This window comes from Bufo bufo, chromosome 3 (assembly GCF_905171765.1).
Source record: "Bufo bufo chromosome 3, aBufBuf1.1, whole genome shotgun sequence".
Taxonomy (NCBI): Eukaryota; Metazoa; Chordata; class Amphibia; order Anura; family Bufonidae; genus Bufo; species Bufo bufo.
Genome location: NC_053391.1, coordinates 3,831,543 through 3,958,387, shown reverse-complemented (window position 1 = coordinate 3,958,387; position 126,845 = coordinate 3,831,543). Strand labels below are relative to the sequence as shown.

Below are 126,845 nucleotides of genomic sequence, written 5' to 3'. Positions count from 1 at the left end.
TACATAAATATTAGAAATTGGAAAAGTTGCTGCTTAAGTTTTTATAATAGCAATTTGCATCTACTCCAGAATGTTATGAAGAGTGATCAGATGAATTGCATAGTCCTTCTTTGCCATGAAAATTAACTTAATCCCAAAAAAAACTTTCCATTTCATTGCTGTCATTAAAGAGGACCTTTCACTAGTTTAAAAACTAACTATATCAGTGGGCAGAGCGGCGCCCAGGGGCCCCCCTGCACTTACTAGTATGTCTGGGTGCCGCTCCGTTCGCCCGGTATAGGCTCCGGTGTCTGCAGCTCCCTCTGTTGTACTGGGCGGAGTTTTTGTTTTAGGGTTGTCCCTTGCTATGAGCTGTGCGCTACGATTGGCCAGCGCTGCAGCAAGGGACAACCCTAATACAAAAACTCCACCCAGTACAACAGAGGGAGCTGCAGACACCGGAGCCTATACCGGGCGAACGGAGCGGCGCCCAGACATACTAGTAAGTGCAGGGGGGCCCCTGGGCGCCGCTCTGCCCACTGATCTAGTTAGTTTTTAAACTAGTGAAAGGTCCTCTTTAAAGGACCTGCTGAGATCATTTCAGTAATCGTCGTGTTAACTCAGGTGAGAGACGAGCACAAGGCTGGAGATCATTATGTCAGGCTGATTGGGTTAAAATGGCAGACTTGACCTGTTAAAAGGAGGGTGATGCTTGAAATCATTGTTCTTCCATTGTTAACCATGGTGACCTGCAAAGAAACGCGTGCAGCCATCATTGCGTTGCATAAAAATGGCTTCACAGGCAAGGATATTGTGGCTACTAAGATTGCACCTCAATCAACAATTTATAGGATCATCAAGAACTTCAAGGAAAGAGGTTCAATTCTTGTTAAGAAGGCTTCAGGGCGTCCAAGAAAGTCCAGCAAGCGCCAGGATGGTCTCCTAAAGATGATTCAGCTGCGAGATCGGAGTGCCACCAGTGCAGAGCTTGCTCAGGAATGGCAGCAGGCAGGTGTGAGCGCATCTGCACGCACAGTGAGGCCAAGACTTCTGGAAGATGGCCTGGTGTCAAGAAGGGCAGCAAAGAAGCCACTTCTCTCCAAAAACATCAGGGACAGATTGATCTTCTGCAGAAAGTCTGGTGAATGGACTGCTGAGGACTGGGGCAAAGTCATCTTCTCCGATGAAGCCTCTTTCCGATTGTTTGGGGCATCAGGAAAAAGGCTTGTCCGGAGAAGAAAAGGTGAGCGCTACCATCAGTCCTGTGTCATGCCAACAGTAAAGCATCCTGAGACCATTCATGTGTGGGGTGGCTTCTCATCCAAGGGAGTGGGCTCACTCACAATTTTGCCCAAAAACACAGCCATGAATAAAGAATGGTACCAAAACACCCTCCAACAGCAACTTCTTCCAACAATCCAACAACAATGCATTTTCCAGCACGATGGAGCACCGTGCCATAAGGCAAAAGTGATAACTAAGTGGCTCGGGGACCAAAACGTTGACATTTTGGGTCCATGGCCTGGAAACTCCCCAGATCTTAATCCCATTGAGAACTTGTGGTCAATCCTCAAGAGGCGGGTGGACAAACAAAAACCCACTAATTCTGACAAACTCCAAGAAGTGATGATGAAAGAATGGGTTGCTATCAGTCAGGAATTGGCCCAGAAGGTGATTGAGAGCATGCCCAGTCGGATTGCAGAGGTCCTGAAAAAGAAGGGCCAACACTGCAAATACTGATTCTTTGCATCAATGTCATGGAATTGTCGATAAAAGCCTTTGAAACGTATGAAGTGCGTGTAATTATATTTCACTACATCACAGAAACAACTGAAACAAAGATCTAAAAGCAGTTTAGCAGCAAACTTTGTGAAAACTAATATTTGTGTCATTCTCAAAACTTTTGGCCACGACTGTAGAACATCACTAACATACCTTCTAGGAATACCTTGAATGTCTGGCATGAACATGGCGTGATAAGGATTGGGACCCCTAATCACCGTTCTCTCACACAAGTTCAAGATATACTTCTCGACTTCCCTCGAGCCTGTAGGGACACCTTGCCAAAAGCAGTTCATGATTTGCGCCTTCCTCCATTAGATTAATGCTCTCAGATGTTAAGGTCCTTCGAAACAACCCCTACTGAAAGACCTCTCCTTCATGTGCATCATCTCACTGTCTATATCAAGCCTCATGTCTCCACCGTATCTACCCCTCCCAAGATCTCTGCTTTTCAGACACTTGTTCTACAAAGGAATGAGCCTAAGAAGAAAATCTCTACCTTACATATGAGTTAATGCTACCGAAAGTGGTTCCGAAAGTGGGCACCTACTGTATTAACACATTTAGTGGCAATGTTCCAAAATTAGGGAGTTCTGGACATGTATCTGTGCAACATTGGCCAAACTCTGTAATATATATTTTCCTGTGTCCCCGGCCTGGTGTTAAAGGGCTTCTGTCACCCCATTAAACCGTTTTTTTTTTCTCTTTACTAATAATCCCTACACTGCGATCTCAGCATACATAAGCTAATTAATGATTTTCGTTCAGTAGAATTTGCTAAAAATCGATTTTTATAATATGTAAATTACCTTGCTACCAGCAAGTAGGGCGGTTACTTGCTGGTAGCAGCCGCATCCTCCGACCCTAATGACGCCCCCTCCGCATTGTGATTGACAGGGCCAGCGGACGGGATCTTTCTCTGCTGGCCCTGCCTGTTTTCATTCAATATCTGGCGCCTGCGCCGCGGCCGAACCTATCTTCAATCTGCGCAGGCGCACTGAGAGGCGGCCACTCACTCGGCCGCTCCATCCTCAATGCGCCTGCACCGATGACGTCAAATCTACACCTGGCGCAGGCGCATTGAGGATGGAGCAGCCGAGTGAGTGGCCGCCTCTCAGTGCGCCTGCGCAGATTGAAGATAGGTACGGCCGCGGCGCAGGATATTGAATGAAAACAGGCAGGGCCAGCAGAGAAAGATCCCGTCCGCTGGCCCTGTCAATCACAATGCGGAGGGGGCGTCATTAGGGTCGGAGGATGCGGCTGCTACCAGCAAGTAACCGCCCTACTTGCTGGTAGCAAGGTAATTTACATATTATAAAAATCAATTTTTAGCAAATTCTACTGAACGAAAATCAATAATTAGCTTATGTATCATGAGATCGCACTATAGGGATTATTAGTAAAGAAAAAAAAAAAAACGGTTTAATGGGGTGACAGAAGCCCTTTAAGGCTTCTTGACCCATTAAACTTTAATTCAGATACTATTGGCTTCAGCTAGGATCTTGGTGACGAGTTGCTGGAAGCAGGAGGGCCCCCCTCGCTCTCTCATGGGCTCAATAAGGGCGATCAACTGTATCGCTTAGAATAGTTGGCTTATTGGGAGCGAACACTCCCATCGGAAGTTTACCATGCTCGGGGAGATAATCCCTTCCGGAACTATGGAACTATACTATTCTTCACCCTTTCTCCCCCATCCGTTTTCTTTATATGATTTGATTTATTTTTTCAGAATTGCTCCTCTACGGTCATAGTTTCTCTTGGATTGACTTACTACGTTATTTTATTAAAGTTGCAGGATTTGACTAATGAAATATAATTTGATGTAAAGTTTGCATCCGTTTTTACCTGGAGACGAGGCAGGTGACCTGTGATTGGTTGGATTTTCAGACAAAAGGTCTATCAATGGGAGGACAATCGGACGACATTGTGGGAAATCCGTTTACCTGATGCTCCTATTACTTTCAAGTGATTTGTTGGCTGGATTGTATCTGAAAGCGTCACATCAGTTTTTTGCCGGATGGAAACGCGCTGATATCTTCCCATACAGGAACGGAAAACAGACAACACGGCGGCAGACGCTCTTGGCGTGGCTTTTTCTATAGAAGTCTATGGATTAGTTAAACTTATTTCGCCCAGTTTGAGATCAGATGCTGTCCTGGTGGTTTGTTACAATGTATCAGTAGGGGGCTCGGATACATTTGATCTTTTTATTGAAGTCACAGATAAAGCACATAAGACAGCGCGGTACGGTTCAATAACTTACGGCCATTTTCAGCCTCACAGGTTATATAGGTCATTATAAATGAATCCACAACATATAAAACACACGTGGAGTGCAGGGGGGGGGGGGGGGGGGGGCGCGGAGAGTATCTACCCCCCCCATGCTTCTGATTGTCCAGCTACGTTAAGAGGTTGTGCAGCGTCTGAACCTGGTCAGCTCTGATTATACCGCACCCCCGATACAATCAGGACTGCCTGCGAGTGAACACCGAACACTCCGCAGCCTCGTCAAACAGCTGATCACAGGGGTGTCGGACCCTGATCCTGGGTCATCAATATCCTGACACTTCACAACACGAAGATGATTACATGATGCATTTATTCTAAACCTATGTCCCCATGTGAAAAAGTAGTTGCCCCCAGTGTTTGTCTTCTTCTTTACAAACTCAGACATTCACTCTATAAACTGAGAAATGTCTGAAGCTTCTCTTCCCTCTGAATCCCGTCACTAATACTCCGTTGTATACCCGCTGTCTCTGAGACCTGCTGGACGTCTCTGCTGCTCGGAGTCACCACCTTCGGCCCCTGTGACCAGGTTCTCCAGCCCAGGATGATGGGACCACATTCCACAGTTCTTCTCTATTTCTTGGTTTTTCCTCAGAAACTGCATTTTGATGTCACCCACAAGTTTTCTATTGGATTAAGATCCGGGGATTGGGCCGGCCGCTCCATAACGTCAGTCTTGTTGGTCTGGAGCCAAGATGTTGCCCGTTTACTGGTGTGTTTGGGGTCGTTGTCTTGTTGGAACACCCATTTCAAGGGCATTTCCTCTTCAGCATAAGGCAGCATGACCTCTTCCAGTATTCTGATGGATTCAGACTGATCCGTGATCCCTGGTCTGCGATAAATAGGCCCAACACCGTAGTATGAGACACATCCCCATATCATGATGCTTGTCCACCATGCTTTACTGTCTTCACAGTCTACTGGGGCTGAATTCAGTGTTTGGGGGTCGTCTGACAAACTGTCTCCGGCCACTAGACCCAGAAAGTACAATCTCACTTCCATCAGTCCACAGAATGTCTCTTCAGGCCGTCAATGTGCTCTTTGGCAGATTGTAAGCTCTTCAGCACACGTCTTGTTTCCAGCAGTGGGACTTTGCGGGGGCTTCTTGCAGATCGCTCGGCTTCACATCGGCGTCTTCTCATTGTAACAGGACTCACAGGGAACTTTACACCTTCTTTCATCTTCCTGGAGCTGATTGTTGGCCGAGTCCTCACCATTTTGGCTATTCTTCTATCCATTCCAATGGTAGTTTTTCGCTTTCTTCCACGTCTTTCAGGTTTTAGTTGCCATTTTAAAGCATTCGTGATCATTTTAGCTGAGCAGCCGATCATTTTCTGCACTTCTTTATATGTTTTCCCCTCTCCAATCAACTTTTTAATCAAGGTGCGCTGTTCTTCTGAACAATGTCTGGAACGACCCATTTTCCTCAGAATTTCAGAGAGAAATGCACTGTAACCGGCAGGTACGACATCTGCTGCCTTCCTTCCTTCCTTAACTAAGGGCAATAATTACCATCTGCTTTTCAAAGAATGAATGTCCTCACTCATTGAACTCCACACTGCTATTATTTTGAACATGCCCCTTTCAATTAGGGATTCACTTACTGAGAATCCGCAGCATGCATGTCCTGACTGTAGGGTTTCTCTCTACTACACCTGCTAGTAAATTATCTGCCATGTAGAAATATAATTTCTACCAAAAACAGTGATTGATCAGGTTAGTGATGTCTGACTGCTATTATTTTGAACACAACTGTATTTTTGTTTGCCTACACTAGAGGGATGTCCAGAATGAACGGCCCCATTAAGGTTTTGACACATCTCAATGGGACTGAGGTCAGGACTTTGACCCAGCACCTCCAGAACTGTCACCTTGATTCTTCTTAGCCCTTTAGAGGTGACTTGTGCGCTCTGGGTTTTTGTCTTGCCACATAACCCAACTGTGCTGGAGCTTCGGGTCATGAACTAATGGGTTCTCCTGATGATTTCCGATGGAGCACAATTCAAGGTTCCATCTATGATGACAAGTCATCCAGGTCCTGCCCCAGATCATTACGACCATCACGTCTGACTGTTGCTATGATGTTCTTACAGTGGAATGGGATGTAACAGGAACCATGCCTTCCATAAAGTTCCACCTTTGACTCATCAGACTACAAAATATTATCCCAAAAAAGGTTAGGCGTCATCTCGATGTTTGGCAAATTCAAAACAAGTAGATTGACCTTTCCTGGGGCAGCTGAGATCTCCAGGTCTACAAATGTTCCTCTAGGTTCTTCTGTGACCTCCTTGAGTTGCTGATGCTCCTGATGGATTTTGGTAGACTGGTCGCTCCGGGGAAGGTTTTCACCATTAGTGGCAGTCACTATAGTTCACCAGAGCCTCAGCGATGGCGCTGTAACCCTGTCAAAGACTTTGCTTGGCATCTGTATATGAATGTCTTTAGTACATAGCTGTATCATGTGGGGGTTTAGGAGACCTTCCAGCTGCTTCACATCACCAGGCAGGCTCTATGAAAGTGATCTCCTGATTCATGCCGCCGGGATGCGGAAACACAAACCAACTGTCTACAGAGTCACTGAAAGGGGGCAATTACTTCCTCACATGGGGCCAGGTTCATATAAAATCTGCTGTGATCGCTCAGGGTCTCGGTGTCTGACATTAATAGTCGTCTGATGATCTGAAATGCCTGACAAACATGCTAAACTAGAAGACACAATACTTCTCCCAGCCCTGTAGATAACCTTCTGTACTGTCTGGTACTGGTCCCATTACATTCTCCCCCTCTCACCCCTGGTCTTATTCATGAGATGACTGTGCCGATCCACCCCATGCACAGGAATGCCCAGCAGAGCCTGCATGTGGGGAGCTGCCGGACATCAGCGCATCAGTAGGATTCTGCCTGGCTGAGTGCAAATCCCACTCCGGCCTGATGAGGGGAGCATCCGAAACAGCGGTCTACGGACGCATCTCTGGCTTGGATATTTTCCCTTAGGCTTAGTTAAAAAGGTGGACTTTGACTCAAAGGGAGCCACGTCCAGAAGGTGGCGCTAGTCAGATGGTTCTCTTTCTTGGGAGATGCCTCTTTGCCCATTATTTTCCCATGGAACATTGCCAAAAAGTCTCCCTTCACAGCCAGTCTCTTTAAAGGCTATGCTCACCTTTGTGGACTTTTTATTTTATTATTGCATTGTACTCATTTCGAGCTAAAAACATTTTTCAATTGTGAACCACTGTCTGTGTGCAGCCTTGAGTTTATCTAGTAGCAGGCTCTGAATTTTCACTCTGTTCCGTCAGGCAGCTCAGCTGACGGCTCCTTATCTCTGATCTTATAAACACTCGTTATAGCTCAGTGATAAGAAAGTGGCTTTAATAAGTGTTTATGACATTTTAGAGATCAGGTTTATTATATGACGCTGATTCACACAGCTGGGCAAACAGTTAAAGCTTTGTGACAGAATGGCTCAATATTTTTAATAATTATTTTTTTAGCCCAAAATGGGTAAAATGCAATCGTAAGCCCGTGAAGGTGTACATAACCTTTTAAGGAACAGCCGGTACCCCGCCTAAGACCCCCAATAATAACATCACCCTGACTGTCTCTGGCGATACGGTATGAAACATTAAAATTCTCTCCTAAACAGACCTGACACAACTTTGACAAACCCTCCGACGTGAGCAGTATTAGGTCAGGATGGCTTTTTGGTTTATGGATATAAATCATTTTCACATTCACTGACGGCAAGCAGAGATCTTGATAATAATGAGGAATCGAAGCAGAACATGATCCAATAATTGCATGGGGTATCCCTCTTATAATACTAGCATATGACTCTGACCTCTAGGACCCTCCATCTCAACAACAAAGAGGCCGAGGTGCCTTCACAGCAGCGCTCCCATCCAGCCACTGTGCAGGACACTAACGCAGCGGGGAGCTGTGACCCCACTATTATGAGGACGGGTCATCACTTCCTGTAATAACCACTGTGGGGCCCCGGAAGAGCCGTTTTCAGGGATCACTGCGCCCGCTGAGGTTGCGTTCCTTGTGCTGACCTACAATGAAGAGTTGTTGCAGCCTCTATGGATTGCAGAAGCAGGGGGTGCCCATACTCTCCCCAGGACCACCACATCCTCTCAGTATGGATATAACAATGAGATCAGTGTCCCCGGGTGACCGAGCTGCTGTCACCACGTGTATCACAGGATTCCTTCATTGTTTTTAAGTATAAAAAAATATGTAAGAAAATGGTAAATGAAATTGGTATAAAAAATAAATCCCAAAAATTCATGTAGAAAGCAGAGGAGAGCGTTATAGTAAGGTCATGTGGAGAAGCACGGATGCGAGGCCCGAGGACTGTGCGCAGAGGTGAAGAGCCGCTCAGGAGGTCCAGGCTCCAAAATCTGAACAGTCACATCTCCTCCCCCGACTGCAGGATGCTGCAATATACATAGTGCCGGGCTGCGGCGTCCGAAGAGAGCGATGTGCGATCCTCCAGAGCAGAGCGATCAGGAAGCTGGGGAGAAAACACAGGGACGGGTTAAGGGCAGCCATTATCTTCCACTAGTAATACACCCTGCATACAGGAGCCCAGCCACAGGAAATCACAAGGTCCGGGCACCTGTGGTCACATGATCAGTCACATGACTACCCTAGGCACTGGCTCCTCCCCCCTGGTGCCCAGGCATTCACTGAAGCTCAGGACCGTGAGAGGCATGCTGGTCAATCCCTAGGGCAGTGGTGGCGAACCTATGGCACAGGTGCCAGAGGCGGCACTCAGAGCCCTCTCTGTGGGCACCCGCACCCTGGAAAAAGTCTATGGTGTACCAATATGTCTTAGACTTTTCCTGCCATTCATCAGTGCAGGCGCTCTATGAACAGCACAAGCAGCGCAGGCGCTCTATGTACAGCACAGGCAGTGCAGGGCGCACTATGGGCAGCGCAGGCGCACTATGAACAGCACAGGCAGCGCAGGCGCACTATGAACAGCACAGGCAGCGCAGGGCGCTCTATGAACAGCACAAGCAGCGCAGGCGCTCTATGAACAGCACAAGCAGCGCAGGCGCTCTATGAACAGCACAAGCAGCGCAGGACGCACTATGAACAGCACAGGCAGCGCAGGACGCACTATGAACAGCACATGCAGCGCAGGACACACTATGAACAGCACAGGCAGCGCAAGACGCACTATGAACAGCACAGGCAGCGCAGGGCGCACTATGAACAGCACAAGCAGCGCAGGCGCACTATGAACAGCACAGGCAGCTCAGGGCGCACTATGAACAGCACAAGCAGCGCAGGCGCACTATGAACAGCACAGGCAGCTCAGGGCGCACTATGAACAGCACAAGCAGCGCAGGGCGCACTATGAACAGCACAGGGCGCACTATGAACAGCACAGTCAGCGCAGGGCGCACTATGAACAGCACAAGCAGCGCAGGCGCACTATGAACAGCACAGGCAGCGCAGGGCGCACTATGAACAGCACAAGCAGCGCAGGCGCACTATGAACAGCACAGGCAGCTCAGGGCGCACTATGAACAGCACAAGCAGCGCAGGCGCACTATGAACAGCACAGGCAGCGCAGGGCGCACTATGAACAGCACGGTCAGCGCAGGGCGCACTATGAACAGCACAGGCGCTCTATGAACAGCACAGTCAGCGCAGGGCGCACTATGAACAACACAAGCAGCGCAGGCGCACTATGAACAGCACAAGCAGCGCAGGCGCTCTATGAACAGCACAGGCAGAGCAGGGCGCACTATGAACAGCACAGGCAGAGCAGGGCGCACTATGAACAGCACAGGCAGCGCAGGGCGCACTATGAACAGCACAAGCAGCGCAGGCGCACTATGAACAGCACAGGCAGCTCAGGGCGCACTATGAACAGCACAAGCAGCGCAGGCGCACTATGAACAGCACAGGCAGCGCAGGGCGCACTATGAACAGCACAAGCAGCGCAGGCGCACTATGAACAGCACAGGCAGCTCAGGGCGCACTATGAACAGCACAGGCAGCGCAGGCGCACTATGAACAGCACAGGCAGCGCAGGGCGCACTATGAACAGCACGGTCAGCGCAGGGCGCACTATGAACAGCACAGGCGCTCTATGAACAGCACAGTCAGCGCAGGGCGCACTATGAACAACACAAGCAGCGCAGGCGCACTATGAACAGCACAAGCAGCGCAGGCGCTCTATGAACAGCACAGGCAGAGCAGGGCGCACTATGAACAGCACAGGCAGCGCAGGGCGCACTATGAACAGCACAGTCAGCGCAGGGCGCTCTATGAACAACACAAGCAGCGCAGGCGCACTATGAACAGCACAAGCAGCGCAGGCGCTCTATGAACAGCACAGGCAGAGCAGGGCGCACTATGAACAGCACAGGCAGCGCAGGTCGCACTATGAACGGCACAGGCAGCGCGCACTATGAACAGCACAGGCAGCGCAGGACGCACTATGAACAGCACAGGCAGCGCAGGGCGCACTATGAACGGCACAGGCAGGGCGCACTATGAACGGCACAGGCAGCGCAGGGCGCACTATGAACGGCACAGGCAGCGCGCACTATGAACAGCGCAGGTGCACTATGAACAGCACAGGTTGCGCAGGCGCTCTATGAACAGCATAGTCAGCGCAGGACGCACTATGAACAGCACAGGCAGCGCAGGACGCACTATGAACAGCACAGGCAGCGCAGGGCGCACTATGAACAGCACAGGCGCTCTATGAACAGCACAGTCAGCGCAGGGCGCACTATGAACAACACAAGCAGCGCAGGCGCACTATGAACAGCACAAGCAGCGCAGGCGCTCTATGAACAGCACAGGCAGAGCAGGGCGCACTATGAACAGCACAGGCAGCGCAGGACGCACTATGAACAGAACAGGCGCTCTATGAACAGCACAGTCAGCGCAGGGCGCACTATGAACAACACAAGCAGCGCAGGCGCACTATGAACAGCACAAGCAGCGCAGGCGCTCTATGAACAGCACAGGCAGAGCAGGGCGCACTATGAACAGCACAGGCAGCGCAGGGCACACTATGAACGGCACAGGCAGCGCGCACTATGAACAGCGCAGGTGCACTATGAACAGCACAGGCAGCGCAGGGCGCACTATGAACGGCACAGGCAGGGCGCACTATGAACGGCACAGGCAGCGCAGGGCGCACTATGAACGGCACAGGCAGCGCGCACTATGAACAGCGCAGGTGCACTATGAACAGCACAGGTTGCGCAGGCGCACTATGAACGGCACAGGCAGCTCAGGGCGCACTATGAACAGCACAAGCAGCGCAGGCGCTCTATGAACAGCACAGTCAGCGCAGGACGCACTATGAACAGCACAGGCAGCGCAGGACGCACTATGAACAGCACAGGCAGCGCAGGACGCACTATGAACAGCACAGGCAGCGCAGGGCGCACTATGAACAGCACAAGCAGCGCAGGCGCACTATGAACAGCACAGGCAGCTCAGGGCGCACTATGAACAGCACAAGCATCGCAGGCGCACTATGAACAGCACAGGCAGCTCAGGGCGCACTATGAACAGCACAAGCAGCGCAGGCGCACTATGAACAGCACAGGCAGCGCAGGGCGCACTATGAACAGCACGGTCAGCGCAGGGCGCACTATGAACAGCACAGGCGCTCTATGAACAGCACAGTCAGCGCAGGGCGCACTATGAACAACACAAGCAGCGCAGGCGCACTATGAACAGCACAAGCAGCGCAGGCGCTCTATGAACAGCACAGGCAGCGCAGGGCGCACTATGAACAGCACAGGCGCTCTATGAACAGCACAGTCAGCGCAGGGCGCACTATGAACAACACAAGCAGCGCAGGCGCACTATGAACAGCACAGGCAGCGCAGGCGCTCTATGAACAGCACAGGCAGAGCAGGGCGCACTATGAACAGCACAGGCAGCGCAGGGCGCACTATGAACGGCACAGGCAGCGCGCACTATGAACGGCGCAGGTGCACTATGAACAGCACAGGCAGTGCAGGGCGCACTATGAACAGCGCAGGGCGCACTATGAACGGCACAGGCAGGGCGCACTATGAACAGCACAGTCAGCGCAGGGCGCACTATGAACGGCACAGGCAGCGCAGGGCGCACTATGAACGGCACAGGCAGCGCGCACTATGAACGGCGCAGGTGCACTATGAACAGCACAGGCAGCGCAGGGCGCACTATGAACAGCGCAGTCAGCGAAGGGCGCACTATGAACGGCACAGGCAGCGCAGGGCGCACTATGAACGGCACAGGCAGCGCGCACTATGAACAGCGCAGGTGCACTATGAACAGCACAGGTTGCGCAGGCGCACTATGAACGGCACAGGCAGCGCAGGGCGCACTATGTACAGCACAGGCAGCGCAGGGCGCACTATGTACAGCACAGGCAGCGCAGGGCGCACTATGAACGGCACAGGCAGCGCAGGGCGCACTATGTACAGCACAGGCAGCGCAGGGCGCACTATGTACAGCACAGGCAGCGCAGGACGCACTATGAACAGCACAGGCAGCGCAGGGCGCACTATGTACAGCACAGGCAGCGCAGGACGCACTATGAACAGCACAGGCAGCGCAGGGCGCACTATGAACGGCACAGGCAGCGCAGGGCGCACTATGAACAGCACAGTCAGCGCAGGACGCACTATGAACAGCACAGGCAGCGCAGGGCGCACTATGTACAGCACAGGCGCACTATAAACAGCACAGGCAGCGCAGGGCGCACTATGAACAGCACAGGCAGCGCAGGGCGCACTATGTACAGCACAGGCGCACTATAAACAGCACAGGCAGCGCAGGGCGCACTATGAACAGCACAGGCAGCGCAGGGCGCACTATGTACAGCACAGGCGCACTATAAACAGCACAGGCAGCGCAGGGCGCACTATGAACAGCGCAGGCAGCGCAGGGCGCACTATGAACAGCGCAGGGCGCACTATCAGCAGCGCAGGCGCACTATGAACGGCACAGGCAGCGCACTGAATGTAGGCAGGATATTATAGCTAAATGATAATGATACACTATATTGGACTGTAGTAATCAGAGTAAATTGCCGTGTTGGCACTTTGTGATAAGTGTGTGTGTTTTGGGTTGCAGTTTGGACACTCGGCCTCTAAACGGTTTGCCACCACTGCCCTAGGGTAATGTGCACACACAGAGGAGAGCGCGGCGCTGAAAGGGGCCCCACAAAACCCCATTCACACAATGCAGAAAATAATGATGTGGAAACAAGATCAAAACTGCAGGAAATGGAGCTGAACTTCGTAAAACCTCTACAGCTTCAGAGTGGACTTTGTTCAATTCATCATCATTTTCAAGATCTATGCTTGCTGTCAGTGAACAAACATTTTTACATACAAAAGTTGAAATCCTGTTGTGACTAACAAACCTTCAGCTGTGAGGGGTACTCCGTGTACAAGCATAGGGAAGTGTTATCAGAAACTCTCTGCACTGATACATTGTTACAACCCTCCAGCTGTGAGAGGTACTCCGTGTACAAGCATAGGGAAGTGTTATCAGAAACTCTCTGCACTGATACATTGTACCAAACCTTCAGCTGTGAGGGGTACTCCGTGTACAAGCATAGGGAAGTGTTATCAGAAACTCTCTGCACTGATACATTGTTACAACCCTCCAGCTGTGAGAGGTACTCCGTGTACAAGCATAGGGAAGTGTTATCAGAAACTCTCTGCACTGATACATTGTACCAAACCTTCAGCTGTGAGAGGTACTCCGTGTACAAGCATAGGGAAGTGTTATCAGAAACTCTCTGCACTGATACATTGTTACAACCCTCCAGCTGTGAGAGGTACTCCGTGTACAAGCATAGGGAAGTGTTATCAGAAACTCTCTGCACTGATACATTGTACCAAACCTTCAGCTGTGAGGGGTACTCCGTGTACAAGCATAGGGAAGTGTTATCAGAAACTCTCTGCACTGATACATTGTACCAAACCTTCAGCTGTGAGAGGTACTCCGTGTACAAGCATAGGGAAGTGTTATCAGAAACTCTCTGCACTGATACATTGTACCAAACCTTCAGCTGTGAGAGGTACTCCGTGTACAAGCATAGGGAAGTGTTATCAGAAACTCTCTGCACTGATACATTGTACCAAACCTTCAGCTGTGAGAGGTACTCCGTGTACAAGCATAGGGAAGTGTTATCAGAAACTCTCTGCACTGATACATTGTATAGTCAGGAGGAGCTATATGTTTAGTTGGTGATTTGATCACCAGTATTTAGAATATATGTAGACAATGTAGTAATGGTGATTTTAGGTTAAAACATAACTTTTAATATATACAATTTTAGGATGAGTCCCTAAATGCTATAATGAGAAATAAAGAAAAAAGTGCATGATGGCACCAGGGATACAAATGTGCTAGGTGCACGGCGGCACCCTTAAATAATATAGATGGGTACTTGCCTGAGATATAGAGACAGAGTGGAGGGGGTCACCTGGAGATGATCCGGTCCCTCTCTTGGAGCGCAGCGGCGTGTCCAGAGGCCGTGATGGAGGCTCCCCCTCCACTCTGTCTCTATATCTCAGGCAAGTACCCAGCCCTGATACATGACTAGAGCCCTCACTAAAGGCCAATACGTCTAAGTATCACCTGTGTCACATTTTCATCTTAAACTATATATGACGTATGTGCTGTCTGCTGACAATAAGCTACCAACACTGCACGTCATTCAATTACACTGCCCCTCTACGTGTGCCTAACATTCCCCTGATGAGTTTTATATTAAAAATGAAACATGCGTGTAGGGACTAGCTACACTAGGGCACAATAGGGCCAAGTAGCACAAGGGTGAGGTTCCGGACGGGGTCGTTCTTTTCAGAACGGGTGCTCCGTATATAGGACGCTAGGGGCGAGATAGTACCCATATATTAGGGCTGTCTAGGTACCCCTTACCCACTCATATCCCCGCCGGACCCCTTCTGCTCTTCTCTACAGCAAAATTTTCTTGCATTGGACATCTCCAGAGACCAGAGGACCGGGGCCATAACGGTAGGACCTACTGGTTATTTGAGGTGCCGCCGTGTACCCATCTATATTATTTAAGGGTGCCGCCGTGCACCTAGCACATTTGTATCCCTGGTGCCATCATGCACTTTTTTCTTTATTTCTCATTATAGCATTTAGGGACTCATCCTAAAATTGTATATATTAAAAGTTATGTTTTAACCTAAAATCACCATTACTACATTGTCTACTGATACATTGTACCAAACCTTCAGCTGTGAGAGGTACTCCGTGTGCAAGCATAGGGAAGTGTTATCAGAAACTCTCTGCACTGATACATTGTACCAAAGCTTCAGCTGTGAGAGGTACTCCGTGTACAAGCATAGGGAAGTGTTATCAGAAACTCTCTGCACTGATACATTGTACTAAACCTTCAGCTGTGAGAGGTATTCCATGTACAAGCATAGGGAAGTGTTATCAGAAACTCTCTGCACTGATACATTGTTACAACCCTCCAGCTGTGAGGGGTACTCCGTGTACAAGCATAGGGAAGTGTTATCAGAAACTCTCTGCACTGATACATTGTACCAAACCTTCAGCTGTGAGAGGTACTCCGTGTACAAGCATAGGGAAGTGTTATCAGAAATTCTCTGCACTGATACATTGTACCAAACCTTCAGCTGTGAGGGGTACTCCGTGTACAAGCATAGGGAAGTGTTATCAGAAACTCTCTGCACTGATACATTGTACCAAACCTTCAGCTCTGAGGGGTACTCCGTGTACAAGCATAGGGAAGTGTTATCAGAAACTCTCTGCACTGATACATTGTACCAAACCTTCAGCTCTGAGGGGTACTCCGTGTACAAGCATAGGGAAGTGTTATCAGAAACTCTCTGCACTGATACATTGTTACAACCCTCCAGCTGTGAGAGGTCAGGGCTGTTTTACTTACAATTATTATGTGAGGCATAATTTGTGTAAAATGCTGGTAAACCCCACTATTTCCTTGCAATGTATGAGCTCCTTCTGCAGCAAGCAGTGTTACTGACCTGGACGGATGGTCAGGGTGAACTCCTGCCGGGATGTCTTGGGGCCCTGCGCCTCCATGATGTACTGTCCACTGCAGTCCTCCTCCTTCAGGTCGCTCAGGGTCAGGCGCCCGGACTTTAGGTAGAAGGCTCCACCTCTGGGATATTCCGGACTCTTGCCCGCCTTCCAGCTCGCCAGCCGTTCCCCGTCTTTCGTCCAGGTGATTTGCTCTTCATTCTCCACAATCACCGGATACAATGTGATGCGTCCGGAGTTCAGTGCGGCATCTGGAGACGGAAACACACGGATGTCAGCGAGATCCGGGGAAATAACCGCAGCGCAACCGCCGCAGAAAGCCATAAACCTTCCCCGTGTAGAGCGACCTCATAGCAGCTGCTGCTCAGCCCCAACCACCCCCGCTGCTAATCGAGACACCTCCGCGGATGAGACTGCCCCAGTTATAGACTGCACAGCAACACACGCTGCTAATCGAGACGTCTCCGCGGATGAGACTGCCCCAGTTATAGACTGCACAGCAACACACGCTGCTAATCGAGACGTCTCCACGGATGAGACTGCCCCAGTTATAGACTGCACAGCAACACACGCTGCTAATCGAGACGTCTCCGCGGATGAGACTGCCCCAGTTATAGACTGCACAGCAACACACGCTGCTAATCGAGACACCTCCGCGGATGAGACTGCCCCAGTTATAGACTGCACAGCAACACACGCTGCTAATCGAGACACCTCCGCGGATGAGACTGCCCCAGTTATAGACTGCACAGCAACACACGCTGCTAATCGAGACGTCTCCGCGGATGAGACTGCCCCAGTTATAGACTGCACAGCAACACACGCTGCTAATCGAGACGCCTCCGCGGATGAGACTGCCCCAGTTATAGACTGCACAGCAACACACGCTGCTAATCGAGACGCCTCCGCGGATGAGACTGCCCCAGTTATAGACTGCACAGCAACACACGCTGCTAATCGAGACGTCTCCACGGATGAGACTGCCCCAGTTATAGACTGCACAGCAACACACGCTGCTAATCGAGACGTCTCCGCGGATGAGACTGCCCCAGTTATAGACTGCACAGCAACACACGCTGCTAATCGAGACGTCTCCGCGGATGAGACTGCCCCAGTTATAGACTGCACAGCAACACACGCTGCTAATCGAGACGCCTCCGCGGATGAGACTGCCCCAGTTATAGACTGCACAGCAACACACGCTGCTAATCGAGACACCTCCGCGGATGAGACTGCCCCAGTTATAGACTGCACAGCAACACACGCTGCTAATCGAGACGTCTCCACGGATGAGACTGCCCCAGTTATAGACTGCACAGCAACACACGCTGCTAATCGAGACGTCTCCGCGGATGAGACTGCCCCAGTTATAGACTGCACAGCAACACACGCTGCTAATCGAGACACCTCCGCGGATGAGACTGCCCCAGTTATAGACTGCACAGCAACACACGCTGCTAATCGAGACGCCTCCGCGGATGAGACTGCCCCAGTTATAGACTGCACAGCAACACACGCTGCTAATCGAGACGTCTCCGCGGATGAGACTGCCCCAGTTATAGACTGCACAGCAACACACGCTGCTAATCGAGACGTCTCCGCGGATGAGACTGCCCCAGTTATAGACTGCACAGCAACACACGCTGCTAATCGAGACACCTCCGCGGATGAGACTGCCCCAGTTATAGACTGCACAGCAACACACGCTGCTAATCGAGACACCTCCGCGGATGAGACTGCCCCAGTTATAGACTGCACAGCAACACACGCTGCTAATCGAGACGTCTCCGCGGATGAGACTGCCCCAGTTATAGACTGCACAGCAACACACGCTGCTAATCGAGACGTCTCCACGGATGAGACTGCCCCAGTTATAGACTGCACAGCAACACGCGCTGCTAATCGAGACGTCTCCACGGATGAGACTGCCCCAGTTATAGACTGCACAGCAACACACGCTGCTAATCGAGACACCTCCGCGGATGAGACTGCCCCAGTTATAGACTGCACAGCAACACACGCTGCTAATCGAGACGTCTCCGCGGATGAGACTGCCCCAGTTATAGACTGCACAGCAACACACGCTGCTAATCGAGACGTCTCCGCGGATGAGACTGCCCCAGTTATAGACTGCACAGCAACACACGCTGCTAATCGGGACGTCTCCTCGGATGAGACTGCCCCAGTTATAGACTGCACAGCAACACACGCTGCTAATCGGGACACCTCCGCGGATGAGACTGCCCCAGTTATAGACTGCACAGCAACACACGCTGCTAATCGAGACGTCTCCTCGGATGAGACTGCCCCAGTTATAGACTGCACAGCAACACACGCTGCTAATCGAGACGTCTCCGCGGATGAGACTGCCCCAGTTATAGACTGCACAGCAACACACGCTGCTAATCGAGACGTCTCCGCGGATGAGACTGCCCCAGTTATAGACTGCACAGCAACACACGCTGCTAATCGAGACGTCTCCGCGGATGAGACTGCCCCAGTTATAGACTGCACAGCAACACACGCTGCTAATCGAGACGTCTCCACGGATGAGACTGCCCCAGTTATAGACTGCACAGCAACACACGCTGCTAATCGAGACGTCTCCGCGGATGAGACTGCCCCAGTTATAGACTGCACAGCAACACACGCTGCTAATCGAGACGTCTCCGCGGATGAGACTGCCCCAGTTATAGACTGCACAGCAACACACGCTGCTAATCGAGACGTCTCCGCGGATGAGACTGCCCCAGTTATAGACTGCACAGCAACACACGCTGCTAGCTGAGACACCTCCGCGGATGAGACTGCCCCAGTTATAGACTGCACAGCAACACACGCTGCTAATCGAGACACCTCCGCGGATGAGACTGCCCCAGTTATAGACTGCACAGCAACACACGCTGCTAATCGAGACGTCTCCTCGGATGAGACTGCCCCAGTTATAGACTGCACAGCAACACGCGCTGCTAATCGAGACGTCTCCGCGGATGAGACTGCCCCAGTTATAGACTGCACAGCAACACACGCTGCTAATCGAGACGTCTCCGCGGATGAGACTGCCCCAGTTATAGACTGCACAGCAACACACGCTGCTAATCGAGACATCTCCGCGGATGAGACTGCCCCAGTTATAGACTGCACAGCAACACACGCTGCTAATCGAGACGTCTCCTCGGATGAGACTGCCCCAGTTATAGACTGCACAGCAACACACGCTGCTAATCGAGACGTCTCCGCGGATGAGACTGCCCCAGTTATAGACTGCACAGCAACACACGCTACTAATCGAGACGTCTCCGCGGATGAGACTGCCCCAGTTATAGACTGCACAGCAACACACGCTGCTAATCGAGACGTCTCCGCGGATGAGACTGCCCCAGTTATAGACTGCACAGCAACACACGCTGCTAATCGAGACGTCTCCGCGGATGAGACTGCCCCAGTTATAGACTGCACAGCAACACGCGCTGCTAATCGAGACGTCTCCGCGGATGAGACTGCCCCAGTTATAGACTGCACAGCAACACACGCTGCTAATCGAGACGTCTCCGCGGATGAGACTGCCCCAGTTATAGACTGCACAGCAACACACGCTGCTAATCGAGACGTCTCCGCGGATGAGACTGCCCCAGTTATAGACTGCACAGCAACACACGCTGCTAATCGAGACACCTCCGCGGATGAGACTGCCCCAGTTATAGACTGCACAGCAACACACGCTGCTAATCGAGACGTCTCCTCGGATGAGACTGCCCCAGTTATAGACTGCACAGCAACACACGCTGCTAATCGAGACGTCTCCTCGGATGAGACTGCCCCAGTTATAGACTGCACAGCAACACGCGCTGCTAATCGAGACGTCTCCGCGGATGAGACTGCCCCAGTTATAGACTGCACAGCAACACACGCTGCTAATCGAGACGTCTCCTCGGATGAGACTGCCCCAGTTATAGACTGCACAGCAACACGCGCTGCTAATCGAGACACCTCCGCGGATGAGACTGCCCCAGTTATAGACTGCACAGCAACACACGCTGCTAATCGAGACGTCTCCGCGGATGAGACTGCCCCAGTTATAGACTGCACAGCAACACGCGCTGCTAATCGAGACACCTCCGCGAATGAGACTGCCCCAGTTATAGACTGCACAGCAACACACGCTGCTAATCGAGACGTCTCCGCGGATGAGACTGCCCCAGTTATAGACTGCACAGCAACACACGCTGCTAATCGAGACACCTCCGCGGATGAGACTGCCCCAGTTATAGACTGCACAGCAACACACGCTGCTAATCGAGACGTCTCCTCGGATGAGACTGCCCCAGTTATAGACTGCACAGCAACACGCGCTGCTAATCGAGACGTCTCCACGGATGAGACTGCCCCAGTTATAGACTGCACAGCAACACACGCTGCTAATCGAGACGTCTCCACGGATGAGACTGCCCCAGTTATAGACTGCACAGCAACACACGCTGCTAATCGAGACGTCTCCACGGATGAGACTGCCCCAGTTATAGACTGCACAGCAACACGCGCTGCTAATCGAGACGTCTCCGCGGATGAGACTGCCCCAGTTATAGACTGCACAGCAACACACGCTGCTAATCGAGACACCTCCGCGGATGAGACTGCCCCAGTTATAGACTGCACAGCAACACACGCTGCTAATCGAGACGTCTCCGCGGATGAGACTGCCCCAGTTATAGACTGCACAGCAACACGCGCTGCTAATCGAGACGTCTCCTCGGATGAGACTGCCCCAGTTATAGACTGCACAGCAACACGCGCTGCTAATCGAGACGTCTCCACGGATGAGACTGCCCCAGTTATAGACTGCACAGCAACACGCGCTGCTAATCGAGACGTCTCCACGGATGAGACTGCCCCAGTTATAGACTGCACAGCAACACACGCTGCTAATCGAGACGTCTCCTCGGATGAGACTGCCCCAGTTATAGACTGCACAGCAACACGCGCTGCTAATCGAGACGTCTCCGCGGATGAGACTGCCCCAGTTATAGACTGCACAGCAACACACGCTGCTAATCGAGACGTCTCCTCGGATGAGACTGCCCCAGTTATAGACTGCACAGCAACACACGCTGCTAATCGAGACGTCTCCGCGGATGAGACTGCCCCAGTTATAGACTGCACAGCAACACACGCTGCTAATCGAGACGTCTCCGCGGATGAGACTGCCCCAGTTATAGACTGCACAGCAACACACGCTGCTAATCGAGACGTCTCCGCGGATGAGACTGCCCCAGTTATAGACTGCACAGCAACACACGCTGCTAATCGAGACGTCTCCGCGGATGAGACTGCCCCAGTTATAGACTGCACAGCAACACACGCTGCTAATCGAGACGTCTCCTCGGATGAGACTGCCCCAGTTATAGACTGCACAGCAACACACGCTGCTAATCGAGACGTCTCCTCGGATGAGACTGCCCCAGTTATAGACTGCACAGCAACACACGCTGCTAATCGAGACGTCTCCTCGGATGAGACTGCCCCAGTTATAGACTGCACAGCAACACACGCTGCTAATCGAGACGTCTCCTCGGATGAGACTGCCCCAGTTATAGACTGCACAGCAACACACGCTGCTAATCGAGACACCTCCGCGGATGAGACTGCCCCAGTTATAGACTGCACAGCAACACACGCTGCTAATCGAGACACCTCCGCGGATGAGACTGCCCCAGTTATAGACTGCACAGCAACACACGCTGCTAATCGAGACGTCTCCTCGGATGAGACTGCCCCAGTTATAGACTGCACAGCAACACACGCTGCTAGCTGAGACACCTCCGCGGATGAGACTGCCCCAGTTATAGACTGCACAGCAACACACGCTGCTAGCTGAGACACCTCCGCGGATGAGACAACCCTGGTTGTAGACCGCACAGTAAGTTTGGCGCACTCACTGTTCCTTTCCGCAGCTTTCTACCAGACTTCCGGGGACATTTACTGGAGCTGCCAATTCCCACACCGGCCTTTATAAAAAGTGCGCCAAGCGTATGGAGGCACAGACCCCTCAGTAAACTTGGTGCCTCTTCTGGCCTTGCAGGCACCAGGTCCGATACCTCCTCCAGCTCAGAGGGGCTGTAGATTATAACGTATGGAGGCCCAGACCCCTCAGTAAACTTGGTGCCTCTTCTGGCCTTGCAGGCACCAGGTCCGATACCTCCTCCAGCTCGGAGGGGCTGTAGATTATAACGTATGGAGGCACAGACCCCTCAGTAAACTTGGTGCCTCTTCTGGCCTTGCAGGCACCAGGTCCGATACCTCCTCCAGCTCGGAGGGGCTGTAGATTATAACGTATGGAGTCACAGACCCCTCAGTAAACTTGGTGCCTCTTCTGGCCTTGCAGGCACCAGGTCCGATACCTCCTCCAGCTCGGAGGGGCTGTAGATTATAACGTATGGAGGCACAGACCCCTCAGTAAACTTGGTGCCTCTTCTGGCCTTGCAGGCACCAGGTCCGATACCTCCTCCAGCTCGGAGGGGCTGTAGATTGCGGCTACAGTTTCTGGCGTTAGTTCTAATAAATCCAGTAGGAGGTCGTAGGCCCAGCCCCTCCCAGATGCCCCGCCCCTTTCTCAGCAAATATGGCGTGCGCTATAACCTGCAACTTTTTACCATGGCATAAAAACCCTGAAGAAGTAACGGTGACTGTCAGAGGCGGAGCGGCCCGTCCTGCTCCCAGACATGTACGCACCATTCAGACGGAAGATATACTCGACAGAAGTCCCAGGGGGGCGAGCGACATCATCCCAGTGCGTCTTATCCCCGTCCCATACAAGATCTGTAGACAGAGCCCCCTTATATAAGACCGGTCGCTTAGAGGATGGGGGGCGGCAGGACACCGCCAGGATCTCAGCGCCATCTTTACTCCAGACGATACATGTAGCGTTCTCAGCGTTGGGGATCTTCATCTTCAGCTCTCCATTTTCAGGATAAACCGGTTCAGTCTCTGAGGACGGGAGATCACACAGGGTTAACAGACGGGCGCTGCACAGAACCTGGTGCTGGACCAGAATAATGGACCATATGACTCCAACATAATACACAGCGCTGTACAATCAGAGGAGGCACGAGACATCAGACAGAAGTGTCACAACCCTGAGCTGCAAGGGACGCCCTGCACTCACACCTCGTTACCCTCTCTCACTTCTCTGCAAAACATGCAGGTATCTGGTTCTGCTGGGGCAGTATATTGTGCTGCACTGTGGTATCTGGTTCTGCTGGGGCGGTATATTGTGCTGCACTGTGGTATCTGGTTCTGCTGGGGCGGTATATTGTGCTGCACTGTGGTATCTGGTTCTGCTGGGGCGGTATATTGTGCTGCACTGTGGTGTCTGGTTCTGCTGGGGCAGTATATTGTACTGCACTGTGGTATCTGGTTCTGCTGGGGCAGTATATTGTGCTGCACTGTGGTGTCTGGTTCTGCTGGGGCAGTATATTGTGCTGCACTGTGGTATCTGGTTCTGCTGGGGCAGTATATTGTGCTGCACTGTGGTATCTGGTTCTGCTGGGGCGGTATATTGTGCTGCACTGTGGTACCTGGTTCTGCTGGGGCGGTATATTGTGCTGCACTGTGGTATCTGGTTCTGCTGGGGCAGTATATTGTGCTGCACTGTGGTATCTGGTTCTGCTGGGGCAGTATATTGTGCTGCACTGTGGTATCTGGTTCTGCTGGGGCGGTATATTGTGCTGCACTGTGGTATCTGGTTCTGCTGGGGCGGTATATTGTGCTGCACTGTGGTATCTGGTTCTGCTGGGGCGGTATATTGTGCTGCACTGTGGTGTCTGGTTCTGCTGGGGCAGTATATTGTACTGCACTGTGGTATCTGGTTCTGCTGGGGCAGTATATTGTGCTGCACTGTGGTACCTGGTTCTGCTGGGGCGGTATATTGTGCTGCACTGTGGTATCTGGTTCTGCTGGGGCAGTATATTGTGCTGCACTGTGGTATCTGGTTCTGCTGGGGCAGTATATTGTGCTGCACTGTGGTATCTGGTTCTGCTGGGGCAGTATATTGTGCTGCACTGTGGTATCTGGTTCTGCTGAGGCGGTATATTGTGCTGCACTGTGGTATCTGGTTCTGCTGAGGCAGTATATTTTGCTGCACTGTGGTGTCTGGTTCTGCTGGGGCGGTATATTGTGCTGCACTGTGGTATCTGGTTCTCATGGGGCGGTATATTGTGCTGCACTGTGGTGTCTGGTTCTCATGGGGCAGTATATTGTGCTGCACTGTGGTGTCTGGTTCTGCTGGGGCAGTATATTGTGCTGCACTGTGGTATTCGGTTCTGCTGGGGCAGTATATTGTGCTGCACTGTGGTATCTGGTTCTGCTGGGGCTGTATATTGTGCTGCACTGTGGTATCTGGTTCTGCTGAGGCGGTATATTGTGCTGCACTGTGGTATCTGGTTCTGCTGGGGCAGTATATTGTGCTGCACTGTGGTATCTGGTTCTGCTGGGGCAGTATATTGTGCTGCACTGTGGTATCTGGTTCTGCTGGGGCGGTATATTGTGCTGCCCTGTGGTATCTGGTTCTGCTGGGGCAGTATATTGTGCTGCACTGTGGTATCTGGTTCTGCTGGGGCAGTATATTGTGCTGCACTGTGGTATCTGGTTCTGCTGGGGCAGTATATTGTGCTGCACTGTGGTACCTGGTTCTGCTGGGGCGGTATATTGTGCTGCACTGTGGTATCTGGTTCTGCTGGGGCGGTATATTGTGCTGCACTGTGGTATCTGGTTCTGCTGGGGCGGTATATTGTGTTGCACTGTGGTATCTGGTTCTGCTGGGGCAGTATATTGTGCTGCACTGTGGTATCTGGTTCTGCTGGGGCGGTATATTGTGCTGCACTGTGGTATCTGGTTCTGCTGGGGCGGTATATTGTGCTGCACTGTGGTATCTGGTTCTGCTGGGGCAGTATATTGTGCTGCACTGTGGTATCTGGTTCTGCTGGGGCGGTACATTGTGCTGCACTGTGGTATCTGGTTCTGCTGGGGCAGTATATTGTGCTGCACTGCGGTATCTGGTTCTGCTGGGGCAGTATATTGTGCTGCACTGTGGTATCTGGTTCTGCTGGGGCAGTATATTGTGCTGCACTGTGGTATCTGGTTCTGCTGGGGCGGTATATTGTGCTGCACTGTGGTATCTGGTTCTGCTGGGGCAGTATATTGTGCTGCACTGTGGTATCTGGTTCTGCTGGGGCAGTATATTGTCCTGCACTGTGGTGTCTGGTTCTGCTGGGGCGGTATATTGTGCTGCACTGTGGTATCTGGTTCTGCTGGGGCGGTATATTGTGCTGCACTGTGGTATCTGGTTCTGCTGGGGCAGTATACTGTGCTGCACTGTGGTATCTGGTTCTGCTGGGGCGGTATATTGTGCTGCACTGTGGTATCTGGTTCTGCTGGGGCAGTATATTGTGCTGCACTGTGGTATCTGGTTCTGCTGGGGCAGTATATTGTGCTGCACTGTGGTATCTGGTTCTGCTGGGGCGGTATATTGTGCTGCACTGTGGTATCTGGTTCTGCTGGGGCAGTATATTGTGCTGCACTGTGGTATATGGTTCTGCTGGGGCAGTATATTGTGCTGCGCTGTGGTATCTGGTTCTGCTGGGGCGGTATATTGTGCTGCACTGTGGTATCTGGTTCTGCTGGGGCAGTATATTGTGCTGCACTGTGGTATATGGTTCTGCTGGGGCAGTATATTGTGCTGCGCTGTGGTATCTGGTTCTGCTGGGGCAGTATACTGTGCTGCACTGTGGTATCTGGTTCTGCTGGAGCGGTATATTGTGCTGCACTGTGGTATCTGGTTCTGCTGGGGCAGTATATTGTGCTGCACTGTGGTATCTGGTTCTGCTGGGGCAGTATATTGTGCTGCACTGTGGTATCTGGTTCTGCTGGGGCGGTATATTGTGCTGCACTGTGGTATCTGGTTCTGCTGGGGCGGTATATTGTGCTGCACTGTGGTATCTGGTTCTGCTGGGGCGGTATATTTTGCTGCACTGTGGTATCTGGTTCTGCTGGGGCGGTATATTGTGCTGCACTGTGGTATCTGGTTCTGCTGGGGCAGTATATTGTCCTGCACTGTGGTACCTGGTTCTGCTGGGGCGGTATATTGTGCTGCTCTGTGGTATCTGGTTCTGCTGGGGCGGTATATTGTGCTGCACTGTGGTATCTGGTTCTGCTGGGGCAGTATATTGTCCTGCACTGTGGTACCTGGTTCTGCTGGGGCGGTATATTGTGCTGCTCTGTGGTATCTGGTTCTGCTGGGGCGGTATATTGTGCTGCTCTGTGGTATCTGGTTCTGCTGGGGCGGTATATTGTGCTGCACTGTGGTATCTGGTTCTGCTGGGGCAGTATATTGTGCTGCACTGTGGTATCTGGTTCTGCTGGGGAAGTATATTGTGCTGCACTGTGGTATCTGGTTCTGCTGGGGCGGTATATTGTGCTGCACTGTGGTATCTGGTTCTGCTGGAGCGGTATATTGTGCTGCACTGTGGTATCTGGTTCTGCTGGGGCAGTATATTGTGCTGCACTGTGGTATCTGGTTCTGCTGGGGCGGTATATTGTGCTGCACTGTGGTATCTGGTTCTGCTGGAGCAGTATATTGTGCTGCACTGTGGTATCTGGTTCTGCTGGGGCGGTATATTGTGCTGCACTGTGGTATCTGGTTCTGCTGGGGCAGTATATTGTGCTGCACTGTGGTGTCTGGTTCTGCTGGGGCGGTATATTGTGCTGCACTGTGGTATCTGGTTCTGCTGGGGCGGTATATTGTGCTGCACTGTGGTATCTGGTTCTGCTGGGGCAGTATATTGTGCTGCACTGTGGTATCTGGTTCTGCTGGGGCGGTATATTGTGCTGCACTGTGGTATCTGGTTCTGCTGGGGCAGTATATTGTGCTGCACTGTGGTATCTGGTTCTGCTGGGGCAGTATATTGTGCTGCACTGTGGTATCTGGTTCTGCTGGGGCGGTATATTTTGCTGCACTGTGGTATCTGGTTCTGCTGGGGCGGTATATTGTGCTGCACTGTGGTATCTGGTTCTGCTGGGGCAGTATATTGTCCTGCACTGTGGTACCTGGTTCTGCTGGGGCGGTATATTGTGCTGCTCTGTGGTATCTGGTTCTGCTCGGGCGGTATATTGTGCTGCACTGTGGTGTCTGGTTCTGCTGGGGCGGTATATTGTGCTGCACTATGGTATCTGGTTCTGCTGGGGCAGTATATTGTGCTGCACTGTGGTATCTGGTTCTGCTGGGGCAGTATATTGTGCTGCACTGTGGTATCTGGTTCTGCTGGGGCGGTATATTGTGCTGCACTGTGGTATCTGGTTCTGCTGGAGCGGTATATTGTGCTGCACTGTGGTATCTGGTTCTGCTGGGGCGGTATATTGTGCTGCACTGTGGTATCTGGTTCTGCTGGAGCGGTATATTGTGCTGCACTGTGGTATCTGGTTCTGCTGGGGCAGTATATTGTGCTGCACTGTGGTATCTGGTTCTGCTGGGGCGGTATATTGTGCTGCACTGTGGTATCTGGTTCTGCTGGGGCAGTATATTGTGCTGCACTGTGGTATCTGGTTCTGCTGGGGCGGTATATTGTGCTGCACTGTGGTATCTGGTTCTGCTGGGGCGGTATATTGTGCTGCACTGTGGTATCTGGTTCTGCTGGGGCAGTATATTGTGCTGCACTGTGGTATCTGGTTCTGCTGGGGCAGTATATTGTGCTGCACTGTGGTATCTGGTTCTGCTGGTGCAGTATATTGTGCTGCACTGTGGTATCTGGTTCTGCTGAGGCGGTATATTGTGCTGCACTGTGGTATCTGGTTCTGCTGGGGCGGTATATTGTGCTGCACTGTGGTATCTGGTTCTGCTGGGGCGGTATATTGTGCTGCACTGTGGTATCTGGTTCTGCTGGAGCGGTATATTGTGCTGCACTGTGGTATCTGGTTCTGCTGGGGCGGTATATTGTGCTGCACTGTGGTATCTGGTTCTGCTGGGGCGGTATATTGTGCTGCACTGTGGTATCTGGTTCTGCTGGGGCGGTATATTGTGCTGCACTGTGGTATCTGGTTCTGCTGGGGCAGTATATTTTGCTGCACTGTGGTGTCTGGTTCTGCTGGGGCGGTATATTGTGCTGCACTGTGGTATCTGGTTCTGCTGGGGCGGTATATTGTGCTGCACTGTGGTATCTGGTTCTCATGGGGCGGTATATTGTGCTGCACTGTGGTGTCTGGTTCTCATGGGGCAGTATATTGTGCTGCACTGTGGTGTCTGGTTCTGCTGGGGCAGTATATTGTGCTGCACTGTGGTATTCGGTTCTGCTGGGGCAGTATATTGTGCTGCACTGTGGTATCTGGTTCTGCTGGGGCTGTATATTGAGCTGCACTGTGGTATCTGGTTCTGCTGAGGCGGTATATTGTGCTGCACTGTGGTATCTGGTTCTGCTGGGGCGGTATATTGTGCTGCACTGTGGTATCTGGTTCTGCTGGGGCAGTATATTGTGCTGCACTGTGGTATCTGGTTCTGCTGGGGCGGTATATTGTGCTGCACTGTGGTATCTGGTTCTGCTGGGGCAGTATATTGTGCTGCACTGTGGTACCTGGTTCTGCTGGGGCGGTATATTGTGCTGCACTGTGGTATCTGGTTCTGCTGGGGCGGTATATTGTGCTGCACTGTGGTATCTGGTTCTGCTGGGGCGGTATATTGTGCTGCACTGTGGTATCTGGTTCTGCTGGGGCGGTATATTGTGCTGCACTGTGGTATCTGGTTCTGCTGGGGCGGTATATTGTGCTGCACTGTGGTATCTGGTTCTGCTGAGGCGGTATATTGTGCTGCACTGTGGTATCTGGTTCTGCTGGGGCGGTATATTGTGCTGCACTGTGGTATCTGGTTCTGCTGGGGCAGTATATTGTGCTGCACTGTGGTATCTGGTTCTGCTGGGGCAGTATATTGTGCTGCACTGTGGTATCTGGTTCTGCTGGGGCAGTATATTGTGCTGCACTGTGGTATCTGGTACTGCTGGGGCAGTATATTGTGCTGCACTGCGGTATCTGGTTCTGCTGGGGCAGTATATTGTGCTGCACTGTGGTATCTGGTTCTGCTGGGGCAGTATATTGTGCTGCACTGTGGTATCTGGTTCTGCTGGGGCGGTATATTGTGCTGCACTGTGGTATCTGGTTCTGCTGGGGCAGTATATTGTGCTGCACTGTGGTATCTGGTTCTGCTGGGGCAGTATATTGTCCTGCACTGTGGTGTCTGGTTCTGCTGGGGCGGTATATTGTGCTGCACTGTGGTATCTGGTTCTGCTGGGGCAGTATACTGTGCTGCACTGTGGTATCTGGTTCTGCTGGGGCGGTATATTGTGCTGCACTGTGGTATCTGGTTCTGCTGGGGCAGTATATTGTGCTGCACTGTGGTATCTGGTTCTGCTGGGGCAGTATATTGTGCTGCACTGTGGTATCTGGTTCTGCTGGGGCAGTATATTGTGCTGCACTGTGGTATCTGGTTCTGCTGGAGCGGTATATTGTGCTGCACTGTGGTATCTGGTTCTGCTGGGGCGGTATATTGTGCTGCACTGTGGTATCTGGTTCTGCTGGGGCAGTATATTGTGATGCACTGTGGTATCTGGTTCTGCTGGGGCAGTATATTGTGCTGCACTGTGGTATCTGGTTCTGCTGGGGCGGTATATTGTGCTGCACTATGGTATCTGGTTCTGCTGGGGCAGTATATTGTGCTGCACTGTGGTATCTGGTTCTGCTGGGGCAGTATATTGTGCTGCACTGTGGTATCTGGTTCTGCTGGGGCGGTATATTGTGCTGCACTGTGGTATCTGGTTCTGCTGGAGCGGTATATTGTGCTGCACTGTGGTATCTGGTTCTGCTGGGGCGGTATATTGTGCTGCACTGTGGTATCTGGTTCTGCTGGAGCGGTATATTGTGCTGCACTGTGGTATCTGGTTCTGCTGGGGCAGTATATTGTGCTGCACTGTGGTATCTGGTTCTGCTGGGGCGGTATATTGTGCTGCACTGTGGTATCTGGTTCTGCTGGGGCAGGATATTGTGCTGCACTGTGGTATCTGGTTCTGCTGGGGCGGTATATTGTGCTGCACTGTGGTATCTGGTTCTGCTGGGGCGGTATATTGTGCTGCACTGTGGTATCTGGTTCTGCTGGGGCGGTATATTGTGCTGCACTGTGGTATCTGGTTCTGCTGGGGCGGTATATTGTGCTGCACTGTGGTATCTGGTTCTGCTGGGGCGGTATATTGTGCTGCACTGTGGTATCTGGTTCTGCTGGGGCGGTATATTGTGCTGCACTGTGGTATCTGGTTCTGCTGGGGCGGTATATTGTGCTGCACTGTGGTATCTGGTTCTGCTGGGGCGGTATATTGTGCTGCACTGTGGTATCTGGTTCTGCTGGGGCAGTATATTGTGCTGCACTGTGGTATCTGGTTCTGCTGGGGCAGTATATTGTGCTGCACTGTGGTATCTGGTTCTGCTGGGGCGGTATATTGTGCTGCACTGTGGTATCTGGTTCTGCTGGGGCGGTATATTGTGCTGCACTGTGGTATCTGGTTCTGCTGGGGCGGTATATTTTGCTGCACTGTGGTATCTGGTTCTGCTGGGGCGGTATATTGTGCTGCACTGTGGTATCTGGTTCTGCTGGGGCAGTATATTGTCCTGCACTGTGGTACCTGGTTCTGCTGGGGCGGTATATTGTGCTGCTCTGTGGTATCTGGTTCTGCTGGAGCGGTATATTGTGCTGCACTGTGGTATCTGGTTCTGCTGGGGCAGTATATTGTGCTGCACTGTGGTATCTGGTTCTGCTGGGGCAGTATATTGTGCTGCACTGTGGTATCTGGTTCTGCTGGGGCGGTATATTGTGCTGCACTGTGGTATCTGGTTCTGCTGGAGCGGTATATTGTGCTGCACTGTGGTATCTGGTTCTGCTGGGGCGGTATATTGTGCTGCACTGTGGTATCTGGTTCTGCTGGGGCGGTATATTGTGCTGCACTGTGGTATCTGGTTCTGCTGGAGCGGTATATTGTGCTGCACTGTGGTATCTGGTTCTGCTGGGGCGGTATATTGTACTGCACTGTGGTATCTGGTTCTGCTGGGGCGGTATATTGTGCTGCACTGTGGTATCTGGTTCTGCTGGGGCGGTATATTGTGCTGCACTGTGGTATCTGGTTCTGCTGGGGCAGTATATTGTGCTGCACTGTGGTATCTGGTTCTGCTGGGGCGGTATATTTTGCTGCACTGTGGTATCTGGTTCTGCTGGGGCAGTATATTGTGCTGCACTGTGGTATCTGGTTCTGCTGGGGCAGTATATTGTGCTGCACTGTGGTATCTGGTTCTGCTGGGGCGGTATATTGTGCTGCACTGTGGTATCTGGTTCTGCTGGGGCGGTATATTGTGCTGCACTGTGGTATCTGGTTCTGCTGGGGCGGTATATTGTGCTGCACTGTGGTATCTGGTTCTGCTGGGGCAGTATATTGTCCTGCACTGTGGTATCTGGTTCTGCTGGGGCGGTATATTGTGCTGCACTGTGGTATCTGGTTCTGCTGGGGCGGTATATTGTGCTGCACTGTGGTATCTGGTTCTGCTGGGGCAGTATATTGTGCTGCACTGTGGTATCTGGTTCTGCTGGGGCGGTATATTGTGCTGCACTGTGGTATCTGGTTCTGCTGGGGCGGTATATTGTGCTGCACTGTGGTATCTGGTTCTGCTGGGGCGGTATATTGTGCTGCACTGTGGTATCTGGTTCTGCTGGGGCGGTATATTGTGCTGCACTGTGGTATCTGGTTCTGCTGGGGCAGTATATTGTCCTGCACTGTGGTATCTGGTTCTGCTGGGGCGGTATATTGTGCTGCACTGTGGTATCTGGTTCTGCTGGGGCGGTATATTGTGCTGCACTGTGGTATCTGGTTCTGCTGGGGCAGTATATTGTGCTGCACTGTGGTATCTGGTTCTGCTGGGGCAGTATATTGTGCTGCACTGTGGTATCTGGTTCTGCTGGGGCAGTATATTGTGCTGCACTGTGGTATCTGGTTCTGCTGGGGCAGTATATTGTGCTGCACTGTGGTATCTGGTTCTGCTGGGGCAGTATATTGTGCTGCACTGTGGTATCTGGTTCTGCTGGGGCAGTATATTGTGCTGCACTGTGGTATCTGGTTCTGCTGGGGCAGTATATTGTGCTGCACTGTGGTATCTGGTTCTGCTGGGGCGGTATATTGTGCTGCACTGTGGTATCTGGTTCTGCTGGGGCGGTATACAGGGAGTGCAGAATTATTAGGCAAGTTGTATTTTTGAGGATTAATTTTATTATTGAACAACAACCATCTTCTCAATGAACCCAAAAAACTCATTAATATCAAAGCTGAATATTTTTGGAAGTAGTTTTTAGTTTGTTTTTAGTTTTAGCTATTTTAGGGGGATATCTGTGTGTGCAGGTGACTATTACTGTGCATAATTATTAGGCAACTTAACAAAAAACAAATAAATACCCATTTAAATTATTTATTTTTACCAGTGAAACCAATATAACATCTCAACATTCACAAATATACATTTCTGACATTCAAAAACAAAACAAAAACAAATCAGTGACCAATATAGCCACCTTTCTTTGCAAGGACACTCAAAAGCCTGCCATCCATGGATTCTGTCAGTGTTTTGATCTGTTCACCATCAACATTGCGTGCAGCAGCAACCACAGCCTCCCAGACACTGTTCAGAGAGGTGTACTGTTTTCCCTCCTTGTAAATCTCACATTTGATGATGGACCACAGGTTCTCAATGGGGTTCAGATCAGGTGAACAAGGAGGCCATGTCATTAGATTTTCTTCTTTTATACCCTTTCTTGCCAGCCACGCTGTGGAGTACTTGGACGCGTGTGATGGAGCATTGTCCTGCATGAAAATCATGTTTTTCTTGAAGGATGCAGACTTCTTCCTGTACCACTGCTTGAAGAAGGTGTCTTCCAGAAACTGGCAGTAGGACTGGGAGTTGAGCTTGACTCCATCCTCAACCCGAAAAGGCCCCACAAGCTCATCTTTGATGATACCAGCCCAAACCAGTACTCCACCTCCACCTTGCTGGCGTCTGAGTCGGACTGGAGCTCTCTGCCCTTTACCAATCCAGCCACGGTCCCATCCATCTGGCCCATCAAGACTCACTCTCATTTCATCAGTCCATAAAACCTTAGAAAAATCAGTCTTGAGATATTTCTTGGCCCAGTCTTGACGTTTCAGCTTGTGTGTCTTGTTCAGTGGTGGTCGTCTTTCAGCCTTTCTTACCTTGGCCATGTCTCTGAGTATTGCACACCTTGTGCTTTTGGGCACTCCAGTGATGTTGCAGCTCTGAAATATGGCCAAACTGGTGGCAAGTGGCATCTTGGCAGCTGCACGCTTGACTTTTCTCAGTTCATGGGCAGTTATTTTGCGCCTTGGTTTTTCCACACGCTTCTTGCGACCCTGTTGACTATTTTGAATGAAACGCTTGATTGTTCGATGATCACGCTTCAGAAGCTTTGCAATTTTAAGAGTGCTGCATCCCTCTGCAAGATGTCTCACTATTTCTGACTTTTCTGAGCCTGTCAAGTCCTTCTTTTGACCCATTTTGCCAAAGGAAAGGAAGTTGCCTAATAATTATGCACACCTGATATAGGGTGTTGATGTCATTAGACCACACCCCTTCTCATTACAGAGATGCACATCACCTAATATGCTTAATTGGTAGTAGGCTTTCGAGCCTATACAGCTTGGAGTAAGACAACATGCATAAAGAGGATGATGTGGTCAAAATACTCATTTGCCTAATAATTCTGCACGCAGTGTATTGTGCTGCACTGTGGTATCTGGTTCTGCTGGGGCAGTATATTGTGCTGCACTGTGGTATCTGGTTCTGCTGGGGCAGTATATTGTGCTGCACTGTGGTATCTGGTTCTGCTGGGGCGGTATATTGTGCTGCACTGTGGTATCTGGTTCTGCTGGGGCGGTATATTGTGCTGCACTGTGGTGTCTGGTTCTGCTGGGGCAGTATATTGTGCTGCACTGTAGTATCTGGTTCTGCTGGGGCAGTGTATTGTGCTGCACTGTGGTATCTGGTTCTGCTGGGGCAGTATATTGTGCTGCACTGTGGTATCTGGTTCTGCTGGGGCGGTATATTGTGCTGCACTGTGGTATCTGGTTCTGCTGGGGCAGTGTATTGTGCTGCACTGTGGTATCTGGTTCTGCTGGGGCGGTATAATGTGCTGCACTGTGGTATCTGGTTCTGCTGGGGCAGTATATTGTGCTGCACTGTGGTATCTGGTTCTGCTGGGGCAGTATATTGTGCTGCACTGTGGTATCTGGTTCTGCTGGGGCAGTATATTGTGCTGCACTGTGGTATCTGGTTCTGCTGGGGCAGTATATTGTGCTGCACTGTGGTATCTGGTTCTGCTGGGGCAGTATATTGTGCTGCACTGTGGTATCTGGTTCTGCTGGGGCGGTATATTGTGCTGCACTGTGGTATATGGTTCTGCTGGGACAGTATATTGCGCTGCACTGTGGTATCTGGTTCTGCTGGGGCGGTATATTGTGCTGCACTGTGGTGTCTGGTTCTGCTGGGGCGGTATATTGTGCTGCACTGTGGTATCTGGTTCTGCTGGGGCGGTATATTGTGCTGCACTGTGGTGTCTGGTTCTGCTGGGGCGGTATAATTTGCTGCGCTACAGTATTGCAGGCCCCGCCCACTTATGCTGCCCCACCTTCTGTCAATTTGGACCCAGCAAGAACATGGGGTCACTTTTAGGTTTTTTCCAGCGCCATGTTAGGCTCCCAGTCTGCCTAGGAACACGCTGTATCTAACAACCGCGCTGTCCGTATACTGCGGTGTAAAGCTGAGCACCGCTGATATATACGGTGCATGCATCAACCAGTGCACTAACATTGGCACCATTATTTGTCACACAGGATACCAGTGTTCCCACTGCCTCATCCTCTGCACACTCCACACCTGAGATCTCTGTGAGATGGACGTGCAGCCGAGCCGGGAAGGAGCAGTGAACAGTCCCTGCCGCCACACACGGTAACAGACAATATGGCAGCAGTGTATGCGATAAAGGCCCGGCCTGTGATCCCGGGCATCAGATAGAACCTCAAGAAGCGCTCACCCGTGTCACCACGTCATTCTCACTCACCCGTGTCACCACGTCATTCTCACTCACCCGTGTCACCGCGTCATTCTCACTCACCCGTGTCACCACGTCATTCTCACTCACCCGTGTCACCACGTCATTCTCACTCACCCGTGTCACCGCGTCATTCTCACTCACCCGTGTCACCACGTCATTCTCACTCACCCGTGTCACCACGTCATTCTCACTCACCCGTGTCACCACGTCATTCTCACTCACCCGTGTCATCCCGTCATTCTCACTCACCCGTGTCACCACGTCATTCTCACTCACCCGTATCATCCCATCATTCTCACTCACCCGTGTCACCACGTCATTCTCACTCACCCGTGTCACCGCGTCATTCTCACTCACCCGTGTCATCCCGTCATTCTCACTCACCCGTGTCACCACGTCATTCTCACTCACCCGTGTCATCCCGTCATTCTCACTCACCCGTGTCACCACGTCATTCTCACTCACCCGTGTCATCCCGTCATTCTCACTCACCCGTGTCACCACGTCATTCTCACTCACCCGTGTCACCACGTCATTCTCACTCACCCGTGTCATCCCGTCATTCTCACTCACCCGTGTCATCCCGTCATTCTCACTCACCCGTGTCACCACGTCATTCTTACTCACCCGTGTCACCGCGTCATTCTCACTCACCCGTGTCATCCCGTCATTCTCACTCACCCGTGTCACCACGTCATTCTCACTCACCCGTGTCACCACGTCATTCTCACTCACCCGTGTCATCCCGTCATTCTCACTCACCCGTGTCATCCCGTCATTGTCACTCACCCGTGTCACCGCGTCATTCTCACTCACCCGTGTCACCGCGTCATTCTCACTTACCCGTGTCATCCCGTCATTCTCACTCACCCGTGTCACCGCGTCATTCTCACTTACCCGTGTCATCCCGTCATTCTCACTCACCCGTGTCATCCAGTCATTCTCACTCACCCATGTCACCACGTCATTCTCACTCACCCGTGTCACCACGTCATTCTCACTCACCCCTGTCACCACGTCATTCTCACTCACCCATGTCACCACGTCATTCTCACTCACCCGTGTCACCACGTCATTCTCACTCACCTGGATCATCATGATCTCCGATCTTCCCATTTTGTGCTGATTCTTAAGAGGGAAGAGAAAGGAAAAAATAAGTCAGACATAGCAGAGACGATCCCGATTCAGATATTGGCTGACAAGTTCCACAAGGACCTCCGACCATACAAGAGGGCAGACCTCCTTTCTATCTAAGAATCCCTCACCTGAACATCTCATCCTTCTTACCCACAAACCCTCAGCAAATCCCCACAACCTCATCTCACCTTCACCAATCAACTACCAGAAACCCCCTCAAATCTCAAATGCCTTTCTATAATCCCTATTCCACAATACTGTGGGCAAGGACTATATCTACAAACTGTCCTACATGCCTGACCAAAACATGGCTGACACACAACCTCACAGCAACAAGAATGTCCATAAAAGCCCTGGTCATCTCCTGCCTAGACTACAGCAACCTTCTCCTGTGTCCTCGAACACTTCTCTGCCACGGATACAGATGTGGACTGCATTCTTCGGTTCAGCTAAGAAAGCTGCCAGATACTTTAGCTCTCAGACAACACCTTATCTTCTCCACAGCCCAAAGGAACGCGCCTCCTTGCTGCGTCACATATGCTCTTTCTGCTGTTAGAGAACTCCATTACAAGATGGCCGCTATAGCTAGATATTTACATACCGCAGTTAGTAACACAATGCCCACTGCGCAGATGCCAAGTCTTATCTCTTTTCATATTTTGATATGTCAGCCAATGTAACAATGCCACATGCCTCAGGGGGGCGCCTCTCCGATGTCTATATAAACTGCTGGACTTCCTGTAATAAACAAGAATTCGCTTTGACTCCATGGTGTGTGTCATAGTTATTGGGTTACCACTAATCTGGAGCAGTAGAGCAAACGTGATCGGCCCTGATTAGGGGCATCTTTAACAGTTGGCGCCCGATATGTGGGGGCTCGGGAGAAGCAACGTCGCTAGCTGAAGTTTGGGGTTCCCAGAGCACGGTGGACCAGGCTTGAGGAGGAGGAGGACTGCAGCCTCAGAGACAAGGTGAGAACATGTGCTTACCTCACCTGCCTCTCGCTGCTCCTCTCGCTGCTCCTCTCGCTGCTCCTCTCGCTGCTCCTCTGCTATTGAGGTTACCTACGTAGTAGCAACTTCGGTTGATGTAAAAATCCAGAGTTCCTAGAATCCATATTTTGAGTTTGCTCTCCTGTGTTTGTGTTTTGTCTGTGTGGTTTGTGTCAGGCACCTTCACAGTTAATGATTTAGGCTACTTCCACACTTGCGTTTTTCTTTTCCGGCGCTGAGTTCCGTCCTAGGGGCTCAATACCGGAAAAGAACTGATCAGGCATATCCCCCTGCAGTCTGAATGGAGAGCGATCCGTTCAGGATGCATCAGGATGTCTTCAGTTCAGTCGTTTTGACTGATCAGGCAAAAGATAAAACCGCAGCATGCTACGGTTTTATCTCTGGCGAAAAAAACTGAAGACTTGCCTGAATGCCGGATCCGTCCTTCCGGCCTGCGCATGCACAGACCGGTAAAAATGTGAAAAAAAGATACAAGATGGATCCGTTTGTCCGCATGACAAGCGGAGAGATGGATACATTCTTGCAATGCATTTGTGAGACGGATCCGTCTCACAAATGCTTTCAGTCACATCCAAATCGGCGGATCCAGTGGGCAGTTCCGACGACTGAACTGCCCGCCGGATCACACTGCCGCAAGTATGCAGAAGCATAGCAACAGATTTCACTGGCAGGGGTGGCTACAGTTGATTTCTGCTGGACCTGGACTGGGGCATCTTCACAGATCTCCCCTTAGGAGGCAGCAGACCTGCAGGACCTGGACTGGGGCATCTTCACAGATCTCAGACCTGCATGACCTGGACTGGGGCATCTTCACAGATCTCCCCTTAGGAGGCAGCAGACCTGCAGGACCTGGACTGGGGCATCTTCACAGATCTCCCCTTAGGAGGCAGCAGACCTGCAGGACCTGGACTGGGGAATCTTCACAGATCTCCCCTTAGGAGGCAGCAGACCTGCAGGACCTGGACTGGGGCATCTTCACAGATCTCCCCTTAGGACTCAGCAGACCTGCATGACCTGGACTGGGGCATCTTAACAGATCTCCCCTTAGGACGCAGCAGACCTGCAGGACCTGGAGTCTGGACTGGGGCATCTTAACAGATCTCCCCTTAGGACGCAGCAGACCTGCAGGACCTGGACTGGGGCATCTTAACAGATCTCCCCTTAGGAGGCAGCAGACCTGCAGGACCTAGACTGGGGCATCTTAACAGATCTCCCCTTAGGAGGCGGCAGACCTGCAGGACCTGGACTGGGGCATCTTAACAGATCTCCCCTTAGGAGGCGGCAGACCTGCAGGACCTGGACTGGGGCATATTAGCAGATCTCGCCTTAGGAGGCGGCAGGTGGATTAGTCTCGGCTGGCGGCCCAGACGTGGGAGCCAGAGTATATATACACTACGTAGGGGTGAGCTCTGCTTGGGAGTGTGGAGGACAAGGTGCCTTCTTCTGTCTTGGTTGTAGGTGTTAAATCCATGCGGCAGTCGCAGTCACTGCCCGAGGGCGAGTATACGGCTCATAAGCTGGTAGCCCGAGAAGAGGGGAGTAAGCATGAGAAATCCATCCTCAATTATGCTGTCAGGTAAATCCACCTGTTGCCTCATTTCTCCAGTCCACAGCCTGTCCTCTCCATACATCTCTGACCTAATCTCCTGATACCTCCTCACATATAATCTCCAGTCCACAGCCTGTCCTCTCCATACATCTCTGACCTAATCTCCTGATACCTCCTCACATATAATCTCCAGTCCACAACCTGTCCTCTCCATGCATCTGACCTAATCTCCTGATTCCTCCTCACATATAATCTTCAATCCACAACCTGTCCTCTCCATACATCTCTGACCTAATCTCCTGATACCTCCTCACATATAATCTCCAGTCCACAACCTGTCCTCTCCATACATCTCTGACCTAATCTCCTGATACCTCCTCACATATAATCTCTAGTCCACATCCTGTCCTCTCCATAAATCTCTGACCTAATCTCCTGACACTTCCTCACATATAATCTCCAGTCCACAACCTGTCCTCTCCATACATCTCTGACCTAATCCCCTGATACCTCCTCACATACAATCTCCAGTCCACAACCTGTCCTCTCCATACATCTCTGACCTAATCTCCTGACACCTCCTCACATATAATCTCCAGTCCCCAACCTGTCCTCTCCATAAATCTCTGACCTAATCCCCTGATACCTCCTCACATACAATCTCCAGTCCACAACCTGTCCTCTCCATACATCTCTGACCTAATCTCCTGACACCTCCTCACATATAATCTCCAGTCCACAACCTGTCCTCTCCATAAATCTCTGACCTAATCTCCTGATACCTCCTGACACAATCTCCAGTCCACAGCCTGTCCTCTCCAAACATCTCTGACCTAATCTCCTGACACCTCTTCACATATAATCTCCAGTCCACAACCTGTCCTCTCCAAACATCTCTGACCTGATCTCCTGACCCCTCCTCACATACAATCTCCAGTCCACAACCTGTCCTCTCCATAAATCTCTGACCTAATCTCCGGATACCTCCTCACATATAATCTCCAGTCCCCAACCTGTCCTCTCCATACATCTCTGACCTAATCTCCTGATACCTCCTGACACAATCTCCAGTCCACAGCCTGTCCTCTCCAAACATCTCTGACCTGATCTCCTGACCCCTCCTCACATATAATCTCCAGTCCACAACCTGTCCTCTCCATAAATCTCTGACCTAATCTCCTGACACCTCCTCACATATAATCTCCAGTCCCCAACCTGTCCTCTCCATACATCTCTGACCTAATCTCCTGATACCTCCTCACATATAATCTCCAGTCCACAACCTGTCCTCTCCATACATCTCTGACCTGATCTCCTGACCCCTCCTCACATATAATCTCCAGTCCACAACATGTCTGCTCCTCATACAATCATCTCCTAGATTTCTCCCATGCATCCCCCATGTTCCAGAACTCACTACCTTAGCACATAAGACTCTACTCCACCATCCAAACTGTTGAAAACAACCTGACTCCATCTCTTCATGAAAGTCTATCCCTCTATCCCCAAAAGCCTCAGATACTGTCTCGTAAAGTGTGGGCCCCAGTGGGGCAGGAACCTCTCCCTCTGGACCCCTCTGTCACTCAGTTCATGTTTATTGCACCTAGTTCATCGTTAGGCATTCTACAATAATGAAGAACAGCAGATACGTACTACAGAGAAACGTGTGGGTGGTGGCTTTTTCTCCGATGTGAACCTCGGCCTTGTACTGCGCAAAGTCTTCCTCCTTCACATCCATAATCTTCAGCATGTCTGGCTGTACACTCAGCCTTTCCAGACACGGTACTGGTGAGTGCGGTGAGATCGACATCACGATTTTTTCAGCTACCTTAAAGACGATCTCTGAAGGTGTGAGGGACTCTGAGGACACAGGAAGATGGAGACTGATCAGGAGGAAATTCACAGGAAAGAGATCTCCTGCTATAGACATCCCCTTGTAAGAAGTCCCTTCTAGTGCATATGGAGACAGAGGGTGACTTTCAGGTCAGGACCCTCCAGTACCACGCAGGACGGAGAGCTGGCGACATGTCATCAAAGGGCCCAAAAATAGCCACATGGCCCAAGAGAACCGCAACAATGTGCACATCCACAGAATGTAACCTCAATAAAGCGATTTTATTAGGCTACATAGACAGACAGACATTATTATAAATTGTATACAATAAATCATGTGCTGGTACAAAATAAGAGCAAACACAGCGTCCACCAAAGTCCACAAATAGTTACACAACGTGTATGGTCCGAGACAAAGTCACAAACAATGCAAAACCGAGAGTCAGCAGTGAAGAAGTAATAATGTGGCATCAAAGTAACCTCAAATAATACCCCAAAAAAGGAATAGAGATGTAAGGCTTGGACTATATGGGTGGACCCGAGTCCGGAAAATGACGCCCCACGCATATCACCGGTGAAGTCCGGCTTCATCAGGGGTAAATGTCTGTGTGTAACAGAGTCCTCTATATATATATATATATATACACACACACACACACCAATATCGGTAGTAATAGCCATGATTAGAGATAGTCACCTGTGTAGAGAAAATAAATCATGATTTACTCATGGCGTCCCAGGATATGCGCCGCGACAGTGCAAGATGGCCGCAAACAGGAAGTATAAAAAAACATGTGATCACAGATCAGAGACTTCACTCCTAAACACGTGCGTTCCAAGCAGTGCGCAATATTATATTCATAATAGCAAAGGCCGTACCTCGCGTTTTCGTTCTAGGGGATACCCTAAAAAAGTGGCGTCTCAGGCATTTGGGTGTTGAATCTAGTGACGATTGGCTTTATGAGCGATTTCAGTGGGATGATCTATATCAATTACCGAATACGCATTGGTACCTTTTACTTTCTGACTCCAAACTTGGAAACCATGTTGATCCACAACCTAAGATCATTGCAGGCTGAGCCCCTAATTTACGGGTGGTGGGTAGCCATCGTCAGTGACCTACCCAGAGATTACAGACCCCAGACTAGAGGGTACGTATCCCTGGGGCAATTGCAAGATATGTCCATTCATGATTGCCTCTGACTTCTTTGTTAATCCAAGGGACTCCAGAAAGACTCGCCTCAAACACTAGATCAATAATCGCACCCAAAACCTCATCTATGGCCAAGAATTCTGCAAACGTATTCAGAAGCATTTATCAAATATTGCTTTGGCACATGGTGACAGGACAAGGGTGAAAAACCATTGACTTCTGTAGCTGCACGTGTTTTGGATCATCATCAACGTGATATTACTGGCTTACAAGTCGTTGGACTGGGATTGGTGCGCAACAACAACTTGAGGGGGATCCCACCACTCCACAGCGCCTTCGTCTTGAATCCAGATGGATCTTTGATCTCGATTCTGTGGCACCAAATGGGATGAATGAAGAATTCACTTTTACAGGTTGCTATGGGCACATCACCCCATCGTCACTATTTCCACTGTATAATGGATCCACCGGAACCTCTATAAATCCGATGTTCTGCTCCACGGCTGGTTACTATTTGTGGGCACATGGCCAGCATCACGATGGACGTCATCCCATCCTTACCAGTCCCTTTCTCTACCCTATAATGGGTTCGTTGGAATTTTTTATATTCTTGATGTTCTGATATTATGTATTAATTATAGTAGCTCAACAATAGAAATGTTTTTTTTTCTGTGTTAACTCCTGGCGTTCCAGGTCTTTTTGTGTAGTTTTCTTCGTATGAATTTTTTGGGGATTCTTTATAGTATTTACTATGGATGCACTTAAAGGGAACCTGTCATCGGGATTTTGTGCATAGAGCTGAGGACATGGGTTGGTAGATGGCCGCTAGCACATCCGCAATACCCAGTCCCCATAGCTCTGTGTGCTTTTATTGTGTAAAAAAAATAATTATTTTATATATATATGCAAATGAGTCTACTAACGTCTCCGGAGCCCAGCCACGCCACCTGTCAAGGAGCCCAGCCACGCCCCCTGTCAAGGAGCCCAGCACCGCCCCGCATCCTCCCAATCTCCTCCTCTGCTTCCAGACGTCACAAAGCTAGAGCGCCGTAATCTCGCGATGCACGAGCTAGCGCATGCGCAGTGTCGGCATAATGTTCCTTCCCTGTGATGGCATCAGCCTCAGGGAACAAACTGCGCATGCGCTCGAGCTTTGTGACGTCAGGGAGCCGAGGAGGAGATTGGGAGGACGCGGGGCGGTGCTGGGCTCCTTCACAGTGTGTGCGCCTGCACTCCGAGAGTCAGAGAACACTGGACTCCTCTCTGAAGCAAGAAGGAGATTGGGAGGACGCGGGGCGGTGCTGGGCTCCTTCACAGTGTGTGCGCCTGCACTCCGAGAGTCAGAGAACACTGGACTCCTCTCTGAAGCAAGAAGGAGATTGGGAGGACGCGGGACGGTGCTGGGCTCCTTCACAGTGTGTGTGCCTGCTCTCCGAGAGTCAGAGAACGCTGGACTCCTCTCTGAAGCATGGAGGAGATTGGGAGGACGCGGGGCGGTGCTGGGCTCCTTCACAGTGTGTGCGCCTGCACTCCGAGAGTCAGAGAACGCTGGACTCCTCTCTGAAGCATGGAGGAGATTGGGAGGACGCGGGACGGTGCTGGGCTCCTTCACAGTGTGTGTGCCTGCTCTCCGAGAGTCAGAGAACGCTGGACTCCTCTCTGAAGCATGGAGGAGATTGGGAGGACACGGGGCGGTGCTGGGCTCCTTCACAGTGTGTGTGCCTGCTCTCCGAGAGTCAGAGAACACTGGACTCCTCTCTGAAGCATGGAGGAGATTGGGAGGACACGGGGCGGTGCTGGGCTCCTTCACAGTGTGTGTGCCTGCACTCCGAGAGTCAGAGAACGCTGGACTCCTCTCTGAAGCATGGAGGAGATTGGGAGGACGCGGGGCGGTGCTGGGCTCCTTCACAGTGTGTGTGCCTGCTCTCCGAGAGTCAGAGAACACTGGACTCCTCTCTGAAGCATGGAGGAGATTGGGAGGACACGGGGCGGTGCTGGGCTCCTTCACAGTGTGTGTGCCTGCACTCCGAGAGTCAGAGAACGCTGGACTCCTCTCTGAAGCATGGAGGAGATTGGGAGGACGCGGGGCGGTGCTGGGCTCCTTCACAGTGTGCGCGCCTGCACTCCGAGAGTCAGAGAACGCTGGACTCCTCTCTGAAGCATGGAGGAGATTGGGAGGACCCGGGGCGGTGCTGGACTCCTTCACAGTGTGTGTGCCTGCACTCCGAGAGTCAGAGAACGCTGGACTCCTCTCTGAAGCGGTGCTCGGCTCCTTCACAGTGTGTGCGCCTGCACTCCGAGAGTCAGAGAACGCTGGACTCCTCTCTGAAGCATGGAGGAGATTGGGAGGACACGGGGCGGTGCTGGGCTCCTTCACAGTGTGTGCGCCTGCACTCCGAGAGTCAGAGAACGCTGGACTCCTCTCTGAGGCATGGAGGAGATTGGGAGGACCCGGGGCGGTGCTGGGCTCCTTCACAGTGTGTGTGCCTGCTCTCCGAGAGTCAGAGAACGCTGGACTCCTCTCTGAAGCATGGAGGAGATTGGGAGGACACGGGGCGGTGCTGGGCTCCTTCACAGTGTGTGTGCCTGCTCTCCGAGAGTCAGAGAACGCTGGACTCCTCTCTGAAGCATGGAGGAGATTGGGAGGACGCGGGGCGGTGCTGGGCTCCTTCACAGTGTGTGTGCCTGCACTCCGAGAGTCAGAGAACACTGGACTCCTCTCTGAGGCATGGAGGAGATTGGGAGGACACGGGGCGGTGCTGGGCTCCTTCACAGTGTGTGTGCCTGCACTCCGAGAGTCAGAGAACGCTGGACTCCTCTCTGAAGCATGGAGGAGATTGGGAGGACGCGGGACGGTGCTGGGCTCCTTCACAGTGTGTGTGCCTGCACTCCGAGAGTCACAGAACGCTGGACTCCTCTCTGAAGCATGGAGGAGATTGGGAGGACACGGGGCGGTGCTGGACTCCTTCACAGTGTGTGTGCCTGCACTCCGAGAGTCAGAGAATGCTGGACTCCTCTCTGAAGCATGGAGGAGATTGGGAGGACCCGGGACGGTGCTGGGCTCCTTCACAGTGTGTGCGCCTGCACTCCGAGAGTCAGAGAACGCTGGACTCCTCTCTGAAGCATGGAGGAGATTGGGAGGACGCGGGACGGTGCTGGGCTCCTTCACAGTGTGTGTGCCTGCTCTCCGAGAGTCACAGAACGCTGGACTCCTCTCTGAAGCATGGAGGAGATTGGGAGGACACGGGGCGGTGCTGGGCTCCTTCACAGTGTGTGTGCCTGCACTCCGAGAGTCAGAGAACGCTGGACTCCTCTCTGAAGCATGGAGGAGATTGGGAGGACGCGGGACGGTGCTGGGCTCCTTCACAGTGTGTGCGCCTGCACTCCGAGAGTCAGAGAACGCTGGACTCCTCTCTGAAGCATGGAGGAGATTGGGAGGACACGGGGCGGTGCTGGGCTCCTTCACAGTGTGTGTGCCTGCTCTCCGAGAGTCAGAGAACGCTGGACTCCTCTCTGAAGCATGGAGGAGATTGGGAGGACGCGGGACGGTGCTGGGCTCCTTCACAGTGTGTGCGCCTGCACTCCGAGAGTCAGAGAACGCTGGACTCCTCTCTGAAGCATGGAGGAGACAGGACTCATCTAAGGTGCATTTACATATATGGCGGGAGCATTTAGTTTAGGTTTTTCTCTGAACTGATAGTTCGTTCAGAGATGATTTTAATATCACTATTAATGTATTAAAACATATTTATAGAAAAGTGAGTGGATAAATGGGCTCAGAAAGTGATCACAGGTTTCCTTTAATGTGATTTATTATATGTATATTGATAATATGAGTCTATAGGTTATTATAGTATTTATTGGCCAATAAATCATAGTATAGGAAATTTACACATTTTTATATTTTATGATATTGTGCTTTATTATATTTTTTTCACCAATATATGTATTATTCTTTCCATTCCATTAGGGTCTTGTTATTTGGGGCTTTTTCATATATAGTGTATTTATAGGTCATGTATTTGACATCATTTTATATAATCATGTTTATTATACCATGTCCTTATTTGAGGATTTACTCTATATTTATTGATTAATCATGTTTAAACAAGTCACATTATTTGTCATAGTAGGATGCATTGGCGCTGTGCATGGAACGCGTTTGTGTTCCAATCGAAGATGCGCATTTCCGATTTGTGATCACATGATCTGTGGGACTTCCGGTTTGTGGACATCTTGTCTAGATTTAGCGTACGGCCTTTGCTATTATGAATATAATATTGCGCACTGCTTGGAACGCACGAGTGAAGTCTCTGATCTGTGATCACATGTTTTTTGATACTTCCTGTTTGCGGCCATCTTGCGCAGTCGCGGCGCATATCCTGGGACGCCATGAGTACATCAGGATTTCTAATTTCTACACAGGTGACTATCTCTAATCATTGGCTATTACTACCGATATTGGTGTGTATATATATATATATATATATATATATATATAGGACTCTGTTACACACAGACATTTACCCCTGAGGAAGCCGGACTTCACCGGTGATATGCGTGGGGCGTCATTTTCCGGACTCGGGTCCACCCATATAGTCCAAGCCTTACATCTCTATTCCTTTTTTGGGGTATTATTTGAGGTTACTTTGATGCCACATTATTACTTCTTCACTGCTGACTCTCGGTTTTGCATTGTTTGTGACTTTGTCTCGGACCATACACGTTGTGTCCCTATTTGTGGACTTTGGTGGACGCTGTGTCTGTGTTTGCTCTTATTTTGTACCAATTGCTTTATTGAGGTTACATTCTGTGGATGTGCACATTGTTGCGGTTCTCTTGGGCCATGTGGCTATTTTTGGGTATCTTTGTGTTGTATTTGAACGGTCAGGGCGCTCCCCTTTCATTGTAGTGTGCCCCCACATCCATCATCAGAGGGCGGCCATGCCAGAATATTACCCTGACTAAAAACAATTACCTCGAGTCCTCAAACAGGTCTAATGACAGCGGTTTACAGCGTAACTAAGGGGGTCCACTGTGACAATGGACACCTCGTTATTCATGTGATGGGTGGGTTCAGAATTGTCCATTAATTAACCCCCGGGCAGACTGACAGTATCAGGGACACGTCCTGAGGGATGGCGCCACTTGTACCCCGCAGACGGTCTCTCGAGGTTCTATAGGTTTGTCAGGAGCAGGGATCCCTCTGCTGTCTCGTCTTCTCCTGTCTATTAGTATCGTCTTGGGCGGAGGTTTCCACCGCTGATGCGTTAGTTTGGGTCATCTCACCACTTTACTCAGCCTGGGCAGTTCATGGTGAAGTTCCTGACGGGTCAGCCTTCCTTTACAGAGGACCTCTCACCGCTCCTGACATGTCTGTGTTATTACCTTCCCCAGGTAATAACAAGCCTATAACACCTGTTCTTAGGACGCTATGTTGCGCCGTTCCTCTATTACTCTAACTAGACGTTTACAAATAAACGTACACCTGGGTGTTAGCAGTTGGGGGGTCTCTGTACACAGTACGACACCAGCCCACCGGGAGAACGCAGCTGTACATTAACTCTTAAACTTCTAGCAGGAATAATAGAGGAACGGCACCACACAGAGTGATAAGAATAGATACTTCAGAATTGTCATCTCACGTGACAGACACGTCAGGAGCGGAGAGTAGATTTGTATCCATCCTAGAGCTGTGTCTTGTCAGTGTAGCCTGGTTCTTGTAGTCCTCCTGCCCCTTACCTTACCATTTGTTGTTTTCCCGTGGATTCTGCTTGCTTTTGGGATTTTCTTGTCTCTGGGTCCTACAGCCTTCTGGTTTTCTTGCTGGGGCCAGTACTGCAGATGAGGAAGGCCGCCTTATGTTGCTGGGCTGACACCGATCCTGCGCAGAATTATAGGAACCGTTCCCCTGAGACACGGCCAGGAGGAGACACTTGGGTGGCACGGAGCCCAGGACTGTAGCCTCTGGTGAGGAACCTTCCAGGCCTAGGGGTTAGGTGACATTTGTGATGCTATCTTTGCTGGTGCAGACTTTTTAGATTTAGATTTGGCCATAAAATGGTGTATTCACCCTGTCCCTCCAGAGACACCCACAGGGATTTCTTCTTTTAGATGGCAGTTCTTTATCTGGAGGATGGTCAATACTCCGCACATCTGGTCTTCAAGGGGTGGTCCTGCTTCAGCAGATGGCATTCATCATGTAGATGGAGTTAATAACAGGCACTTACTAATGTATTGTGATTCTCCATGTTGCCTCCTTTGCAGTTTTGATTCATTTTTCCATCACTTTATACAATGCTCGTTTCCGTGGTTATGACCACCTTGCAATCCAGCACCGGTGGTCGTGCTTGCACACTGTTGTAAAAAGTATCGGCCTATGCACGCTCCTGTGGTCCCGGCCACCAGAGAGGAGGGCACTTTTTCCTAACACGACCACTGCTGCTGGATTACAGGGTGGTCGTAACCATGGAAATGAGTAGTGTACAATGTGATGGAAAAATGAGTCCAGCCAGGAAGCAATATGGAGAATCACCGTACATTAGGAAGTGCCTTGTATTCACTGCATCTACATGATAAATGCTCTTTGCCGGAGTCAGAGCACCCCTTTAAGTTGTCAGCAGGGAGTATCCACTGTTCTGATTTTGCCAATGTTTTTGAATGTTCTTCCCCCTCATAGAGAACAGGATTTTTCCACGGACTTTGCTCCCAAGGAGGAACTTCCTTCATGTCTGCTCCTGAGACGCCGGTGTTGGGGCAGAATATCAAGGAGAACCCGGAGAAGGGATTTGTCCGTCCTTCCAGGTGCCCGGCTGCTGTTGGCCAAGAAAGAGAAGACCTTCATCCCTATATAGACTACGGAGGACTTCATGAGATCACCAGACGTAACCACCATCCTCTACCCCTCGTCTCAGACTTATCCAGCCGACCAATACGGAGCTCAGCTTGTCTAACATTCATGAATGGTGTGTTCAGAGAGTACTTGGTCTCTCTGGGGGAACACTGGGGGTCATCTAAAGCCACGGCGTTATGAAGAGGCGCCGGCTCAATGTATCCTGACCTGTAGAAATCTACGCCAGCTCCCACCACACTCCACGGGTACGCCATTGTCTACACCTAAAACAGGTGTAGAAAACGATAAATGAGAGGGGCTGCCCAGCCCCGCCAATGCCATGCCCCTTTTTTTAGAAATGGCGTGAGCAAGAAAAAGTAGCAGATCACGGCCCAAATAACCTCTGCACCGCAATCTGGGCCAAAAATACTGTTTGCCTAAAATAGACGTATTTCTAGTTAATAAATGACCCCCATTGCGTTCTTGTCAAGAAAGTCCTGCCTCAGTGTTAAGATGGAGAAGGTGAGCGTCTCTGGGGCACATCAGATGGATCCAGCCAAGGTGCGCGTCCTCCAGGATCTGCCGATGACTGCAGGGGCTTTATTAGATCCTTTTCTTCTACAGCGGCTCCAGTTACATCATTGAAGAGGAGACGACCCTATGCTATGGACCCTGTAAGTAAGGTCTCTGCAGCCAGACACTGGCCTCAGCAGTGACATGTCCTGGGTCACTGGCCGCATGAGGACAGGCCATTGCTGAGGCCGGTGAGTGGATGTAGGGGCATGTGTGACCCTGACCAAAGGTTTACAGGACGGGGACCGGATGAATCACTGAATGGAGCCTCGGCGGTGGAACCCTGCGGCGCGGAGCAGGTCTATGCATTGTCATTTTATGTGGACCACAGCCGAGGCCATGAGAATACCAAAGACCTTTCACTGCTCACGTCTACTAATCAAGTTGCGCCAGAATTATGGCGTAAAATGCACCAAAAAGAACGGCATTTTGCTTTGTGCCAAATATATCAACGGTTTTCTCCAGAATTTTCACCATAAAGAATGCACCACGCCAGAAATGAGTCAAAGAAATGTCAAAGTGGTCGGGGCTAATAAATTGGCGCATATTACGCCTCATTTATCATCCCCTTATCAGCAGAAACGGCTCACATTGCTGTGGACAATTTGCTTATGTGGTGGTTTGTGTAAAAAGTCGCTTTTATGGAAAGCATGGTCACCCGGAGTATGTAGATGAGAAGATCCTGGTGGGGTACATAGGTCCGGTATCTCATTGACTGGAACGGTTATGGCCCAGAAGAAAGGTCTACGCTGATCGGAGCCATTCATACAAACACAGGATTAGGAACTCCTCAAGGGGGAAGGGTACAGTACGAGCAGGAGGGCTTTCCCTGTTGTCTCATCATCTCCTGTCTACTCTGTGGTGGGTGCCTTAAAGGCTATCTACACCTTCTAAGGCAGTTTTTTTAGGATTACATTTTACTCATTTTGGGCTAAAAATAATTTTTGAAATTAGTCTTTATTACAAATATTGAGCCATTCTGTCACAAAGAGTTAACAGTTTTTCTAGCTGTGTGACTGGTACTTTCACACTGTGCCGGTCATCTAATAAACCCGGGACGTAACTACCAGTCTTAGTTGGGATTAACAGTGGGTAAAGTAATAAAGACCAAATGAAAAAACTAATTTTTAGCTCAAAAAGATTACAATGCAATAATAAAATAACAACTGCCCCTAGGGCTGTACGTAACCATTAAGCATGTATAACCAGAAGCCTCCGTCTTCCCTGCACTTTCTCCGTCGTCGGTGCAGCTTGCATCTTGTGGATTCTGACGTCCATTTGCAGAGTTTTGTGTTTTGATTTACTTATGACATCCTCTAACCCGGATATGACAGAGGCCCATCTGCAGCATATAGTACACGCTGAGGACAGTGGTGCCCCACAGCAAATTTTTTAATGGGCACCTCCCATCCCCCAGCAACTCCGATGCAACCCTCACTCCTGCGGCTATTCGCTCTCTCAGACCAGGCCCGACAGCAGCTCCGTCTATTTCCTACACGTATATACTCTATGTCATGTCACTGTATTATACTGTCGAGGGGGTCCCGACAGTAATGTCTTCTAGTCCTCCTCCTGGGTGGGCCCCTTCTGAGTTCAGGCCCCCATAGCAGCCACTTCCTACAGCTAAGCTCCTGGCTGAGGGTGGCTATGTGCAGACTTCTTAGCCAGCCTCTTCTCTCCCTACATGTATGTAATAACAGGAGAGCAGCGATGCCAGTGATCAGCGCCGCCAGCGTACAGCTTAGAGAGAGGCAGAGCGGTGACAACATGGTCTCTCCTGATCAGGAAGCATGACGTCAGTGTTCAATTACCACTCATGAGAACTTTACTAAAAAGAAAAAAACCTGAACATCTGACTACAGGGTGTATCCCGAACAGGACAGCTACCTAAGGGCAAATTTCAGACAGAAAGTCTGGTTGGTCCAGTAGATCAGTACATATGGTCAGGGGACAACATGCTGATCATCACTTACTTCCTGTAGGCTCCTGGAGAAGTTTCACAGTGTCTTCTTGATTTTGGACAGAAAACGTAGCGCCTGGAAGGTGACAAACATAGAGGTGAAGTACAGTCAGTAATTACCATACAAAGAGTGGTTTTCAATTATTCTGGTAACAGCCCCCCCCCCTCCTTACAAATATCTTACTGTACAATATATATGGGAGAAAAATAAACCACAGGATGTATAAAAGGAGTCCACAGGCATCAGAGGGGCGCTCCGTCCTAGTACAGGATAATATTGGTACTAATTATTATATATATATATATATATATATATATATATATATATATATATATATATATATATATATATATTTTACACCACTGGCAGCACCACCCTAAAAGCGTTTCGGTTCAAACATGAACCTTTCTCGTTTCAACCGAAACGTCGCTTTTTGCCACCATATGGGTGAATAAACACACTATTTCATAGAAGAATCGCTTTGGAGTGCAGTCCGATTTTTGTTCTATCTATCTATAAAATAAATATATATATATATATACACACACACAAATATATACACATTATATGGAGAAAAGTATGTGAACCCTCCACATTTAACTTCTAGGAACTTTTCTGACTTTCCAGTCTACATTCATAAGCATCAATATGGAGAAGGTCCCTCCTCTACTCCTCTGGGAAGGCTTTGCTTCAGAAGACATTTGTGAGGTCAGACCCTCAGGCTGGAGGAGAAGGCCAGGCTGGCAGTTTCTGTTCTGGTGTTGGATGGGGTTGAGGTCAGAACTATGTGCGGCCGGTCAGGTTCTTCCAGACTCCCCCAACCATGTCTTATGTCTTTATGGAGCTTGTGCACCGGGGCGCAGTCATGGAGGAGCAGAGAAGGGCCTTGCTCAAACTGTTTCCACAAAGCTGTCACCAAACAACTGCCCACAATGTCTTGTCTAATGAAGTATTAAGATTTCCCTTCACTGGACATAAGGGTCCAAGGCCGACCCCCGTAGCATCACCCCTCCTCCACCAGACTGTACACCCTGAAGACCCCCATACCATCACCCCTCCTCCACCAGACTGTACGTCCTGAAGACCCCCCATAGCATTACCCTCCTCCACCAGACTGTACGTCCTGAAGACCCCCCATAGCATTACCCCTCCTCCACCAGACTGTACATCCTGCAGACCCTCCATAGCATTACCCCTGTAACAGACCGTTTCAGCAGACAAGGGGTTAAAATCCGTTTAGGCGATGTGCCCCTTTCTGAGAGACAGGCACAGCTACTGCAGGACACCAACCTCCCGAACTGGATACAAAGTAGCACTCCAAACTGGAACCTCACGAATAGCTGCTAGCAGACGAACAGGGATCAGCTTACACTCCTGGCAATCAGTCTCTAACAGCATACAGCGGATCCCCCCAATAACGAGACAAGGCTCCGTGTTGAGGGTCAAGCAGTGGTCTGACTGTACTTCACGTACAGCCTCTTTTATTCATAAACCACAAACATAGTACTGCCCACAGGGGTTTGAAATGCAACCAATCAGTAATTTACAACACATACAATGTAAGTACAGCCCATCTGGTGTACACGCCCCTAGGGGACCAGAATGAAGACTGTGACATAGGACAGATAAACAGCACTTAGGACACACAGACACAACACATCCCCACAATGCATCATGGTTTCCTCCTCTCTGCCCTCGAGACACCCGAGGCGTAATCCAATTATCTCTGAGGACAAAGGGAAATCACCAATACACATGTGAGGACAACAGAACAGACATCACCATTTAAACACACAATGGGATCAATGGCACAATAGAAACACACCCAGCATTTCCTCCCAAGCTGACAAGTTACACTTATTATAAATTGTTACAACTTTGTGAGTTTACATTGGCCATACATATAACTTACATTAATTCAAACAGTATAACGTGGGGACAAACCTATCCAAAATTCACTTGAATAGGTTCAGGGGTTTAAAAGTTAGTATATGGCCCATAATCCTGGGGCAAGAGGCCAGCAGCCAGTCCTCTCCAAAACCCAGTGGCGAGGTTGGTTTCGCCACAACCCCTCCTCCACCAGACTGTACGTCCTGAAGACCCCCCCATGGCATCACCCCTCCTCCACCAGACTGTACACCCTGAAGACCCCCCATAGCATTACCCCTCCTCCACCAGACTGTACACCCTGAAGACCCCCCCATGGCATCACCCCTCCTCCACCAGACTGTACACCCTGAAGACCCCCCCATGGCATCACCCCTCCTCCACCAGACTGTACACCCTGAAGACCCCCCCATGGCATCACCCCTCCTCCACCAGACTGTACACCCTGAAGACCCCCTATACCATCACCCCTCCTCCAGCAGACTGTACACCCTGAAGACCCCCCATAGGATTACCCCTCCTCCACCAGACTGTACAGCGGGCACAATGCAGGCAGGTAACGTCCTCCTGGCATTCATCAGACTCGCCCAGATGCCAGATACAGAAGTGAGGTCATGGAGGAGCAGAGAAGGGCCTTGCCCAAACTGTTTCACTGGACAGAAGATGTTTCCATTGCTCCAGAGTCCAGTGGTGGCTTTACACTCTCCATCCCACGCCTGGCATTGTGCTTGGTGATGGAAGACTGGCATGTAGTGGCCATGGGAACCCATGCCATTGGGCTCCCGGATTTTTGTGATGTTAATGGCAGAGGAGGTCTGGACTCTGCAGTTATGGAGTCACTGCGGTTCTTTCCACTTTACAATAAAACCGCTCACAGGTGATAGAGGGATATCAAGGAGGGCAGACGTTACAGGAAGTGACTTGTGGAAGCGGTGGCTTCAATTACAGGACCACACTGGGATTAAGGGAGGTCTTTATAATGAGCCAATCTGTCACCAGTGTCCGTAAAGGTGGGTGCATGGGCGGGAGATATCTGATGTTATACACTGTAGTAATGGTAGACTGCATGGCTAGAGGCTGGATGTTATACACTGTGGTAATGGTAGACTGCATGGCTAGAGGCTGGATGTTATACACTGTGGTAATGGCAGACTGCATGGCTAGAGGCTGGATGTTATACACTGTGGTAATGGTAGACTGCATGGCTAGAGGCTGGATGTTATACACTGTGGTAATGGTAAACTGCACGGCTAAAGGCTGGATGTTATACACTGTGGTAATGGTAGACTGCACGGCTAGAGGCTGGATGTTCTACACTGTGGTAATGGCAGACTGCACGGCTAAAGGCTGGATGTTATACACTGTGGTAATGGTAGACTGCACGGCTAGAGGCTGGATGTTATACACTGTGGTAATGGTAGACTGCACGGCTAGAGGCTGGATGTTATACACTGTGGTAATGGTAGACTGCATGGCTAGAGGCTGGATGTTATACACTGTGGTAATGGTAGACTGCATGGCTAGAGGCTGGATGTTATACACTGTGGTAATGGTAGACTGCATGGCTAGAGGCTGGATGTTATACACTGTGGTAATGGTAGACTGCATGGCTAGAGGCTGGATGTTATACACCTAATAAAATGTGTATACCATCAAACGTGTGTCGGGCCCATCTACCCACATCAAGGAGGCTTCGTTACCATAATATACATTATATATCTCAAAAAATTAGCATATTGTGATAAAGTTCATTATTTTCTGTAATGTACTGATGAACATTAGACTTTCATATATTTTAGATTCATTACACACAACTGAAGTAGTTCAAGCCTTTTCTTGTTTTAATATTGATGATTTTGGCATACAGCTCAGGAAAACCCAAAATTCCTATCTCAAAAAATTAGCATATTTCATCTGACCAATAAAAGAAAAGTGTTTTTAATACAAAAAAAGTCAACCTTCAAATAATTTAGTTCAGTTCTGCCCTCAATACTTGGTGGGGAATCCTTTTGCAGAAATGACTGCTTCAATGCGGCGTGGAGGCCATCAGCCTGTGGCCCTGCTGAGGTGTTATGGGGGCCCAGGATGCTTCCATAGCGGCCTTAAGCTCATCCAGAGTGTTGGGTCTTGCGTCTCTCAACTTTCTCTTCCCAATATCCCACAGATTCTCTATGGGGTTCAGGTCAGGAGAGTTGGCAGGCCAATTGAGCACAGTAATACCAGGGTCAGTAAACAATTTACCAGTGGTTTTGGCACTGTGAGCAGGTGCCAGGTTGTGCTGAAAAATGAAATCTTCATCTCCATAAAGCTTTTCAGCAGATGGAAGCATGAAGTGCTCCAAAATCTCCTGATGGCTAGCTGCATTGACCCTGCCCTTGATAAAACACAGTGGACCAACACCAGCAGCTGATATGGCACCCCAGACCATCACTGACTGTGGGTACTTGACACTGGACTTCAGGCATTTTGGTATTTCCCTCTCCCCAGTCTTCCTCCAGACTCTGGCACCTTTATTTCCGAATGACATGCAAAATTTGCTTTCATCCGAAAAAAGTACTTTGGACCACTGAGCAACAGTCCAGTGCTGCTTCTCTGTAGCCCAGGTCAGGCGCTTCTGCCGCTGTTTCTGGTTCAAAAGTGGCTTGACCTGGGGAATGCGGCACCTGTAGCCCATTTCCTGCACACGGTGGCTCTGGATGTTTCTACTCCAGACTCAGTCCACTGCTTCCGCACATCCCCCAAGGTCTGGTATTGGTCCTTCTCCACAATCTTCCTCAGGGTCCGGTCACCTCTTCTCGTTGTGCAGCGTTTTCTGCCACACTTTTTCCTTCCCACAGACTTCCCACTGAGGTGCCTTGATGCAGCACTCTGGGAACAGCCTATTCGTTCAGAAATTTCTTTCTGTGTCTTACCCTCTTGCTTGAGGGTGTCAATGATGGCCTTCTGGACAGCAGTCAGGTCGGCAGTCTTACCCATGATTGTGGTTTTGAGTAATGAACCAGGCTGGGAGTTTTTAAAAGCCTCAGGAATCTTTTGCAGGTGTTTAGAGTTAATTAGTTGATTCAGATGATTAGGTTAATAGCTCGTTTAGAGAACCTTTTCATGATATGCAAATTTTTTGAGATAGGAATTTTGGGTTTTCATGAGCTGTATGCCAAAATCATCAATATTAAAACAAGAAAAGGCTTGAACTACTTCAGTTGTGTGTAATGAATCTAAAATATATGAAAGTCTAATGTTTATCAGTACATTACAGAAAATAATGAACTTTATCACAATATGCTAATTTTTTGAGAAGAACCTGTATATATATTAGTACAGGGAGCAGATACTGGAGATGTATAATGTACTTACGTTTTCTGCAGAGGAAGATGGTGGAAAGCAGGATGATTAAGATGAAGAGAATCGTCCCCACGATTGCATAGATTATAGCTGAATGTGACCTCCTATCGTTATCTGTAGGATAAATCAGAGCAGACAGAGATCAGAGATGATGAGGCTTATACATCACTGTCCTGATATTACATGTCCGGTATAGAGAGCTAGTACTATGTGATTATGGGGGGTGTATCACTGATCTTACAGATATTTACAGTACGTGTATATAATGTGTGCACAGGGATTGTCTACTCCACATACAAGTGTAACGGACCCTCAGCTGTGAGAAGCGTTAGGTTAAGAAAGTGTATTCCAGACGAGTAGGTGACTTGAAGATATGATGCTCATCACACTGATGGCGGTGTCATGGCCTCCCTCATGAGAGGGCGAAGTGTCAGTGACGGGCGGCCGCTTATCATACAGGTCACCCACCACATGTACATGGAGGGCTCCGGTCCAGCACAGACGTGTATAGTATCAAGCCTGGACCGGTCACATCAGTGCTGTCAGAAGGGACCGGCAATCTGAACACGCCACGTCGGAGGCCTTTCATTTGGCCCCATTTCTTTCTTCTCTGGATGCATGGATGCTGGGGCTGATACCTGAGGACAGGAGATGAGGCAGGCAGAGGGGGTCGTGTCCTCACAGCAGACAGCAGTGTGCTGGGGCTGATACCTGAGGACAGGAGCTGAGGCAGGCCGAGGGGGCTGTGTCCTCACAGCAGACAGCAGTGTGCTGGGGCTGATACCTGAGGTCAGGAGCTGAGGCAGGCAGAGGGGGTCGTGTCCTCACAGCAGTGTGCTGGGGCCGATACCTGAGGACAGGAGCTGAGGCAGGCAGAGGGGGTCGTGTCCTCACAGCAGACAGCAGTGTGCTGGGGCTGATACCTGAGGACAGGAGCTGAGGCAGGCAGAGGGGGTCGTGTCCTCACAGCAGACAGCAGTGTGCTGGGGCTGATACCTGAGGCCAGGAGATGAGGCAGGCAGAGGGGGTCGTGTCCTCACAGCAGACAGCAGTGTGCTGGGGCTGATACCTGAGGACAGGAGCTGAGGCAGGCCGAGGGGGCTGTGTCCTCACAGCAGACAGCAGTGTGCTGGGGCTGATACCTGAGGACAGGAGCTGAGGCAGGCAGAGGGGGTCGTGTCCTAACAGCGGACAGCAGTGTGCTGGGGCTGATACCTGAGGACAGGAGATGAGGCAGGCAGAGGGGGTCGTGTCCTCACAGCGGACAGCAGTGTGCTGGGGCCGATACCTGAGGTCAGGAGCTGAGGCAGGCAGAGGGGGTCGTGTTCTCACAGCGGACAGCAGTGTGCTGGGGCTGATACCTGAGGACAGGAGCTGAGGCAGGCAGAGGGGGTCGTGTCCTCACAGCGGACAGCAGTGTGCTGGGGCTGATACCTGAGGACAGGAGCTGAGGCAGGCAGAGGGGGTCGTGTACTCACAGCGGACAGCAGTGTGCTGGGGCTGATACCTGAGGTCAGGAGCTGAGGCAGGCAGAGGGGGTCGTGTACTCACAGCGGACAGCAGTGTGCTGGGGCTGATACCTGAGGCCAGGAGATGAGGCAGGCAGAGGGGGTCGTGTCCTCACAGCAGACAGCAGTGTGCTGGGGCTGATACCTGAGGCCAGGAGATGAGGCAGGCAGAGGGGGTCGTGTCCTCACAGCGGACAGCAGTGTGCTGGGGCTGATACCTGAGGCCAGGAGATGAGGCAGGCAGAGGGGGTCGTGTCCTCACAGCAGACAGCAGTGTGCTGGGGCTGATACCTGAGGACAGGAGATGAGGCAGGCAGAGGGGGTCGTGTTCTCACAGCAGTGTGCTGGGGCTGATACCTGAGGTCAGGAGCTGAGGCAGGCAGAGGGGGTCGTGTCCTCACAGCGGACAGCAGTGTGCTGGGGCTGATACCTGAGGACCGGAGCTGAGGCAGGCAGAGGGGGTCGTGTCCTCACAGCGGACAGCAGTGTGCTGGGGCTGATACCTGAGGACAGGAGCTGAGGCAGGCAGAGGGGGTCGTGTCCTCACAGCAGTGTGCTGGGGCTGATACCTGAGGACAGGAGCTGAGGCAGGCAGAGGGGGTCGTGTCCTCACAGCGGACAGCAGTGTGCTGGGGCTGATACCTGGAGGACAGGAGCTGAGGCAGGCAGAGGGGGTCGTGTCCTCACAGCGGACAGCAGTGTGCTGGGGCTGATACCTGAGGACAGGAGCTGAGGCAGGCAGAGGGGGTTGTGTCCTCACAGCGGACAGCAGTGTGCTGGGGCTGATACCTGGAGGACAGGAGCTGAGGCAGGCAGAGGGGGTTGTGTCCTCACAGCGGACAGCAGTGTGCTGGGGCTGATACCTGAGGACAGGAGCTGAGGCAGGTAGAGGGGGTCGTGTACTCACAGCAGACAGCAGTGTGCTGGGGCCGATACCTGGGGTCAGGAGCTGAGGCAGGCAGAGGGGCCGTGTCCTCTCAGCAGACAGCAGTGTGCTGGGGCTGATACCTGAGGACAGGAGCTGAGGCAGGCAGAGGGGGCCGTGTCCTCACAGCGGACAGCAGTGTGCTGGGGCTGATACCTGAGGCCAGGAGCTGAGGCAGGCAGAGGGGGTTGTGTCCTCACAGCGGACAGCAGTGTGCTGGGGCTGATACCTGAGGACAGGAGCTGAGGCAGGCAGAGGGGGCCGTGTCCTCACAGCGGACAGCAGTGTGCTGGGGCTGATACCTGAGGACAGGAGCTGAGGCAGGCAGAGGGGGCCGTGTCCTCACAGCGGACAGCAGTGTGCTGGGGCTGATACCTGAGGCCAGGAGATGAGGCAGGCAGAGGGGGCCGTGTCCTCACAGCGGACAGCAGTGTGCTGGGGCTGATACCTGAGGACAGGAGCTGAGGCAGGCAGAGGGGGTCGTGTCCTTACAGCAGTGTGCTGGGGCTGATACCTGAGGACAGGAGCTGGGGCAGGCAGAGGGGGTCGTGTCCTCACAGCAGTGTGCTGGGGCTGATACCTGAGGTCAGGAGCTGAGGCAGGCAGAGGGGGTCGTGTCCTCACAGCAGACAGCAGTGTGCTGGGGCTGATACCTAAGGTCAGGAGCTGAGGCAGACAGAGGGGGTCGTGTCCTCACAGCAGACAGCAGTGTGCTGGGGCCGATACCTGAGGACAGGAGCTGAGGCAGGCAGAGGGGGCCGTATCCTCACAGCAGTGTGCTGGGGCTGATACCAGAGGACAGGAGCTGAGGCAGGCAGAGGGGGGCGTGTCCTCACAGCAGTGTGCTGGGGCTGATACCTGGAGGACAGGAGCTGAGGCAGGCAGAGGGGGTCGTGTCCTCACAGGGGACAGCAGTGTGCTGGGGCTGATACCTGAGGACAGGAGCTGAGGCAGGCAGAGGGGGTTGTGTCCTCACAGCGGACAGCAGTGTGCTGGGGCCGATACCTGAGGTCAGGAGCTGAGGCAGGCAGAGGGGGTCGTGTCCTCACAGCAGTGTGCTGGGGCCGATACCTGAGGTCAGGAGCTGAGGCAGGCAGAGGGGGTCGTGTACTCACAGCAGACAGCAGTGTGCTGGGGCCGATACCTGAGGTCAGGAGCTGAGGCAGGCAGAGGGGCCGTGTCCTCTCAGCAGACAGCAGTGTGCTGGGGCTGATACCTGAGGCCAGGAGCTGAGGCAGGCAGAGGGGGTTGTGTCCTCACAGCGGACAGCAGTGTGCTGGGGCTGATACCTGAGGACAGGAGCTGAGGCAGGCAGAGGGGGCCGTGTCCTCACAGCGGACAGCAGTGTGCTGGGGCTGATACCTGAGGACAGGAGCTGAGGCAGGCAGAGGGGGTCGTGTCCTTAGAGCAGTGTGCTGGGGCTGATACCTGAGGACAGGAGCTGGGGCAGGCAGAGGGGGTCGTGTCCTCACAGCAGTGTGCTGGGGCTGATACCTGAGGTCAGGAGCTGAGGCAGGCAGAGGGGGTCGTGTCCTCACAGCAGACAGCAGTGTGCTGGGGCTGATACCTGAGGACAGGAGCTGAGGCAGGCAGAGGGGGCCGTGTCCTCACAGCAGTGTGCTGGGGCTGATACCTGAGGTCAGGAGCTGAGGCAGGCAGAGGGGGGCGTGTCCTCACAGCAGTGTGCTGGGGCTGATACCTGGAGGACAGGAGCTGAGGCAGGCAGAGGGGGTCGTGTCCTCACAGGGGACAGCAGTGTGCTGGGGCCGATACCTGAGGTCAGGAGCTGAGGCAGGCAGAGGGGGTCGTGTCCTCACAGCAGGGTGCTGGGGCCGATACCCGAGGTCAGGAGCTGAGGCAGGCAGAGGGGGTCGTGTCCTCACAGCAGTGTGCTGGGGCCGATACCTGAGGACAGGAGCTGAGGCAAACAGGGGGGGTCGTGTCCTCACAGCAGACAGCAGTGTGCTGGGGCTGATACCTGAGGACAGGAGCTGAGGCAGGCAGAGGGGGCCATGTCCTCACAGCGGACAGCAGTGTGCTGGGGCTGATACCTGAGGACAGGAGCTGAGGCAGGCAGAGGGGGTCGTGTCCTCACAGCAGACAGCAGCGTGCTGGGGCTGATACCTGAGGACAGGAGCTGAGGCAGGCCGAGGGGGTCGTGTCCTCACAGCAGACAGCAGTGTGCTGGGGCTGATACCTGAGGTCAGGAGCTGAGGCAGGCAGAGGGGGTCGTGTCCTCACAGCAGTGTGCTGGGGCTGATACCTGAGGACAGGAGCTGGGGCAGGCAAAGGGGGTCGTGTCCTCACAGCGGACAGCAGTGTGCTGGGGCTGATACCTGAGGACAGGAGCTGAGGCAGGCAAAGGGGGTCGTGTCCTCACAGCGGACAGCAGTGTGCTGGGGCTGATACCTGAGGTCAGGAGCTGAGGCAGGCAGAGGGGGTCGTGTACTCACAGCGGACAGCAGTGTGCTGGGGCTGATACCTGAGGCCAGGAGATGAGGCAGGCAGAGGGGGTCGTGTCCTCACAGCAGACAGCAGTGTGCTGGGGCTGATACCTGAGGCCAGGAGATGAGGCAGGCAGAGGGGGTCGTGTCCTCACAGCGGACAGCAGTGTGCTGGGGCTGATACCAGAGGACAGGAGCTGAGGCAGGCAGAGGGGGTCGTGTCCTCACAGCAGTGTGCTGGGGCTGATACCTGAGGCCAGGAGCTGAGGCAGGCAGAGGGGGTTGTGTCCTCACAGCGGACAGCAGTGTGCTGGGGCTGATACCTGAGGACAGGAGCTGAGGCAGGCAGAGGGGGTCGTGTCCTCACAGCAGACAGCACTGTGCTGGGGCTGATACCTGAGGTCAGGAGCTGAGGCAGGCAGAGGGGGTCGTGTCCTCACAGCAGTGTGCTGGGGCTGATACCTGAGGACAGGAGCTGAGGCAGGCAAAGGGGGTCGTGTCCTCACAGCGGACAGCAGTGTGCTGGGGCTGATACCTGAGGCCAGGAGATGAGGCAGGCAGAGGGGGTCGTGTCCTCACAGCGGACAGCAGTGTGCTGGGGCTGATACCAGAGGACAGGAGCTGAGGCAGGCAGAGGGGGTCGTGTCCTCACAGCAGTGTGCTGGGGCTGATACCTGAGGCCAGGAGCTGAGGCAGGCAGAGGGGGTTGTGTCCTCACAGCGGACAGCAGTGTGCTGGGGCTGATACCTGAGGACAGGAGATGAGGCAGGCAGAGGGGGCCGTGTCCTCACAGCGGACAGCAGTGTGCTGGGGCTGATACCTGAGGACAGGAGCTGGGGCAGGCAGAGGGGGTCGTGTCCTCACAGCAGTGTGCTGGGGCTGATACCTGAGGTCAGGAGCTGAGGCAGGCAGAGGGGGTCGTGTCCTCACAGCAGACAGCAGTGTGCTGGGGCTGATACCTGAGGACAGGAGCTGAGGCAGGCAGAGGGGGTCGTGTCCTCACAGCAGTGTGCTGGGGCTGATACCTGAGGTCAGGAGCTGAGGCAGGCAGAGGGGGTCGTGTCCTCACAGCAGACAGCAGTGTGCTGGGGCCGATACCTGAGGACAGGAGCTGAGGCAGGCAGAGGGGGCCGTGTCCTCACAGCAGTGTGCTGGGGCTGATACCAGAGGACAGGAGCTGAGGCAGGCAGAGGGGGGCGTGTCCTCACAGCAGTGTGCTGGGGCTGATACCTGGAGGACAGGAGCTGAGGCAGGCAGAGTGGTTCGTGTCCTCACAGGGGACAGCAGTGTGCTGGGGCCGATACCTGAGGTCAGGAGCTGAGGCAGGCAGAGGGGGTCGTGTCCTCACAGCAGTGTGCTGGGGCCGATACCTGAGGTCAGGAGCTGAGGCAGGCAGAGGGGGTCGTGTACTCACAGCAGACAGCAGTGTGCTGGGGCCGATACCTGAGGTCAGGAGCTGAGGCAGGCAGAGGGGCCGTGTCCTCTCAGCAGACAACAGTGTGCTGGGGCTGATACCTGAGGCCAGGAGCTGAGGCAGGCAGAGGGGGTTGTGTCCTCACAGCGGACAGCAGTGTGCTGGGGCTGATACCTGAGGACAGGAGCTGAGGCAGGCAGAGGGGGCCGTGTCCTCACAGCGGACAGCAGTGTGCTGGGGCTGATACCTGAGGACAGGAGCTGAGGCAGGCAGAGGGGGCCGTGTCCTCAAAGCGGACAGCAGTGTGCTGGGGCTGATACCTGAGGACAGGAGCTGAGGCAGGCAGAGGGGGTCGTGTCCTTACAGCAGTGTGCTGGGGCTGATACCTGAGGACAGGAGCTGGGGCAGGCAGAGGGGGTCGTGTCCTCACAGCAGTGTGCTGGGGCTGATACCTGAGGTCAGGAGCTGAGGCAGGCAGAGGGGGTCGTGTCCTCACAGCAGACAGCAGTGTGCTGGGGCCGATACCTGAGGACAGGAGCTGAGGCAGGCAGAGGGGGCCGTGTCCTCACAGCAGTGTGCTGGGGCCGATACCTGAGGACAGGAGCTGAGGCAAACAGGGGGGGTCGTGTCCTCACAGCAGACAGCAGTGTGCTGGGGCTGATACCTGAGGACAGGAGCTGAGGCAGGCCGAGGGGGTCGTGTCCTCACAGCAGTGTGCTGGGGCTGATACCTGGAGGACAGGAGCTGAGGCAGGCAGAGGGGGTCGTGTCCTCACAGGGGACAGCAGTGTGCTGGGGCCGATACCTGAGGTCAGGAGCTGAGGCAGGCAGAGGGGGTCGTGTCCTCACAGCAGTAAGCTGGGGCCGATACCCGAGGTCAGGAGCTGAGGCAGGCAGAGGGGGTCGTGTCCTCACAGCAGTGTGCTGGGGCCGATACCTGAGGACAGGAGCTGAGGCAAGCAGGGGGGGTCGTGTCCTCACAGCGGACAGCAGTGTGCTGGGGCTGATACCTGAGGACAGGAGCTGAGGCAGGCCGAGGGGGTCGTGTCCTCACAGCAGTGTGCTGGGGCCGATACCTGAGGACAGGAACTGAGGCAAACAGGGGGGGCCATGTCCTCACAGCGGACAGCAGTGTGCTGGGGCTGATACCTGAGGTCAGGAGCTGAGGCAGGCAGAGGGGGTCGTGTCCTCACAGCAGACAGCAGCGTGCTGGGGCTGATACCTGAGGACAGGAGCTGAGGCAGGCAGAGGGGGTCGTGTCCTCACAGCAGACAGCAGCGTGCTGGGGCTGATACCTGAGGACAGGAGATGAGGCAGGCAGAGGGGGTCGTGTCCTCACAGCGGACAGCAGTGTGCTGGGGCCGATACCTGAGGTCAGGAGCTGAGGCAGGCAGAGGGGGTCGTGTCCTCACAGCGGACAGCAGTGTGCTGGGGCTGATACCTGAGGACAGGAGCTGAGGCAGGCAGAGGGGGTCGTGTACTCACAGCGGACAGCAGTGTGCTGGGGCTGATACCTGAGGACAGGAGCTGAGGCAGGCAGAGGGGGTCGTGTCCTCACAGCGGACAGCAGTGTGCTGGGGCTGATACCTGAGGTCAGGAGCTGAGGCAGGCAGAGGGGGTCGTGTACTCACAGCGGACAGCAGTGTGCTGGGGCTGATACCTGAGGCCAGGAGATGAGGCAGGCAGAGGGGGTCGTGTCCTCACAGCAGACAGCAGTGTGCTGGGGCTGATACCTGAGGCCAGGAGATGAGGCAGGCAGAGGGGGTCGTGTCCTCACAGCGGACAGCAGTGTGCTGGGGCTGATACCTGAGGCCAGGAGATGAGGCAGGCAGAGGGGGTCGTGTCCTCACAGCAGACAGCAGTGTGCTGGGGCTGATACCTGAGGACAGGAGATGAGGCAGGCAGAGGGGGTCGTGTTCTCACAGCAGTGTGCTGGGGCTGATACCTGAGGTCAGGAGCTGAGGCAGGCAGAGGGGGTCGTGTCCTCACAGCGGACAGCAGTGTGCTGGGGCTGATACCTGAGGACCGGAGCTGAGGCAGGCAGAGGGGGCCGTGTCCTCACAGCGGACAGCAGTGTGCTGGGGCTGATACCTGAGGACAGGAGCTGAGGCAGGCAGAGGGGGTCGTGTCCTTACAGCAGTGTGCTGGGGCTGATACCTGAGGACAGGAGCTGGGGCAGGCAGAGGGGGTCGTGTCCTCACAGCAGTGTGCTGGGGCTGATACCTGAGGTCAGGAGCTGAGGCAGGCAGAGGGGGTCGTGTCCTCACAGCAGACAGCAGTGTGCTGTGGCTGATACCTGAGGTCAGGAGCTGAGGCAGACAGAGGGGGTCGTGTCCTCACAGCAGACAGCAGTGTGCTGGGGCCGATACCTGAGGACAGGAGCTGAGGCAAACAGGGGGGGTCGTGTCCTCACAGCAGACAGCAGTGTGCTGGGGCTGATACCTGAGGACAGGAGCTGAGGCAGGCCGAGGGGGTCGTGTCCTCACAGCAGTGTGCTGGGGCTGATACCTGGAGGACAGGAGCTGAGGCAGGCAGAGGGGGTCGTGTCCTCACAGGGGACAGCAGTGTGCTGGGGCCGATACCTGAGGTCAGGAGCTGAGGCAGGCAGAGGGGGTCGTGTCCTCACAGCAGTAAGCTGGGGCCGATACCCGAGGTCAGGAGCTGAGGCAGGCAGAGGGGGTCGTGTCCTCACAGCAGTGTGCTGGGGCCGATACCTGAGGACAGGAGCTGAGGCAAACAGGGGGGGTCGTGTCCTCACAGCGGACAGCAGTGTGCTGGGGCTGATACCTGAGGTCAGGAGCTGAGGCAGGCCGAGGGGGTCGTGTCCTCACAGCAGTGTGCTGGGGCCGATACCTGAGGACAGGAACTGAGGCAAACAGGGGGGGCCATGTCCTCACAGCGGACAGCAGTGTGCTGGGGCTGATACCTGAGGTCAGGAGCTGAGGCAGGCAGAGGGGGTCGTGTCCTCACAGCAGACAGCAGCGTGCTGGGGCTGATACCTGAGGACAGGAGCTGAGGCAGGCAGAGGGGGTCGTGTCCTCACAGCAGACAGCAGCGTGCTGGGGCTGATACCTGAGGACAGGAGATGAGGCAGGCAGAGGGGGTCGTGTCCTCACAGCGGACAGCAGTGTGCTGGGGCCGATACCTGAGGTCAGGAGCTGAGGCAGGCAGAGGGGGTCGTGTCCTCACAGCGGACAGCAGTGTGCTGGGGCTGATACCTGAGGACAGGAGCTGAGGCAGGCAGAGGGGGTCGTGTACTCACAGCGGACAGCAGTGTGCTGGGGCTGATACCTGAGGACAGGAGCTGAGGCAGGCAGAGGGGGTCGTGTCCTCACAGCGGACAGCAGTGTGCTGGGGCTGATACCTGAGGTCAGGAGCTGAGGCAGGCAGAGGGGGTCGTGTACTCACAGCGGACAGCAGTGTGCTGGGGCTGATACCTGAGGCCAGGAGATGAGGCAGGCAGAGGGGGTCGTGTCCTCACAGCAGACAGCAGTGTGCTGGGGCTGATACCTGAGGCCAGGAGATGAGGCAGGCAGAGGGGGTCGTGTCCTCACAGCGGACAGCAGTGTGCTGGGGCTGATACCTGAGGCCAGGAGATGAGGCAGGCAGAGGGGGTCGTGTCCTCACAGCAGACAGCAGTGTGCTGGGGCTGATACCTGAGGACAGGAGATGAGGCAGGCAGAGGGGGTCGTGTTCTCACAGCAGTGTGCTGGGGCTGATACCTGAGGTCAGGAGCTGAGGCAGGCAGAGGGGGTCGTGTCCTCACAGCGGACAGCAGTGTGCTGGGGCTGATACCTGAGGACCGGAGCTGAGGCAGGCAGAGGGGGCCGTGTCCTCACAGCGGACAGCAGTGTGCTGGGGCTGATACCTGAGGACAGGAGCTGAGGCAGGCAGAGGGGGTCGTGTCCTTACAGCAGTGTGCTGGGGCTGATACCTGAGGACAGGAGCTGGGGCAGGCAGAGGGGGTCGTGTCCTCACAGCAGTGTGCTGGGGCTGATACCTGAGGTCAGGAGCTGAGGCAGGCAGAGGGGGTCGTGTCCTCACAGCAGACAGCAGTGTGCTGTGGCTGATACCTGAGGTCAGGAGCTGAGGCAGACAGAGGGGGTCGTGTCCTCACAGCAGACAGCAGTGTGCTGGGGCCGATACCTGAGGACAGGAGCTGAGGCAGGCAGAGGGGGCCGTGTCCTCACAGCAGTGTGCTGGGGCTGATACCAGAGGACAGGAGCTGAGGCAGGCAGAGGGGGGCGTGTCCTCACAGCAGTGTGCTGGGGCTGATACCTGGAGGACAGGAGCTGAGGCAGGCAGAGGGGGTCGTGTCCTCACAGGGGACAGCAGTGTGCTGGGGCCGATACCTGAGGACAGGAGATGAGGCAGGCAGAGGGGGTCGTGTCCTCACAGCAGTGTGCAGGGGCTGATACCTGAGGACAGGAGATGAGGCAGGCAGAGGGGGTCGTGACCTCACAGCAGTGTGCTGGGGCCGATACCTGAGGTCAGGAGCTGAGGCAGGCAGAGGGGGTCGTGTACTCACAGCAGACAGCAGTGTGCTGGGGCCGATACCTGAGGTCAGGAGCTGAGGCAGGCAGAGGGGCCGTGTCCTCTCAGCAGACAGCAGTGTGCTGGGGCTGATACCTGAGGCCAGGAGCTGAGGCAGGCAGAGGGGGTTGTGTCCTCACAGCGGACAGCAGTGTGCTGGGGCTGATACCTGAGGACAGGAGCTGAGGCAGGCAGAGGGGGCCGTGTCCTCACAGCAGACAGCAGTGTGCTGGGGCTGATACCTGAGGACAGGAGCTGAGGCAGGCAGAGGGGGTCGTGTCCTTAGAGCAGTGTGCTGGGGCTGATACCTGAGGACAGGAGCTGGGGCAGGCAGAGGGGGTCGTGTCCTCACAGCAGTGTGCTGGGGCTGATACCTGAGGACAGGAGCTGAGGCAGGCCGAGGGGGTCGTGTCCTCACAGCAGTGTGCTGGGGCTGATACCTGGAGGACAGGAGCTGAGGCAGGCAGAGGGGGTCGTGTCCTCACAGGGGACAGCAGTGTGCTGGGGCCGATACCTGAGGTCAGGAGCTGAGGCAGGCAGAGGGGGTCGTGTCCTCACAGCAGTGTGCTGGGGCCGATACCCGAGGTCAGGAGCTGAGGCAGGCAGAGGGGGTCGTGTCCTCACAGCAGTGTGCTGGGGCAGATACCTGAGGACAGGAGCTGAGGCAAACAGGGGGGGTCGTGTCCTCACAGCAGACAGCAGTGTGCTGGGGCTGATACCTGAGGACAGGAGCTGAGGCAGGCCGAGGGGGTCGTGTCCTCACAGCAGTGTGCTGGGGCCGATACCTGAGGACAGGAACTGAGGCAAACAGGGGGGGCCATGTCCTCACAGCGGACAGCAGTGTGCTGGGGCTGATACCTGAGGTCAGGAGCTGAGGCAGGCAGAGGGGGTCGTGTCCTCACAGCAGACAGCAGCGTGCTGGGGCTGATACCTGAGGACAGGAGCTGAGGCAGGCAGAGGGGGTCGTGTCCTCACAGCAGACAGCAGCGTGCTGGGGCTGATACCTGAGGACAGGAGCTGAGGCAGGCCGAGGGGGCTGTGTCCTCACAGCAGACAGCAGTGTGCTGGGGCTGATACCTGAGGTCAGGAGCTGAGGCAGGCAGAGGGGGTCGTGTCCTCACAGCAGTGTGCTGGGGCTGATAACTGAGGACAGGAGCTGAGGCAGGCAGAGGGGGTCGTGTCCTCACAGCAGTGTGCTGGGGCTGATACCTGAGGTCAGGAGCTGAGGCAGGCAGAGGGGGTTGTGTCCTCACAGCGGACAGCAGTGTGCTGGGGCTGATACCTGAGGACAGGAGCTGAGGCAGGCAGAGGGGGCCGTGTCCTCACAGCGGACAGCAGTGTGCTGGGGCTGATACCTGAGGACAGGAGCTGGGGCAGGCAGAGGGGGTCGTGTCCTTACAGCAGTGTGCTGGGGCTGATACCTGAGGACAGGAGCTGGGGCAGGCAGAGGGGGTCGTGTCCTCACAGCAGTGTGCTGGGGCTGATACCTGAGGTCAGGAGCTGAGGCAGGCAGAGGGGGTCGTGTCCTCACAGCAGACAGCAGTGTGCTGGGGCTGATACCTGAGGACAGGAGCTGAGGCAGGCAGAGGGGGTCGTGTCCTCACAGCAGTGTGCTGGGGCTGATACCTGAGGTCAGGAGCTGAGGCAGGCAGAGGGGGTCGTGTCCTCACAGCAGACAGCAGTGTGCTGGGGCCGATGCCTGAGGACAGGAGCTGAGGCAGGCAGAGGGGGCCGTGTCCTCACAGCAGTGTGCTGGGGCTGATACCAGAGGACAGGAGCTGAGGCAGGCAGAGGGGGGCGTGTCCTCACAGCAGTGTGCTGGGGCTGATACCAGAGGACAGGAGCTGAGGCAGGCAGAGGGGGTCGTGTCCTCACAGGGGACAGCAGTGTGCTGGGGCCGATACCTGAGGTCAGGAGCTGAGGCAGGCAGAGGGGGTCGTGTCCTCACAGCAGTGTGCTGGGGCAGATACCTGAGGTCAGGAGCTGAGGCAGGCAGAGGGGGTCGTGTACTCACAGCAGACAGCAGTGTGCTGGGGCCGATACCTGAGGTCAGGAGCTGAGGCAGGCAGAGGGGCCGTGTCCTCTCAGCTGACAGCAGTGTGCTGGGGCTGATACCTGAGGCCAGGAGCTGAGGCAGGCAGAGGGGGTCGTGTCCTCACAGCGGACAGCAGTGTGCTGGGGCTGATACCAGAGGACAGGAGCTGAGGCAGGCAGAGGGGGTCGTGTCCTCACAGCAGTGTGCTGGGGCTGATACCTGAGGACAGGAGCTGAGGCAGGCAGAGGGGGCCGTGTCCTCACAGCGGACAGCAGTGTGCTGGGGCTGATACCTGAGGACAGGAGCTGAGGCAGGCAGAGGGGGCCGTGTCCTCACAGCGGACAGCAGTGTGCTGGGGCTGATACCTGAGGACAGGAGCTGAGGCAGGCAGAGGGGGTCGTGTCCTTACAGCAGTGTGCTGGGGCTGATACCTGAGGACAGGAGCTGGGGCAGGCAGAGGGGGTCGTGTCCTCACAGCAGTGTGCTGGGGCTGATACCTGAGGTCAGGAGCTGAGGCAGGCAGAGGGGGTCGTGTCCTCACAGCAGACAGCAGTGTGCTGGGGCCGATACCTGAGGACAGGAGCTGAGGCAGGCAGAGGGGGCCGTGTCCTCACAGCAGTGTGCTGGGGCTGATACCTGGAGGACAGGAGCTGAGGCAGGCAGAGGGGGTCGTGTCCTCACAGGGGACAGCAGTGTGCTGGGGCCGATACCTGAGGTCAGGAGCTGAGGCAGGCAGAGGGGGTCGTGTCCTCACAGCAGTGTGCTGGGGCCGATACCCGAGGTCAGGAGCTGAGGCAGGCAGAGGGGGTCGTGTCCTCACAGCAGTGTGCTGGGGCCGATACCTGAGGACAGGAGCTGAGGCAAACAGGGGGGGTCGTGTCCTCACAGCAGACAGCAGTGTGCTGGGGCTGATACCTGAGGACAGGAGCTGAGGCAGGCCGAGGGGGTCGTGTCCTCACAGCAGTGTGCTGGGGCCGATACCTGAGGACAGGAACTGAGGCAAACAGGGGGGGTCGTTTCCTCACAGCAGACAGCAGTGTGCTGGGGCTGATACCTGAGGACAGGAGCTGAGGCAGGCAGAGGGGGCCATGTCCTCACAGCGGACAGCAGTGTGCTGGGGCTGATACCTGAGGTCAGGAGCTGAGGCAGGCAGAGGGGGTCGTGTCCTCACAGCAGACAGCAGTGTGCTGGGGCTGATACCTGAGGCCAGGAGATGAGGCAGGCAGAGGGGGCTGTGTCCTCACAGCGGACAGCAGTGTGCTGGGGCTGATACCTGAGGACAGGAGCTGAGGCAGGCAGAGGGGGTCGTGTCCTCACAGCGGACAGCAGTGTGCTGGGGCTGATACCTGAGGACAGGAGCTGAGGCAGGCAGAGGGGGTCGTGTCCTCACAGCAGACAGCAGTGTGCTGGGGCTGATACCTGAGGCCAGGAGATGAGGCAGGCAGAGGGGGCTGTGTCCTCACAGCGGACAGCAGTGTGCTGGGGCTGATACCTGAGGACAGGAGCTGAGGCAGGCAGAGGGGGTCGTGTCCTCACAGCAGACAGCAGCGTGCTGGGGCTGATACCTGAGGACAGGAGCTGAGGCAGGCCGAGGGGGCTGTGTCCTCACAGCAGACAGCAGTGTGCTGGGGCTGATACCTGAGGTCAGGAGCTGAGGCAGGCAGAGGGGGTCGTGTCCTCACAGCAGTGTGCTGGGGCTGATACCTGAGGACAGGAGCTGAGGCAGGCAAAGGGGGTCGTGTCCTCACAGCGGACAGCAGTGTGCTGGGGCTGATACCTGAGGTCAGGAGCTGAGGCAGGCAGAGGGGGTCGTGTACTCACAGCGGACAGCAGTGTGCTGGGGCTGATACCTGAGGCCAGGAGATGAGGCAGGCAGAGGGGGTCGTGTCCTCACAGCAGACAGCAGTGTGCTGGGGCTGATACCTGAGGCCAGGAGCTGAGGCAGGCAGAGGGGGTCGTGTCCTCACAGCGGACAGCAGTGTGCTGGGGCTGATACCTGAGGACAGGAGCTGAGGCAGGCAGAGGGGGTCGTGTCCTCACAGCAGTGTGCTGGGGCTGATACCTGAGGACAGGAGCTGAGGCAGGCAGAGGGGGTTGTGTACTCACAGCGGACAGCAGTGTGCTGGGGCTGATACCTGAGGTCAGGAGCTGAGGCAGGCAAAGGGGGTCGTGTCCTCACAGCGGACAGCAGTGTGCTGGGGCTGATACCTGAGGTCAGGAGCTGAGGCAGGCAGAGGGGGTCGTGTACTCACAGCGGACAGCAGTGTGCTGGGGATGATACCTGAGGCCAGGAGATGAGGCAGGCAGAGGGGGTCGTGTCCTCACAGCAGACAGCAGTGTGCTGGGGCTGATACCTGAGGCCAGGAGATGAGGCAGGCAGAGGGGGTCGTGTCCTCACAGCGGACAGCAGTGTGCTGGGGCTGATACCAGAGGACAGGAGCTGAGGCAGGCAGAGGGGGTCGTGTCCTCACAGCAGTGTGCTGGGGCTGATACCTGAGGCCAGGAGCTGAGGCAGGCAGAGGGGGCTGTGTCCTCACAGCGGACAGCAGTGTGCTGGGGCTGATACCTGAGGACAGGAGCTGAGGCAGGCAGAGGGGGCCGTGTCCTCACAGCGGACAGCAGTGTGCTGGGGCTGATACCTGAGGACAGGAGCTGGGGCAGGCAGAGGGGGTCGTGTCCTTACAGCAGTGTGCTGGGGCTGATACCTGAGGACAGGAGCTGGGGCAGGCAGAGGGGGTCGTGTCCTCACAGCAGTGTGCTGGGGCTGATACCTGAGGTCAGGAGCTGAGGCAGGCAGAGGGGGTCGTGTCCTCACAGCAGACAGCAGTGTGCTGGGGCTGAGGCAGGCAGAGGGGGTCGTGTCCTCACAGCAGTGTGCTGGGGCTGATACCTGAGGTCAGGAGCTGAGGCAGGCAGAGGGGGTCGTGTCCTCACAGCGGACAGCAGTGTGCTGGGGCTGATACCTGAGGTCAGGAGCTGAGGCAGGCAGAGGGGGTCGTGTACTCACAGCGGACAGCAGTGTGCTGGGGCTGATACCTGAGGCCAGGAGATGAGGCAGGCAGAGGGGGTCGTGTCCTCACAGCAGACAGCAGTGTGCTGGGGCTGATACCTGAGGCCAGGAGCTGAGGCAGGCAGAGGGGGTCGTGTCCTCACAGCGGACAGCAGTGTGCTGGGGCTGATACCAGAGGACAGGAGCTGAGGCAGGCAGAGGGGGTCGTGTCCTCACAGCAGTGTGCTGGGGCTGATACCTGAGGACAGGAGCTGAGGCAGGCAGAGGGGGTTGTGTCCTCACAGCGGACAGCAGTGTGCTGGGGCTGATACCTGAGGCCAGGAGCTGAGGCAGGCAGAGGGGGTTGTGTCCTCACAGCGGACAGCAGTGTGCTGGGGCTGATACCTGAGGCCAGGAGATGAGGCAGGCAGAGGGGGTCGTGTCCTCACAGCGGACAGCAGTGTGCTGGGGCTGATACCTGAGGACAGGAGCTGAGGCAGGCAGAGGGGGTTGTGTCCTCACAGCGGACAGCAGTGTGCTGGGGCTGATACCTGAGGCCAGGAGATGAGGCAGGCAGAGGGGGTCGTGTCCTCACAGCGGACAGCAGTGTGCTGGGGCTGATACCTGAGGACAGGAGATGAGGCAGGCAGAGGGGGTCGTGTCCTCACAGCGGACAGCAGTGTGCTGGGGCTGATACCTGAGGCCAGGAGATGAGGCAGGCAGAGGGGGTCGTGTCCTCACAGCAGACAGCAGTGTGCTGGGGCTGATACCTGAGGCCAGGAGATGAGGCAGGCAGAGGGGGTCGTGTCCTCACAGCGGACAGCAGTGTGCTGGGGCTGATACCTGAGGACAGGAGCTGAGGCAGGCAAAGGGGGTCGTGTCCTCACAGCGGACAGCAGTGTGCTGGGGCTGATACCTGAGGTCAGGAGCTGAGGCAGGCAGAGGGGGTCGTGTACTCACAGCGGACAGCAGTGTGCTGGGGCTGATACCTGAGGTCAGGAGCTGAGGCAGGCAGAGGGGGTCGTGTCCTCACAGCGGACAGCAGTGTGCTGGGGCTGATACCTGAGGACAGGAGCTGAGGCAGGCAGAGGGGGCCGTGTCCTCACAGCGGACAGCAGTGTGCTGGGGCTGATACCTGAGGACAGGTGCTGGGGCAGGCAGAGGGGGTCGTGTCCTTACAGCAGTGTGCTGGGGCTGATACCTGAGGACAGGAGCTGGGGCAGGCAGAGGGGGTCGTGTCCTCACAGCAGTGTGCTGGGGCTGATACCTGAGGTCAGGAGCTGAGGCAGGCAGAGGGGGTCGTGTCCTCACAGCAGACAGCAGTGTGCTGGGGCTGATACCTGAGGACAGGAGCTGAGGCAGGCCGAGGGGGTCGTGTCCTCACAGCAGTGTGCTGGGGCTGATACCAGAGGACAGGAGCTGAGGCAGGCAGAGGGGGTCGTGTCCTCACAGGGGACAGCAGTGTGCTGGGGCCGATACCTGAGGTCAGGAGCTGAGGCAGGCAGAGGGGGTCGTGTCCTCACAGCGGACAGCAGTGTGCTGGGGCTGATACCTGAGGACAGGAGCTGAGGCAGGCAGAGGGGGTCGTGTCCTCACAGCAGTGTGCTGGGGCTGATACCAGAGGACAGGAGCTGAGGCAGGCAGAGGGGGTCGTGTCCTCACAGGGGACAGCAGTGTGCTGGGGCCGATACCTGAGGTCAGGAGCTGAGGCAGGCAGAGGGGGTCGTGTCCTCACAGCAGTGTGCTGGGGCCGATACCTGAGGTCAGGAGCTGAGGCAGGCAGAGGGGGTCGTGTACTCACAGCAGACAGCAGTGTGCTGGGGCCGATACCTGAGGTCAGGAGCTGAGGCAGGCAGAGGGGCCGTGTCCTCTCAGCAGACAGCAGTGTGCTGGGGCTGATACCTGAGGTCAGGAGCTGAGGCAGGCAGAGGGGGTCGTGTACTCACAGCAGACAGCAGTGTGCTGGGGCCGATACCTGAGGTCAGGAGCTGAGGCAGGCAGAGGGGCCGTGTCCTCTCAGCAGACAGCAGTGTGCTGGGGCTGATACCTGAGGACAGGAGCTGAGGCAGGCAGAGGGGGCCGTGTCCTCACAGCGGACAGCAGTGTGCTGGGGCCGATACCTGAGGACAGGAGCTGAGGCAGGCAGAGGGGGCCGTGTCCTCACAGCGGACAGCAGTGTGCTGGGGCTGATACCTGAGGACAGGAGCTGAGGCAGGCAGAGGGGGTCGTGTCCTTACAGCAGTGTGCTGGGGCTGATACCTGAGGACAGGAGCTGGGGCAGGCAGAGGGGGGCGTGTCCTCACAGCAGTGTGCTGGGGCTGATACCTGAGGTCAGGAGCTGAGGCAGGCAGAGGGGGTCGTGTCCTCACAGCAGACAGCAGTGTGCTGGGGCCGATACCTGAGGACAGGAGCTGAGGCAGGCAGAGGGGGCCGTGTCCTCACAGCAGTGTGCTGGGGCTGATACCTGGAGGACAGGAGCTGAGGCAGGCAGAGGGGGTCGTGTCCTCACAGGGGACAGCAGTGTGCTGGGGCCGATACCTGAGGTCAGGAGCTGAGGCAAACAGGGGGGGTCGTGTCCTCACAGCAGACAGCAGTGTGCTGGGGCTGATACCCGAGGTCAGGAGCTGAGGCAGGCAGAGGGGGTCGTGTCCTCACAGCAGTGTGCTGGGGCCGATACCTGAGGACAGGAGCTGAGGCAAACAGGGGGGGTCGTGTCCTCACAGCAGACAGCAGTGTGCTGGGGCTGATACCTGAGGACAGGAGCTGAGGCAGGCCGAGGGGGTCGTGTCCTCACAGCAGTGTGCTGGGGCCGATACCTGAGGACAGGAACTGAGGCAAACAGGGGGGGTCGTGTCCTCACAGCAGACAGCAGTGTGCTGGGGCTGATACCTGAGGACAGGAGCTGAGGCAGGCCGAGGGGGTCGTGTCCTCACAGCAGTGTGCTGGGGCTGATACCTGAGGACAGGAGCTGAGGCAGGCAGAGGGGGTCGTGTCCTCACAGCAGTGTGCTGGGGCTGATACCTGAGGACAGGAGCTGAGGCAGGCAGAGGGGGCCATGTCCTCACAGCGGACAGCAGTGTGCTGGGGCTGATACCTGAGGTCAGGAGCTGAGGCAGGCAGAGGGGGTCGTGTCCTCACAGCAGACAGCAGTGTGCTGGGGCTGATACCTGAGGACAGGAGCTGAGGCAGGCAGAGGGGGTCGTGTCCTCACAGCAGACAGCAGCGTGCTGGGGCTGATACCTGAGGACAGGAGCTGAGGCAGGCCGAGGGGGCTGTGTCCTCACAGCAGACAGCAGTGTGCTGGGGCTGATACCTGAGGTCAGGAGCTGAGGCAGGCAGAGGGGGTCGTGTCCTCACAGCGGACAGCAGTGTGCTGGGGCTGATACCTGAGGACAGGAGCTGAGGCAGGCAGAGGGGGTCGTGTCCTCACAGCAGTGTGCTGGGGCTGATACCTGAGGACAGGAGCTGAGGCAGGCAAAGGGGGTCGTGTCCTCACAGCGGACAGCAGTGTGCTGGGGCTGATACCTGAGGTCAGGAGCTGAGGCAGGCAGAGGGGGTCGTGTACTCACAGCGGACAGCAGTGTGCTGGGGCTGATACCTGAGGCCAGGAGATGAGGCAGGCAGAGGGGGTCGTGTCCTCACAGCAGACAGCAGTGTGCTGGGGCTGATACCTGAGGCCAGGAGCTGAGGCAGGCAGAGGGGGTTGTGTCCTCACAGCGGACAGCAGTGTGCTGGGGCTGATACCTGAGGCCAGGAGCTGAGGCAGGCAGAGGGGGTTGTGTCCTCACAGCGGACAGCAGTGTGCTGGGGCTGATACCTGAGGACAGGAGCTGAGGCAGGCAGAGGGGGTCGTGTCCTCACAGCGGACAGCAGTGTGCTGGGGCTGATACCTGAGGCCAGGAGATGAGGCAGGCAGAGGGGGTCGTGTCCTCACAGCAGACAGCAGTGTGCTGGGGCTGATACCTGAGGCCAGGAGATGAGGCAGGCAGAGGGGGTCGTGTCCTCACAGCGGACAGCAGTGTGCTGGGGCTGATCCCTGAGGACAGGAGCTGAGGCAGGCAAAGGGGGTCATGTCCTCACAGCGGACAGCAGTGTGCTGGGGCTGATACCTGAGGTCAGGAGCTGAGGCAGGCAGAGGGGGTCGTGTACTCACAGCGGACAGCAGTGTGCTGGGGCTGATACCTGAGGCCAGGAGATGAGGCAGGCAGAGGGGGTCGTGTACTCACAGCGGACAGCAGTGTGCTGGGGCTGATACCAGAGGACAGGAGCTGGGGCAGGCAGAGGGGGTCGTGTCCTTACAGCAGTGTGCTGGGGCTGATACCTGAGGACAGGAGCTGAGGCAGGCAGAGGGGGTCGTGTCCTCACAGCATTGTGCTGGGGCTGATACCTGAGGTCAGGAGCTGAGGCAGGCAGAGGGGGTCGTGTCCTCACAGCAGACAGCAGTGTGCTGGGGCCGATACCTGAGGACAGGAGCTGAGGCAGGCAGAGGGGGCCGTGTCCTCACAGCAGTGTGCTGGGGCTGATACCAGAGGACAGGAGCTGAGGCAGGCAGAGGGGGGCGTGTCCTCACAGCAGTGTGCTGGGGCTGATACCTGGAGGACAGGAGCTGAGGCAGGCAGAGGGGGTCGTGTCCTCACAGGGGACAGCAGTGTGCTGGGGCCGATACCTGAGGTCAGGAGCTGAGGCAGGCAGAGGGGGTCGTGTCCTCACAGCAGTGTGCTGGGGCTGATACCTGAGGTCAGGAGCTGAGGCAGGCAGAGGGGGTCGTGTACTCACAGCAGACAGCAGTGTGCTGGGGCCGATACCTGAGGTCAGGAGCTGAGGCAGGCAGAGGGGCCGTGTTCTCTCAGCAGACAGCAGTGTGCTGGGGCTGATACCTGAGGACAGGAGCTGAGGCAGGCAGAGGGGGTTGTGTCCTCACAGCAGTGTGCTGGGGCTGATACCTGAGGACAGGAGCTGAGGCAGGCCGAGGGGGTTGTGTCCTCACAGCAGTGTGCTGGGGCTGATACCTGAGGACAGGAGCTGAGGCAGGCAGAGGGGGTCGTGTCCTCACAGCGGACAGCAGTGTGCTGGGGCTGATACCTGAGGACAGGAGCTGAGGCAGGCAGAGGGGGTCGTGTACTCACAGCAGACAGCAGTGTGCTGGGGCCGATACCTGAGGTCAGGAGCTGAGGCAGGCAGAGGGGCCGTGTCCTCTCAGCAGACAGCAGTGTGCTGGGGCTGATACCTGAGGCCAGGAGCTGAGGCAGGCAGAGGGGGTTGTGTCCTCACAGCAGACAGCAGTGTGCTGGGGCTGATACCTGAGGACAGGAGCTGAGGCAGGCAGAGGGGGTTGTGTCCTCACAGCGGACAGCAGTGTGCTGGGGCTGATACCGGAGGCCAGGAGCTGAGGCAGGCAGAGGGGGTTGTGTCCTCACAGCAGACAGCAGTGTGCTGGGGCTGATACCTGAGGACAGGAGCTGAGGCAGGCAGAGGGGGTTGTGTCCTCACAGCGGACAGCAGTGTGCTGGGGCTGATACCTGAGGACAGGAGCTGAGGCAGGCAGAGGGGGTCGTGTCCTCACAGCGGACAGCAGTGTGCTGGGGCTGATCCCTGAGGACAGGAGCTGAGGCAGGCAGAGGGGGCCGTGTCCTCACAGCGGACAGCAGTGTGCTGGGGCTGATACCTGAGGACAGGAGCTGAGGCAGGCAGAGGGGGCCGTGTCCTCACAGCGGACAGCAGTGTGCTGGGGCTGATACCTGAGGACAGGAGCTGAGGCAGGCAGAGGGGGTTGTGTCCTCACAGCGGACAGCAGTGTGCTGGGGCTGATACCTGAGGACAGGAGCTGAGGCAGGCAGAGGGGGCCGTGTCCTCACAGCGGACAGCAGTGTGCTGGGGCTGATACCTGAGGACAGGAGCTGAGGCAGGCAGAGGGGGTCGTGTCCTTACAGCAGTGTGCTGGGGCTGATACCTGAGGACAGGAGCTGGGGCAGGCAGAGGGGGTCGTGTCCTCACAGCAGTGTGCTGGGGCTGATACCTGGAGGACAGGAGCTGAGGCAGGCAGAGGGGGTCGTGTCCTCACAGCAGACAGCAGTGTGCTGGGGCTGATACCTGAGGACAGGAGCTGAGGCAGGCAGAGGGGGTCGTGTCCTCACAGCAGTGTGCTGGGGCTGATACCTGAGGTCAGGAGCTGAGGCAGGCAGAGGGGGTCGTGTCCTCACAGCAGACAGCAGTGTGCTGGGGCCGATACCTGAGGACAGGAGCTGAGGCAGGCAGAGGGGGCCGTGTCCTCACAGCAGTGTGCTGGGGCTGATACCAGAGGACAGGAGCTGAGGCAGGCAGAGGGGGGCGTGTCCTCACAGCAGTGTGCTGGGGCTGATACCTGGAGGACAGGGGCTGAGGCAGGCAGAGGGGGTCGTGTCCTCACAGGGGACAGCAGTGTGCTGGGGCCGATACCTGAGGTCAGGAGCTGAGGCAGGCAGAGGGGGTCGTGTCCTCACAGCAGTGTGCTGGGGCCGATACCTGAGGACAGGAGCTGAGGCAAACAGGGGGGGTCGTGTCCTCACAGCAGACAGCAGTGTGCTGGGGCTGATACCTGAGGACAGGAGCTGAGGCAGGCAGAGGGGGCCATGTCCTCACAGCGGACAGCAGTGTGCTGGGGCTGATACCTGAGGCCAGGAGATGAGGTAGGCAGAGGGGGTCGTGTCCTCACAGCAGACAGCAGTGTGCTGGGGCTGATACCTGAGGATAGGAGCTGAGGCAGGCAGAGGGGGTCGTGTCCTCACAGCAGACAGCAGTGTGCTAGGGCTGATACCTGAGGCAGGCAGAGGGGGTCGTGTCCTCACAGGGGACAGCAGTGTGCTGGGGCTGATACCTGAGGACAGGAGCTGAGGCAGGCAGAGGGGCCGTGTCCTCTCAGCAGACAGCAGTGTGCTGGGGCTGATACCTGAGGCCAGGAGATGAGGCAGGCAGAGGGGGTCGTGTCCTCACAGCAGACAGCAGTGTGCTGGGGCTGATACCTGAGGCCAGGAGATGAGGCAGGCACAGGGGGTCGTGTCCTCACAGCGGACAGCAGTGTGCTGGGGCTGATACCTGAGGCCAGGAGATGAGGCAGGCAGAGGGGGTCGTGTCCTCACAGCGGACAGCAGTGTGCTGGGGCTGATACCTGAGGACAGGAGCTGAGGCAGGCAGAGGGGGTCGTGTCCTCACACCAGTGTGCTGGGGCTGATACCTGAGGACAGGAGCTGAGGCAGGCAGAGGGGGCCGTGTCCTCACAGCGGACAGCAGTGTGCTGGGGCTGATACCTGAGGACAGGAGCTGAGGCAGGCAGAGGGGGCCGTGTCCTCACAGCGGACAGCAGTGTGCTGGGGCTGATACCTGAGGCCAGGAGATGAGGCAGGCAGAGGGGGCCGTGTCCTCACAGCGGACAGCAGTGTGCTGGGGCTGATACCTGAGGACAGGAGCTGAGGCAGGCAGAGGGGGCCGTGTCCTCACAGCGGACAGCAGTGTGCTGGGGCCGATACCTGAGGTCAGGAGCTGAGGCAGGCAGAGGGGGCCGTGTCCTCACAGCAGACAGCAGTGTGCTGGGGCTGATACCTGAGGTCAGGAGCTGAGGCAGGCAGAGGGGGCCGTGTCCTCACAGCGGACAGCAGTGTGCTGGGGCTGATACCTGAGGTCAGGAGCTGAGGCAGGCAGAGGGGGTCGTGTCCTCACAGCGGACAGCAGTGTGCTGGGGCTGATACCTGAGGACAGGAGCTGAGGCAGGCAGAGGGGGTCGTGTCCTCACAGCGGACAGCAGTGTGCTGGGGCTGATACCTGAGGACAGGAGCTGAGGCAGGCAGAGGGGGACGTGTCCTCACAGCGGACAGCAGTGTGCTGGGGCTGATACCTGAGGTCAGGAGCTGAGGCAGGCAGAGGGGGTCGTGTCCTCACAGCGGACAGCAGTGTGCTGGGGCTGATACCTGAGGACAGGAGCTGAGGCAGGCAGAGGGGGCTGTGTCCTCACAGCGGACAGCAGTGTGCTGGGGCTGATACCTGAGGCCAGGAGCTGAGGCAGGCAGAGGGGGTTGTGTCCTCACAGCGGACAGCAGTGTGCTGGGGCTGATACCTGAGGACAGGAGCTGAGGCAGGCAGAGGGGGTCGTGTACTCACAGCGGACAGCAGTGTGCTGGGGCTGATACCTGAGGCCAGGAGATGAGGCAGGCAGAGGGGGTCGTGTCCTCACAGCAGACAGCAGTGTGCTGGGGCTGATACCTGAGGCCAGGAGATGAGGCAGGCAGAGGGGGTCGTGTCCTCACAGCGGACAGCAGTGTGCTGGGGCTGATCCCTGAGGACAGGAGCTGAGGCAGGCAAAGGGGGTCATGTCCTCACAGCGGACAGCAGTGTGCTGGGGCTGATACCTGAGGTCAGGAGCTGAGGCAGGCAGAGGGGGTCGTGTACTCACAGCGGACAGCAGTGTGCTGGGGCTGATACCTGAGGCCAGGAGATGAGGCAGGCAGAGGGGGTCGTGTACTCACAGCGGACAGCAGTGTGCTGGGGCTGATACCAGAGGACAGGAGCTGGGGCAGGCAGAGGGGGTCGTGTCCTTACAGCAGTGTGCTGGGGCTGATACCTGAGGACAGGAGCTGAGGCAGGCAGAGGGGGTCGTGTCCTCACAGCATTGTGCTGGGGCTGATACCTGAGGTCAGGAGCTGAGGCAGGCAGAGGGGGTCGTGTCCTCACAGCAGACAGCAGTGTGCTGGGGCCGATACCTGAGGACAGGAGCTGAGGCAGGCAGAGGGGGCCGTGTCCTCACAGCAGTGTGCTGGGGCTGATACCAGAGGACAGGAGCTGAGGCAGGCAGAGGGGGGCGTGTCCTCACAGCAGTGTGCTGGGGCTGATACCTGGAGGACAGGAGCTGAGGCAGGCAGAGGGGGTCGTGTCCTCACAGGGGACAGCAGTGTGCTGGGGCCGATACCTGAGGTCAGGAGCTGAGGCAGGCAGAGGGGGTCGTGTCCTCACAGCAGTGTGCTGGGGCTGATACCTGAGGTCAGGAGCTGAGGCAGGCAGAGGGGGTCGTGTACTCACAGCAGACAGCAGTGTGCTGGGGCCGATACCTGAGGTCAGGAGCTGAGGCAGGCAGAGGGGCCGTGTCCTCTCAGCAGACAGCAGTGTGCTGGGGCTGATACCTGAGGACAGGAGCTGAGGCAGGCAGAGGGGGTTGTGTCCTCACAGCAGTGTGCTGGGGCTGATACCTGAGGACAGGAGCTGAGGCAGGCCGAGGGGGTTGTGTCCTCACAGCAGTGTGCTGGGGCTGATACCTGAGGACAGGAGCTGAGGCAGGCAGAGGGGGTCGTGTCCTCACAGCGGACAGCAGTGTGCTGGGGCCGATACCTGAGGTCAGGAGCTGAGGCAGGCAGAGGGGCCGTGTCCTCTCAGCAGACAGCAGTGTGCTGGGGCTGATACCGGAGGCCAGGAGCTGAGGCAGGCAGAGGGGGTTGTGTCCTCACAGCAGTGTGCTGGGGCTGATACCTGAGGACAGGAGCTGAGGCAGGCAGAGGGGGTCGTGTACTCACAGCAGACAGCAGTGTGCTGGGGCCGATACCTGAGGTCAGGAGCTGAGGCAGGCAGAGGGGCCGTGTCCTCTCAGCAGACAGCAGTGTGCTGGGGCTGATACCGGAGGCCAGGAGCTGAGGCAGGCAGAGGGGGTTGTGTCCTCACAGCAGACAGCAGTGTGCTGGGGCTGATACCTGAGGACAGGAGCTGAGGCAGGCAGAGGGGGTTGTGTCCTCACAGCGGACAGCAGTGTGCTGGGGCTGATACCGGAGGCCAGGAGCTGAGGCAGGCAGAGGGGGTTGTGTCCTCACAGCAGACAGCAGTGTGCTGGGGCTGATACCTGAGGACAGGAGCTGAGGCAGGCAGAGGGGGTTGTGTCCTCACAGCGGACAGCAGTGTGCTGGGGCTGATACCTGAGGACAGGAGCTGAGGCAGGCAGAGGGGGTCGTGTCCTCACAGCGGACAGCAGTGTGCTGGGGCTGATACCTGAGGACAGGAGCTGAGGCAGGCAGAGGGGGCCGTGTCCTCACAGCGGACAGCAGTGTGCTGGGGCTGATACCTGAGGACAGGAGCTGAGGCAGGCAGAGGGGGCCGTGTCCTCACAGCGGACAGCAGTGTGCTGGGGCTGATACCTGAGGACAGGAGCTGAGGCAGGCAGAGGGGGTTGTGTCCTCACAGCGGACAGCAGTGTGCTGGGGCTGATACCTGAGGACAGGAGCTGAGGCAGGCAGAGGGGGCCGTGTCCTCACAGCGGACAGCAGTGTGCTGGGGCTGATACCTGAGGACAGGAGCTGAGGCAGGCAGAGGGGGTCGTGTCCTTACAGCAGTGTGCTGGGGCTGATACCTGAGGACAGGAGCTGGGGCAGGCAGAGGGGGTCGTGTCCTCACAGCAGTGTGCTGGGGCTGATACCTGGAGGACAGGAGCTGAGGCAGGCAGAGGGGGTCGTGTCCTCACAGGGGACAGCAGTGTGCTGGGGCTGATACCTGAGGTCAGGAGCTGAGGCAGGCAGAGGGGGTCGTGTCCTCACAGCAGACAGCAGTGTGCTGGGGCTGATACCTGAGGACAGGAGCTGAGGCAGGCAGAGGGGGTCGTGTCCTCACAGCAGTGTGCTGGGGCTGATACCTGAGGTCAGGAGCTGAGGCAGGCAGAGGGGGTCGTGTCCTCACAGCAGACAGCAGTGTGCTGGGGCCGATACCTGAGGACAGGAGCTGAGGCAGGCAGAGGGGGTCGTGTCCTCACAGCAGTGTGCTGGGGCTGATACCAGAGGACAGGAGCTGAGGCAGGCAGAGGGGGGCGTGTCCTCACAGCAGTGTGCTGGGGCTGATACCTGGAGGACAGGAGCTGAGGCAGGCAGAGGGGGTCGTGTCCTCACAGGGGACAGCAGTGTGCTGGGGCCGATACCTGAGGTCAGGAGCTGAGGCAGGCAGAGGGGGTCGTGTCCTCACAGCAGTGTGCTGGGGCCGATACCTGAGGACAGGAGCTGAGGCAAACAGGGGGGGTCGTGTCCTCACAGCAGACAGCAGTGTGCTGGGGCTGATACCTGAGGACAGGAGCTGAGGCAGGCAGAGGGGGCCATGTCCTCACAGCGGACAGCAGTGTGCTGGGGCTGATACCTGAGGCCAGGAGATGAGGCAGGCAGAGGGGGTCGTGTCCTCACAGCAGACAGCAGTGTGCTGGGGCTGATACCTGAGGATAGGAGCTGAGGCAGGCAGAGGGGGTCGTGTCCTCACAGCAGACAGCAGTGTGCTAGGGCTGATACCTGAGGCAGGCAGAGGGGGTCGTGTCCTCACAGGGGACAGCAGTGTGCTGGGGCTGATACCTGAGGACAGGAGCTGAGGCAGGCAGAGGGGCCGTGTCCTCTCAGCAGACAGCAGTGTGCTGGGGCTGATACCTGAGGCCAGGAGATGAGGCAGGCAGAGGGGGTCGTGTCCTCACAGCAGACAGCAGTGTGCTGGGGCTGATACCTGAGGCCAGGAGATGAGGCAGGCACAGGGGGTCGTGTCCTCACAGCGGACAGCAGTGTGCTGGGGCTGATACCTGAGGCCAGGAGATGAGGCAGGCAGAGGGGGTCGTGTCCTCACAGCGGACAGCAGTGTGCTGGGGCTGATACCTGAGGACAGGAGCTGAGGCAGGCAGAGGGGGTCGTGTCCTCACACCAGTGTGCTGGGGCTGATACCTGAGGACAGGAGCTGAGGCAGGCAGAGGGGGCCGTGTCCTCACAGCGGACAGCAGTGTGCTGGGGCTGATACCTGAGGACAGGAGCTGAGGCAGGCAGAGGGGGCCGTGTCCTCACAGCGGACAGCAGTGTGCTGGGGCTGATACCTGAGGCCAGGAGATGAGGCAGGCAGAGGGGGCCGTGTCCTCACAGCGGACAGCAGTGTGCTGGGGCTGATACCTGAGGACAGGAGATGAGGCAGGCAGAGGGGGCCGTGTCCTCACAGCGGACAGCAGTGTGCTGGGGCTGATACCTGAGGTCAGGAGCTGAGGCAGGCAGAGGGGGTCGTGTCCTCACAGCAGACAGCAGTGTGCTGGGGCTGATACCTGAGGACAGGAGCTGAGGCAGGCAGAGGGGGCCGTGTCCTCACAGCGGACAGCAGTGTGCTGGGGCCGATACCTGAGGTCAGGAGCTGAGGCAGGCAGAGGGGGCCGTGTCCTCACAGCAGACAGCAGTGTGCTGGGGCTGATACCTGAGGTCAGGAGCTGAGGCAGGCAGAGGGGGCCGTGTCCTCACAGCGGACAGCAGTGTGCTGGGGCTGATACCTGAGGTCAGGAGCTGAGGCAGGCAGAGGGGGTCGTGTCCTCACAGCGGACAGTAGTGTGCTGGGGCTGATACCTGAGGACAGGAGCTGAGGCAGGCAGAGGGGGTCGTGTCCTCACAGCGGACAGCAGTGTGCTGGGGCTGATACCTGAGGACAGGAGCTGAGGCAGGCAGAGGGGGACGTGTCCTCACAGCGGACAGCAGTGTGCTGGGGCTGATACCTGAGGTCAGGAGCTGAGGCAGGCAGAGGGGGTCGTGTCCTCACAGCGGACAGCAGTGTGCTGGGGCTGATACCTGAGGACAGGAGCTGAGGCAGGCAGAGGGGGCTGTGTCCTCACAGCGGACAGCAGTGTGCTGGGGCTGATACCTGAGGACAGGAGCTGAGGCAGGCAGAGGGGGTCGTGTCCTCACAGCGGATGAGCCCCGGCTCTATCAGTATAATTTACAGCATGAGAACTTGTCAGACCCCCGTTAGTAATGATGGAGCTGTGGCAGCACCCTGCCTGCACAGGACGCACTCTGTCCGCACTCACCTTTGGCGGGCACGGTGATGGTGGCGTTAGTCCAGGAGACCTCATTGCTGGCGTTACACCGGAGGAGCTGCTCCTTGTCTTCTTTTTGCATGGTGATGTTCTGAAGGTCAGACACACTGTGGCCGCTCCAGTTGTACCACTGATACCTGGTGGGAGGAGCGGCACTGGGCGCGGAGCACGTACACGACAGCGTCACATTGTTCTCCTGTGTGCTGTTCTGGATGACAACCTGACAAACGCGGTCTGTAGAAGAGAGAGCCGTTAGATAGCGACTACAGAGCATGTGCACAATTATCGACCCCTCCTCGCGGCGCCCCCGGCACATCGGAGGGCGGAGCATCAGACACGACAATCTCAATCTTTACGTTGTAAATTTTGCGGCATTCACTTTACACGTGACGCGAGAGCTCCTCTCCGACAGAGCGGTTTTCACGTTTTACTGTTTTTGCAGAATAAAAAAAATGTTTTTTTTTTAAAGAAAATGTTTCTGCATTGCCGAATGCCAAGACCCAGAAACGGTTACTCTTTCTACGGAGCGAGGGCTGGAGTCTGATCAGGTATCATTTTGGCGAACACAGTTTTTTTAGCACTTTTTATTCTTTTTTTTTTTTGGTGGCAGATAAGAAAAAAAAAATAAGAAATCAGCAAATCCTGCTGGGTATGTTATAAATGACAAGGGTGGCAGAGGATACGGAGGTGTCACGTGACCAGGCGGGGATGCGGTATCACATGACCTAGGCGTATAAGTGTGTATGGGGTGGGGGGGGGGGGGGGTGGGGAGATCAAGGTGTCACATGACCTAGGTGTATGTGTGGAGGGAGGCGTCACATGATCTGGGTGTGTGGTGGGAGTGTTAGGGGCGTGTCACATGACCTGGCCTTCACAGTTTTTTTATGGTTGCCCCATGTGTAAACTACATGAGGGATAGGGCACCGGCCGCTTTGTTTCAGGTCCGCCATTACATCCCGTGGCCCTCAGTGGGACTACTGGAGTCCTGCAGTTTCTGCTTTGTGGACCTCACGGCAGTCTTTCTACGGAAGCCCATGAGACTCACACTAGGGGGCGTTTCATTGCCTTGCATGCAGAGGTTTCCTTCCGGCTGACAAAGCACAGTCTGTAGGACTGGGTTGTCAGACTGTGGGTCACATGATGGAAGGGAGGACCATCTCCATAGTGTGTGTGGAGACCACTGCTCCTGCGATACAGAGCACACAGCGGCCGGCTCCACCGCCTCAGGGTGCACAAGAAATACGGATGACATCCACGTTGTAATAATGTCTATTCTTCTCAGCAAAACGGAGAAGAATAGGACATGCTCTCTCTTTTTTTTTTTTTTTTTTGCGGGACTGTGGAACGGACATACGGATGCAGACAGCGGACAGGTTTTATTTTATTTTCTTGCAGACCTAAAGAAATGAATGGGTCTGTGTGCGATTCGCAAAAACGCAGATCGGATGTGGGCTAAAAATATGGTCATGTGAATGCGGCCTAAAGGCTGTATAAGGCTACTTTCACACTAGCGTTCTGCTGTCCGCTCGTGAGCTCCGTTTGAAGGGGCTCACGAGCGGAGCAGAACGCTTCCGTCCAGCCCTGATGCAGTCTGAATGGATGCGGATGCTTGCAGCGTTCGGGTGTCCGCCTGGCCGTGCGGAGGCGTGCGGATCCGTCCAGACTTACAATGTAAGTCAATGGGAACGGATCCGCTTGAAGATGACACCATATGGCTCAATCTTCAAGCGGATCCGTCCCCCATTGACTTTACATTGAAAGTCTGAACGGATCCGCTCAGGCTAATTTCGCACTTAGAAATTTTTCTAAGTTATTAATGCAGACGGATCCGTACTGAACGGAGCCTCCGTCTGCATTAATATGATCGGATCCGTTCAGAACGGATCCGATCAAGCGCAAGTGTGAAAGTAGCCTTAGACTGCGACTGTCAGGAGGAAGGTGTTCCTGCATGCTCGCTAGCGGAGGAGATCATTGCTATTACATGCAGCAATCTCCTCCACCAAATGTCGGCAGGGGTCAGGCACCACCGTCTGCCGGCAGGGGTCAGGCACCACCGTCTGCCGGCAGGGGTCAGGCACCACCGTCTGCCGGCAGGGGTCAGGCACCACCGTCTGCCGGCAGGGGTCAGGCACCACCGTCTGCCGGCAGGGGTCAGGCACCACCGTCTGCCGGCAGGGGTCAGGCACCACCGTCTGCCGGCAGGGGTCAGGCACCACCGTCTGCCGGCAGGGGTCAGGCACCACCGTCTGCCGGCAGGGGTCAGGCACCACCGTCTGCCGGCAGGGGTCAGGCACCACCGTCTGCCGGCAGGGGTCAGGCACCACCGTCTGCCGGCAGGGGTCAGGCACCACCGTCTGCCGGCAGGGGTCAGGCACCACCGTCTGCCGGCAGGGGTCAGGCACCACCGTCTGCCGGCAGGGGTCAGGCACCACCGTCTGCCGGCAGGGGTCAGGCACCACCGTCTGCCGGCAGGGGTCAGGCACCACCGTCTGCCGGCAGGGGTCAGGCACCACCGTCTGCCTGATGATCGAGCGTTTTCTCATTCATCAGGTAATTGGCGGCAGTATTAAGCCACATTCACACATCAGTGTTTGATCAGTGATTGTGACTAAAACCAGGACTGGAGCCTCCAGAGATCCGGAATAAGAGGACGATCGGCTCCTGTTCTGTGTTTAGAGCCGCACCTGGTTTTGGCTCAATCCCTTCCCTTAGACATTTTCCTTTGATCCTTTCTTTTATATAAAGCCTTTGCTTTACATCCCCGACAGCGGGTCCAGCGGTCATCCTCCGCGCTCACTCCGGCTGAAATGATTGGGAGGCAGAAAGGACGCGGCTGCTGGAAGGATTTCAGAAAAATTTCAGTTCAGCTGTCGGCGCTAAAATGCTGCAGTAAAAACCCTCTGTGTACACAACGACCAAACTAATAACCTTTTCTTTTCCTGCCCCCGGATATTGTCCCTGGTCCTGTATCATTGATCCCGGTCACACCACATCTACGCAGTTGTCATGCACCACAAGGTTGTCAGGACTGCTACCGAAAGCTCAGGTTCTTGTCCTGTAACCATCTGCCTTGGGTCATCCAGAGTACGGACAGCACTTGTGGCCAACATGACACTAGCGCCTTCTTCAGGCTTGACTGCTGCAGTGCAGGGATTGGCAGCTGAAATTCCAGTCTGAAGAAGGGCGCCGATTCCACTAGTAATATTGCTATGCAATAGCGGGTTCTCTAACAGGAAAGAACGACTGTGCTGTCTCTACTCTGGATGATGTGTGCACTCACCGAACACCTGCAGTCTAAAGTGTATGTATGAATGAATTCGAACCCCGTAGACCCCAGCTCAGGATCCCCGCACTCACAGAACACCTGCAGTCTAAATATGAACCCCCAAGACCCCAGCTCAGGATCCCCGCACTCACAGAACACCTGCAGTCTAAATATGAACCCCCAAGACCCCAGCTCAGGATCCCCGCACTCACAGAACACCTGCAGTCTAAATATGAACCCCCAAGACCCCAGCTCAGGATCCCCGCAGTCACAGAACACCTGCAGGCTGAAGTGTATGTATGAATATGAACCCCCAAGACCCCAGCTCAGGATCCCCGCAGTCACAGAACACCTGCAGGCTGAAGTGTATGTATGAATATGAACCCCCAAGACCCCAGCTCAGGATCCCCGCACTCACAGAACACCTGCAGGCTGAAGTGTATGTATGAATATGTACCCCCAAGACCCCAGCTCAGGATCCCCGCACTCACCGAACACCTGCAGGCTGAAGTGTATGTATGAATATGAACCCCCAAGACCCCAGCTCAGGATCCCCGCACTCACAGAACACCTGCAGACTGAAGTGTATGTATGAATATGTACCCCCAAGACCCCAGCTCAGGATACCCGCACTCACCAAACACCTGCAGGCTGAAGTGTATGTATGAATATGAACCCCCAACCAAGACCCCCAGCTCAGGATCCCCGCACTCACTGATCACCTGCAGGCTGAAGTGTATGTATAAATATGAACCCCCAAGACCCCAGCTCAGGATCCCCGCACTCACCAAACACCTGCAGCCTGAAATTTACGTTTATATATGAACCTCCAATCAAAAGCCGAGCGCTGTATGGTCCGCTGTCTGCCGGAGACACATCCCTGAGAAGCAGAGTCCCTTTTGATAGATCTGGTACAGTCCTTTCCTTCAAACTGTAGAAGAATGGCTCCGACCCTACTTCCAGGTCTATGATCTTATCGGTACCCCGGAACCAGGCGATTTCTGTGGGGCCGGCTGTCACGTCTACTTTAAATGTCACATTGCTGCCGGAGAGTTTCTTAATCGTCTCTTGACCTAATAAAACAGAGTTCAGAAACATTAATGAAATAAAAAACATACCGACCTGGAAAAGCGCGGCTCACGACCGGACGAGTGACCAAACTCACGTCACCCCCCCACTTCCCTGCGTGCGGACAGCACCGGCCTTCGTGGGACTGTCATATCTGGTCCCTGAAGCTGACCTCACAGTCTGGGCACACCTACCTCCAGAAGTCTCATCCCACCCAGGATACCCCTCATCTTATCTGCAGCCTTCTTCATACATCTCTGAGGTATTTGGGGTACCCTCGCCCAAATATCCCAGATTTAAAAGAGGTAGGAAGAATGCTTCCAGCAGGTCTATGCGGTCGGCTGTAGAGGATGTCATCACCACACACGGGGAGTGTATAGTATTAGGACTGCCGTCCCATATGCCTGCCTTAAAGGGGTTGTCCGGTAATTTATACTGATAATCTATCCTCTGGTCCAATACCCAGGACCACCACAGATCAGCTGGGGCCGGCGCTCCGTGAGCTCTGCGGTGTCTTCACCACACATGACCTAGCTGCAGTACCAAGCACTGCCCCTATACTCTGCACGGCGCTGTGCTTGGAAAGCTGCCCGCAGCGCAAACCAGAGCTCCCTGTAACCGCTGATCGGAGACTCAGACCCCCACCCATGTGATAACCATGACCGATCCGAAGGCCTCTTTCAGACGGGCGTTGCGGGAAAATGTGCGGGTGCGTTGCGGGAACACGCACGATTTTTCCGCGCGAGTGCAAAACATTGTAATGCGTTTTGCACTCGCGTGAGAAAAATCACGCATGTTTGGTTCTTCACAGAAGTTCGGGCTTGGGATCGGGGTTGTGTAGATTGTATTATTTTCCCTTATAACATGGTTATAAGGGAAAATAATAGCATTCTGAATACAGAATACATAGTACAATAGGGCTGGAGGGGTTAAAAATAATAATAATTAAACTCACCTTAATCCACTTGATCGCGCAGCCGCCATCTCTTCTGTCTCCTTCTTTGCTGAACAGGACCTGTGGTGACGTCACTCCGGTCATCACATGATCTTTTACCATGGTGATGGACCATGTGATGACCAGAGTGATGTCACCACAGGTCCTGTTCAGCAAAGAAGGAGACAGATGGAGATGCCGGCTGCGCGAGCAAGTGGATTAAGGTGAGTTAAATTATTATTTATTTTTTTTTTAACCCCTCCAGCGCTATTGTACTATGCAGTCTGTATTAAGAATGCTATTATTTCCCCTTATAACCATGTTATAAGGGAAAATAATAATGATCGGGTCTCCATCCCGATCGTCTCCTAGCAACCGTGCGTGAAAATCGCACCGCATCCGCACTTGCTTGCGATTTTCACGCAACCCCATTCACTTCTATGGGGCCTGCGTTGCGTGAAAAACGCTGAATATAGAGCATGCTGCGATTTTCACACAACGCACAAGTGATGCGTGAAAATCACCGCTCATGTGAACGGCCCCATAGAAATGAATGGGTCGGTATTGAGTGCGGGTGCAATGCGTTCACATCAGGCATTATACTCGCCCGTGTGAAAGGGGCCTAAGGATCAATCCCTGGACAACCCCTTTAACCCCCTCAGCCACTATAGCTTAAACCCCCTTAATGACCAGGCCACTTTTTACACTTCTGACCTACACTACTTTCACCGTTTATTGCTCGGTCATACAACTTACCACCCAAATGAATTTTACCTCCTTTTCTTCTCACTAATAGAGCTTTCATTTGGTGGTATTTCATTGCTGCTGACATTTTTACTTTTTTTGTTATTAATCGAAATTTAACGATTTTTTTGCAAAAAAATGACACTTTTCACTTTCGGTTGTCAAATTTTGCAGAAAAAACGAGATCCATATATAAATTTTGCTCTAAATTTATTGTTCTACATGTCTTTGATAAAAAAAAAAGTTTGGGTAAAAAAAAAAAAAAAAAAGTTTGGGTAAAAGTTATAGCGTTTACAAACTATGGTACAAAAATGTGAATTTCCGCTTTTTGAAGCAGCTCTGACTTTCTGAGCACCTGTCATGTTTCCTGAGGTTCTACAATGCCCAGACAGTACAAACACCCCACAAATGACCCAATTTCGGAAAGTAGACACCCTAAGGTATTCGCTGATGGGCATAGTGAGTTCATAGAACTTTTTATTTTTTGTCACAAGTTAGCGGAAAATGATTTTTTTTTTTTTTTTTTTTCTTACAAAGTCTCATATTCCACTAACTTGTGACAAAAAATAAAAACTTCCATGAACTCACTATGCCCATCACGAAATACCTTGGGGTGTCTTCTTTCCAAAATGGGGTCACTTGTGGGGTAGTTATACTGCCCTGGCAATTTAGGGGCCCAAATGTGTGGTAAGTAGTTTGAAATCAAAATCTGTAAAAAATGGCCGGTGAAATCCGAAAGGTGCTCTTTGGAATGTGGGCCCCTTTGCCCACCTAGGCTGCAAAAAAGTGTCACACATCTGGTATCGCCGTACTCAGGAGAAGTTGGGCAATGTGTTTTGGGGAGTCATTTTACATATACCCATGCTGGGTGAGAGAAATATCTTGGTCAAATGCCAGCTTTGTATAAAAAAATGGGAAAAGTTGTCTTTTGCCAAGATATTTCTCTCACCCAGCAAGGGTATATGTAAAATGACACCCCAAAACACATTCCCCAACTTCTCCTGAATACGGCGATACCACATGTGTGACACTTTTTTGCAGCCTAGGTGGGCAAAGGGGCCCATATTCCAAAGAGCACCTTTAGGATTTCACAGGTCATTTACCTACTTACCACACATTAGGGCCCCTGGAAAATGCCAGGGCAGTATAACTACCCCACAAGTGACCCCATTTTGGAAAGAAGAGACCCCAAGGTATTCGCTGATGGGCATAGTGAGTTCATGGAAGTTTTTATTTTTTGTCACAAGTTAGTGGAATATGAGACTTTGTATGAAAAAAATAAATAAAAAAAAAATCATCATTTTCCACTAACTTGTGACAAAAAATAAAAAATTCTAGGAACTCGCCATGCCCCTCACGGAATACCTTGGGGTGTCTTCTTTCCAAAATGGGGTCACTTGTGGGGTAGTTATACTGCCCTGGCATTCTAGGGGCCCAAATGTGTGGTAAGGAGTTTGAAATCAAATTCTGAAAAAAATGACCTGTGAAATCCGAAAGGTGCTCTTTGGAATGTGGGCCCCTTTGCCCACTTAGGCTGCAAAAAAGTGTCACACATCTGGTATCTCCGTACTCAGAAGAAGGTGGGGAATGTGTTTTGGGGTGTCATTTTACATATACCCATGCTGGGTGAGAGAAATATCTTGGCAAAAGACAACTTTTCCCATTTTTTTAATACAAAGTTGGCATTTGACCAAGATATTTATCTCACCCAGCATGGGTATATATAAAATGACACCCCAAAACACATTCCCCAACTTCTCCTGAGTACGGCGATACCACATGTGTGACCCTTTTTTGCAGCCTAGATGCGCAAAGGGGCCCAAATTCCTTTTATGAGGGCATTTTTAGACATTTGGATCCCAGACTTCTTCTCACGCTTTAGGGCCCCTAGAATGCCAGGGCAGTATAAATACCCCACATGTGACCCCATTTTGGAAAGAAGACACCCCAAGGTATTCAATGAGGGGCATGGCGAGTTCATAGAAATTTTTTTTTTTGGCACAAGTTAGCGGAAATAGATTTTTTTTGTTTTTTCTCACAAAGTCTCCCTTTCCGCTAACTTGGGACAAAAATTTCAATCTTTCATGGACTCAATATGCCCCTCACGGAATACCTTGGGGTGTCTTGGCGTGAGAAGAAGTCTGGAATATAAATGTCTAAAAAATGTTACGCATTTGGATTCCGTGAGGGGTATGGTGAGTTCATGTGAGATTTTATTTTTTGACACAAGTTAGTGGAATATGAGACTTTGTAAGAAAAAAATAAATAAATAAATAAATTTCCGCTAACTTGTGCCAAAAAAATGTCTGAATGGAGCCTTACAGGGGGGTGATCAATGACAGGGGGGTGATCAGGGAGTCTATATGGGGTGATCACCCCCCCTGTCATTGATCACCCCCCTGTAAGGCTCCATTCAGACGTCCGTATGTGATTTGCAGATCCGATCCATGTATCCGTGTATACGTAAAAAACATATGGACGTCTGAATGGAGCCTTACAGGGGGGTGATCAATGACAGGGGAGTGATCAGGGAGTCTATATGGGGTGATCAGGGGTTAATAAGTGACAGGGGGGGGGGTGTAGTGTAGTGGTGTTTGGTGCTACTTATTACTGAGCTGCCTGTGTCCTCTGGTGGTCGATCCAAACAAAGGGGACCACCAGAGGACCAGGTAGCAGGTATATTAGACGCTGTTATCAAAACAGCATCTAATATACCTGTTAGGGGTTAAAAAAATCGCATCTACAGCCTGCCAGCGAACGATCGCCGCTGGCAGGCTGTAGATCCACTCGCTTACCTTCCGATCCTGTGAGCGCGCGCGTTCACAGGAAATCTCGCGTCTCGTGAGATGACGCATAGATGCGTGACTCTGCCTACAGCTGCCGCCTCCGGAACGCGATCCTGCGTTAGGCGGTCCGGAGGCGGTTAATAAGATCCCCACTGGTGCAGAATGCGCCAAACTAAAGTAAAAAAAATAAAATAAAATAAAATGTACAAAATGGGGGGGGGGGGAAATGTATGTAGACATATTAGGTATCGCCGTGTCCGTATCGACCGGCTCTATATAACTATCACATGACCTAACCCCTCAGGTAAACACCATTAAAATAATAAAATAAAAACTGTGCTAAAAAAAAAAACATTTTTTGGTCACCTTACATCACTAAAAGTGCAACAGCAAGCGATCAAAAAGGCGTATGCCCCCAAAATGGTATCAATAAAACCGTCTCCTCATCCTACAAAAAAAATGAGCCGCTACCTGAGACAATCGCCCAAAAAATAAAACAACCGTGGCTCTCAGAACACGTTAACCCCATGTTGTCCATTATGTGAGGCGGTACATGATGAGGGTAGTGGTTTTATCCGTGTGCCTCACATTACTAGTGACGCCATCAGGAACCTCCTCACACATAACGGCCCAAAAAAACAAAAAAACAAACACAAACACATATTAACCCCGTGTTGGCAGGTACGGTGGGGTTTTGTGGATCGCCCACGAGGAGTCCTCGAAGCCCGATACGGGTCGATCCTAGAAAACCTCATTGTACAAACCCAAATATTCCCGTTGTGACCGGCAGAAAACTGCGCAGAACTGTCCAAAAATGGGAATCCAGGCGAAGCCGGCGAGAGCCGCGAGGTGGCGGGCGGGCTCCTCATGGGAGGGGGGGTCTGTTTTACGAGTAGAATAGACTAGAGGGGAACGTGGTCGCCTCTGCACAATTCCACTCTCTTCGTGGCGGCGGAGGGATTCGGATTCACCCGGTTGTGGAGGCCGGATAACGGACAGAAGTGAGAAATTCTGGTCCTCATGGCACGAGGCGTACGGAGAAGAGGCGCGACCACCACAGAAAACCGCGAGCGGACTAAGGAGAGAGCTGGACGAGCACCTGGTGGTGGGGGAGCTATTCACTGACATGAAGCAGAGTAAGGCCCTGTTCACACCATGTTTAGACACTAGAAACAGTTTTCTCAGGGATCCGCTAGAGCTCCACCTGACCCGTGCATGGCGCCAGGCGCCGTCCGCTGTGGCCCCGCCCTTAACACAGCGCCTCCGTCACCCGAGGGGCCAACCCTCGCAACCCCACAAGTAGGTGACTGGTGATTGCTTCAGTGGAGGAAAACCACCTCACCGCAGACTGCTGGTGACTGGGAGACGGGCCCCCACCACACAGGGGCCCCCGGATCAGAGGCTGAAGGTGCGCTGCAAAACTGTGTCCTATGTGAACAGACCCCAGAGAAATAACATCTGAGCAACATGGAGGCAGTCCGGTGCTGTGAGGAGAGTGAAGGGGCCCACACACCATGCAGGGGCCCCACACACACCTACTACTAGGCCCCTCCACCAGTCCTAGCAGGGGCCCCACACACACCTACTACTAGGCCCCTCCACCAGTCCTAGCAGGGGCCCCACACACACCTACTACTAGGCCCCTCCACCAGTCCTAGTAGGGGCCCCACACACATGAGCGGCCTCCTGGATCTGCTGCTCAGACCTCAGGTAAGTAAGTACTTAGTACGTGTGTGAGGTAAGTACCGCCAGACACCGCCCATATCCAGGAGCGGCGGGTGATATATGGGCGGTGGCCGGCTGTCAGTGCTCCCTATGTCCGAGCTCTCTATGTACAGGCCCGGCCGTCTCTCCGCGGTGTCGCCCCTTCCCCAGGCCGCTCCTCTCCTCAGATCCCCCGGTGTTCCCCATCACTTACCCCGGCTCCAGGAGACGAGGCAGAAGAACAGGAGAACCGCGGCCCCGGAGCCCGACACCCGCATCGTGTGGACAGCGACTGACGGTCGGCGGGAAGAGGCGGCGGCTCTGAGGGAAAACGAAACTAAGAGCGGCCATTACCCGGATGTAACCTGTGCCCCCTATATACTGCTGTATACTGTGCCCTGTGTATATATACTGCTGTATACTGTGCCCTGTGTATATATACTGCTGTATACTGTGCCCTGTGTGTATATACTGCTGTATACTGTGCCCTGTGTATATACTGCTGTATACTGTACTCTGTGTATATATACTGCTGTATACTGTGCCCTGTGTATATATACTGCTGTATACTGTGCCCTGTGTGTATATACTGCTGTATACTGTGCCCTGTGTATATATACTGCTGTATACTGTACCCTGTGTATATACTGCTGTATACTGTGCCCTGTGTATATATACTGCTGTATACTGTGCCCTGTGTGTATATACTGCTGTATACTGTGCCCTGTGTATATATACTGCTGTATACTGTGCCCTGTGTGTATACTGCTGTATACTGTGCCCTGTGTATATATACTGCTGTATACTGTGCCCTGTGTATATATACTGCTGTATACTGTGCCCCCTATATACTGCTGTATACTGTGCCCTGTGTATATATACAGCTGTATACTGTCTGTGCCCTGTGTATATATACTGCTGTATACTGTGCCCTGTGTATATATACTGCTGTATACTGTGCCCTGTGTATATATACTGCTGTATACTGTGCCCTGTGTGTATATATACTGCTGTATACTGTGCCCTGTGTATATATACTGCTGTATACTGTGTCCTGTGTGTATATATACTGCTGTATACTGTGCCCTGTGTATATATACTGCTGTATACTGTGCCCTGTGTATATACTGCTGTATACTGTGCCCTGTGTGTATATACTGCTGTATACTGTGCCCTGTGTGTATATACTGCTGTATACCGTGCCCTGTGTGTATATACTGCTGTATACCGTGCCCTGTGTGTATATACTGCTGTATACCGTGCCCTGTGTGTGTATATACTGCTGTATACCGTGCCCTGTGTATATATACTGCTGTATACCGTGCCCTGTGTGTATATACTGCTGTATACCGTGCCCTGTGTGTATATACTGCTGTATACCGTGCCCTGTGTGTATATACTGCTGTATACTGTGCCCTGTGTGTATATACTGCGCCCTGTGTGTGTGTATATATATATATATATATATATATATATACTACAGAGGACAGTATACTGTATATACACTGCTCCAAAAAATAAAGGGAACACTTAAACAACACAATGTAACTCCAAGTCAATCACACTTCTGTGAAATCAAACTGTCCACTTAGGAAGCAACACTGAGTGTCAATCAATTTCACATGCTGTTGTGCAAATGGGATAGACAACAGGTGGAAATTATAGGTAATTAGCAAGACACCCCCAATAAAGAAGTGGTTCTGCAGGTGGTGACCACAGACCACTTCTCAGTTCCTATGCTTCCTGGCTGATGTTTTGGTCACTTTTGAATGCTGGCGGTGCTTTCACTCTAGTGGTAGCATGAGACGGAGTCTACAACCCACACAAGTGGCTCAGGTAGTGCAGCTTATCCAGGATGGCACATCAATGCGAGCTGTGGCAAGAAGGTTTGCTGTGTCTGTCAGCGTAGTGTCCAGAGCATGGAGGCGCTACCAGGAGACAGGCCAGTACATCAGGAGACGTGGAGGAGGCCGTAGGAGGGCAACAACCCAGCAGCAGGACCGCTACCTCCGCCTTTGTGCAAGGAGGAACAGGAGGAGCACTGCCAGAACACTGCAAAATGACCTCCAGCAGGCCACAAATGTGCATGTGTCTGCTCAAACGGTCAGAAACAGACTCCATGAGGGGGATATGAGGGCCCGACGTCCACAGGTGGGGGTTGTGCTTACAGCCCAACACCGTGCAGGACGTTTGGCATTTGCCAGAGAACACCAAGATTGGCAAATTCACCACTGGCGCCCTGTGCTCTTCACAGATGAAAGCAGGTTCACACTGAGCACATGTGACAGATGTGACAGAGTCTGGAGACGCCGTGGAGAACGTTCTGCTGCCTGCAACATCCTCCAGCATGACCGGTTTGGCATTGGGTCAGTAATGGTGTGGGGTGGCATTTCTTTGGAGGGCCGCACAGCCCTCCATGTGCTCGCCAGAGGTAGCCTGACTGCCATTAGGTACCGAGATGAGATCCTCAGACCCCTTGTGAGACCATATGCTGGTGCGGTTGGCCCTGGGTTCCTCCTAATGCAAGACAATGCTAGACCTCATGTGGCTGGAGTGTGTCAGCAGTTCCTGCAAGACGAAGGCATTGATGCTATGGACTGGCCCGCCCGTTCCACAGACCTGAATCCAATTGAGCACATCTGGGACATCATGTCTCGCTCTATCCACCAACGTCACGTTGCACCACAGACTGTCCAGGAGTTGGCAGATGCTTTAGTCCAGGTCTGGGAGGAGATCCCTCAGGAGACCGTCCGCCACCTCATCAGGAGCATGCACAGGCGTTGTAGGGAGGTCATACAGGCACGTGGAGGCCACACACACTACTGAGCCTCATTTTGACTTGTTTTAAGGACATTACATCAAAGTTGGATCAGCCTGTAGTGTGTTTTTCCACTTTAATTTTGAGTGTGACTCCAAATCCAGACCTCCATGGGTTGAAAAATTGGATTTCCATTTTTTTATTTTTGTGTGATTTTGTTGTCAGCACATTCAACTATGTGAAGAACAAAGTATTTCAGAAGAATAATTAATTCAGATCTAGGATGTGTTATTTTTGTGTTCCCTTTATTTTTTTGAGCAGTGTATATATATACTGCTATATACTGTACCCTGTGTATATATACTGCTATATACTGTACCCTGTGTGTATATATACTGTACCCTGTGTGTATATATACTGCTATATACTGTACCCTGTGTATATATACTGCTGTATACTGTGCCCTGTGTATATATACTGCTATATACTGTACCCTGTGTGTATGTGTATATATATATATACACACTGTACCCTGTGTGTGTGTATACTGTGCCCTGTGTGTGTATATACTGCTATATACCGTACCCTGTGTGTATATACTGCTATATACTATACCCTGTGTGTGTATACTGTGCCCCTACATACTGATATATATCGTGCCCTGTGTGTATATATATTGCTATATACTGTACCCTGTGTATATAGTAGAAAATTGGTACCTGGAATTTTACTTTCCTTGAGTCCGAAGGCAGCACAGAATGGGTTAACGTTGACCTCTTTTGTTTCATAGGACCGCCCACCTAGATTTAAACAATCAAACAATTAATCAATCATATAATCAATACGCCTATAAGGTCTGGTGAATGCAAACTGCCCCTTGTATTAAAAAATAGATCCAAACAGTTGCAGAACAAAAAATATAATTTATTTAGGGAGGGTAAGCCTGTGCTGCCTTCGGACTCAAGGAAAGTAAAATTCCAGGTACCAATTTTCTACTTTCCCTTATCGTCCTCGGCAGCACAGAATGGGATTTTTATAGATTCCAAAGGGGGGGATTATACTGAAGCTGAACTTAGAATGCCTGTGCCAAAGGCTGAGCTCCTGGACTCGATGTCGAGACGATAATGCTTTGCGAAGGTGGAAGGAGTGGACCAGGAGGCTGCGCTGCAGATCTCTTGTATAGACACCTGCCCATATTCCGCCCAAGAGGCTGCTGTCGATCTCGTGGAATGAGCCTTGATGGAAAGTGGTGGAGTTTCCCCCTCTAACAAGTAGGTTTCTGTGATCGTGTTCTTTATCCACCGGGCGAGTGAATCCTTGGATGGCGTTCGCCCTCTTCTCGGTCCAGAATAAAGCAAAAAAAGACTTTCGTCTAAACGGAACTCTTCCGTTCTTCGCAAATATGTTTCTACTGCTCTTTTCACATCCAGCATATGTAATTGCTCCTGTTCTTCATCCGCCGGATTTGGGAAGAATGTAGGCAAGAAGGTTTCCCTATTAATATTCATAGTGGAAGGAACCTTTGGTTGAAAGGAAGCTATGGTTCTAATCAATATCCCATCAGGAAGGATTCGTATGTATAGGCGCGGTAGACGCCGCATTTGTGTGAGGGGAGGCGCTAGCACCACTACAAAAAGTGGGAGCAGGGAGCTCCCGGGTGACGCGGTCTTCAGCTTCAGCTCAGCTGACGTCACTTCCGGGATTCTCCTGCTCCCATTCTTGCTCCGGCGTCGGCGTGGATACGCGATCCCCCGATACTTCCTCCGGTGGGTAAGTATAGGGCGTGCAGCCGAAGCGAGGGGCCGTACATCGGTACACACGGAGGGTAAGTGGGGCGGGGGGGGGGGGCGGCGGCACGGCGCTGACACCAGCCAGACATGTTCACACTCACCAGCGGCAGCCGGATCACTGGCACGCACGCCCGATCCACGCGCCGCATCCACCCGCCTCCTCACATGTGTTCCTTCCACAGGGTGTCGCTAGTGGCAGTCCGGCATCCCTCACTATAGCTGCGCTTACTGTGGGGTATTACAGGTATTGTCTGGGGATGTTAGGGCCGTGGCACTGCAATTCTGGGATTTGATCATAAAGTACATCTTCCTTTACAGGGCGCCAGTCTCAGTAAAAAATAGAAAAAAAAAAGGGGGAGTATCAGCCTGAGGGGGCGGGGGGAAGAGGAAATATGGGCGAAGGTGACATTATCCTGCGCGTGATAGGCGTGTAGGGGAAATATGCATAGGGGGCAGTACGGCCCGGGTATCTGCAACAATCAGCTTCCCCCCCCCCCTCGCTGGGGCGCCAGTCGCGCATCACCACGTATGGTCAGACTCACATGTCTGTCGGTCCCCTCTTTATACCCAAATACGCTTGGCGCACGCGGGGCGCGTGTTGCAGTTGGCTCAAGCACGCATGCTGGGTCAAGTGATGGTACGCGGATCAGCGGTCAATGTTTAAAAACGATCCGTGACGTGTAGCGCTCTGGGGCGAAGGGGGTTGGGCTCCAATGGTCAAATGATCGTGGTTAGGATGGTACCTTCAAAGCTACATCCGGGTGTCTGCATTTACTTTTGTCCTATACGCCATTCACTACTAGAGCAGCGTCCGCTGTTGCATTACATTAATACTCTGCTCACTTTAGATTGCATTCATACGGCTGCTTCATACCATGCTCCGCATATTCACTCAGAGCTGTGCCCATACTATGTTTTAGGCTCCACTCACATCCAGAGCTGCATTACCCACTGTTCTTACATCATGTGGTATACTCCGTTTCCACTCAAAGCTGCATTTCTTTCATTACTTCATAAGGGTTACTCCGTATTCTTACTAGGGCTATCAGTGCACCGCTCTGATACTGCTCTTCCAATAAACATAGCTGCTCTTTTCAGGCTCACGTTTCCTTCCTCGGTGGTTTGTTACATTCCTTAGGCCTACCGTTTGCGGTGTGTTCTTTAAATCCTGGTTGGCATTCACTCAGACTGGTCTTCTTTACTTCTGGTTCGTATTCACTCAGATTGATCCCCCGCCCCAGTTAACCAAATAGCTCCCTAGCGGATAGTGGGCCATTAGGAGTAATTTCCTACCATGTTTTCACAGCTGTTCATTTCGATTGTCATGACAAGGGTCTTTTCTTAGCGAAATGCATGCCTCTGGCTCTTGGTTTCTCCCATCTGTTCAAGTTTGCGGTCGGGTAAGGTTTCGTTTATGCAAATTGTTCGGATAACTAATGTCATGCATTTTCCATTAGGTCTGGTTCACGTTTTAAATCACTTATCATCACGGTAAAGTCATCCAGGTCAGTCTCTTGGCTTCAGGGGGCCTCGTGGCTTGGGGGGCCCGATGACCGTCCGTTAAGGGCACATATATGCGAGTCCCCAAGTCATACTGGAGCTGCATAAGTGGTTATAAAAAAATAAATAAAAAAAAATCCGCCATTAGAATATCTCCCGCATGGCTCCGCCATTAGTCTCTCACACATGACTTCTCCGTTGTAGTGTTACACATATGGCTCCACCATTAGAGTCTCCCACGCATGACTTCTCCGTTTTCAGGTTACACATATGACGCCGCCATGAGTCTCACGCTGGCTCCGCCATTAGTCTCTCACGAATGGCTCTCTGGTTAGTTTCACACACATGACTCCGCCAGTAGAGCCTCCCACGCATGGATTCGCCATTAGTTTCTCACCATGGCTTCTTCGGGGTTTGGTTTTGGTTACATATGACACCGCCATTAGTCTCTCGCACGGCTTCCCCGTTTTAGGTTACACACATGACTCCGGCATTAGTCTCTCACACATGGCTTAGCCATTAGTCTCTCACGTATGGCTTCTCTATTTTAGGTTTACACACATGACTCCGCCATCAGAGCCTCTCACGCATGGCTTCTCCGTTTAGGTTTACACAGATGACTTCGCCACTAGTCTCTCACGAACGGCTTCTCCGTTTTAATGGTACACATATGACTCCGCCATTAGAGTCTCTCACGCATGGCCCCGCCATTCGAGTCTCTCACGTATGGCTTCTCCCCTTTTAGTGTCACATATGACTCCGCCATTAGAGTCTCTCACGTTTGGCTTCCCCCTTTTAGTGGTACATATGACTCCGCCATTAGAGTCTCTCACGCATGGCTCCGCCATTAGAGTCTCTCACGTATGGCTTTCCCCTTTTAGTGGTACATATGACTCTGCCATTAGAGTCTCTCACCCGTGGCTTAGCCATTAGAGTCTCTCACGCATGGCTTCCCCCCTTTTAGTGTTACATATGACTCCGCCATTAGAGTCTCTCACGCATGGCTTAGCCATTAGAGTCTCTCACGCATGGCTTCGCCCCTATTAGTGTTACATATGACTCCGCCATTAGAGTCTCTCACGCATGGCTTAGCCATTAGAGTCTCTCACGTATGGCTTCCCCCCTTTTAGTATTACATATGACTCCGCCATTAGAGTCTCTCACGCATGGCTTAGCCATTAGAGTCTCTCACGCATGGCTTCGCCCCCTTTTAGTGTTACATATGACTCCGCCATTAGAGTCTCTCACGCATGGCTTAGCCATTAGAGTCTCTCACGCATGGCTTCCCCCCTTTAGTGTTACATATGGCTTAGCCTTTAGAGTCTCTCACGCATGGCTTCTCCATTTTTAGTGTTACACGTATGACTCCGCCATTAGTCTCACGCATGGCTTCTCCGGTGTAGTTTACACATATGACTCCGCCATTAGTCTCGCACGCTTGGCTTCTCCTTTTCAGTGTTACACATGTCTCCGCCATTAGAGTCTCTCACGCATGGCTCCGCCATTAGAGTCTCACGTATGGCTTCTCCGTTCAAATTTTACACACAACAATGCCATTCGCGGCCGGCTGCGCAGTCCCACAACAAGCAAGTCCCATGTCTTTTCTGCCTTCAGACCCGCTCGCATGTCTCGGCAATCTGTGGCTCGTAAAACAAATTTCTCGTGGTGGCTCGCACGTGTGACTCGTGCCATCAGAGTCTCACGCACGTTATTGGTTTCCCTGATTGTTATTTTCTAGGTTGTTGGGTTTCATTGTTTTCTTTATCAGCAGTCATCCCAAGCCTGCCTTTGCGGACATCATCTTCTCCCAGGCATGCTTACTTCAGCTACAAACTCGGGCTGAGGGTGTTGGTGTCCGGCCTAAGTCCTGAGTATCGGTCCATCTTCCAGTAGAAGGTACAGTAATAAGGCGCATCTTACGAAGTCTGTCATGTCTTCTGACACGACTAGTCCTATCACGACTACAGGCGCAGCATACGCAGTTCATCATGACCTTAAGCATTTTCTGTCACAACTGCAGGCCTCATGTACGTTCTGCCCTCATTACAGGCAACATTAGCTCGTTAATCAAATAGCCATGTATTCCGGTGGATGGTTCCCCAGGCCTGGTGGGTTACACATTTCACCTAAATTACTACTACAGTAAGACGGCAGACACCATGTTCTGACTCATGGGCCCTTAATAGGAGGTGTGGCCTGGGGAATAAGTAGAGGTAAAGTATTTTGCCACCAGGAACAGTGTGTGCCCGATCAGGGCCCTGGGCGGATTGTTGGAATTCATCTAGGCCCTACCAACAGATTCACCATTATTTTGTTTCAGTCTGCAGCTCTCAGGATTCAGACCTTCTCGTAATATGGTCATACGTTAGTCAACATAGGAGTAAATCGTTTCTGGTTACTGGCCACTCTTTCAATTAAAAAAAAAAAAAATCGGGTGTCGTAACGGTATGTATATATTTATTCTGAACAAGGGCTGCTCTTTTTGGCCCCTTAGGGCTGCCATACCGCGGCGGTCGTGGCGTGATTCTACTGCTTGCCATGGATGGGGGTAGACAGGTCGGGTACACCTTTCTGATGGCCTGTCCGACCACAGGTATCAAGCAAATATATTGCTGCATTTGTGGGAGGGGAGGCGGATTACAGGGCTAATTTCACGCACCTGTGGGCCCAGGCTGGCCGACCGCTGGGCTGATTATACGTACCTGTGGGCCCAGGCTGGCTGATTACTAGGCTATTCATGGGCACCTGTGGGCCCAGGCTGACGATGATTCAGCTGATCTCCCCTACTAGCGCTTGGCTCCATTCCCCTCAGCATTCAGATCTTCCTAGAGCACGTCCAGGGCCTCCTCTCCAAGGTAAAGGTAAACCCGCAATCAATCGCGGGGCATTCCTTTAGGACGGGCGCGGCTTCCGCAGCTTCAAAATATAGCACCCTGGTACACGTCGTAGAGAGACTAGGTCGGTGGCGGTCTTCTTGCTATACCGGGTACATTCCCAATCCACGCTCCGTAATGTCTTGCGCTTTTCAGAAGGTAGTACTGTAAGTCCGTAACATGAGTCCTTCGTACCATCCGTGTCTCACGCGTCATTTTTGGCCCCTTTAGGCTTTCCTTACACAAGCAGTTCCGCCACACCCCCACTGCTAAGGTTAGGGCTCATCATCTGCTAAGCCGATCCGATCACAAGTATAGGCGCGGTAGACGCCGCATTTGTGTGAGGGGAGGCGCTAGCACCACTACAAAAGGTGGGAGCAGGGAGCTCCCGGGTGACGCGGTCTTCAGCTTCAGCTCACCCTCCCACCCACAGCCCTCAACTCACACATCCTCCTTCCAAGGTGGCCCCCTTTAGGCTTTCCTTACACAAGCAGTTCCGCCACACCCCCACTGCTAAGGTTAGGGCTCATCATCTGCTAAGCCGATCCGATCACAAATATGGATGTCTGGAAGATAATGCTCGTAGTTCCCCCAATCTTTTCGCCGAAGTAATGGCTACAAGAAACAGGACTTTGCAGGAGAGATATCTGATGTCCACCTGTTCTAATGGTTCAAAGGGTGGTTTTGTGAGTCCCCTTAGTACTAGGGATAAGTCCGACACAGGAAAGGGTTCGTGAATCACCGGTCTTAGCCTCTTCAAGGCCTTGAAGAATCAGAGGATGGAACAGATATTTATTCTCTGTCAAGATATTAGTGGCAGTCATCTGGGATTTTAAGGTATTCGGCTTCAAGCCCATATCAAATCCTTCTTGAAGGAACTGAAGAATACTGGAGATGTTTATTTCTGTATATCCTTTCCCCGACAACCAAGACCGGAATTTTCCTAATACTTTGGCATATTTCATATTTCGCTTGCGGGAATTCATTAGTGTGTCAATGACCGAAGCTGGTAGGCCCTCTTCCTCTAATCTGCTTCTCTCAACATCCAGGCCGTGAGGTGTAACCTGTCTAGGTTCTGATGGAATAGACCCTGCTGGAGGAGAAGGTCGGGGGCACATGGAAGCTTCCAATAGTTCCCTTCGGATAGTTGGAGAAGAAGAGGAAACCATGACCTCCGGGGCCAAAATGGTGCTATTAGTATTACTTTGGGTCTTTCTACTGCAATCTTCTGTAGAACCCTCGGTATGAGGGGTGCTGGTGGAAATAGGTAGACAAATAGGCGACTCCAAGACATCGAGAAGGCGTCTACCACTGTTGGCCCGTCGTGCTTGCTCAGGGAACAGAACTTCTGGAGTTTCCGATTTTGTCTGGAGGCCATCAGATCCCAGGTTGGACAACCCCATCTGGCTATGATTTGCTTGAAGTAAATCGGATTCAAACTCCACTCGCTCGGACTGACTGTCATCCAACTCAGACGATCTGCTTGTATATTGTAACAGCCTCTTATATGAATCGCTCTTAACTGCAAAAGATGTGATTCTGCCCAGGTGAAAATCCGTTTGCATAATTTCATTAAGGACGGGCTCCTCGTTTCTCCCTGTTTGTTCAGATAGAACACCGTGGAGAGGTTGTCTGAGCGAACCAGCACCGATTTTCCTTCCAGGAGAGTTTGAAAATGGACTACCGATTCCAGAACAGCCTTCATTTCCTTGAAGTTCGAGGACTGTTGCAGATCCTGGGGAGACCATTTCCCTTGGATCCATCTGTTCTGCACATGAGCTCCCCAGCCTCTGGCTGAGGCATCCGTGGTCATTATTATCGGTGACAGATACTGAAATGATTTCCCTACTGTGAGCTTCTCCGTCTGTAACCACCAGTTCAGACTCTGAATAACGGATGGCCTCAGGCTGATTCTTCTTTCCAAATCGCAATGACTGGTGCGTCTTGCCTGTATCATATTCCATTGAAGGTCTCGCATATGGATCTTCGCCCAGGGGACCGCATCTATGGTAGAAGTCAGATGACCCAAGGTCTTCATCACTCTGCGTACGGATGGCTTGTGAATGGATCTCAAGGTTCTTACTTCCTCTCTGATCTTCTGACTCTTGTCTGAAGGAAGGAAAACTTTCATGCAGCGGGTGTCTATCACCATCCCCAAGAACCTCTTTGACGTCGTTGGGGAGAGCTGAGATTTCTTCCAACTCATTATGAAACCGAGGGACTGGAGAAGCGAGATGACTGTACGGAGATGAAGTTGTAACTGTTCCTCCGTTGCTGCTGCCACTAGCCAGTCGTCCAGGTAAGGATAGACTTGAATGGCCTGTAAGCGTAGATGCACTGCTGCCACCACTGATATCTTGGTAAAAATTCTGGGTGCGGACGTCAGCCCAAAGGGCAACGCTCTGAACTGAAAGTGCAGGATTCTCCCTGCTCTTCTGACGGCCACTCAAGGAATTTCCTTGAGGAAGATCTTATGGGTACATGCAGGTAGGCGTCCTCCAAGTCCAGGGAGGCCATGAACTGATCTCGCTGAAGAGTGGACACCACCGATCTTAATGTTTCCATCTTGAAATGGATTTTTCTCAGAAAATTATTTAAGTATCTGAGGTCTATAACGAGACGCCAATCCCCGCTTGCTTTTGGGACTAGAAACAACCTGGAGTAGACTCCCTTTTTTTCTTGACCTCTTGGTACCCGTTCTAAAGCTCCTTTCTTTAGAAATTGGTCCACCAGGTGATCTATACGAGGGTCTTCTCTCTGATACAGAAATCTGCTTCTTGGCTGATGAAGAAACTCTAGCGAGTATCCGTCTCTTACTAGATCCAGAACCCATTTGTCTGTAGTGATTCTCTCCCAGTTGTTGTAGAAGTAGGATAAGCGACCTCCTACAGACTGGCTTTCAACGTCAGAAATCAGCCTTGGAGTTTTTACTGATGTCTTCCTTTCCTCTTGCTTTTTCAGCAGAACTGGGAAGGACTCTTCTGTCTGACCGGCCTCTGCTAGATCGCCCACGATAGCCTGTTCTGCGGTAAGGCTGCCTACCAAAGGGATGAAAATTCCTCGGACGATTCTTGGTTTTAAACTGAGGGAACTTCAGAGATTTTTCATCAGAATTGGCTTCTAACAGCTTGTCTAGCTGAGAGCTGAACAGTCTCCCAGGCTCAAAGGGTAAAGCGCAGAGGTTGGTCTTTGAGGCAACATCTCCTGCCCATAGCTTGAGCCACAAGGTTCTTCTTATTGAATTTGAGAGGGCCATATCTTTAGCCAGAAATGTCAGCGAATCCACTGGAAAGTCGCACAAAAACTCAGCGGCCATTTTAAGGGACGGCAGTTGGAGAAGCAGGTCTTCTCTGGAGACTCCGTCCTCGATGTCCCTTCCTAGATGACTTAACCAGATTCTGAGGGCTCGAGCCACTGGTACTGCGGCCATGGCTGCCTTACTTAACGTGGCCAAGTAAGAATGCAGTCTCTTAAGCAAGTTATCTGCCTTTCTGTCCATCGGGTCCCTCAGCAGCGCGGAGTCATCTACAGGAAAGAAGGACCTTTTAGCCAGCCTTGTTACCGCAGGATCAACTCTGGCGGGGACTTCCCAGCTTGAGGACTCAGAGGAGTCGATCTTATAAACGGAACGGAATCTTAAGCCCGGATCCATTTTCCTCAGGGGACATTTACATTCCTTCTGGAATATGGAGTCCAGAACTGGATGGCTTGGAAGGACCGAAGCTTTTTTCTTTGGAAAATAGAAGAGACTCTCCTTGTCCTGTGCAGCAACAGGGTCTTCCTTAGTCTCCATTATTCCTTTTACTTCTTTAAGCGGTTCGCATTCTTCCTATCAAAAAGGAAATTTTCCTCTACAGGGAGTGCAGAATTATTAGGCAAGTTGTATTTTTGAGGATTAATTTTATTATTGAACAACAACCATGTTCTCAATGAACCCAAAAAACTCATTAATATCAAAGCTGAATATTTTTGGAAGTAGTTTTTAGTTTGTTTTTAGTTTTAGCTATTTTAGGGGGATATCTGTGTGTGCAGGTGACTATTACTGTGCCTAATTATTAGGCAACTTAACAAAAAACAAATATATACCCATTTCAATTATTTATTTTTACCAGTGAAACCAATATAACATCTCAACATTCACAAATATACATTTCTGACATTCAAAAACAAAACAAAAACAAATCAGTGACCAATATAGCCACCTTTCTTTGCAAGGACACTCAAAAGCCTGCCATCCATGGATTCTGTCATTGTTTTGATCTGTTCACCATCAACATTGCGTGCAGCAGCAACCACAGCCTCCCAGACACTGTTCAGAGAGGTGTACTGTTTTCCCTCCTTGTAAATCTCACATTTGATGATGGACCACAGGTTCTCAATGGGGTTCAGATCAGGTGAACAAGGAGGCCATGTCATTAGATTTTCTTCTTTTATACCCTTTCTTGCCAGCCACACTGTGGAGTACTTGGACGCGTGTGATGGAGCATTGTCCTGCATGAAAATCATGTTTTTCTTGAAGGATGCAGACTTCTTCCTGTACCACTGCTTGAAGAAGGGGTCTTCCAGAAACTGGCAGTAGGACTGGGAGTTGAGCTTGACTCCATCCTCAACCCGAAAAGGCCCTACAAGCTCATCTTTGATGATACCAGCCCAAACCAGTACTCCACCTCCACCTTGCTGGCGTCTGAGTCGGACTGGAGCTCTCTGCCCTTTACCAATCCAGCCATGGGCCCATCCATCTGGCCCATCAAGACTCACTCTCATTTCATCAGTCCATAAAACCTTAGAAAAATCAGTCTTGAGACATTTCTTGGCCCAGTCTTGACGTTTCAGCTTGTGTGTCTTGTTCAGTGGTGGTCGTCTTTCAGCCTTTCTTACCTTGGCCATGTCTCTGAGTATTGCACACCTTGTGCTTTTGGGCACTCCAGTGATGTTGCAGCTCTGAAATATGGCCAAACTGGTGGCAAGTGGCATCTTGGCAGCTGCACGCTTGACTTTTCTCAGTTCATGGGCGGTTATTTTGCTCCTTGGTTTTTCCACACGCTTCTTGCGACCCTGTTGACTATTTTGAATGAAACGCTTGATTGTTCGATGATCACGCTTCAGAAGCTTTGCAATTTTAAGAGTGCTGCATCCCTCTGCAAGATATCTCACTATTTTTGACTTTTCTGAGCCTGTCATGTCCTTCTTTTGACCCATTTTGCCAAAGGAAAGGAAGTTGCCTGATAATTATGCACACCTGATATAGGGTGTTGATGTCATTAGACCAAACCCCTTCTCATTACAGAGATGCACATCACCTAATATGCTTAATTGGTAGTAGGCTTTCGAGCCTATACAGCTTGGAGTAAGACAACATGCATAAAGAGGATGATGTGGTCAAAATACTCATTTGCCTAATAATTCTGCACGCAGTGTATATTAGAGACTTCCCAATCCGAGCCTGAGTCTTCGCTTTCAGACGTCAGAGACTCGTCAGAGGTTGAGGAGATAGGATCGCGCTTTCTCTTTTTGGCTTTCTGTTTCTGCAGTACAGGAAGCGCAGATATTGGACTGTGAACCCTCCGGTAAGGGCTGAATACAAGAGATGCAGCGGGATTGCCTCTTCTTTGACCTTTTTGATCCAGCAGAAGATCTATGAGAATGGACAGAATCAGCCGCCATACAGTTGTCACAGTAGTCCTCTCGCTGTTCATCAGGTAGGGGCTGCTCACATGACAGGCAATATCTGTGTCTGTGCTTCTTAGACCTCTTTCTCACAGAACCAGGAAGCCCAGACATCTGGAACAGACAAAACAGACATACAATGAGCACAACCAGCAAGGTGATCTCTGTCAGAAGGGCCCCAGCTGACACAATACCTTAATTTCACAGGAGCTCGGCTGCCAGGCACTTATGGCAGCTTGCTCCAGCCTGCATCCACCTTTAAATATTTGAATCCGGCGCCCTGGACGCCGCCTGGTGACGTCAGCCGCTCCTGCGACTTCCCATTGGCCCCAGAGGGCGCGCTGACTGATGACGTCAGACGCTGCCCGAACCCGGAAGTGCGGCGGCGTCCTCCAATTCTAAGAGAGGCATGCTGGGGATGTCAAATGTCGGGCGCACACTGCGCGAATCATCGGCAGGGCAGCGGCCATCAGACCGCAAAGGAGCCCTCCTGCCGGCGCGCACATCATGGATGCGGCATAGTGCCAGCGCCAAGGACACACCCGTGGCAATGCTGGACACTTGGCCTGGAGCCTGGGACACACCCCACGGCATAGGTGGCCGATCTTCACCACACCAGAGAGGTGGGCAGATTCCTCAGAAATGAGGACATAAAAAAAATACAAGGGGCAGTTGCAATTCACCAGACCTTATAGGTGTACTGATTATGTGATTGACTAATTGTTTGATTGTTTAAATCTAGGTGGGCGGTCCTATGAAACTAAAGAGGTCAACGTTAACCCATTCTGTGCTGCCGAGGACGATAAGGGAAATACTGCTATATACCGTAACCTGTGTGTGTGTGTGTATATATACCGTACCCTGTGTATATATACTTCTATATACTGTACCCTGTGTGTGTATATACTGTACCCTGTGTGTATATATACTGTACCCTTTGTGTATATACTGCTGTATACTGTACCCTGTGTGTATATATACCGTACCCTGTGTGTATATACTGCTGTATACTGTACCCTGTGTATATATACTTCTATATACTGTACCCTGTGTGTGTATATATACCGTACCCTGTGTGTATATATACCGTACCCTTTGTGTATATACTGCTGTATACTGTACCCTGTGTGTGTATATATACTGTACCCTGTGTGTATATACTGCTGTATACTGTACCCTGTGTATATATACTGTGCCCCTATATACTGCTGTATACTGTACCCTGTGTATATATACTGTACCGTGTGTGTATATATATGCCGTACCCTGTGTGTGTGTATATATACCGTACCCTGTGTGTATATATACCGTACCCTGTGTGTATATACTGCTATATACTGTACCCTGTGTATATATACTGCTATATACTGTACCCTGTGTGTGTATATATACTGTACCCTGTGTGTATACACTGCTATATACTGTACCCTGTGTGTATATATTGCTATATACCGTACCCTGTGTATATATACTGCTATATACTGTGCCCTGTGTATATATATATACTGCTATATACCGTACCTTGTGTATATATACTGCTATATACTCTACCCTGTGTATATATACTGCTATATACTGTACCCTGTGTATATATACTGCTGTATACTGTACCCTGTGTATATATACTGCTGTATACTGTACCCTGTGTATATATACTGCTGTATACTGTACCCTGTGTATATATACTGCTGTATACTGTACCCTGTGTGTATATACTGCTATATACTGTACCCTGTGTGTATATACTGCTATATACTGTACCCTGTGTGTGTATATACTGCTATATACCGTACCCTGTGTGTATATACTGCTATATACCGTACCCTGTGTGTGTATACTGTGCCCCTACATACTGCTATATACCGTGCCCTGTGTGTATATATATATTGCTATATACTGTACCCTGTGTGTATATATTGCTATATACTGTACCCTGTGTGTATATACTGCTATATACTGTACCCTGTGTATATACTGTTATATACTGTACCCTGTGTGTATATACTGTTATATACTGTACCCTGTGTATATATACTGCTATATACTGTACCCTGTGTGTATATACTGCTATATACTGTACCCTGTGTATATATACTGTTATATACTGTACCCTGTGTATATATACTGTTATATACTGTACCCTGTGTATATATACTGCTATATACTGTACCCTGTGTGTATATACTATTATATACTGTGTATATACACTCACCTAAAGAATTATTAGTGCCACCTGTTCTGTTTCTCATTGATGCAATTCTCTAGCCAACCAATCACATGGCAGTTGCTTCGATGCATTTAGGGGGGTGCTCCTGGTCAAGACAATCTCCTGAACTCCAAACTGAATGTCAGAATGGGAAAGAAAGGGGATTTAAGCCATTTTGAGCGTGGCATGGTTGTTGGTGCCAGACGGGCCGGTCTGAGTATTTCACAATCTGCTCAGTTACTGGGATTTTCACGCACAACCATTTCTAGGGTTTACAAAGAATGGTGTGAAAAGGGAAAAACATCCAGTATGCGGCCGTCCTGTGGGCGAAAATGCCTTGTGGATGCTGGAGGTCAGAGGAGAATGGGCCGACTGATTCAAGCTGATAGAAGAGCAACGTTGGCTGAAATAACCACTCGTTACAACCGAGGTCTGCAGCAAAGCATTTGTGAAGCCACAACACGCACAACCTTGAGGCGGATGGGCTACAACAGCAGAAGACCCCACCGGGTACCACTCATCTCCACTACAAATAGGGAAAAGAGGCTACAATTTGCACGAGCTCACCAAAAGTGGACTGTTGAAGACTGGAAAAATGTTGCCTGGTCTGATGAGTCTCGATTTCTGTTGAGACATTGAAATGGTAGAGTCCGAATTTGGGGTAAACAGAATGAGAACATCTATCCATCCTCTGATGGCTACTTCCAGCAGGATAATGCACCATGTCACAAAGCTCCAATCATTTCACATTGGTTTCTTGAACATGACAATGAGTTCACTGCACTAAAATGGCCCCACAGTCACCAGATCTCAACCCAATAGAGCATCTTTGGGATGTGGTGGAACGGGAGCTTCGTGCCCTGGATGTACATCCCTTCATGACCACCATGTACCCATCCTCTGATGGCTACTTCCAGCAGGATAATGCCCCATGTCACAAAGCTCCAATCATTTCACATTGGTTTCTTGAACATGACAATGAGTTCACTGTACTAAAATGGCCCCACAGTCACCAGATCTCAACCCCATAGAGCATCTTTGGGATGTGGTGGAACGGGAGCTTCGTGCCCTGGATGTGCATCCCTCAAATCTCCATCAACTGCAAGATGCTGTCCTATCAATATGGGCCAACATTTCTAAAGAATGCTATCAGCACCTTGTGGAATCAATGCCACGTAGAATTAAGGCAGTTCTGAAGGCAAAAGGGGGTCCAACACCGTATTAGTATGGGGGCACTAATAATTCTTTAGGTGAGTGTATACTGCTATATACTGTACCCTGTGTGTATATACTGTACCCTGTGTGTATATACTGTGTATATACTGTTATATACTGTACCCTGTGTGTATATACTGTACCCTGTGTGTATATACTGTTATATACTGTACCCTGTGTGTATATACTGCTATATACTGTACCCTGTGTGTATATACTGTTATATACTGTACCCTGTGTGTATATACTGTTATATACTGTACCCTGTGTGTATATACTGTGTATATATACTGCTATATACTGTACCCTGTGTGTGTATATACTGTTATATACTGTACCCTGTGTGTATATACTGTTATATACTGTACCCTGTGTGTATATACTGTGTGTATATACTGCTATATACTGTACCCTGTGTGTATATACTGTTATATACTGTACCCTGTGTGTATATACTGTTATATACTGTACCCTGTGTGTATATACTGTACCCTGTGTGTATATACTGTTATATACTGTACCCTGTGTGTATATACTGTTATATACTGTACCCTGTGTGTATATACTGTGTATATATACTGCTATATACTGTACCCTGTGTGTATATACTGTTGTATACTGTACCCTGTGTGTATATACTGTTATATACTGTACCCTGTGTGTATATACTGTACCCTGTGTGTATATACTGTTATATACTGTACCCTGTGTGTATATACTGTACCCTGTGTGTATATACTGTTATATACTGTACCCTGTGTGTATATACTGTTATATACTGTACCCTGTGTGTATATACTGTGTATATATACTGCTATATACTGTACCCTGTGTGTATATACTGTTGTATACTGTACCCTGTGTGTATATACTGCTGTATACTGTACCCTGTGTGTATATACTGTTATATACTGTACCCTGTGTGTATATACTGTTATATACTGTACCCTGTGTGTATATACTGTACCCTGTGTGTATATACTGTTATATACTGTACCCTGTGTGTATATACTGTACCCTGTGTGTATATACTGTTATATACTGTACCCTTTGTGTATATACTGTTATATACTGTACCCTGTGTGTATATACTGTGTATATATACTGCTATATACTGTACCCTGTGTGTATATACTGTTGTATACTGTACCCTGTGTGTATATACTGTTATATACTGTACCCTGTGTGTATATACTGTACCCTGTGTGTATATACTGTTATATACTGTACCCTGTGTGTATATACTGTACCCTGTGTGTATATACTGTTATATACTGTACCCTGTGTGTATATACTGTTATATACTGTACCCTGTGTGTATATACTGTGTATATATACTGCTATATACTGTACCCTGTGTGTATATACTGTTGTATACTGTACCCTGTGTGTATATACTGTTATATACTGTACCCTGTGTGTATATACTGTTATATACTGTACCCTGTGTGTATATACTGTACCCTGTGTGTATATACTGTTATATACTGTACCCTGTGTGTATATACTGTACCCTGTGTATATATACTGCCGGTACGGCATGTTGTCCTGGTACTTAAGGACACAGGGCGTACCTGTACGCCCTGTGTATTTCCGATCACCGCGGCGGGCGGTGATCGGAAGCCGGTACCTGCTCAAATCATTGAGCAGGCACCTCGGCTTAATGCACGGGGGGGTCCCGTGACCCCCCATGTCGGCGATCGCTGCAAACCGCAGGTCAATTCAGACCTGCGGTTTGCGGCTTTTTATTGTGCGAGTGGCGGTGTCGGTGGTGCCATCGGGTCCCCGTGGGGCTATAGGGGGACCCGATGGCATGGAAAGCAGCGATGTCTAAGGAAGGCATCGCGCTGCCTTCCGGTGACGAGCCTGTGAGATCCAGCCCCCTGGATCTCACAGGCCGGAAGCTGTATGAGTAATACTCACAGTATTACTCATACAGCCAATGCATTCCAATACAGAAGTGACTGTATTAACAACGTTTGTAAAATCAGTTTTGAATATCTTGAGGGGTGTACAGTCGTGGCCAAAAGTTTTGAGAATTACATAAATATTGGAAATTGGAAAAGTTGCTGCTTAAGTTTTTATAATAGCAATTTGCATCTACTCCAGAATGTTATGAAGAGTGATCAGATGAATTGCATAGTCCTTCTTTGCCATGAAAATTAACTTAATCTCAAAAAAAACTTTCCACTGCATTTCATTGCTGTCATTAAAGGACCTGCTGAGATCATTTCAGTGATCGTCTTGTTAACTCAGGTGAGAATGTTGACGAGCACAAGGCTGGAGATCATTATGTCAGGCTGATTGGGTTAAAATGGCAGACTTGACATGTTAATAGGAGGGTGATGCTTGAAATCATTGTTCTTCCATTGTTAACCATGGTGACCTGCAAAGAAACGCGTGCAGCCATCATTGCGTTGCATAAAAATGGCTTCACAGGCAAGGATATTGTGGCTACTAAGATTGCACCTCAATCAACAATTTATAGGATCATCAAGAACTTCAAGGAAAGAGGTTCAATTCTTGTTAAGAAGGCTTCAGGGCGTCCAAGAAAGTCCAGCAAGCGCCAGGATCGTCTCCTAAAGAGGATTCAGCTGCGGGATCGGAGTGCCACCAGTGCAGAGCTTGCTCAGGAATGGCAGCAGGCAGGTGTGAGCGCATCTACACGCACAGTGAGGCCAAGACTTTTGGAAGATGGCCTGGTGTCAAGAAGGGCAGCAAAGAAGCCACTTCTCTCCAAAAAAAAACATCAGGGACAGATTGATCTTCTGCAGAAAGTCTGGTGAATGGACTGCTGAGGACTGGGGCAAAGTCATATTCTCCGATGAAGCCTCTTTCCGATTGTTTGGGGCATCTGGAAAAAGGCTTGTCCGGAGAAGAAAAGGTGAGCGCTACCATCAGTCCTGTGTCATGCCAACAGTAAAGCATCCCGAGACCATTCATGTGTGGGGTTGCTTCTCATCCAAGGGAGTGGGCTCACTCACAATTTTGCCCAAAAACACAGCCATGAATAAAGAATGGCACCAAAGCACCCTCCAACAGCAACTTCTTCCAACAATCCAACAACAGTTTGGTGAAGAACAATGCATTTTCCAGCACGATGGAGCACCGTGCCATAAGGCAAAAGTGACAACTAATTGGCTCGGGGACCAAAACGTTGACATTTTGGGTCCATGGCCTGGAAACTCCCCAGATCTTAATCCCATTGAGAACTTGTGGTCAATCCTCAAGAGGCGGGTGGACAAACAAAAACCCACTAATTCTGACAAACTCCAAGAAGTGATTATGAAAGAATGGGTTGCTATCAGTCAGGAATTGGCCCAGAAGTTGATTGAGAGCATGCCCAGTCGAATTGCAGAGGTCCTGATAAAGAAGGGCCAACACTGCAAATACTGACTCTTTGCATCAATGTCATGTAATTGTCAATAAAAGCCTTTGAAACGTATGAAGTGCGTGTAATTATATTTCACTACATCACAGAAACATCTGAAACAAAGATCTAAAAGCAGTTTAGCAGCAAACTTTGTGAAAACTAATATTTGTATCATTCTCAAAACTTTTGGCCATGACTGTAGTTTCTAGAATGGGGTCATTTTTGGGTGGTTTCTATTATGTAAGCCTCACAAAGTGACTTCAGACCTGAACTGATACTTAAAAAGTTGTTTTTTGAAAATTTCTGAGAAATTTCAAGATTTACTTCTAAACTTCTAAGCCTTGTAACGTCCCCCAAAAATAAAATGTCATTCCTAAAATGATCCATACATGAAGTAGACATGGGGAATGTAAAGTAATAACTATTTTTGTATGTATTATTATAGAAGTAGAGAAATTGAAACTTGGAAATTTGCAATGTTTTACAAATTTTTGGTAAATTGAATTTTTGGTGACTTTTTTTGACTCCATTTTACCAGTGTCATGAAGTACAATATGTGACGAGAAAACAATCTCAAAATGGCCTCGATAAGTAAAAGCGTTATAAAGTTATCACCACATAAAGTGACACTGGTCAGATTTGCAAAAAATGGCCAAGTCCTTAAGGTGAAGAATGGCCCGGTCCTGAAGGGGTTAAAGAGGACCTGCCCCCCCCCCCCCTCTCCTGTCTGTTTTACTAGCTTCATGCTTCCCCCATGTAATAACAATCCTGGAGCCTCTATTCTTATGGCTCTATGTTGTATCATTCCTCTGTGATTTCTACTAGAAGTTATGAATTAATAGCTATTAGCCTTCAGTAAGGGTACAGAGGGGGGTTACCAGTTGGGGGGTGTCTGCACAGTCTGACTCTATCCAATCAGTGCTGCCATTTTCAGACTTTGCAGGTATCCACCCCCAACTTGTTAGCACCCCTCTGTACCCTTACTGAAGGCTAATGGGGAATGCATGAAGCTATTAAAACAGGAATGTCAGGAGCGAGAAAGGTCCTCGAAGTTCCATTTAGCAGATTTTCAAAATGTTCCGTACATTTAGGCCAAAATATTTTAGGGCTACAGAAAGCTTCCAGACAAAAGATACAGAGCTAGAATGTGGGTAATAGCAGTAGTAGTAGCAGCAGTCAGTAGTAGTAGCAGCGGCAGTGGTAGTAGTAGCAGCAATATTAGTAGTAGCAGCAGCAGTGGTAGTAGTATTAGTGGTGGTAGTAGCAGCAGCAGTAGTATTAGTAGCAGCAGTAGTAGTATTAGTAATAGTAGTAGTAGCAGCAGCAATAGTAGCAGCAGTAGTAGTAGTAGCAGCAGAAATAGCAGCAGCAATAGTAGTAGCAGCAGCAGTAGTAGCAGCAGCAGCAGTAGTAGTAGCAGCAGCAACAGTAGTAGTAGCAGTAGTAATAGCAGTAGTAGTAGAAGCAGTAGCAGCAGCAATAGTAGTAGTAGCAGCAATAGTAGCAGTAGTAATAGTAGTAGTAGCAGCAGCAGTAGTAGTAGTAGTAGCAGCAGCAGTAGTAGTAGCAGCAATAGTAGTAGTAGCAGCAGCAGTTATAGTAGCAGCAGCAATAGTAGTAGTAGAAGCAGCAGTAGTAGCAGCAATAGTAGTAGCAGCAGCAATAATAGCAGTAGCAGTTATAGTAGCAGCAGCAATAGTAGTAGTAGCAGCAATAGTAGTAGTAGTAGTAGTAGCAGCAGTAGTAGTAGTAGCAGCAGTAGTAGTAGCAGCAGCAGTAGTAGTAGCAGTAGCAATAGTAGTAGTAGCAGCAATAGTAGTAGTAGTAGCAGCAGTAGTAATAGTAGCAGTAGTAGTAGCAGTAGCAGCAGCAATAGTAGAAGTTATAGTAGCAGCAGCAATAGTAGTAGTAGTAGCAGCAGCAATAGTAGTAGTAGCAGCAATAGTAGTAGCAGCAGCAGCAATAGTAGTAGCAGCAGCAGCAATAGTAGTAGTAGCAGCAGCAGTAGTAGTAGTAGCAGCAGCAGTAGTAGTCGTAGCAGCAGCAATAGTAGTAGTAGTAGCAGCAGCAGTAATAGTAGCAGCAGCAGTAGTAGTAGAAGCAGCAGCAGTAGTAGCAGCAATAGTAGTAGTAGCAGCAATAGTAGTAGCAGCAGCAGCAATAGTAGTAGTAGTAGTAGAAGCAGCAGTAGTAGCAGCAATAGTAGTAGTAGCAGTAGTAGTAGCAGCAGCAATAGTAGCAGTAGCAGCAGCAATAGTAGTAGTAGTGTTCTCCCTGGCTTCAGAAAAGTGCAGAATTATAGTTGGCGATGAGATTGTGGGTTGGATGGCTCACTACTCCTCTCAGCCACAGCAAGATAACGTGGAGGTGACTCAAGTCTGGCACTTTGCCACAGAGCCAGGGCTCACAGCATTCCCCTTGCTTTCAGTGGAGTCCTCAAAGTCGTCACTGCCCCTTCCTAGTGGGTCGCCTTCCATTTTCCTAAGTGGCAATACAACCCCACCATGCCCTACGACAGACAGTCAAGAGTGTCTTCCTGATAATGACTTGTGTGAGAGCAGTCACCGTTTGGGCTACCCTGAGGAGGCGGTTCAGGCGGAGGCTGCAGACTCCATACCTAGCTGTAGTGGCACCTGTAACCACGGTATTGGCAGTTGGGGCAAACGCGGAAAAGGGGCCAAAGAACCCACCATGATATCTCACAATCTGATAAAAGCAGCAAGGAGGGTGATTGATTGGGTGCTGAGGAGGAGGCAGCAATAAAGAGCAGAGGCCATGTACCTCCCAAAGAACAGCAAGGGCCAAGTCTGCTAAGATACCTCCTTGTCCTCTGCTCCATCAGGAGTCATCAATAACAGAATGTTTGGCCATGAAAAAAACTTTTCTTCACCAGCAATTAGCTCGTTTACAAGTTGAACCCCCACCTGAGCACATTGCTGGTGGTGCAGTCGCTGCCATACCATTGTAGTAGTGCCTTGCACTCTCATGTGGCGGACAACGCGGGCCACTCCTTGCAATTCTTGCTGTGTAGCAAGTTACACTCTATGTTGGACTCGTGGAAAAGCTGTTACGGGCAGGGACAATACATGTCTTTCATGGCCTACTGAGTCTATGTTTTTTGTGGCTAGAGCACCTAAGCAACAAGGCCAGGTCCTTTTTGACCCCCTCCACAATTGTGTTGACCTGGTTCCGACACTAGGCACTTACCTCCTCCTCCAGCAGGGCACAGTGTCACTCACACTACTCCTCCGTCATATCACGTGTCAAGGCAAGGGTTGCCATGTGGGGTTGGAGCTGCTTGGTGAGAGTAGGCAAGCAGCAAACATCCCACTGGCTGTCACCCCGCCTGTCACGAACTATGGATCCGATCGCTCCGGATCCCACAGCTCTGACGTAGTGGTCTGTGACGGAGTCTGCGCACACACAGAGACCTCACGTGACCGGGGTATTACCCTTCGGCTAACACCCCCCCACTACACTTCGGTAACTGCCACCACGTGGGTTCCCGGTCCACGAGCCGACTATCCGGGTCATTCACTATCACACAGATCAGTGGATGAACCGGATATCACTTACTGACCAACCGCAGTCAATCACCCCCAGCTACAATTCCTAAATGCAATTTAACTAACTACCTGGTAACATCTCTTCAAAAGGCAAGGTACTTGTTCAGCAGCTTAGAATATGGAAGACTTGGCCACTTAGATTTTATAATCTTTAATAAGAGGTAAAAAGCAGTGCATACAAATCTAATGAAAATGACTATAAATCTACAGAATAATAATAACAATATAAATAATCACGACAGTTCAAATGAAAGGGAAAAAGGTGAAAGAATACTTAGTTTCTCTGGAGGCTTTCAGATGGTCGTTCATATGTCCTTTTTGAATCCTTGCAAACCCCGTTCAGTATGTATCAGGGGAGACCCTCAAAGTTCTTCTGATACAGGGATATGCCGTCAATGTCCAATTAAGTGTCTGGTGATGTTCCATGGGTCTCTCTCCTCTGTCCTTGTGCACGGATTTTTATCAACTCTCCCATGGGCAGGAGACTTACTCCTGTCAGCCAATGGCAGCAGAGTGACTGTGAAGCCTAGGGATTGGCCTCCAAGGGTTTTATGACCCCCATCAAAGTTCAGTTCCTACCATGAGGATTATACTTAAGCCTGTATCTCCCTGATACATCGGCATATTTTTATACAGAATACATATTTGCGATCCTTATTTATTTACATACAGAATGAGACCACACACGGTAATGCTGGGACCTGTAGTTCTTCTACCACCCATAGGTGAGCTACAGAATCACATCCTCTGGTCATATTTGATACCCAATTAATCACAATACTCTGTAGAGCCTGGATCTGGTGTCAGAAAGGGCATAAGTTGATTCATAACTGAAATATGAAAGTGGACTGGTTTTATGCCCAGAGCTAATTAAGGGCTATTAGCTCTCCTCAAACCAGACCTGGAAATTAATGACGTCACGCTCCAGCCAGGCTTGACAGCGAGCTGATCTTTATCTTATAGGACAAGATGAGCTGGGCCTGGTATAGCCTTTATGACCTTTTATAGCCGGCCTCACAGAGTAGTGGTAATAAAAGTGTCCATCTATATCATACTTGACCCAGGCTTCAGGAAGATGAGAGTTCACTGTTCCTTTACATAGGCCAGAAGCATACAAAATGGCTACCCAGAGGAATTATGTATGTATGCCGGCACACCGCCGACTCCAGCTGGGAAAGGTGGTCAGCGACAATGGCTGCAACATCCTGGGTGCCCTGAACCTGGGGGGAAATAACATGCATGGCCTTTTAAAAAACTACTGGCTTGCGCAAAGTGCTGGCAATGTCCTGGAGACTGTCCCTCTTTTCAGCCATTTTCACAAGTTGAACCCCACCTGGACTTGTAGAGTAAGGGTCCATTCACACATCCGTGTGTGTTTTATGGATCCGCAAAAAACACGGACAGCGGCAATGTGCGTTCCGCATTTTGCCGGCACTAAGAGAATATGCCTATTCTTGTCCGCTATTGCGGGCAAGAATAGGACATGTTCTATTTTTTTTCAGGATCGGAAGTGCGGGTCCGCAATTTCGGATCGGGGCCGCGCGTCTGTACGAGCAGCAGAGAGCCGTGAATGATTTAGTCATGCAGTAGACCACCTCAGCAGGGAGTAGGTGTTGTTCCCAGGTCGTCCAGCTCATGCCATTCATGCTGCTGCTGTTCGTCATCCACCTCATATGTACAGTATATTTGAAGAGACGCTGACGCTCATGCATCAGGTGGCAACACAGGAGGAAGAAGAACAGCTAACGCATCTTGCAGTCCGCCCTGTAGCTGTTGGGGAACCACAATGACATGGGGGAGGATGAGGTGCTGCCATTGGAGAAGGAAGAGGAGTTGGAGGAGCAAGACGATTATGGTGACACTGGTCTCTACACCCAATCGTCGGAGTTGAAAAGAACTGACTCCTTGAGAACGCTGGCCAGTATCGTTGACATCAAGCAGTCTGATGATTACTTGATAGCCACGCTTTTAGACCCTCAGTATCAAAGCAGAAAGGGGGTTTTCCTCCCACAGAAAGGGAGGACGAATAACGCTATATCCCGGAACCAATGTGTACGCAGCTTATGGCGAGCAGACGCCTTCCACCAGCATGTCTGAAAAGGAGTTACCTTCCGCCACGAGTAGCAGCAGCCAATTCAATCTTCTCAACATGATGGGGCAGTTTTCACACATGTCATGCTGAGGCCAGTCAGCAAGCTGACAGCTCCCACCTCGATGCCCAGGTTCAGGCCTACCTAAACTCTGGCCAGTCTCTGTCGCATACCCTGTTTTTTGACCCCCATGGATTTCTGGGAAGGCAGACTGGAACAGTGGCCCCAATGGCATAGCATTGCTCTTCCTCCAGTGTCATCTTGGAAAGGGTTTTCAGCACCGTGGGGGTTGTGGTGACACCCAAACAGACCAAGTTGTCCTTCCACCAGTGCTTAAAACATCACTTTTGTCAGAATGAACCAAGCCTGGATTCGGAAAAAATTTCACTTTGGCTGAAGCTTATAGATCTGGCCTTGCTGATGCTGCACCATCTTGCCACTGCAATGCTGTCTGCCTGCTGTCCTACCTCCATTGTGCTGCTGCTGCTGCCATCATGCCACTGCTGCAGCCTGCCACCCATCCTGTTCTGTACGGCTGCCACCATCATGCCACTGCTGAGGCCTTCTGACCATTATATTCTGTATGGCTGCTGACTTCATAATTCTGTTGCCTTCTGTTGCCTGCCTGCACCACAGCTTGGTACTAATCCCATACTGTCACCACTATTAAAGCATCTGCCACTGCTATTACTACTACTACCCATAGACAGCCAACCTACTGCCTTGTATGTTCCATGCTATGCTGCTTCTGCTGCCCCTACTATTGTGCCCACGTGCATCTTATTACCCTACCCTTTCCACATCCACACTGCACTGCTGCTGCTAATACCACTACTACTATTGAGGCCTCATGCCTTTTATCACCCTATACAAAGTACAGTAGAGACCACAAAGATCTATACAAAGAACAGTGGAGACCACAAGGACCTGTACCAGGAGCAGTGGAGACCACAAGGACATGTACCAGGAGCAGTGGAGACCACAAGAACATGTACCAGGAGCAGTGGAGACCACAAGGACATGTACCAGGAGCAGTGGAGACCACAAGGACATGTACCAGGAGAAGTGGAGACCACAAGGACATGTACCAGGAGCGGTGGAGACCACAAGGACATGTACCAGGAGCGGTGGAGACCACAAGGACATGTACCAGGAGCGGTGGAGACCACAAGGACACGTACCAGGAGCGGTGGAGACCACAAGGAGCAGTGGAGACCACAAGGACCTGTTACCAGGAGCAGTGGGGACCACAAGGACCTGTTACCAGGAGCAGTGGAGACCACAAGGACCTGTTACCAGGAGCAGTGGAGACCACAAGGACCTGTTACCAGGAGCAGTGGAGACCACAAGGACCTGTTACCAGGAGCAGTGGAGACCACAAGGATCTATACAGGGAGCAGTGGAGACCACAAGGATCTGTACCGGGAGCAGTGGAGACCACAAGTATCTATACAGGGAGCAGTGGAGACCACAAGGATCTATACAGGGAGCAGTGGAGACCACAAGGATCTGTACCGGGAGCAGTGCAGACCACAAGGATCTGTACCGGGAGCAGTGGAGACCACAAGGATCTGTACAGGGAGCAGTGGAGACCACAAGGATCTGTACAGGGAGCAGTGGAGACCACACGGATCTGTACAGGGAGCAGTGGAGACCACAAGGATCTGTACAGGGAGCAGTGGAGACCACAAGGATCTGTACAGGGAGCAGTGGAGACCACAAAGATCTATACAGGGAGCAGTGGAGACCACAAGGATCTATACAGGGAGCAGTGGAGACATCAAGGATCTATACAGGGAGCAGTGGAGACCACAAGGATCTATACAGGGAGCAGTGGAGACCACAAGGATCTATACAGGGAGCAGTGGAGACCACAAGGATCTGTACAGGGAGCAGTGGAGACCACAAGGATCTGTACAGGGAGCAGTGGAGACCACAAGGATCTATACAGGGAGCAGTGGAGACCACAAGGATCTATACAGGGAGCAGTGGAGACCACAAGGATCTATACAGGGAGCAGTGGAGACCACAAGGATCTATACAGGGAGCAGTGGAGACCACAAGGATCTATACAGGGAGCAGTGCAGACCACAAGGATCTATACAGGGAGCAGTGCAGACCACAAGTATCTATACAGGGAGCAGTGGAGACCACAAGGATCTGTACAGGGAGCAGTGGAGACCACAAGGATCTATACAGGGAGCAGTGGAGACCACAAGGATCTATACAGGGAGCAGTGGAGACCACAAGGATCTATACAGGGAGCAGTGGAGACCACAAGGATCTATACAGGGAGCAGTGGAGACCACAAGGATCTATACAGGGAGCAGTGCAGACCACAAGGATCTATACAGGGAGCAGTGCAGACCACAAGTATCTATACAGGGAGCAGTGGAGACCACAAGGATCTATACAGGGAGCAGTGGAGACCACAAGGATCTGTACAGGGAGCAGTGGAGACCACAAGGATCTGTACAGGGAGCAGTGGAGACCACAAGGATCTGTACCAGGAGCGGTGGAGACCACAAGGATCTGTACCAGGAGCGGTGGAGACCACAAGGATCTGTACCAGGAGCGGTGGAGACCACAAGGATCTGTACCAGGAACCGGTGGAGACCACAAGGATCTGTACCAGGAGCGGTGGAGACCACAAGGATCTGTACAGGGAGCAGTGGAGACCACAAGGATCTGTACCAGGAGCGGTGGAGACCACAAGGATCTGTACCAGAAGCGGTGGAGACCACAAGGATCTGTACCGGGAGCGGTGGAGACCACAAGGATCTGTACCGGGAGCAGTGGAGACCAGTTCTCTTGAATCTGTTTATTGATGATCTTGTGAACAGGATTAAGAGTAAAGGGTCAGTTTTTGCTGATGATTAAACTGTAGAATAGTTTATACCTCGATAGGCAGGTGGATATTAATGTTGGTAAATGTAAAGTAATGCACAGCGGTCAGAGTAATCGTATGGCTTCATATACATTACAAGGAATAAAACTGGGGACAGCAAGAGAAGGACCCAGGTATTCAGGTTATAAGTAATCTAAGAAGCCGTACAGGCCGCAGCTGCAAAAGCAAATGAGATTTTAAGGTATACAAAAACATATAAGAACATGTGACCCGAAGTAATGTTACCGCTTTATAACTCCATTGGAAGGACACGTTTGAAGGATTCAGTATTGGGCTCTATAGATAGTTCTGGCCAAAAGTTTGGAGAGTGACACAAATTGCTGTTTTAACAGTTTGCTGCTTAAGTGTTTTTAGATCTTTTTGTTAGATGTTTCTGTACTGAAGTATTATAAGAAGTTAATAAGTTTTTTTTCTTTTAATTTTGTTGACAAACACATGAAGTTTATGAAAAGCCTCAATATTGATTCTTTTTCAAGACTTCTGCAGTTTGCTGTGGCATGCTGGATATCAGCTTTTGGGCCAAATCCTGACTGATAGCAACTCATTCTTGCCTAGTCATTGCTTGGCATTTATCACAATTTCTGGGTTTTGCTTTGTCCATTTGCTTTTTGAAAATTGACCACAGGTTCTCAATGGGAAGGGAGTTACCTTACTTTTCCCCATGTACGCCGCCGTAGTCCATGCCCCCGTTTGCTGTGGGGTACGTACTGGTAGCTTACCCAACTAGCAGCGTTGGTCATGTGACCTGTAATCTTTGTGATCACATACGAATATCTGCATGCTCCATAGCCAAGGTTGTAATAGCACGTCGTTGTTGTTTTTTAGGCCAGCCTCCATATACACCTTTTGATCAGGTAGAGAAAAAAAAATGGGGGGGTTTGAGTTTGATGTTATTAGCTTACACGATTCTTGTTACGGGTGGGTTTGTCTCATCAGGTTACGGGTCCACTACTTGCCGTTTTTCTTCAGGTTAATATACGTCGGGTTTCTGGTAAGTCTCATTTATTCTCAGTTGCGGTGTCACGAATTTCGACCTGTTTACGTCACGCCTGCCACCGCGGGTTTCGTAGTTTGCACGTTTTGTCCAGTAGGACATTCACTCGGTAGCTCAAGCTGCGTTCTCCCTGCGGGCATTGCTAGGTCACTTACGGTCAGTCACAGGGTTTTGCTTCTCCA

General features: G+C 52.4%; 1 protein-coding gene across 1 annotated transcript; it reads right to left on the bottom strand.

Moving 5' to 3' along the window:
* Positions 1–5,513: 5,513 nt before the first annotated feature.
* On the bottom strand, positions 5,514–96,068 carry LOC120994316. The gene is made up of 10 exons (XM_040422783.1): positions 95,938–96,068; positions 89,276–89,560; positions 85,214–85,456; positions 56,574–56,675; positions 51,345–51,407; positions 40,634–40,840; positions 36,368–36,409; positions 22,822–23,076; positions 16,077–16,343; positions 5,514–8,560 (listed from the first exon to the last, which is right to left on the bottom strand). Exons 1-10 carry the CDS (start codon positions 95,999–96,001, stop codon positions 8,553–8,555), a joined length of 1,536 nt encoding a protein of 511 aa, XP_040278717.1. The 5' UTR covers positions 96,002–96,068; the 3' UTR covers positions 5,514–8,552.
* Positions 96,069–126,845: the final 30,777 nt, after the last annotated feature.

Excerpts from the sequence above, each read along its gene's own strand:
- LOC120994316 (XM_040422783.1), bottom strand. The coding sequence starts at position 96,001 with ATGCGGGTGTCGGGCTCCGGGGCCGCGGTTCTCCTGTTCTTCTGCCTC. Across the intron at positions 56,676-85,213 it reads CATCACCGTGCCCGCCAAAG|ATAACGATAGGAGGTCACAT; the intron begins GTGAGTGCGGAC and ends TTTATCCTACAG. Across the intron at positions 40,841-51,344 it reads TCTCCAGGAGCCTACAGGAA|AGTCCCTCACACCTTCAGAG; the intron begins GTAAGTGATGAT and ends CTGTGTCCTCAG.